The sequence below is a fragment of the Rhipicephalus microplus genome, unplaced genomic scaffold (assembly GCF_043290135.1).
Source record: "Rhipicephalus microplus isolate Deutch F79 unplaced genomic scaffold, USDA_Rmic scaffold_21, whole genome shotgun sequence".
In the NCBI taxonomy this organism is placed as follows: domain Eukaryota; kingdom Metazoa; phylum Arthropoda; class Arachnida; order Ixodida; family Ixodidae; genus Rhipicephalus; species Rhipicephalus microplus.
This window is the reverse complement of record NW_027464594.1, coordinates 7,390,153-7,534,331: the sequence shown is the minus strand read 5'-3', so window position 1 is coordinate 7,534,331 and position 144,179 is coordinate 7,390,153. Positions and strand designations below refer to the sequence as shown.

Below are 144,179 nucleotides of genomic sequence, written 5' to 3'. Positions count from 1 at the left end.
CACAAAAGAGACCACTCCTCTACTGGGCTCTCGAATCAAGGTCAACTGACGTACTCAGTGAGCGGTGCGCTCCCCGGAAGGTCAACCAGCTCACCTACAAGAAAGCGGTGGAAATTTCACAATACTTCTTTGATCCCCAGCCGAACGAAATGGCGGAGAGCTTCAGATTTTTCATTCTTGTTCGAATATGAACACTAATCTGCCCAGAAGCCTGAATAAACAGTGAATGAATGAATGAATGAAAAGTTAATCGTGAAGCTTTGTCGACTTGCCGATAAGTGCAACTTTGGCAGCATGTTGCACTGAATGCTGCAACACAAGATAGCATGCGGAAATTCGAAACACAGAGCTACAAGAAGAACTACTGGGTTGATTAAGTTTGACCTTGAAGGAAACCGTAAGCATAGTGCACGCATCAGAGGCGGCGGTCCAAGGCATCATGAAGAACGTCCACGGGAAGACGGAACCAGAATTGCATAGTTTGGCTGAAGGGCGGCCAATAAGTTACACAAGTAAGAAATTTAGCAACGAGTGTGGAAGGCGTGCAAACAAAAGCCACTCGTATCAAACTTGCCCGTACAAAATTGCTAAGGGCTTCAAGTGCGAAAAAATGGGTGAATATTCGTAGCATGCAGAGAAAGTGGCAGGGGGCAGAGTACTTTTGTGCTAACTGGAAGCCACGAAGAGAGTGAGGCGGGTTCTACTCAGCTGTGCAAAATCAGTGGAAGTCGAGCGTCAGTGCCAGACAATGAACTCGTCATTTCCCTTATGACGCAAGTTTCGCTGCGGAGGCCTTTACCTAGATATAGAAATTGACACCGGGTCATCGGTATGCGGAATACCCTGAGACGTGCACAACAGGAACCGCGAAAACGGGCCCTAAATCAAGAAGACAGACCTGATGTTTTTTTGCTACTTGGGACCTCTGCCTATTGCTGGTAAGATCACGCGGCCAATTTCCTACGATGGCAAGACCATGACTGCCTCCATCACCGTAGTTTGTCATGCAAGGTCTTGTTTATGTGGTCGCCGACCTCACTTGACCCCTTAACAACCTGGGCGCCCCTGTTCTCAGCCTGAGTATTGCCAGCACACGAGACGACAAAGAGTTCGAAGCGATTTCATGCGAGTATGAATACGTCTTTAAGGAAAAATTGGGCCTGTTCACCTCCACGAGAACGAAGGCACCGTTCCAAAATTTTTCAAGGTGATACCTCTGCTGTATACATGAAAAGACAAGGTTACGGAAGAGCTGGAAAGGCTACTGAAGTCTGATGCGCTTTTCCCTGTCGTTCACTTTGAATTGGCTACGCCAATTCTGTCGTTGTTCAAGAAAGACGGGTTTGCCAGGATCTGAGGTGACTACAAGGTAACAGTAAATGCAGCATGTGTCGCTAAACAGGATCTGTTTATATTTATTAGTAACATTTCTGCACCACTGCAGAAGGGAGATGTCTATAGAACCTCGGACCTACGCGATGCCTACAACCAGATTCCATTGGGTGACGAGTCAAGAAAGTTGACCACCATGAGTACCCACAAAGGATCGTTTTGCTACAACCACCTACATTTTGGGCGGTCGTCCGCACCGGCTATCTTCCAGTGCACTATAGAAAATGAGCTTGGTGGTCTCAGTGGCTACAAGCATATTTACACGACGTCCTCTTGGCTGAAGGGTAATCAGATAGTGGTAGCCGTCTCTAAGCTTTGCTCCAGCAGTTCCGTGAATGTGCCATAAAAAAGCGGAAGGATAAATGCTACTTCAGGAAGACGAAAGTGTCTTATCTGGGGCATAAAACCCCCTGTGATGTACTTCCGCCCCTCCAGAAGAAGCTGGAAGCTGTGATGAAAGCAACGTGAGCAAGCTGCGTTCTTACAGTGGTGTGCTAAATTGTTTGAGCAAGTTCCTCCCATATATGATGACTGCACTAGCTGCATTGCACCTTCTGTAGAAAGATTGCCGATAGAAATGGAATTCAATTCAGCAACAAGCATTTGAACAGTCTAAAGAAGTCCTCCAGCATGCCAAAATGCTAATGCACTTTTACCCAACAAAGCCGTTGCGACTAGAGTGTGATCGCTCTCCACATGGCATAAGGGCAGTTCTAATCCCATTGCGTTGACGGCGTCGATAAATCGGTAGGATTCTGTTTGCGAACACTGACTCAGGCTGAACGGAATAAGTCACAGGTCAAGCCAGACGCCATGGCATTGGTTTTCGGCATAACCGATTTCTGTGATGAGGCGGCCTTTTATTCTTGTCACCAAATATAAGCCGTTGATTGGCCTGTTCTGTGCATATGTCCCTACACCTGTCATGGCAGCTGCTCGTATCTAGCGCTGGTCTTTGTTTTTGGCTACCTACCACACTGGACGAAATACAAGCCTGGAATAGAAAACCAAACTAACGACGCCCTCCGCAGGCTTCCTCTCGCGACTCCCGACGACGTCGCAGAAAAAATACCAGAATACATCCACTCATTGCAACAACTTTATGACACGAGTGTGACGTTGCGCGAACTTCACAGGCTGACGGAAGTGGACCAGGTATGACGAACAGTCAAGTCATTTATACTGAACAAATTGCCACAAGAAAAACACGTGGTAGCATGCTTGAAAGCGTATGTACGTGGCACAGAAACTTGAGTTGACGGGTGAACACGAGCTCATCTTCTGGGGCAATATAATAGGCGTTGCCGAGGATGCACGCGAGAGAATACTTCAAATTCTGCACGAGATGCATCAGGCAACCTCGGCCATGAAGGCAGTCACAGGAACAAATGTGTGGTGACCAAGACTAGACCAAGAAATTGAACACTTGAGTAAGAATTGCGACATAAGCAAGCAAGCAAGGCCGTTGCCTCTTGCGGAGACACCAATGAGCCGGCCGCCAGCTCAAGAACACCAGTCCCGCGTGCCCCTCAATTTTGCCGGTCCAGTTGACAGTGCCCTAATATTAGCGGCATTGCATTCCCATTCCAAATGAATTAGCTTATTAACTACCCAAGAATGACGACAACACACGTGGATAATTTTAACGCGTGAGTGAACGTTAGGAAAACTCACATCGGCAGCGCTGACCCGATGAATGCAAAGAAAAAAAATGTCAGGGTACTCGCAGAAATCGAACCCAAGCATTCCACCACACAGCCACGCGAGGTCTCAGCAGACCCTAATGTTCGTGAAACGTCAGTTGTGGTTGAAATTGTGGCTATCTGACTTTATAAAACTTACATATACACTCCGTTGATAGATCTGTCGCATCGGGATAGCGTCGATTGTAGTAGGGCGCCATATGCTGAAGTTCATTCATGTAGCAGTGTCTAGGGCAACCATCCTCACGAGCACCAGCGTTTCGTATCAGCTTATCGCTTCTAGCGTTGCTAATACTCACGTTCCTGGTGACATTGTTTCGCGAGTGCTAACAACTGGAATATAAACATCTGCGACTCTTCAAATGAGTGCGTGAAAAATTTACATTTGTATTTAATGTCAAATCATGACATGTCGCTCAATAAAAAAATTTCAACATGGTCAGGCTCCCTCCACCAGTTTCGCAAAACCTTGCTTCCCAAGATGCGTAGGGGCTGCCGATTTTTCATCAGATTATTTTGCGCCCCATATACCAATTTCGGGTACACCACACTGAGGAGGCGATTCCTAGATTACCATGACGTGGACGGCTGGAGAGATACATAGATAGAAACAGTCAAAGTGCCTTGGGTTTGCTAAGAAATGTGTCGCATACAATAGTAATCTCGGACAAAAAAACAACGGCACCTTCCACTCTAGAAGCTATTAAAAACAGCGGACCTAGTGTTTGGGGCGGAAAAATTTTGCCAGAGATTAAAAGTTTTGCTGATATTGCCGGTAATATAGATGGAATTGGCTATTCTTCAGTGTAGGTCAGTTCCCCGCGGCATCCACCTGCCAGGTGGTCTTGTCGAGAACGTGTCACGTTACTCATTACGTGATTTCAATTGCGTGATGTTACGTAAACTTAGTCACATGGCTAGTGAAGTGGTCTTACAGGAATTTAGTGCCATTATTAGAAGTGACGTTGTTTTGTAACATAAACTGTTGCGTAATGTCACAGAATTTTAGCCACGCAATAAGTTCTTTCGTAGCTTATTACTGGATAAAGCCTCGTTACCAGTTGTTACGTCATACTACGTCATCATAGTTATGAGACTGTTTACGTGGTTTTGGCAGGGACTTGTCACGTGATTCTTTGTTATATGATGTTGTAATTTAAGCCCGGTGACTAGCTCATTATCATTCTAGGTAGGAGCATACTACCTAATGAGTTGCAGCTTGATGTCACGGCTTTTTTCTCACACATTTACATTCCAATACTTCTAATACCATCCTTGTAATTTCTTTGGCGTCATTGTCTATTATTTTACAATATTATTAAACAATTGGCATATAAAAAGTCTCAAAGTATTCACTGGTGCGAGCATGAACAGAAAGTGTTGAAGCCATTTTGATTGGTTAAGAGTACTATATTCATTGCAGCAGAATAATAAGCAGCTGTATATATTAGCTTCCTTTTAATATATAGGTTAGCACAGAACAGTACTTAGTTGGAGTAGGTTTATTTCTTCATTTATAGTTTATAAAAGACATTGGATGTTCTGAAATGTTTCTATTTGTTGTATATTTTTGATAGAACAACGCCGGGCACAGTTTTGGTAATCTATTAAATGTTAGTCAAAATGAAATAAACTGCATTTTAGTAGAGTAAGAAGGTTCATAAGCGAACCCAGTTTCGATAATAGAACTACTGATCGCAGCGCAAATATTTCATTACAAGCTCTTTCATTGGGTAGACAACTGAAAATACGTTCTTTCATTCATCACTTGTGTGACATGTTCGAATAATGCACGACTACGGCTTTTATTCTACAGGTTAGTAATAGACTTCAAAAAGCCTGCAGGAATTTGGGAGAGCTGTAGGCCCCGTGTCACGAAGTTTTATATTGCAAACTCCAGAAGCCAGTCTAGTGGACCAAAGTGGTAAAACATAGCCATTGGCAGACAAGATGCGAACTCAACCTGCTCATCTAGCTTTGCCATGATGAAACACGGCTGGCCTAGAGCGTGATATATGCACGTGTCACATTTTCTCTCTTTCCATAGTAGCATACCTGACACGACCTGCCGACGAGTGACTCTAGCCTTCGATAAGAGCTACATAGCGTGCCATCTGGTAAGTGAATGGTGTCGGTATGAGCGACAAACATTACCAGCATAGTGGTGTGATGTTTGCGCATGAAATATTTGGTGATTCACAAGAAAATTATTGTGCTTGAAGAAACCATTATTGCGCCACATAGATGGAGTTCCTGAGTATTGTATGTATGTTTGCCTGAGAAAAATAGTTCAAAAAATGACTTCATGCTGTGTGTTATCAATGCACACTAACAAAGCATTGAAACAGGATCTGAAAAATTTTGAGCCCCTGAAGTGCTTTGCAGTTCTTTGAATTTCGTTCAGATGGCAGGTACCAGATGAATGGAGCCTAATACTCGTATTGTACTAGCATTGCCATAATGGAAGAAAGGAATGCTACATGAATAATAATTTAAACTCGTCTGCTACATAATCTTGCCCTAATTTTCACTTGTTCAAGCATTCACAAGTCGTGGAGCTACAGCCCAGATCCTCTATATTTGTCAAGCAGCGGGCACTGCAGGCCATTCAGAACCCTGCCAAAACGCCCACTTTCATGACACGGGGTACAACTGCACGCTTGGAGTTATGATGCTCCGAAATACTGGTTTGAGTAAACAATCCCACAGTATAATGAAACGCTTTGAAAATATTCAATATACTTCCGACTCCTTCATGCCACATGACGAAAAGTTTTATAACTATGTTGCGCACTTGTCAAAAGGTAAAAATGTTTGCTTTGTTCTCGTGTGCACAAATACGCTCATAAACCCGTAACCGATAGCGTCGCGGTCACAGAGCGTTCATTCTGGCCAACGAGAATTGAACGATTTGATCAGGAAATACACGTGACTTGCACAAAGCACTCGATTGTTTTATTGCTTCACATACACGCGTGCCAACTACACATTCATTGAACACTTGAATATAAAACTTAGGAAACGATATTTTGCAAAGGGCACTTATTGCAAAGTCAACAGTCTCAAAGAGTATGCTTTTTTTTTCTCGCACAGCAGACGAATATCACGAAAACGCAAATATACACAACAAAACTTGCTGCACAACATCTCTCACCCTTTAATCTTCGGCGCAATGCACGCGAGGCCATCGTAACGTAACTTCACGTGTGTCCTATTGAAACTCGTGACTAGCCAGGATACTCTTATAAAGTAGGATGCTAATGGGAATCACATACGTTTATTGTCTTTAAAGAGCAAGTTAGCAAGGACATTTGCATGGACAAGATGATCATGTATCACTGTGAGAGCACTAACAACCAACATGAGCGGCTTCGACATATGCATCATTTTATAAGCTGACGAATAGCTTACTCGTGTTTTTTCAGAACACTCGTTGCCTCCAAATTTCCGTTCAACTCAGACAGGATTCTGAAAGCACAAATCGACGACCGTAGTGGTTTTCTAGAATAAAACATATGAAAACCCGTGAATTTTGTTTTATGTGAAGGTACACTAAATAACGCTCAGATGACCTGTGTGCATATGGTTGGTTGAAAATTGAACCAAAATAACGAAATGTTGCAAACCCTTTTATCCACCTTATCATTCTGGTCGAGTCGGATTGCATGTGTAGAAAACGACTGTAGCGTCCATGTGACAATAATTCATTGCAGCTTGTTTGTACCAGTGCGACGGTATACAGGTACGCTCGTGGGTCTAACTCGGTGAATACCGAGACGAACTCGTGCCAATGCTTCTGCAACAGAGTTTAATAAATCGCTTAGGCAGCACGTTGGGAGCGTTCGTGGATGATGTGAAGTTCAGTGAGCTTGACTCAACCCTCTCACGTGAAATCTCGCCGAATTTACGTGTACTACACTAATGATAGGCCAAGTTAGCTACTTTACGTTCGTACGAATCAGTGACGCGGATTGTCGTTAGTTGCAGAGTGATACCTACAGATACGACAATAGTGCAGCATGGCACGCGCAAGCTATCCTGACTGCGTGACGCTTACCCTTCTTCTCTAAGAGGTTACAGACAGGCATTTTACATATTGACAATAATGAGTTTATGTCTATCACGATGACAAATGATGAAAGGTGTAAGACTAAAAGCTAGTAACTATGTTTCTGAAAGGGGACGTTTAACATAACGATGCACAATACGCAAGCATAATAGCCTCTTTGATTTACTAATTTTAAACAGCCTTACAAAGCACACTATTTGTGGGTTCCCGAACTTTTTCTGTATTCTCAGTGCCTTCTGCAAGCGGACATTGAGCTCAAGGTGCTTTGCGTCCCAGAAGTAAGTATCAGAATCATGGCATAAATGTGCCATTCAGTAATTGCAAGTAGCTGCTCGGTTCGAAGTTGTTACGCCAAGCCGGATGCGAACAAATAATCAAATACTTTGCTTTCATCCCATCATTGTCTTTACTACGAGCAATATAGTGGAAAACGGTTTCATGCTTCCAGCTGTAGCGTCGCTACGGCAGGCTCGCATCAGGTACGATTTCCAATGGAGCTTGTCCTACTTATGCTTTCAGGGGTCACGTCAAATCAATGCTCTACATGGTTTCAATATTTTACTGCTCCATGAAAGCTTGTCTTAATTATTATTAGAGCTAGCTTCCAGTCAGAACACTATTCAGGGCCTCACTAGTGTGAACCACAGTCAGCAACTTTGGTTAAGATATGAATGTTCACAATGAGCATCATAACTGTTGTACGTACAGTATTCAGATAAATGACCTGTAATTTTTGTGTTGATGGAAACTTGTAAAAAAAGCACTCCAGTCGAATGCGTCCTACTCCAGTCCAAGGTTTTCAACAGCTCTCAAACTGGCATTGAGAATCATGGCTTTCAAACATTTGTGAAAAAAAAAACATTTCCATCGGAACTTCAATGCGAGCGGTCAGCACATGAAATCACAGTTTCATACGTGTAAGGTAAACAAAGTCACTTTTTGCCCCTCCAATCCCTCTGGGACCAGCCTCGAAAGAGAAAACGAAAGTGTTCGCTTAACGCCCCACAATCCTCCTCAAGACAGTCATTCATTGTACTCATTTGCGAAAAAAAAAGAAACGCAACAAAGCTACAGTTAAAAAAAATATCAGGACGTCTTGAGGGGCCAGTTGGTTGAATACTTCACAAGAAAAAAATGCTCAAATAAAGAAAAGACACCACAAAGAAGGAAAACTCGGCCAGTTTTTGTGTTCTTTCTTTGTGGTGTTTTTCCTTTATTTGCGCAACTTTTTTTCTTTGAAAATTATCAGTATCCGCCACACTTCCAGCTATATACAGGAAGGCCTGCTTCCAAGCTGGAAAGTTCTGTCAGGGTATGGCAGCTCCGTTAACTATTGCGTACAGCCTGATGATATTCCGTGACACTATTGGCATTCACTGGTTTCAGCGTCACTGGCTGTAGCGATGCGTTCCTGCGTGCAGGGGTTTTCACCTTCGTCTCCCACACATCATTTACGGCCGATAGCATAGTTGTTCACTTCGTGGCACATTTTTGGCTGCCAGAGCATTTCGGTGCCTTAATCTTCTTGCCGTGTTTCCGCTTCCTGAGCCCTGCGAAGAAAGGAGCCCCGGTGTGATCACACGCCCCTTTGTAGAACGCGCACAAAATTTCACGTAACACCAACAGTGGTCCGCCCAATCTATCTTAGCTTCAAATATTTACAAGCACGTGGAATTCAATGAAGCTTTTTTAAGGTTATGTGGAAGTTTCGTTTTATGCCTCCACTCAGACCGGATAAATCCGGCTGACTAAGTCCACCATCACTTGAAATGAAATGAGCATCAGGTCACATTGTGCAAGCAAGACAAACAGAATTGGGCGTAGGATGGGAACACTTACGGACAAAGTTGTTGTTGGCGGCCTTCTCTGGTGACTGCTGCTTTTCCTGGAGCTCCCTTGTAAGGCACTGGACAAAAGCGAGTGCGGCCACCCGGAAGAACAACTGCTGCACGTTCTCGCCTGCGGGACAAGGATGACCCAAATAACGGCCACAGAGAACAATTGTGAAGTCTTGTTTGTTTCACGGTTGTGCGTGTGGGGAATTCAAGATCTACAAAGTGAGCGCACAATGACAAGGCGTGATAGAGAAAGCACTAATTAAATACTGGATGGTTAGCCGGGCCACTCGCATTGTGCACGTGCTGTTCAACTTTCAAAGAATAAGCAAAATGAAAATAAAAACCACTGTATCTCAAAACTTCTTTAACAGTGCATAAAGGCCGTATTGAGAAAAGGCCACAGCTTTCGAAAACACGAAGATGTATTGAGCGCAGCGCCTAAATAAGGGAGGGCTTGCAGGCATCGCACCGTGTTGTAACACCGAGACATTTGCTTTCTATCTTGTTTGTTTTATTTAATTCATTTTACCCTCAACTGACAACGTGACGTGCAGAAGGGAGGGGCCATCGTATATGCTTATATATTATGCAAAAAATAATATTTAACTTGAGAAGGGTTACACGACATATAACCTAAAAAGCAGGTAATTACAATATTACGAGCAGTAAATATACGAAGTGATTCAGATTAGAACCAAAAAAAAGTTATTGTTTAAAAGACCACAAACGATGAGGTCTATTATTATAATTATTATTATTATTATTATTATTACTATTATTATTATTATTATTATTATTATTATTATTATTATTATTATTATTATTATTATTATTATTATTATTATTATTATTATTATTATTATTATTATTATTATTATTATTATTATTATTATTATTATTATTTGACGTGCACTGACGTCGCACATACACAGGCCTCTAACATTTCGCATCCATCGAAATGTGACCGCCATGGCTGTGATCGACCAGCGACCTTCAGATCAGCAACCGAGCGCCTTAACCAGTGCTACAATATGGCGGACGCCTACAGACGGCAAAGCTTAAAAGCATCGCGGTGCGCTGTAATGACACCCAAACATTGGCACTCCAGATCACGTGAGAGGAGTGGAATTTAGTCAGGGGGAAATGGACATGGGAAATTGAGAATGATCTCAGTTATGAACCATGTGCGCCATTCGGTAAAACTAGCCAAATGAAGAACTTTGTCTCGTATCCTTAGAAACCCGACATTTTGTGTACATGACGAAATGTTACCAACTTAACTAGGCACATTGAGTCAACGCCTGAAGCAAGAAAATTTCGGTAACACGCTTCTAGACATGCTGCTATGTCTCATTAATAATGCCCCAACCGAACTCACCTGTCTTTGCAGAGACGGACCAGTACTCGGCGTCCAATCTGCGCGCGATCTTCGTCGCGTCTCCTTCCATGCCATCCAAACATCCGTCGTTCTGGGATGGAAACAAAAATACCAAGCTGGTAATTCGAAGCAAAAGGTGGACACAGGACTACTGCCACACTCGTTTTCATCAAGTCACTGGAATTCATGAAGATTACAAAAGTAAAGTGAGGATGTTGCTTCGATGTGAAAAACAACAAACCACAGCACCTCAGATCAAGTGCCCTTCCTCGTTAATTTGTAGCTAGAGCGCCGTTCCAGCAGACTCGATGCCTTATGGTAGTACACGAGAGATTATTGGTCAGCTGCCAGCTCATAAATACATCCCGGGCTTGGCGACGCCAGAAAGCAGAAAAAAAAAGAGTTCTTCACTCGCCATTATGGATATACTAGCGGCACTGACTGACGCACTCGAGTTTTAAAAAATTCGCAGGCATACTCCATAAAGTGGCTAGGCGAATTATCCCCACTGCAGCGGAGTTCTGAGAGCATCGGACGTGTTATTCGAAGGTCGCATATTCGGTTTCTGCCACCTATCTCTCCGTCCACATACCTTTCTCAACGTTTAAATCACAATTATTACAAAACAAAAACATCCCCTATACAATCCTCGGCTTTCTTAACTGTGAGTTCAAATTCATGTGCTGTATAGCGAAGAAAAACGAGCCTTACAATTGCCCCTTTTGTAAGAAACAAGTAACTTTTATATTGGTCAAGAATGACCTATCTCGTTAACTCGACTGAGTGTTCACTTTTACTGCTGTATAAAACAATTCACTTTCGAGGTCGTAGCTGCTTTCTCACTGGGAAATTGAAAATTGAAGGATTGACGGGTGCGGCTGTAGTTGCAGTTAAACGCGCACGACGGAATGAATGCCTATCCATCACTTACGTCTCCTCGTTTGTAGGACAAAATAAGCAGTTGCGAGGAATTAATAGGCATGAGACGCTGATGTTTTAATTACCCTTGTCCTGGTTCTGCACTCATTAATACATATCAATATTTCAGAATTCTAGAATAAGGCATGAAAAACACACTAGTTTTCCAAAATGTGCAATTGCAAGAATATTATCATTTATAAAACATCTCTACTGCAAGAACCGCCAGGCAGTAGCCTTCCATAAAAACTTTGGAACTGCAATGTTACTAATTTTCAAGCTGCCGAACTACTTTGACAACCAACTTTCCTGCCAAGATGCACAATGATTCGCCTTACTTTTTACCTGACTGATACGTGTGCTGGTAAAAGTGTGGCCATGTAGTTGAACATTTGATACATTCTGTGTATTTCTTTTTCGGGCATGTCATTCAACATACGTTTGTGCTTTCCATCTTCCCTACCTTCATGCACACACAAAATTTGGTCTTGTTTTTTTTAGTTTTTTGACGTCCGACATGCAACGTGTCTACAATCAGTGGATCCAGCTGTTTGCAACGCACTGATGTTGGCCCCGACATTTAATCATACGTCCTTGCGTCATCAACGTTGCTTTAACCGTGCATTCTTTCAATTAACTGGTGGACAGCGCTGCGGGTGACCACAGAGACGTGTGCGGACATAAAGACCAGAGAACTTCTTTGTTCCTTTCGGGGGCCATGGTGGAGTGGCAATAATGCGATCTCTAATAAATACAAGCTTGCTTTTTCTGCAGCTCTGTAATCCTTCCTCTCTTTACTGTAAGTGGCTTAGCAACATCTGTCTGATGCTCCTACCATGCATAAGTGTATTATTTCAATAGTTATGCCAACCTGTGCTTGTCAACAGCTTGTAGTATGCTATGTTGCGTATACGTTCAACTAAATCATGACCCTACAAATTCTAAGAAATCAATACTAGGTGTCATCTCTGAAATGACAGAAAAAACTTGAGGGCATGCCTGAGATTCGCTGTGAAGTGTAAAACACGATATATGAACTGGACAGTGTGCGGATCGCCTTCCCAATAGCTAGCTTGGCTTCACTTCTCAGAGGACACATCAAGCGTGCCACGAAGAAAGCTCAAGTGCTTAGACCAACCGGCTGCGATGTGTATACAAGCAGCGTGACAAAACACGCCTTTACAACAGGGCGAGGCCATTTAAAAGCGCGCCGAACGGCTCTTTGCGCCATTTCGGGGATGAGAGTGCAGCCACTGAAGAACATCGAAGATATGTGAGCCACAAATCGTAAATTGTGTAGGGTAAAATTTGCTGGTAGTGTGCCAGAGGATGTTTGCGTCAAAGCCGAGTGGCTAAACCCATCGTGCCCCATCATACAGGTCTATATTGCTGATTCTACTCGCATTTAAGCTTTATTTAGATGCGAAGCGTCTTATGGTCGAGCTTCATCCGGTGTGTAGCGTGACCGCCCTTACTGTGCATGCACGTCCCCTCTCCACTCCTACGCACTCACACCCTCTCGCCTCACTACACCGAAGCAGGCAGCGTGTGCTGGCCTACTCTCTCGCTCCCCCTCTCTCTCATCTACGCATCCCTCCCCGTGACACTTACATCCTATTGCGCATGGGCCCCCTCCTCTTTTATACGCTCCACTCTCTCGCCTTGCAACACCGACGGGACGGAGGTAGCGTTTGATCTTGATTGCGAAAACCGACTGCTCGCGCTGCACAACCGTTCACTGGCCACCCTGCGCATAACGACACTGAATCTTGACCTCCAAGGTAGTGTCGGTTGGACAATTCTACTGTGCGTTGTTGAAGATGAAGTTACACTGTGCGCGTTAACTAAAAGGGAACTGCGGATGGCTGTGTCCAATCGTAGAGTAGCATTGCCCATTAGCAGTGATTGGCACGTTCCAGTAAGAAACACCGGTACATCCCTGCGTGCTCTGCGCCTCCCCAGGTTTCTCTCCTACGCAACGCTGCGATGAGCGCCAGCGTCAACGTCACAGCCAGTGTGAGCGTTTGCGCCCACAGGTTTGCATCTATAAATCTTTCTCTTCATTAGGAGATTGGGCAATTTTTATTATTTTTTTCTTATTTGCACCTTCCTATAATTTTCGCTGACGGGCAAGGTTGATTTTTTGCTCACAACCAACGACACCACTGCCGGTGCCAGCTCCGACACTGACACCTGAATTTCTGCGAAACGAGATTTTTACCGCTAGCTATTGCGTTTAATAAAGTCACGCGTATGCCTGCGGCAACACTTCCTACGTTATAATTATTACTACATCTGTGGAGGTGTGGACCACTCAACCTACATGTCGGTTCTCGCCAATTTCAAATGTCCACGCCAGTGGCCACGTCATGTTGAATACGCAGGTTCTAAGAATATTAATGAAGATTTTTAAACAGCTTGGTAGGCCGATTTTGATTTTTTAAGCAAATTCACACAGCGGCGAGAAAACCTGTACGAGTCATGAGACACCCTATGTTGTTTTGTCTTGTCTTGGTTCTTTTTTTTTTTTGCTTGTTTCATTGAGTTTGGAATGACAACGCAAATCGCATCACCTCCCTTATCTTAGTCGGTATACTTTGGCACTGGGTTTACCTCAGGTACGTTGGGTAATTGAGGTTATTCCCCGAAAGGTGGCCTCCAATTTTCAGAGCAAGCACCGCTTATCCCCCACCACCAGTACTCCAAGTTGTTAAACATACCACAAGGTCCTTCTTGGTGCCCACGAGAAATCTCAGTGGCTCGTGCCCCTGTCCGGTGTTTTCCAGGGTCTCTTCAAGCCACTGTGGTGTGTTGTACAAACTGGCTGCCAGAGACAAGTCAAATACCAGGATCACGACTGCAACAAGCATAACAGATTCACAAGCATTAATAAGAGATGTCGAAATCGTATTGTGCACACTGCATGTCCTAAGCCTGCGCAAACAGATCTCCTAAAAAAATGAGGAAAGAAAAACCAGTATCACAACGCCACAGTTTGGACATATAAACTGAGTGTGCTCTTTCACTAAGTCTCCCTTGTGATATTTCGCGCTGTTTGATACGGTCAAAAATCAGCGGGAACCTAATTTGGTGTCACCAAAGGAATGTAAAAATTTCAGACTACACATATATCAGTTAAACGCGTATAACAGTTAGGCCTGCATTAGAATGTTGAAATGTTAGTGCAATTGCAGCTTGTTTGAACAATAAATGTATTATTCAAAACAGTGAAATACTTGTAAACCACGTTGTATAAGTGGTAAGGAAGCGGAAGGTTGGTTCACTTTTTGTCCCGCAAAGAAGAGCTACTGTGCCCACAAGACCACAAATGTTGTTACTAAAATATACTCAACCAATCTGCGCCTCTAGTAATTGAAAACTCACCCTGAGCGCCTCGGTAATATGCTGAAGTGATGCTCCTGAACCTCTCCTGGCCAGCCGTGTCCCAGCTTCATGCGACAAAGAAAGCGATGAAAATCAGATACACATAGAATGTGAGAGCAGTGATGGATATAGGTTCTACTTTTTGGTTTGTACAATCCGGAGCTTAAATGTAGGCCAACTGGCAGCATGGCAGTGTGACCGATTCTACCGGCAATAAGCGAAAAATGGGGATTGAGGAAGTGTGGTGAGAGAAAGCCGCTAGTAGACACCTGGAAGCCCATATACGCAAGTCAGCTCATGCCCGTTTATGCAGGCAGGTTTATTATTAATGCCCTAGTGGGTACCAAGCAAGTGTGCTAGCAGTGGTTGCCCAATCAGTGTTTTGAAAAGGCTCTGAGAGACCGCTCTTCAAGCTTTCGCTGTGACTGTGCTGCACCTAACGCGCAAGCCTGGCGTTGCAGCCGCAGCACAGTCACAGCGATAGCAAGAAGAGCGGCCTTTCGGAGGTTTTTTAAACACTCAATGGGTAACTACTGCAAGTACACTTGCTTGATACCCACTAGGTCATTTTTAACAAAGTTATTTGCGTAGTAGGCCGGCATTCGCTGAGCTATTTTCGTCATTCTTTTGAGAAGCGTGGTTGACGCAAAAACACTTGCAAGAAATTCTGTGCCAATTGTTCATGCAGTGACTGACGATGATAAGGAATTATGGCTGAAGTGGGTATGTGTCACAGTTAGTAGGGGAACAAGAACAAGCTTTTGTGATTTGTTGGAACATTGAACGGCCCACTCGTTACGCTATTCGCATTGTGTGACGACTGGTTGTTCCTTCACTGCTTTAAAACGCTTCATAAGTCGTCATCACGTGACTGCTTTTCTGACAGCGGGCCTGCCTAAGGCAAATTTGACAAGTCACAAGCACTGGTGTACCTCAGTGGTAGAATATTGGGCTGGAACCCAGCACGCCCGGATTTAAGCCCCACTGTGTCATTGGTGCTAGTTTTTTTTTTTTTTTTTCAATTTCGCGCGATGCGGTTACGAACACAGACTGTGGCGGCGGCGGCGGACAACTGCGCATGACCCGATTTGTGATCGCATACCAGCTTTCGCTGTCAAAAACGGCGTGTGTCAGTTATAGCACTCCTAGCATTTTTCACCTGGCGTAAACATGTAGCGAGGACCACACCAACTTCTTGGTTCTAAAGCTAGTCCTATGAGCTGAATGATTCCCCGAAATCATCTCGCGATTTCTCCCCCGTGAAGCTGAAAATGTTTCCGGAACGTGCTTTCTTCGTTAATCAACCTCATTTTTGTTTGCGTCCTTACAAACAAATGAGTTTATTTAAGAATAATAGAATAACATTTTCAAAGCCTTTCTCATTAGAAACAGCGCAACGCTTGAACGAAGGCAATGGCGACTACTAGGTTTGCATTAAGCTATTTAGGAAAAACACTTACTTTATTCAAATTAAAGACGCTGAGTTGTCATATAATTGGCATTTTACATCTGAGCATAGCCCATTCTTTCAACAAGACCTTAAAGAACGTAAAAGGCTTTATGCGTTTCGCAACAGGTCATTCACGACAATCGTCTCTCAAATATTTATAGCCTTCTAAACATGTTCAATTCCGTTAAGACATGTAAATCAAAACGTGTTTCCTTAGAACGATGCACTTTTGGCTCTTTCGTACTCCGTTATGTTTCAAGATTTCGGCAGCAAGCATGAAAGGCAAGAATGACAGCAGGCAGGCATCAAGCGCTGCGTTCATCTAAACGTAATTGCGAGAAGTAAATATTTACTTGAGGCGACATAGGGCTGGTATTATATACATAGGCCCATGCCATGACGGAACGTAACAGAGAACTTAAAAATAGAGTATGCTGACCATAGGTGTCTTCAATCTACACAAATTTAGCCTCACAGAATATCTGGAGTCACATGATGGCCTCAGGTCTCATGATTCTTTCAGGAAAGTCCGTTTTTTTGCAGTAAGGCAAGGCCTACTCACTCAGTAACACCCGTCCTGCTTCATCTATGCGAGAGTGGCCAACTTTGGGCTTGAGGATTACCGTTAATTGCTGGTGTGCTGAAACCCAGCAATGCCAACACATCAATGGTCTCTCCATGTTGGGTGGCTGCGGAAATGTCGCCCACGGCACCGCTTCACTACCCACCAATCTGCCTCACCACCCTCCATTTTCGATAGGCCACCCACCACTATATGATTCAATCCTTTGACGTGCACGCGTCGAAAACCAATAAATACACGGCTGAGTGGAGCTGCGCGCGCACGCCAGGAATGAAATCGGTATGTCTCGACAACAGAAGCGCCTATTAAATTAAAATTAGGTTATGCTGTCAAGACATGAGCGACCCTACTTCGACAATTCATGGGAAAAGATTTCTGTGAACTGGGAAAGGTTTTGAAGTATTTCGCTGGCATTCATACTCATGGCATCACCGAACAATGTTCATAAAGTCGATAATGCCATCAAGCCAATAAATGTCATCAAGACGATAATGACTTTGACACTTAAAAAAGAAAGCTTGCCTTGATGCCACCATAAAAAAAAACTAGTGCAGTTTGTATAAAGTCAGACAAAGTTGGGTCACAGGCGAGCTTGTGGGTGCGTTTAACCTTCTCTTGTTAACCATCCATAGATAATGCTTGGATGGTCATTGAGTGCGTGCCAGCTTATCATAGTTATACTTTTTCAATCGTGTTATATGAGAAGTGCAGTGGGGCATACTCATTTATATACTGACGCTTCAACTAAAGTGGATGGGTCTGCAGGGTCGGTGATCTTTCCTGCAACAGCGACAACGGTGAAATTTCAGTTATTCCACCAGACTTAATCGACAGCAGCGGAACTTCCTGCTCTACGTAGCGCCATTAAAGTCATTAAACACCAAAAAGCCAAGAAATGGAGCGTGTTCACGGACTCTAAGGCCGCACTACAGTGTTTGATATTCGCCTTACGCCGGAGACCACATGAACAACTAGTGCTGGAAATTAGAGAGCTGCTTCACCACCTCTTCGACGAAGGTCACAGAATCACGTTTCAGTGGCTTCCAAGTCACTGCGGCATATTGGGCAACGAACACGCCGATGCAGATGCTCGATCAGCACACGAAGATGGTGAAGAGGAATCTGTACCATTTTCAAGGACTGATTCTGCAATGACAATCTTAAAAATCACTAATGCAGAAATAAAATCCCTGTGGAACACCGAGTGCTTACGGCACACGCGACTGCATACACTGGACACGTATCGTCGACTCCGGCCTCCGTCTGGACTCTCTCGACTCGAGACAACGGTGCTTTGCCGACTATGGCTTGGTGTCGCCTTCACCAAAGCTTTCGCCTTCCGAATCGGCATGGAAGACAGTGCTGCTTGCGGTCATTGCGGCAGCGATGAAACTATAGAGCACGTTCTCTGTCACTGCCCTCGTTACAGCGTGCAAAGATGACAACTAGCTGCTGCGTTAGCTCGCCTTGACGACAAACCTTTGTCTGAACCATCGGTGCTTGAAAGGCGACATGATTTGTGTGCTCACAGAAAATCAGTGAAGGCCTTACTGAACTTTTTGCGGGGCAGTGGCCAATTGTACAGACTGTAGCACCACAGCCCCCCCCCCTTTTTTTTGCGCCCGTCTGTTTCCCTCTTCGCTTTCTTTCCCATCTTTCTTCCCCATTCCCTCTTCCCCTAGTGCAGTGTAGCAAACCGGATGCTCCATTTTCTGGTTAACCTACCTGCCTTTCCCTCATTTTATTCTCTCTCTTTCTCTCTTTTCAATCTACGACACTCGACAAACCTCGACGATAACAGCTGTGCAGTAAAACCCAAGGCCCGCGTGTAACACGCAGAACAGTCCCAGCAAAAGCTAGAGGTGCAACATTTCTGCCGCCTATGGTAATTTTCTTGGGGTGACTACTGCAAGTAAAGTTCTAACGTGCCAGCTCCATCATAAATCATTAAAATTTTGCGAAGTAGGTTAGTATGCACTAAGTCATTATTTGAACATTCTGCGGAGATGGCAGGTGCCAACTATGCGTCTGTAAAGTATTGTATGCACTTTGTTCATGGTGACGCTGACGACAATGATCTATAGCTGATAGCTTTGTAGTGGGTCGAAATATTGCAATCACCCACTCATTATTCGATTCACAACGCATGATGCTTGGATGTCAAGGTACTGCTTAACTACGCTATATAACATCTGTTAAGTTGATGCCTGTATTGGTTTCTCTGGGAAGGAGTTTGGAGCACCGGCGGGGCTTTGTGAGAGAATACTCGACTGCCACGCAGAGGGCACGTTCTCAAATCCATTCCGATGTTAGAAACTTTCCTCACTGTCCATGATAGTGACTGCGCACACCTAAGCCACCAAAATCAGCTGATCTTATATTATTATAACAGCTATCACCGTAAAACTACATCCATAGCTTAAGACCACTAAAGAGTGATCAAATTCTTCGAGTAATTTGGTGCGCGATGTCTCATTATAGTATAGACATGCAGATAGTATAGTATACACATGCAAATAATAGGTCAGCCACTGTAAATTTGTCAACGACAGCTTTCCTTATAAAGCAACTACTTTAAAGTCTTACACGTTAACTTCATTATCCGGTCACAACTTTGTACAATAGTCATTATAGTGAAAGTGAGGGCACGCAAAGGCCACCATTCGTAAGCGGTGCATGAAGGGTGTGACGCGATATCATCTCAGTTGAATGCGTTGACGTCTATGTCTCAAAGGTTAACGTCCGTCTGAACGACATCCAATTCATTCACATTCAAACTTCCATTACACACTAACTGATTAGCATAATTACATGAGGCCTTCTTGCGTGCGTGATTCCACAGCTTGGCTACACGACAATAACGCTGCCGCATGAGCGCGCCACAGTAGGTGACCCCATTAACCAGAGACAGCGTCTAAAGAAATGACTCATACTTGCTCAGCTGAGATGTCATCGCTCCCTCCCGCGCTTTTCTTTAGCAGCTTCTTTTTTTTTTCCTTTTGCGCGCGAGATATATCAAGACAGAGAGAGCAGAATCCAAACTGCCCTTCAAACTTATTCGTTTTTATAATCAGACGAGTGCAGCTTCCCTCCCGCATTCGATTCGCAGTTGGCGTGCGTCATGCATGCAGAAAGTGAAGAGCAGCAGCGCGAGACGAGAGGCGACGCGGATAGGAATGTCCGGCTTCCGGCAAACGCGGAGTTCTGAGTCTGGCTGTTTGCGTACCACATGCAGTGCGGGCACCAGACACGACACCAAACGGTGGCGTCTGCCCCGCCGTGGTGGTCTAGTGGCTAAGGTACTCGGCTGCTGACCCGCAGGTCGCGGGATCGAATCCCGGCTGCGGCGGCTGCATTTCCGATAGAGGCGGAAATGTATAGGCCCGTGTGCTCCGATTAGGGTGCACGTTTTCCGGAGCCCTCCACTACGGCCCAATTTCCAGAGCCCTCCACTACGGCATCTCTCATAATGAAATAATAGTTTTGGGACAATAACCCCACATATCAATCAATCAAATCAAACGGTGGCGTCTCATCACGTGCTCGCATCGCCTCCAGAATTACCCCACTTGCGCTCCGGCACGTAGAATATACAGTGGCTACTCCGCCTCCTCATTGCCTTTCACATGCAAGGCGTTGTACTCGCCGCTGATGCTTACGCAGGGGGTGGGGGGGGGGGGGGGGCGCTGATATACACCAGAGCGTTAAGTTCGTTTATTTATATTGCGATAGCAATTATATAAAACCTGTCTACTGGATTTTGCCGTCGGTGGCGCCGTCACTCACCGTGTATATATATATATATATATATATATATATATATATATATATATATGTGTGTGTGTGTGTGTGTGTGTGTGTGTGTGTGTGTGTGTGTGTGTGTGTGTGTGTGTGTGTGTTCGAGAAGAAGACTTCGGCACACGGAATGAAACTTGGGTTCTCTTCTTCGTGAGTGCGAGGCGTTAGCCACTCAGCCACCGAGGAGCTTTTTTTCTTCGTTATTGATAAGCCAGGGAAGAGCACGTCCTTCAGCTTTCAAACGGCAAGCTACTTATATCTACCACTTACCGCTGCTCACGGACATGTCGGGGGGGGGGGGGGGCATTATTGTGTTTTGAGCATTATACAAGCAAGATGCCGCAATGAGCGCGCGTCACCACATTGTGTGGCGGCGCCCACTCTAATCTCCGACGCGTACTTTGCCACGCTTAGAGGAGAGGAGTGACGCTCCCTCGCGCTCCATTATCTCACGATGGGAAGGAGGGGAGAGTTGTACGTCTTAGTTGGCCTCGGGCTTTACCTGGAACGATTCTGTTGCAGTTACCGGCCGCACAAAGATCACTGCAATCATTGCAGTCTCCGTTTGCGAAAAACGCGTGCTTTTCAGACACAGCGAAGTAACAATTGAGACGCTTATTCGCGGGCACCTGTACTTGCGAGTCCGTTTCGTACGTCATTTCTGTTGAGAAACGCGGGGCACGTTTTAATCGGCTTTCCATTCTGCGCGTGACCTTCCATTTTGTTGCTATCGCGTTTATTGCTTCGTCTTTGCGGCAAAGCTGTGGCTTTTTCAAAGGTAGCGCCAACCTCCATCAATTCCGTTTTCTATACGCACGTCACAATCGACCGCCATTGTTGTGCGAGACACGCGAGGCGCGCCCGGCACACATGCGGTGCGTCTAAGCACTCCCTTGAAGCGCGGTGCATTAGGGAGTTTTAGTGCTGGGTACCCAAGCGGCTTGCGTACGTAGAACGTTGGGGCGGCGGTATTGCGCATGCGCGAAACCCCAAACAGATGCGTCGCAAGATCGCTGGGGCGATGGGGACGTGCGTCCGCGCGGTCCACCTTCGCAAGAACTCCGGTATCCGCACTGCGGATACTCTAGCCGTCGAGTTAAAATAAGCCAAAGTGCGAGCACTTTATAGCGATTACACGGTTTCAGCCAGATTTTCAAAGCTAGAATGGCCTGGAACATAGAAACTAAAAGGCATATGCCAGCCCCCGACCAGCTGATTAGGTGGTGACATCTAGCGCGGCCATAGTGAAACAGACAACGACCACTTTGTTATTGCAGAAACATTGTGCATTGAACATCTGGTGCAAAAACTGCGCAGCGACAATATTACAAATGAGTAACCTTTTTATTCATTTTCACCTCAAAAACAGTGCGCGTAAGCTAACATGTTCATGACTGCGGTTGCACGAAGTGTCACAAGATGTCGACACTGTCGTTACAGTAACCTTGTATTTTTCACTTTTTTGCGTATATACCAGATTACTGTACACAATAAAAAAGTGTACTGATCACTATGTATGTTTAATTTAACATTTTTTATCATAAAAAGACCTAAATAATACTTACGCGACAAGACGCTATGGCTCTGCGAGCGCGTGTGAACTTCGTGCGGCTTGCATTTGCGTGCGTGCCACCGTGGCGCGAACTAAAAAGCATTCCGGTTGGGTATGGGTTGGGCACGCAACGCCGCGCGCTCCCAAGCCCGCAACGCCCCATGAGAATGCGTACCCACCACTAAAACTCCCTATTAACAAAGCTGTTTGTGCGCGAGACGTGTTGTAAAACTAGCTTGGTCGGTACCTTATTCACGTTTTGTGGTCAATAAATCGCACGCGGGTGATTTGTTGCGCGCCTCCTGCAACACTGTTGCAGTCCCTTATGCGCGAATGCATTCTGGAAACGGGGCGTGTTTCACGAAGTGGAAAACAGGGCATTCGAAGATTGCAATAGCGTTCATAAATGTGGTATGCGTCCCAAAAACTAGGAAAACAAGAAGTGGAACAAGTTTAACGCACTGTTAGGCTTTAAGAAAGTCTTTACTGCTCGCTTGTCTCGCGGAAATCAATGTGTTTCTGTTTATACCAGATGTATTCAGGAATGTCAGAGGCTACTTCGAATCATTCGGCGAAACCAAAATGGTGTCCTCACAGTGAGTAGCTTTCTGTTTAGAAGTCAAATGCTCACTTTTAAAGCTTGATTAAAACTACGACAAAATGATAAAGTGCGTCACAAAAAGAACGCAGCAACTAGCTTTTAACTATTTCAATTTAACGCAGACAATTAGGACAAAAGCACTTCGAAATGAAAGTGAATAACTTCAGGATAAGACGATGCGAAAATGAATGGGTTAAATTACTGCTATTCCAGGCTAAAAGCCGACTAAAATGTGAGAAGCTTGGTGCCTCAGCCGTAGGCATAAACATCATCACTCATTCGTACACAATGTCAACATTTGCAATAAAAATAAACACCGCCGACCTTCGAAATGACAAGGTAAGCGAACAGCTCTCCCGTACGTGGTAAAGGTGTCTGCTTGAAAAAACATAATGCTCGCGGTGCCACCACCGCATGCGTCACTACATGGTCACGGCGAAAAGTGGAGACGACAAGCCAGCCACTATATCCCAGGGTTCGTAGTTAATACAGTGGTATAAATGAACGAACATGGGGATCTCACTGTTTGTTTTTATTAGAACAAGCACCGAGTGACAGTCCTGCTTCTCTTTTAAGGATATTCGGACGAGAATATACTGTCTGTTTCCCGAGTATGGCCAGAAAGTCTTGCACGAAGTGAAAGTGGTACGAAAGTGATTATTCTGGTTCATGTTATGAGTTATACTCAGTGCATATGATATCGCCATGTGATTTTACTCAGAATACCGGCTGACTGTAAGGGTGATTAATGAAAATAAAATTTAACTAATTCAGTAAAACAGCAGACAATTTGTCAGAAACTGCGATTATTGTAGTGGCCCTGGCAGATCACTTGTCAAATATCGCGCTTCGATCTACGTGGCCTCTACGTTAACGCAAGTAATACGCCAAGGCCGGCAAAAGCCGGCGTGTTCTTGCCATTGCTGGACGCTAGGTCAATATCAAAGGTGACTTTCAACTAAGGTTGCACGGCGGGCTTGTTGGTTATTCATGTTGTTCGAGGTGTAGCGCATCCAGGACGGGACAGAGAAGACACAGAACACATACACAGCGCTAACTTTCAACAATGCGGTTTAATCCAAGAAACAGCAATACTTATACCCAAACATGGCGCGTCACGACCACGTGCTAGAACCAGGAAATTGTGATCTACTGCAACTCATGTGACATCCAAATAATGCAATTCTTTCAGTGATAATGATACCAATGGCTTGCTTTACATGCGTCCCCAAACCTAGGAATGAATTTCGCTTCTATGATGAGCCTTGTCATTTGGTTAGTGCTTTTTACGATTATGCTGCTGGTGCGATTAAAGAGGGGTTGGCACCCGCGTTCTTTGCAGTGAATTGCAAGAAAACCTTCAGGCGGTGCTTTGGCCACGTTATTTTTGTGTTGGTTCAGCCTATCATTGATGCATCTACCGGTTTGGCCTATATAGCATGCATCACACGTTAATGAGATCTGGTAGATGACTCCTGTGATGCACGCGACAAGCCTAATACGTGGATTCTTTTCACACAGACCTTTCTCTGGGCGCTCCGATTTCGCAGGAGTGCATAACAGGAGTCATCTACCGGATCCCATTAACGTGTGATGCATGCTATACAGGCCAAACCAGTAGATAGATGCATCAATGACAGGATGAACGAACACAAGAATAACGTGGCCAAAGCACAGCCTGAAGGTTTTCTTGCAATTCACTGTAAAGAATGCGGGTGCCAACCCCTCTTTAATCGCACCAGCATAATCGGAAAAAGCACTAACAAAATGACAAGGCTCATCATAGAAGCGAAATTGATTGCTAAGTTTGGGGACGCATGTATAAGCAAGGCATCGGTATCATAATTATTGACAGAATTTCATTATTTAGATGTCGCATGAGTTGCAGTAGATCACAATTTTCTGCTTCTAGCACGTGGTTGTGACGCGCCATGTTTGGGTATAAGTATTGCTGTTTCTCGGATTAAACCTTATTGTTGAAAGTTATCGCCGTGTATGTGTTTTGTGTCTTCTTCTCTGTCCCATCCTGGATTCGCTATTGCTCGAACAACGTGACTTTCAAGTTTCTTTTTAACAGTGAAGCTGCTTAGGCTAGGCGTAATTTGCGCGGCCTATCAGAGAAATATCAGCACCATAAATCGACGTGTGCTTCAGAGGTTGGGTGATTCTCACTGGTAAACACTGGCCCTCCAAAAATGAACACAGCCGCAGTTAGTTCGACAAATGGCTGTAAAGCGACCGCGGTGAGCCGAAGACCCCGAGTGCGCACAACGTGGGAACTGTGGAGAACGGGAAGGCAACGGCGGCTGCGCGAAGACACAGAAGCGATGGAAGGTTTACGCCAACTGCCACGTGCTCGTAAATATGTGAGAGGTGGGAACTAGGGGTGTGGGACAGGAACAGTGAATTTTAAAACTTAGCTGAGTCTGAACTGAATGCTATGCAAATAGTTTTCGAATAGTCAGACAACTATGTGGAAGCAGTCGTTTAACTCCTTAACAATTCGTTTTAAAAAAGTAAGTACTTACAAAAATCTATTACGGTTACTTTCAAACAACCCAAATTACGTTGATTATGGTAACTAAGACACGTTCGTATATGACAGTGACCGACAGTATTCAACAAGCTTGAGACTAAAAAGTAAGCGATTTTAAACCGAACACCACCTATGCAGCGAAAGCTACAACGAAGCCGAGGAACCTGTTGTCACTACATCAACCTCGACCCTGAAAGCATGTAAATACCAGTGTTTAAACTCTATCTGCAAAGGGCACCTTACGAAAAAGCAACATTTTCTTCTCATGTTATTCATGAAGCTGAAAGCAGCCGTGTTCCCACACTTGTGTTATTACAATACAAAGACAGAATCTGGTTAATGCGATGTAGCTGCAGCAGTAGCGTAGCCAAGGGGTGGCACACCGAAACCGTCACCGCCACCCCCCCCCCCCCCAATTTTTGTTTCCCCATAGTATACTGAACACAGCCCGACACTTGACCAAATCTGCTTGCCCGGCTTCCACTTCAGATCAAGGGGCTGCATCCGCGGAAAATATCTCTGCCTACGCCCCTAACTGGCAGCATGTTGAACTCTGAATAAGGGTGGAGGTTCAGAAGAAAAAAAATCCGCCTTCATTCATTCAACTACGTCAGCCTCGTAAAGGATTGGTCTGTGCGAACATAGGTTTTTAGGGGTGAAAAGCAGAAAAATGACATTTATTTCTTCAAAGCTTTATAGTTTTGGGATTTTCGCGTCAGGGTTCACTCTTCGAAAACCATTCGGAATATATCCGGCATTTAGAATATTTGCTGCGCCATTCAAATAACGAATGAAATAGAATGCTTTTTCATTTTTTATTAGCAATTTTCTAATATTCGCACACTCCAAGGGCGAATGATTGGTTTCAGTGCGGGTTACTGTCTCTTGAGCTGCGTTGCTTATATTGTCTGGGGTTTACATCCAACCTCCCTGCAATGAGCATCACCGTAAAACAAAACAAAAAACAAAATAACTGGCATGCCCTAGATAAAACCAAGCAACATTCTAGAAGCGAGCTTAAGTGTGCACTACCCAGCTAAGGCCTATAGGGATAACCTAAGAAAAAGCAGATATTAGTTTTCAGAATAATCCAATTTCAAGTGTTGCAAGCCTTATGCGGATTAGTACGAGCTTCGCCAATCCGTTTCCCCAGTTCTGCTTTGCTATCTCGTAGCGAGACATGCGTACAACATTTATGGCCTCACGTGGTTAGTGTGAACATCTGCTCTGCTCCTAGTTAATCATTCAAAGGTGGTGGACTCGAGTGGCAGTCACATTATGATGGCAACGAAGTTTCTAAAGGGCCGTACAGTGGGCGACCTCCAACCAGCTTAAAAGACACCGAATTGTTGAAACTTCTCAAGCCCTCTATTAGACCCGCCGCGGTGGTTTAGTGGCTAAGGTACTCGGCTGCCGACTCGCAGGTCATGGGATCGAATCCCGGCTGCGGCGGCTGCATTTTCGATGGAGGCGGAAATGCTGTAGGCCCGTGTGCTCAGATTAAGTGTTTGCACGTTAAAGAACCCCAGTTGGTCAAAACTTCCGGAGCCCTATACCATGGTGTCTCTCATAATCATGTCGTGGTTTTAGGACGTTAAAACCCACAAATCAATTAATCAAGCCCTCTATTACGGCACGCCTCATAATCATATCGTGGTTTAAGCGTTCAAAACCTCAGTAACATTTTTGCTATGCTAGCGTGCAGGTGATATATTGAAGGGACAGCGCGGGTTAAGAAAAATAGAACTCACCGAGCTGCGTCATACAATAAACACGTAGCAGGCTTGAGTAAATAGGTTGGTTTCTTCAGAAAATGTATAATTGAAGCTGCTAGATAGGCCTTTTACCTATTTCTGAAAGCGCTGAGGCAGAAATTTGTTGTAGGAGAACCTCGATACTTGCCTAACTACTCGCCGAACAATGTTATCTGAAGTTCAAGAGAGAGAAAGAGAAAGTTTATGTTGTTGATAAGAGTTATCAGCCACGGGGATCTTCTAGAATTGAGCTCCGACTTTCTTAATAGACGCGTAGTTCCGTTCAACATAAATGACTTAATAGCGCAATGGCTATTCCGCGCTCCCACATGCACGGGGCTCCGTCGCGGAGCACGCGTCTGTCACTAATAATGTTACAGAATGCGTGGACAGCATGGCTAGCCACACCGAATACCGAGTGATGTCTGCATGTCTGAATTCTACAAAAGCAGTTTTCAGAACTGCCAAAAGGGGACCCAATTCCATGAGACTGGTGACTGGTATACAATAGCACTGGCACGTTGGCGTTCGTGCGCGCTCGTGAATGCCTTGGATTGGACTTTGTAATTCGCGCGCTTACGAAACCAATCTCAAGTAGGATAAAGCACGTGCTTGGTATAAACTTTTCTAGATGCAGCAACGGCCTCAGCTTCTCTGAGCTGCTCACACACACACAAAAAAAAAACATGGGTTCTTTTGAGTAACTCCTTGGATTGTTTACAGTATTATTTCTGGAGTCTAACATCTAACGTTAAACTATAGGCTCCAACATTGCACACCTCCCCTATAACCCATAACTTGAACCAATACCACTATTCTTGTTTGTTTTTCGATACACACTTTCGGAATATTCGGAAAACCTGAAGCGAACGCTTTGATGAAGTACTTGAAGACAATCAAGAGTTTCATTCGACGTTCGCGCCACTAAAAAGTGCCCTTCAAAAACTTAGGAAAGTGCGTGCTTGAGCATTAAACAATTACAACTCTCATCTGGACCGCTGGCCGTGCTGCTTATTCTCACGCTTATTTAGCTCGGCCTGTCGTTATATCCACGCAACACTACGCAAACGGTTTTCGCATTTGGTAGGTCAACAGAAAACGCTCTCCAATATCGACCATTCCACTCACATTTGCAGGCTGAATGGCACCTGGAGGATGCTGAACTTCTCCACTTCGAAGTCCACGCCGATGGTCGCCTTGTAGTTAGCGTCATAGACCTCGTGGCAGAATCTGCGGATGTAAGTGCATGCGTCGTGAGAAAAGAAGCACAACGTTTTCGACCTCAGCCTCCAAGAGTAGAAGGCGATAGCATGTGAGTGCCTCATTCTTGTGTCAAAGTTGTCGCATGCTACCGAGAAAAGAAGCAAATACACCTCACAAAACAGGCCCAAACAAAGCGAAAATAGAATACGTTTTCCCATTCCTGAAAATAGCTTCACTTATATTTTAAAAATTTAGCTCAAGCATTCAGTAGAGTTAAAGAAAGTAAAAGAAAGTAACACTTCATTGTTACGTACAGTCAAAATATGTGCGAGGAACGAGAGCACATAGCTAATTTTGAATTTTTTTCAGGGCAATCTTCATCTGGTTGGAGGCATGTTTGCCAGCGCAGGATTAGTGTTGCTGGTTGATTATCCAAACGTATGTTTGACTTTGACACTCATACACAGGTGTGGGCACGAGGCGGGGTGTGTTGGGGTGTGGCAAAATTGGCCCCATACATTGTCTTAATAGGACAGTTGAATAGGGGGGTTGGTGTTGTTGCGATAAACCTTCGCCCTCCTTGATACTTTGATGAAAAACCCTGTACACTCGATACACCCAACTACTCAAAGTAATCGACAAACATATCATTAGTGAACCACAAATTTGCATTGCTGAACGTGATGACAAAAAAATAACTATATCAACTGTGAACATCCAAATAAATCTGAAAAAATCCGACACGCGATTAGAAAATTCTAGAAACGACTCGGCGAAAGAGAAGCCCAAATCCGCTTATTATAAGCGGAACTGGCCACTCTGCCTCGTGGTCTTCTTATTGGCCTTCTCATTCACCGGCCCGTACGGCATCTGCGATTTTCCTCCGTGTAGCGTCTCATGACCGCGAGAATGTTATAATATGAAAAGCACAAAAAATGTGACCACAACAACTTCAACCAGATAATATTTGAATTACGCACCAAAAATGCCCAGAATGTACCAGCTTCCGGGACAGCAGAGGGTTTTTCCGGTGGCACTGCCAGTACTCGCAGTGTTCACGAAATGACGATTACGCTGCGACGCTCACTCCACATCGATGCATGGGATACAGACAGAGAGACAGACGAATGGACGACCATCTTTGATCATGTACTGGGCAAGATTCGCTGAAGATAAACTGTTTTACCGATGAACCTCCGGAGCTTCGCCAACTCATCATCATTCACTCCGTGGATATGCAGGAAAATTTTTTAAAGGCGATATCCTTTCTTGGAGTACTTAAACGCAATTTTTTCGTCTGTCTGGCTGTCTGTTCATTTATCTGTTTTTCCGCCGTAACATATCCCAAACGGCCCTAAACTATACCCCAAACGGACAACCCCATCCGCAGTACCCACCTATTACTCAAGGTTCAGCATTCATTCTTGTGCGATTATGAATTGAAAAGCAATTATTGCACATATTTGAGGCACCATAACAACACGTCGATGTTCCGTATGAGTGTCTATTACAATAAAAGGCATTAATAAGTAATTATAAGGATCATAGCGTTTATCACCTAGTGCGGACTATGCAACGCGATACTCAAAAAATTGGCAGATCCCACGTACACTGGGAATCGATGGTATGCGAAGCACGAATGAGATATGTTGATATGTCGCTTTAAAATCAGCAGAATAACGTTACGAAGTGGAGGTAAATTATGCCGTACATAACTTCTATGTCATGATTACCATTTTTAGATGTGTCGTTTACCTTCGTCATCTATTCCCGTCATGTGATACCAAATTTAGTATCTGTGGAGCTGGCGATACGGCCGTGAGCACGCTATGAGCGTGGTATGTTGTCATGTTCTTACATGACACGCGTGTCAGGATTATCATGTTTGCACCAGTCATATATTTCGTCGTTCATTGGCGTCACGTAACACCAGATTAGGCATATGTGAAGCTAGCAAAACGGCCGCGAGCGCATCATGAAGGGCTCAATATATTCCGATGGAGCGTTGATGCGCTCGCACGCTGGGCACAGCGACGCTAATTTAGCAAAACGCGAGCACTCTATAGTCTGACGCCAGGCGCGACCAGCGTCCGTCGGCGCGGCCCGACGACCACCGGGGCGAAATGCGACGTGCTGCATTTCCTGCCGATGCGTTACCCAGACAACACTGCGTCTCCCTCTTTTCGTGACGGGGGACTCTGGACACGCTGAAACGCGCATGCATCACAGCAACGCAGCACGGCGCGAGCCTGCATGTATATGGCAGGACCGGCACCTGGCGTGGCAACGCCGGCGTGATGCGACAAAATGCACGCCGGTGAGCACGCGCACTGCGTCACGTCGAAGTGTATTGGCGCATTGACTGTGGCATGTACTCATGTTCTCACATGACACACATCTCATGATTATCATGTCTGCACCAGCCACATACCTTCGTCATCCATTGGCGTCACGTAAAGCCACATTTACATATGTGATGCTAGCGAAACGGATGCGAGTGCATCATCAGTGTGGCATGTAGTCATGTTGTTACATGACACACATGTCGTGATTATCATGCTTGGATTGTCATTTACCTATGTCACCCGTTCGTGTCACGTAATATCCAGTTTGGTACATGTGATGCTAGTGAAACGGCTGTGAGGGCATCAGGAGCGTAGCATGTAGTCATGTTGTTTCATGACACGCATCTCATAATTATCATGTTTGCACATAACTTCATCATCCATTCACGTACTGTAATACCAAATTTGGTATATGTGACGCTAACGAAACGGCCGTGAGGGCATCATGAGCGTAGCATGTAGTCATGTTGTTTCATGACACTCATGTCATGACTTTCATGTTAGGGTCTACCGCTTGTGTTCGACATGTAATCATGCCATACCATACCAGTTTTGCAGCATGCCATGCGAACGAAATCACCGCAAGAGCTGCAGGACCATGAAAGGGAAATCATGACATTCATGACATAGATGTCATGATTTTCATGTTATGACTAGTCAAATATGTTCTTGATTCAGTCATGTTATGCCATACCAAGTTTGGTATTGATACCACTATCGAAACGGCCAGGAGAGCTAAAAGTCGTAGGCTGATGATAGATAGATAGATAGATAGATAGATAGATAGATAGATAGATAGATAGATAGATACGCCTAAAGTCACCGAAGTACGCTAAGAAATGCTTCGTATTTAAAAGGCAAATGTTTCCAACGCTTTGCTATGAAGACACGGTGGAGGCACCTGCCCATCGTTTTGCGTTCTACTCCTTATCGCCTCCAATACAGGCACGCACGCCTTCCTTCATCTTCAAAGATAACTGCCAGATGGCGCTCGTGTCTAACGTGCCTCGATGCGCTCGTTCGCCTTCGCTGCACAGATAAAGACTCCCTAACGCAGCTCCCTAACGCAGCAAAATACAAATCACTACTCCCTAACGCAGCAAAACGACTCCCTAACGACTCCCTAACGCAGCAAAATACAAATCAGCTATTTTCTCGCGCAGAACATCAAATAAACGCTTTGTTCACTCTCTACAGACGCAAGACTATCGTCTTTCAACGACATTTGCAGTGAAGCATGCAGATACAGGGCCAATTTTTTATGAACAATGCTTTTCAGACGACTTTTCAAACGCCACAACGCTTCGCGATATTTTGGAGAACGGTATTTTTGGGCGATTTTCTCACCTCCTCATTTATTAACGCATTTCGCAAGCGGCTCACTTCCGCTTTTTTTATACGTATCTGTGAAACTTTATATGTGCATGACGTTATGCTTGACGTTATGCTTGACGTTATGCTTGACGTTATGCTTGACATCTAGAGATATGCACACAGCATATCTCTAAAGCTGAGTGCACGCTCAGCTTTAGAAATATCCAAGAGCCCCTGTTAAGCATCTGGTCTCGTGAGTACGTAGAGAATCATATACATAGGGTGGCGTTGATGTCAAATGTTCGCATTTTTACACATTGCGAGACCACAACTGGTGATCGTGCAGTTGACACACGATCACCAGTTGCAGTCTATCAATCACCATACCGTAAAACGACTTCGTGTAAAAAATTTGATACACTCTGCTACTGCTAAGATTAATCACACGGCGGCGGCTTCCATTTAAGCTTTGGAGGAAGCGCAACCTAAGCGACTCCTCTTAGCGAAAGAACAGAAGAAAGAACAGTGAAAGGTCTTAGCGAAAGAACAGAAGAATATGTCCCAAAATCACTGCCACCTCCAATTTTATACAGGCTCTCTTAATTAAGCAAGCACGTGCATACAGTTTATTGACCCCGGGGCGGCTCCCTGTGGTATAGAAAAATGACAATGACACAAGCTTAAAAACATGATCAGCAAGTTCGATATATGGGCCATGAGTGTTATAAGAGCCAAAGAAGACGATTAAGTGCTGCAACTGCGGAATGAGGGGCAAAAAATTGAAACAGTTTCGTATAGGTGGGAATACAGGAACGTTAAATTGACGAAGCCGACAGGATAGAAACCGATTCAATTCGGTATATTCTGACGACATGCCGAAGTTCAAAAGCAGATTTCGTTCGGAACGTTAGCACACGTGTTGTTCATGGTGCGTTGTGGAGATGACTACGTGGTTGTTAGGTGGATTCTGTTTTTGTTTGTTTTGTATTTCTCTTTTTTGTCAGATGCTGCCCGAGTATATATTGTGCGGTTCTAGCAAATAAATTCTTGTTGTAAGTCAGTGCCGCTGTCTGTCTCCTTCTTTCTCTTGTCCCTCGTTATTGGCGCTGTTTTTTAAGTAAATCATGTCGTACCAACTCGCCCAAGCAACCACGTTAGCTTCAAAAGCAAGCCGTATTTGTCGATGGGCAAAGCAGATATAGAGAAGATGCATTTCACTGAAAGTATCCTGACTACGGGACCACAGTAATTCGTTGCTCGAAAAAGCCAGAAGATGGCTTGAGAAACTCGACTACCAGACACCATTGAAGCTGAGCCTGAAGCACGTGAAATTCCAAGAATTACTATTGCAGACGCCCTCAGGCTTTTTACTTCGCAAAGAGAACTCTGACTTGTGCCTTCCAGGATACCCCTGCCACCGACAGCAGTACGCAGAACGGCAGCAGCAGCTCATTGGTAATCTTTTTGCTTTCATGCAAGCACAGCAAAGGCCAAACAAGGAGCTACTAAAGCCCTCTACTAGGGATTTTTCTGCCCTCTGCCAGAATCATTTAAACTTGGTGATATCTTGGCCCCCCACGTTCAAATTAAAACATAACCTGAATAAATAATGTTATACCAGATAACACACATTTTGCTAGGCAAACCAAGGCGTTGTCTATAGGAAAAGTTCGCTCATATGAATGAATATCCGGGGATCTGACGAAAGCTTTCATAATGATCGCAGAAGTCTGCCGCACATCTCCAGTTCTAATGTACATAAAGATATTACGTGGCAGACAGTGTCAAATTCCTCGTTCTTGCTAAAGGACAATGCGTGGACGTAGATGTAGATGCAGTACTTCACCGTTTCTAGACGGACACATCACCCCACCGGCAATGCTGTGAGAGGGAGGTGCGTGAAAGCGCTTGTAAGGCATTGTGTATGTGCGTCGGGCACATACACGAGAATTCTGGGGGACCTGTCGAGGCAGACTAAGAGGTCGTGGGTTTGATTCCCAGATCATGAAATACCCGAAACACTGTACGATTCTAGAATTTGTTTTTTGTTTGTTCGAGTACATTTTACAGACATCACTTCCGTGACGTAAATATTGTCAGTAAAGTCTTGGTGGACCATACGCCAAAACAGTTTCGTGTAAAAACAATTCCATACACTCCGCTACTGCTAAGATTAAAGCCCACGGCGGCGGTTTCCATTTCAGCTCTGGAGCAAGCGCAACAATGCGACTCCTCTTATGGTTTTAGCGAAAGAACAGAAGAATCTGTTCCAAAATCACTTCAACTTCAATTCTATGCAGGCTTTTTTAATCAGGCAAACAAGTGCACACAGTTTATTGGCATCGGGGAGGCTCTCTGTGATATAGTAAATTGTCAATGACACTCAAGCTTAACGGGGTGTTGATAATGCGAAGATGACTGTGGTTTTCGAACTCATTCGCAACATGATCTCAAGAAAAACACTCTCCGTACAATTACAACAGCACTTCCAAACACGTAAGTCCTATATGAAATCATTCGACTAAAAAAGTAGTTTTATCTGTTCCCACTATGTTTTAAGGGCTGAAAGAAACGTTTCTATGAACCAAGGTCATTCGTTGTAAATGCACTAGAGTATTCGAGAAAAAGGGGTGTGGAAATATTTCGCAGCTTGGTCGTACGATGGTGTATGTACATGCAGCCTTCAGCCGTTCGTATACACGTTAAACAAAACGAGGCGTTGTGCGTGGCGACAGGATAAAGATGAAACATAGTGCTTTATATCTTACCCTATGGTGTGCACAAGACGGCAAGACTACGCAATGGCGCAATAAGACAATCTGGACAACAAAGCGTTGTGTTCCGTCGCAATGCGACTCACGTGCCTTCGCTAAGCCACGGCTTCAGAAGTGGAAGGCGATCAGCCCCGCGCTGACATGCCGGAAATTGCTGAGCAACATACGTCGCCATTTCGTGGGCCACGACCGCTAATCAAACTTTCAAGCAATGCTGCTGATTTCGTACGTTTATATTTTGTTCTCATGCGGTGCCTAATTCGCTAAAATAAAATATACTTAGAAGTGCTAACTTATTCGGCTTCTGTAGAATGGATAGGCTTCGACAATGTCGAAGTTGCACCAAAGACGGCAAAGATCTTGCATGCGTCAAATATGAACCTGTTTCTCTGACTGATAAGGGCGCAGTTTAGCTCGCAGATAAAAATATCACGGAACATTTAGACCAGGCCTCTTTGTCTCTTCACTTTAAATGATTATCTGCTGACGACATAAAGTGCGATTGTGCCTTTTTTATTCGAGCGGGACGACATCGAACTTGTAATAAAAGGGTCTGCCCCGGTAGATTAGTGGCTATGCGATGCTTTGCCCCTCACCAGAAGGGCGCGAATTCCATCCCAGCCGCGGCAGTCGCCTTTCTTCCGCGGCGAAATGGTTGACGTGCGTGTGGTAGTCTCAGTGCATGTTCAAGAACACCAAGTGGTCGGAATTTCCGAAGCTCCACACAACGGTGTCTCTCATAATCATATCGCGGGTTTGGGACGTAAAACCTCGGGTAATATATTTGACTTTATAAACTTTGTAATGGCTAGCCAACGCCAACATGGGGCATGAACATTTGCTAAAGTTATGCAACATATGGGTGACGCCGTAAAGGCATCATAATCGTAATGACAAAAAAACATCAAATAAAGAAAATACCTCAGTACAAAGCACTTACGTGAACATGTACTATGGGGGACTGCAAGCATCGGCGCTAACACTTTCAGTCTGGCGTGGAGTTCTCCAGACCAAAATAAATCTAATTGATCATCGTCATCATCATCATCAGTACAGACGAGTGTGCCGCCCATGCGAGGCCGACGCAATGACCCACTGCAGAGCTTACGCTTTCATCAATCACGCCTTTCCGTTAGCGTTAACATCTAAACGTTAACATTGGTGTGAGGATGTCAACACATGGTCGATCAATACATTGAATAAAAAAAAAGAAAATGGTTTTCGCGCCTTCTAGTTCTGTCGAGTCAATGAGAAAGGAACCCATTGTTGCGGTCTTTCCTTTCTGGCACAGGACAAATTACATATCACAGGACTAATTACATCTCAAATAGAGCAGAAGGCGGATGCCAGGAATATATGGAAGCTTCTGATAAAAAAATCCTAAGCAGTGTGTGCGTGTGTGTGTGTGTGTGTGTGTGTGTGTGTGTGTGTGTGTGTGTGTGTGTGTGTGTTTGTACACGTCCCCTGGTCGTAGCTTAAACTCGAGCACTCCTCCTGTATACAAGTTTTTCATCACATGGCGCACAAAGAGCATTTAAAAATAGCATGAATTACCCCCGGTACCTTTTTGTGCATCTTTTTCACGCTACGATTAGGAGGTATACGCAATTAAACATTGACAAAATATGCACCGACTGATCTATATTGAACGGTAAAAATTCAGCCACCATCCTCATTGGTTTTCCTAATGTAGAATGAACAAATATGACCCACGCAGGCAACTGCCATATACGGGCATCTAGCATCGACATGCATGAAGGAATGTGTATTGAATGGTGCGCGGGAACGCGTTCTGGGAAGTTTAATAAGTGTGCAGGCAAAAAAAAGCGTTGGTAAGCGGCAAAAGATTTGATCTATAAAAAACAACAGAAGAAGTGACATTGTAGGTGTTTCAAGAGGTGCAGAAATGAATAAACAAACAAGAAAATTGTAAGAAAAAAAAAGGTCAGAGTAAACGTCTCTGACAGAAAAAACATATTCAAGTGCACAGAACGTTTTCAGGGAAAAAAGACGTCTATAAAACAGAGCTCGTAGTCCGCTTTTTTTTTCAGACCTTCAGCGCACGGAGAAACGTTTTCCCCTCTTTCTGGCAAACTTATATTGCCAACCAACTGAAGCAGCCATATGGTGGATTGCAAATAGTCAACTAGTGCCACCATTCCAGCACTTAATCTGTGAGAGGTTTCATAGCTGCAAATTTTTCATCAATGCGTGATCCAAACATTTATCTTGTAAAGAAATGGCTATCAAGACCACTCCGCAATGATCTCAAATCATATTTTTGCAGTTAATCAAGAAACGTTTTACAAGAACGCACAACTTTCTTCCACATACAGAGAAGGAAACGCTTCAAATGTGATAAACAGAGCGGTCAGCCAGAAGGGTACTTGTGTCTGCTCTATAATGCTGCGTAAGGCAGAGATGCTAATGACAGGACAAGAGGCACCGTGTGCATGACGACGATAGGATAGAGTGTACTACGTAGTAGATGCCTTATTTCCAGACACTGTGTGCGCTTACATCTCACCTACACGTCAGAATACGCAGGCTATCCTTTTAGAGCTTAGAGTTGGGGCCACTCTCTGGTAAAAATATAAATGTCACTCGTGTTGCTATAAGACTATTGTTCTGCCGTGGCTCGTCGCGTTTCTAAGAAGCAAGCCTGCGACAAGCTGTCAAACCTTGGCGGGGCCTTGCCGGACGTGCCAGCAACTGAAACCAGGAGCTTCCTCGAGTGATTGTCTACAGCAGCTGCGCTCTTTCGTGCCCGCCCCCCTTCCCCTGCTAACTTTGACGATCATGACTCATAAGTCCGCACCAAAACATGTTGATTCCGTGTCAAGCAACTCTTACTAAGATGACTGCTGCAATCTCGGCCACCTCGCCTGCGTGGAAATAATTCCCAACGCTCGAATTTGCCTTGACGTCATCTAAGTGGTTTCTAACGGCTTCATGGCTTGGGACGCTGACCTCTTAGACAAATATATCGCTCTGCATGTACCCTTAATGACTATGCGCATGACCGTAAATCTGTTTCCTGTCATGATGGCTTAGCGGCAACGCTGATGATGATGATATGTGGGGTTTAACGTCCCAAAACCACCATATGATTTTGAGAGACGCCGTAGTGAAGGACTCCGGAAATTTCGATCACCTGGGGTTCTTCAACGTGCACCCAAATCTGAGCACATGGGCCTACAACATTTCCGCCTCCATCGAAAATGCAGCCGCCGCAGCCGGGATACAAACCCGCGACCTGCGGGTCAGCAGCCGAGTACCTTTGCCACTAGACCACCGCGGCGGGGTGAAAGCGGCAATGCTGCACGACTGGTGATCCTATAGTATATAATAATTCATTGGGTCTAACGCCTTGGAACCATGATACGATTATGAGAACTGCCGTAGCGGAGGGGTCCGGAAATTTCGATCATCAGGGGTTCTTTAGGGTGCACCTAAATCTAAATACGTGGGCTTCAAGCTTTTTCGCCTTCATCAAAAATGCTGCCGCCGCGTCTGGCATTCCATTACGTGAAGCCGCGGGTCAGCAGTTGAGTGCCATGTCCTCTAGACCACCGTGGCTGGTTGCATGCTGACCCAAAGGTCGTGTGATCAAATCCCGGTGGTGACGTACACGTTTTGAAGGAGGCTGTATGTTACAGAACAGGTTCAGCGCGCATGTCAAGGAAGTCTGTATTGTCTAAACTTACGAAGCCCTTCGCGTCCTTAATTACCAAGGCGTCGCTTTCGGGCGTAAACAGCCAAAAAACCATCAAGGAAGATACGTTGCTTCGTGCACAGCAATCACTGTGAAATTTTTATTAGGCTGACGGTGAAAATTCTTGCGGATGTCGGGAAACCAATGCTGGGTGTGAAATTTGCACTAACGTCAACGCCGGCCACGGTTTCAGCACGGCATCCGGGTGCACGTACAGCAACGTGAAATTGGCTTTCCTGAAATTGAAATTCTCCATGAAAATAAGATTCACCTCTCTGGGGAGTCCAGCAATAACTGACGTGAAAATTTAGGAACAAAGTAACTAAGAGAAATAATCTACTTAAAATATGCAAAGATAGTGTAAACACGCTTGTTTGTGGGCGCGGGAGAACTCTAAATATGAACGGGAGCCCCGTTTCCTAGCTAAAGTCGGCAGCGTAGAAGCGGTATTTTCCTTTCTTGTGAAACAATCAGGTTACTCACCGCTTCAAACCACGTCGTAAAGCAGTCACCTCTTTGTCTACCACATAAGTGAACCACATTGCTACTCGGGACAATTTCTTGCTTCATTTCCTCTTAAGAGGCTGCAATGAGTACTCAGTTCTTTTGCGTCGAAGTGTTAGCAAAGGCGCGATGAAGACAAGCTCTTCTTCTTGCGAACTCCATAATTTGCTAAAGCAATTCGAATTACAGCCCGGAGGAAAAAAAAGCTTTTTTCCCCACCAAAAAGGTATTTTGTATTATAGTTCTGTTCCATCGCTTAAAATATACATAATTATTCTATCATTATTGTGCGCTTTGTTTGCTTACTTCTATTGCATGCTCGTCATGTTGTTTATTTCGGTCAAAATATGTACATCGCTTATCACAACCAGCTAAATATGGGAAGGAAACTGTACTGAGAAGACAACGTCTTTAAACAATCAGTAATACTTGATATAAGCGTCTTTAGTGATTCTGAGTATTCCCGCAACCCAGGATAACTAAATAAAGTGATAAAAATACGCATTTATTTCCATCACTCACAAAAAGAAAACGCGCTAAATATTCACGATTCCGCGAATGGCGACTTCAAGATAATTTTAGTGTGGCGTCCGCAGCAGCTAGGCGCATGCAAGCAGCCATGGAAGATAGAGAGTTTTAGTTGAACGTCTGCAAATGCTAGAAGCCTGCGTCCGCAGAACTGTTACAGACTGTTACGAGCATTATTACAGGAGAGGACAGAAACCTTATCTAAAACACGGAGAGCGAAGGAGGGTTGGACGTTTTATTTCTGCCGACTTCGATGCCTGTGTCTTACGTCACAATCTTATCCACTTTACCCCTACCTCTCCCGAGTGTGTAACAACACGCCCATGCACTTCAAAAGCTGCGTATTCATTCGTAGGAAAACAGCAGCGTAAGCCGATTTCAGAAAGGTCGCTTACTGCAATAGTCGGTTTGTTCGTGGTACTCACTAATGCTAGCGTGAAGGCATGTAAAAAAGAAAGGTAGACAGTGTGACGCCAGCGTAGTCGAAATGCATACTGAACAAACCAGCGCTGCTGCAATTGCTCGTCTCTCTGTATTTTTTACCAATGGCAACCTTGGCCAATCTGATCATTGCTTTCGAGTTTACTTCGAAGAATTCGTGGCAACGACCGCGGCATGACTCGTCTCGGTGCCGGTCAATGTAAAACAATGTCGTGTAGTCACGACGTGAGCGGGACGAAAGCAGCGTACTCACTTTGTGATGAGGCACGTCTTGCCAACGGAGACATCTCCGACCACCACCACTTTGGCTGCACGGACCCTGTGGCAGGACATAAAGTGAAAACCAAATAGATATTTAAAAAAATATATGAAAAGAGGAGAGGTGGACAAACGAACTCATTCACCCGAAACATTACGCATGCTAGCTGCATTCTTGATGGAAGCGATAACGTTTTAGTACCGTGTACTTGAATTTAGCTGCACGTTGAAGAACCCCACGTAGGTCAAACTTTTTGGGACCCTCCATTACAGCGTCTCTCATGATGATATCGTTATTTTTCGACGTAAAACACCAGACTATATAATTATAATTATTATTATTATTATTATTATTAATATTATTATTACTGCTCTACTGCCATCTAGAATTTTGTGCACAACGGTAGTAGTGCCTGCAAGTATTATTGATTTTATTCTATTGTGGAATCACCAATTAACTAAAGAATGAAAGAAAGGAAACAAGAAAGAAAGACAGAAAGCAAAGAAAAAAGAAAGAAAGAAAAAGAGAAAGAAAGAAAGAAAGAAAGAAAGAATAATGATGATTCTGACGTTCCGTCGCCCAGAGCCACACTGCAAGAATGTGCCCGGAGCACAGCACGAACTGAGAATGCCACGCCTGCGGCATTATATTCTTCTTTGACTATTACAACAAGGTCTTTTGCTGCGCTTTTTTTTTTTTTGCTCACGGCGCCTCGCACGCAGTGTGGGCGCTTTGTGATTGTGTACGTCGCCCAGAACGTGCACGTGGGATCCTCCGGCCGACTCTGACGTGTCCCTCTCTTCCTCCATCATTCTATATGTACGTAAAGACCTGTTACTCCTTTTCCGCTTTGCTGTTTTTCCCCGTGGAACGCTTTGCTCGCAAAGCGCAAGGTAATGGGGGTCTTCAGAGCCGGTCATTAACGTCAGGACGTATGGGAGGGTAAAGAGAATTCACCGCGTGACATTGACCCGGAGCGAGCGGCTTTTCCACACTTTCACAGTGACGCATCGCGCTGCATACGTTCTATTTCTCACGACTTTGTTGCCGTTTTCAAATGCAAGACTCTCATGTATATATATATATATATATATATATATATATATATATATATATATATAAATATGAAAGTAGATGCGCTTTCACATAACAACTGTTTATTGTGCCGACGTTTCGACAGGAACCCTGTCTTTTTCAAGGCATAATACTATTTACACATGTTCCGTGCTTTTTTATATCCTGTCGAGACAGGAGGGGAGGGGTCAAATGAGAAAGAGAGACAAAAAAAAGAAAAAAAAAGAAGGAAGAAACAGCGAAACGGGAGGACAAACAATAAATAAAATATAGAAATTCTAGGAGAAGAAGCAAGACCGACATGGCGTATTTAGAAAGAGGCAGCATTTCAACAGAGTAGGGCAGAGGTAGATGAGGAGTGTCATCATTGTCAACAATACCTCCCCCGCACCCACACTTCCCCAAGTGGGCAGGGAGCCGCCGTTTTTGTATTTCCCCTTTCCGTGTAGTCCGCTGGCGGCTCGTTCCTCTTTGAAGTGTATGACAAGTTAATGGGGAGGGCTTAAGTGCTTTAAGTGCATGCTGGTGGCATCGGGAGTAGCGAAAAAGCCGGTGAATGAGGCACTGCCATCGATATTCATTATATGCATTGGTTCCTTGTCAGTGAAGGAAAAGAATGTGCGTTAAAGGATTAACGAAGGAGAAAAAAAAAGAACAGGGGGGGGGGGGAGAGAGACTGTACCACTCCGGGACAGTCACCACACAGTTGAGGCCCACTGGGAAGATATGCGCGCATGTAGGAAAAAGTTAACGAAACCACCTAGCTGTCAGCTCCTTGTCAGTGAAGGAACAGAATGTGCGCTGAAGCTTGACGAAGAAAAAAAAAGGAAAAAAAAAAAGGGGGGGGGGGGGACCGTACGACGAATCTGCTCCCGCACCGAGGACTTCCACAAAACAGCACACATATGCGCGAAGTACTCCTTAATCAAGAATACCCACCAGCTATCATCGATGACGCCATCAAAAAAGCTGAAAATCTGGACCGCCAGATTCTTCTCAACCACCAGAGAAACGCCGACCAACACCGCAACAAAAACTTGCTATTAACTTTCACGAGCAACCCACCGAACATAAACAAGGTCCTAAGAAAACACTTTAACATATTGGAACAGAGCGTGCGACTATCCAAAATTTTCACTTCTCCTCCTTGTGTTGTATACAGAAGGCCGAAAAATATAAAGGATCATTTAATAAATTCAAAGATAGGTGTGAAACCTCAAATTGGGTGTCACCCTTGCGGAAAAAGCAGATGCAGGGTATGCAAACACATGCAGACAACGACAGTGGCGAAAAGCACCCACTCGGATTTTAAGCACAGGATAAGAGGTGCACTAGACTGTGACTCAGACAATGTCATATACCTCTTGGAATGTGGGGTATGTAACATGCAATACGTGGGCCAGACAGACACTCCGTTTAGAATTAGATTCAACAACCATCGGGCACATGTACGATCTCTTCCAGGCCTTCCACTTTCAAAACACTGCACATTAAAAGACCACAGCTTTGATGACATCAGGGTTACACTACTAGAAAACAACTTTCGAACAATCAGAGAACGGGAACAACGGGAATCTTATTTTATCTACAAATTTAACACGATAAAATACGGAATAAATGAACACCCAGGCACTCTGTCTGCGTTACGACCGCTAAAAGACGCAAACGCTTCTCTCTAATCAGTCCGGTTTCATTACGACAATAATATTACCCGCTAACGAAGCTTTTGGCCTATGCATCTGACAACATAGAAACGATTTGCCTAATCAAGCACAGCCGGAACGCACAGATAAGTGGTCCCGGAGGTCGTACGGTCCCCCCCCCCCCTTTTTTTTTTTCCTTTTTTTTTCCTTTTTTTTTCTTCGTCAAGCTTCAGCGCACATTCTGTTCCTTCACTGACAAGGAGCTGACAGCTAGGTGGTTTCGTTAACTTTTTCCTACATGCGCGCATATCTTCCCAGTGGGCCTCAACTGTGTGGTGACTGTCCCGGAGTGGTACAGTCTCTCTCCCCCCCCCCCCTGTTCTTTTTTTTTCTCCTTCGTTAATCCTTTAACGCACATTCTTTTCCTTCACTGACAAGGAACCAATGCATATAATGAATATCGATGGCAGTGCCTCATTCACCGGCTTTTTCGCTACTCCCGATGCCACCAGCATGCACTTAAAGCACTTAAGCCCTCCCCATTAACTTGTCATACACTTCAAAGAGGAACGAGCCGCCAGCGGACTACACGGAAAGGGGAAATACAAAAACGGCGGCTCCCTGCCCACTTGGGGAAGTGTGGGTGCGGGGGAGGTATTGTTGACAATGATGACACTCCTCATCTACCTCTGCCCTACTCTGTTGAAATGCTGCCTCTTTCTAAATACGCCATGTCGGTCTTGCTTCTTCTCCTAGAATTTCTATATTTTATTTATTGTTTGTCCTCCCGTTTCGCTGTTTCTTCCTTCTTTTTTTTTTCTTTTTTTTTGTCTCTCTTTCTCATTTGACCCCTCCCCTCCTGTCTCGACAGGATATAAAAAAGCACGGAACATGTGTAAATAGTATTATGCCTTGAAAAAGACAGGGTTCCTGTCGAAACGTCGGCACAATAAACAGTTGTTATGTGAAAGCGCATCTACTTTCATATTTATAACCTTGCAGCAACCGAAGTTATATATATATATATATATATATATATATATATATATATATATATTGGCGGGGGCGGCAAGGGGGGCGGTGACAAGTGGTGTACTCGCTCGTGTGTGACTGAAGAACGTCTTGCGAATATTAAGTTTTACTTCTTTATTATCTTGTTATTGGTTAATAGCCCTAGGGTTCTTTTTTTTCTTATAAAATTATGGTATATTTATTGTTGTAACAGGTTTGTCACGCACGTGTTTGGAAGACGTTCCAACCTAAAGTTCATTGACCAAAGAAAATTTGAGTTTGAGCTCCTACGCAGGCAATTCTGTAGGTCAATAATTCAACACTCTATCTAGCCAACATGGTCGTACACCGCCCTGAAACAAGGTACAGAAAAGGCGCCAATGCGCGCCCTGGTTCACGTTGGGCTTCTATTCCCGAGTAAAAAAAAGAAAATATATATCGAAGCAAAATATTTTTAAATAGTTCTAGTTGAGAATATCTAGCACCTGATGAGGCGCTTTACCACGTGAAACGAGCATGCAGTCAGAGGGCCCTGCGAAACCAAGCAACACAGCCAAAATGGCAGATGCATCGGGTGGCGCGAATGGAGTCACAATTTTGCTTGTCAAAAACTTAAAAACAAAAAATATAAGCATTGCAATGTACAAAGAATATGTTCAAATTGTTGAATAAAAACGGAAAGTGTCCTTAAGCTGAGTGTAGTATTGTTCAGTTTCTGAGATAAAAAAATTGGCAGCATGACCCAATTTTTCGTTTATTAGTACCTCAAGGGTCCAGAGAGGCATTACATGAGGGGTACGCAACAAAAAACATAACATATGAATAAAAAAAGGAAGCAAAATGGCACAAACAATACCAAAATATTGAAAAACAGCAGTAAACCATAATTAAAAAGATAAAATATGCCTTTTATGGCTTTTTTAAATTGATTGCGGCATTTTAAATTTATGTGAGGAACGCCTCAACTATGCACACGAAAGCATTTCAGAATCGCCTTGAAGCATCAAGCTCAAGAGAGGTGTAGTGTTTACACGATCTTCGAGAGAAAGCGCTGCGGAAGCAAGATTATAACTAACATATATCTGGCCTGTTACAGCCTAATCGATTGCATGATTTGAGACGTACTCAGAAAGTTATAGCTAATCTACACGCCTACTTTTTACTCTCACAACCACGTTTCCAGGCACAAAAATTATCCCGTACGCGTGCATACATACATACATACATACATACATACATACATACACACACATTCATACATACACACACATACATACATACATACGTACGCACGTACGTACGTACATACATACATACATACACATACATACATACATACATACATACATACATACATACATACATACATACATACATACATACATACATACATACATACATACATACATACATACACACACACATACATACATACATACATACATACATACATACATACATACATACATACATACATACATACATACATACATACATACATACATACATACATACATACATACATACATACATACATACATACATACATACATACATACATACATACATACGTACATACATACATACATGCGTAGTGATTTGAGAATCTTTCGGTCACAGCCAAGAGCCTTTCAGGGGCACGCTTTCATGACGGTCTTCCTATTTCGCGGACTCTAAGAAGCGCCAATAGTAAATATTCGTGCTTTGTCTGAACTCGTGGGCGCTTTCAAACCACTATAGTTCTAAAGGTGTGACCGTTCGTGGAGAAATACATGTGCCATACACTGCGCATTTTGAACACAAAGCGGCAAATCGAGGCCTACTTACTCGGCACCAACGGAGCTCCGCTTGAGACACGCATCGCGTATGTCCGGGGGGAAGTCGGTCTCCGGGTACGGTGTGTCCAGGTATGAGTAGGCCTGCACCACGAACAAAGTATATATCAGCTCACATTTCCCGGTTGCGTTCACAGCAACTAACGGCAGAGCGCAGCGAAAAAAGAAAAAAAAACAGGCCGTAATAAATTTTATCTGACTATGACGGTCCAGTAACTAAGATATCATAAATAATCTAAACGCATGAATAAATGACTAAATTGATTGTTCCGCGAATGTCAGGCACCATACGATCAACCTCAGCTGTATTGTTTGCTAGTTATGACTGGAAACGTATACCATCTGCAGTCCTCAACGTCCGAAACGCAGACAAACCGGTGAATGGATCAGTAAGCCTCGATGGTACAACGCTTACGATGCTGACTCAAAGGTTGCCGGTTTGATCCCAGTTGTTGCTGTCGCATTTCGATGAAGGCAAATTATTAATGGTGCAAGGTGCGGTGGCAGTGCACTAAATCCACACCATGGCAGACGCTCCAAACTTCTGGTGCCCGCCACTATGACTTTTTTCATGATTATATTGTCGTCTGGGCACGTTAAACGCCAGATAATATCATTATTACTGTTCAAACTGTTTCCATGAGTGATAACTCCAAGATATATTTTGGACCGCTAACTGCGCGGTTCCGAGAGGTGCCTTAGGAGTCATATGTAATATGGGAGCCATATTAATGACATGGCGCTTCCAGATGGTAACCGGAATAAAAGAACGCGTGTCAGGTACATATCAATCATCCAAGGCTGTTTTGTTGATTTTAAGATATATGCATCAGCAGCATATCAATTGTCTTACGCACGTGTTTGAGAATAATACAATAATTAAATATTACACACGGAAAGGGATTAATGTTCATAATACAAGCAATAGCTACACACACACACACACACACACACACACACACACACACACACACACACACACACACACATATATATATATATATATATATATATATATATATATATATATATATATATATATATATATATCATTTTTATCTCAACACAGAGTGCTCGCGGAAGTTACTCTACCAACCAACAACTCCGGTAAGATTTTCCACAAGTTTTGCCGCTCACCGTACTCATGCTTGGTAAATAGACGAGCCAAAAAGTGAAATAAAACACATGTGTCTCCAAGCATAATCTATAAAACGTGTCACAGCATGATCTATGCAAGGTTCTAGTCAGATATGAAAGTTACAGTGGTGCGCCCAGAATATGTCATTACTTAAGTTGTATAGAAATTATACATGCAATTATGTATTACTGCCGTTATCTTAGCCAAGCTGGTGTCCCACAAAAGGAGGTTAAAACATTTCTGAGATATATACTTTGCTGGATTCCGCTTCCGGGACCAGCCGATTTAAAAGCGGTCAAATATCCCGATAACAGCAACATGAGCTGACATTGTCTCAAATGGTTCGCAATAAAAAAAGTTACAACTTCACACTTTTCTACAAAGACAGCAAATAAAGATAGACACCTTGGGTGTACAAATATGTATGTGTATGTATATGTATCTTTTTAAATAAAACCATAGTTTGCGTATATGTAGCTTAGTATACACTATCTCATATTGAGAAGGGTAGGTTGTCAATCGCTGAAAGAGGGCAGTGAAATGGAAGGCAGCGGGAAGAGAAAAGTCGAGTGTGGTCACAGTGTTTTCATGGGAAGCCTTCGTAGAACTGCTGCAAAACTTCCAGTTAAAGAGCAGGTGGAGAGCTTAATCTTGCTACCTGAACATAGCACGTTCGTTCCTCGTTTAAACAGTTACAGCACGAACCAAGAACGGATAACGGCTGTGAACAGTGCATGCACTTAGCCCACCTTGAAGAGCTTCCGCGCTCACTTCTTGGGTTAAGCCATGCCGTCGCCGACGCTGGCACAGCGACGGTGTCTGCAATTGCGGAAACCAGGTGGGACAAAATCACTACGCTCGGAGAACGGGAAAATGGGCGTGGCTGTGACGTTTGGCGCCTGCGCTATCGTCCCTTAATTGAGTTGTGTCGAGCCAGGGGTATCATTCGGGTTTACCTTAGCACGACTCAGCTTTGAATCCCCGGGTGACCCTCACTACCGCAGTCTGCCACTTAAAGATCGTCATCTTTCTCTACACGCCGAGCACCCTCCCATTGCGTAGTCGCCTTGGCCTAGCGTCCTGCTCACCGCTGGAAGCCGTATACATGCCTCGCTCGCTGGGTAGTTGCTTCGGCGGGCTATGAATAGCGCATCTGGACAACATGAAAATGAGAAGCACGTTGGGCGTGGAAAATAGTCAATTAACGTACGGTAACCACACTTTGATGCGGCGAATAAAGTGTAATTATTGTTTATTCAATAAAAAAGACCCTCTCTCACATTTCTTGAACCGTTGAACATGCTCCCATCACTTACAACATATATGTGTCGTGAAAACCCCTCCGGTAAAACCCAATAGGCACTCTTTCCACCGCAACCTGCATACTAACCTCACTTAATTGTAACACTCAGATTGAAGATATTTTTTTTGGCTATACAAATGGTTTCAGCAAAGTTCCTCGGCATCGCTTTTATTAAATCTTTCCCAACTAAATTTACATCCCAGTATTCTGCAACGGACCGAACGGGCACACGTTGATCGTTCTCAGTCAGGCACTCTCAACAAACACATCCGACAATCCGCAAGGATCTGTCCATGGTCCACTTCTATTGTTAACAGTATTCGTTATCGATTTACCCGAGCATGTCTCCTGCAGCATTCACGTGTAAGGCTGCGCGTTTACGTCACAATCTTTAACCTTCATGATAAACTTGGTCTTTGGGCAAGCCTTAACAGCTCACTTAATTCGTGTTTCTGCTGCTAAATAGTGTTCCTCAGTCATACTAAATGTAAATTAGCATCCCGTCTCGTCACAATAGCACGTATCAAATTCAATACTATATTGTTGACACACTGATTGAGTTTGTAGCATCCCATAAATACTTAGGAATAAGTCGATCCAACTAATAATCATAGAATACCCACATTGATAACATAGGTTGAGCATCGAATGCAAGACTATATTTTCTGCCGTCCCTCTACGTAAATATTCTCACGTGTAAATGTTTTATTAGAACTGAACTAGAGTTTGCATGTGCCGTTGAGCCCGAATAAAGTGTATTTATTCTATACATTAGGCGTTGTCTCAAATTCTCCCGCTAGATTCAAATTCTCCCGCTAGTATTCATGCGAAGTCATCGCATATACATTGGAAACAAAATTAAAAAAAAAACACCACCCTTTCTTTTAGCCATCCCATTGTAAGCCTTCATGTTTATTATAAATTATTTCATTTTTCCCTGAATCAGCTACCTTACGTAGCAGCCGCGACACGCGTGTCTCACCGCATCAGCCGCTCTGCTAAAGTTCACCACCCATCATCGCACACTATTAATTTTTCGGCATGGTACTTCTGTAGCTACAGACTAGAATAGCGTGCCCTGAGACACTGTAACTATCACTTTATATATAGTCTGTATTTCAAAACCGAGTTCTTGATCACGTTCAATACTAAAGCAAAATTCGCTGCCTTATTCATTGGTTTGAATAAAACCCCTTTTTTGAGGCTTACAAAAAAAAAACGAGGGACCTTACCATCGTGAACTGTATACTGGGCAATCAATCAATCACTTTATATTTCGTTCACGTTTCAATTGATGCAAAATGCTAGAAGCACGTGCACAGTGTTGAGTCCGGAATGTTAGAGAACACCGAATTGCCTGAATTTCCCAAGCCGTATACACTACGCTGAGCCTCATAATCACATCGGGGTTTGGGCATGCCAACTCCAAGATATCATTATTCATTATTCCTTTATTTTCCTCGAACGTGCTCAGTGTAATTTAATTAGGTTTAAGCCATAATTTACACGTAATCAGTTACAGTTTCGACGGGATTTTAAGGCGGAAAATGCACCGTTAACTTTTTTGTTGTTTACACGGAAATGTTCACGGGCATTTAATAGCGAGTGTTCCAAAGTCCTGGTAGCCTTTTTTTTTCGTTTTGTTGCTCGACGTAGCTCACCACTTTTTTTCATTACATGAACAAGTGCCGCTGTAGATGAATTGCGATGACGCCTTTAACAATCTAATTTTCCTACCAGGGGCACTTCTTTGAAGCATTTTGAGCCAACACGAAAGTTGATTGATTTGTGGGGTTTAACGTCCCAAAACCACCATATGATTATGAGAGACGCCGTAGTGGAGGGCTCCGGAAATTTCGACCACCTGGGGTTCTTTGACGTGCGCCCAAATCTGAGCACACGGGCCTACAACATTTCCGCCTCCATCGGAAATGCAGCCGCCGCAGCCAGGAATTGAACCCGCGACCTGCGGGTCAGCAGCCGAGTACCTTAGCCACTAGACCACCGCGGCGGGGCACGAAAGTGCTACTCATGTTCGTACTTATGCAAACTTTTGTGCGCAACGTGCTCGCAAAAATCGCGAAACGCATCTTTCTGCTAGCCAATACAAACCAATAAATAGTTTAAGTTGACTCGCGTCTATGTTCAGAAGGGCTGCTATTAGGACCAAATAAAGTTGTTTCACTCAGTGTATATGCTCATGTTTTAATACAGAACTGAAGAAGGCTTACCATGAAAATTGTTAAAGAGCAACTGTTAGTGACAATAAACAAGACGTAAAACGCTGCAGAAGACACAATGAAACAGTCAGGCCTGCAAAGTTCTACGTACTATATTTGCATGACTTTATGAAGTATCAGAGTTGCGTAAAAGTAATAAATTGCTTTTGAATCAATCCTTCGTTATTTTTTTCTATTACTGGTAATATTATTATTAAAATCACCGATAATAATAATAATAATAATAATAATAATAATAATAATAATAATAATAATAATAATAATAATAATAATAATAATAATAATAATAATAATAATAATAATTCTGGTTTGACATCCCAAAATCACGGTATGAATCTGAGCGATGCCATGGCAGAGAGCTTCAGAAACTCTTCAGACCATTTGGTGCACTGACGTTACAAAGTGCCGAATTTCTGTACGTTCCCCTTGTTTGCGCGTTTATTCGCGTGCTACCGCTGAAATTTGTGAGCCACAACAGCTTCGCTTGGTGAAAAAAAAAACAGACACAAAAATTACGTAGGCAAAGCCTGCCTCCACGCTTATCCCCGCGTAGTTACTATTACCAAAAGTCGAGCGCGTGGGCCGTGTGGCTGCGCCTGCGCCATAAATAGGTGAATGCCGACGATAAGTAGAAGCAGGCCGCCGGCAGTCTGGCTGCATCCACCCGCCCGCATGCGTCGTGAGGCCCGCGAACATGACGCATCCCTTATAATAAGCAGTGTCGTTGCTCTCGGAGACACCTCTCGTGGATTGCACTGATGAGTACAACAAAGGCTTGAAATTCTATGCGCCAGAGTTTGCATTTGTGTAACGATGTCCCGAGCAATGCGGCGGTAACATGACTCCACCCCCCCCCACCCCCTCTTTGTCGTTTTGCACGCTTCCGTCGAGGACACCTCTTTTAAAAGCACGTGGAAGCTCTGCATTACCAAAGCATTCATCGCCTCGCAGAGGCCACACTCCACAAAAACAGACATTCTGTTTGTTTGTGTTGTCTTCCGCTGATGGTACATGCACACCACGGGCAATCGGCCCGGAATCGGACGGTGTTGCAGAATAACTTATCAATGCAAATAAAATAAATAGTAAGTGGTGGGGTTCACGTCTGAAGACCACCATATGATTATAAGAGACGCCATATTGAAAGGCTCCTGAAATTTCGATCACCTAGGGTTAAAGTACCCCTAAATCTAAGCACACGGGCCTCAAGCGCTTCCACCTCCATCGAAAATACCGACAACCTGGCCTGCATTCGAGCCCGCTACTTTAGGAACAGCAGATGAGCAACACAACGATTTGACTCTGCACCGTGGCAGGTGCTATGCACGGATAAATCTCGATGCATAAATCATTTCTTCAATTATAATCAAGCGTTTCTTTGCTGAGTGTCCGAATGACGATAAAGTCGATAGCGGGACAAGCCAGAAGAAATTATCACCTTCATTTTTATGATACTACTAAACCGTTACCACTCGAAATGTTTTTCTTTCATTTTTACAATTAAATCACTATTTATGGCTACCGCCGAGGCCCCAAATCGAACGCGCGTCCTAGAGCTCCGCGAAATCGCCCCATGACCGCTACATGGACACTACGTCGACGCTTGCCCGACTCTTCAGTTGCCTAAATGACCATTCTATGTACTCGTGTCCCGAATAAGCACGTGACTTCAGCTTTCTTTACCAAGTGATTCGCTGTAGATGGTACTACAATATACATCACTGAACTTCACCACATTTTACTATTGTGTGATTGTTCTCATCGAACAATTTAGAGAAGCCGTAGCCGCGTGTCGAACGTATGAAAGCAGAGAATCGAATGCGACAAATTGGTGCAAGTAGAAAGTGTACAAAGCGCTTAAAACAGTCAGAAAGGCAAAGCGGTATGTGTGGCATCGCGTAACTGCCAAACTCGCTGTTTCTCTAACGCAAGCCTGATTCTGGTCAATCACGTGACGGCAGGCGAAGCAGTTCACTTTTCCAACCGTCCGACGGTTACGCTTCTAAGCAATAGGCATTCGGGCCTGTATGTGAGCGGCAAGCTTTCTGATAAAACCATAGCATGCACCACAAACTGTTTCGTTTCTCCCATTAGGTTGTGTGAGAGGGCAGTATACTGTCAGTGTGGATTTTATATGAACGTCGGATGCGGTCTTTCTCGAAAAAATTGGACTGAATGACAGATCGCTACTAGAATGATCATTTGACAATCTTGTGCATTATTTTGGTGTTGCCCTAGTCCTTATTTCTGTTTGGTGTCGTAAAACACTTTTGTCTTTTTTTCATTCACTAATGCCCTCTTTCTTGCTACTCAGAACAGGGAAGCCGACCGCAAGTATCCTCTGTATACTATAGTTAACCTTCCTATCTTTCCCCTACTTTTATCACTTCCTCCCACTCTCTTAACAAGTCCTTTACTGCCACCGCATTCATTTTTCTGTGCGCCGATTTCACAAGCTTCCGTGTACAAAGCGCTGCCGCTATGCTAGAAGCACAGCAACAATATGTCCCCGGTGTTTCACATTCCACTCCCTCGCCTGCACTTTAGCGCGCGATAAAACAAAGGTTAAACAAAACGCGGGGACGGCCGGTGACATCGGGGCGGATGGTGTATCATGGTTGATGTCTCCCCGCTTCCACTCGTGCGCGGGACAATGCGCGGAAGCGCATTTCGGTAATTCCGGACGCCCTCTCAAGCACATCTCGCCGACTCCGGTGTGGCGTAACGCGAGAGCGAAACTTCTGGCATTGCGCTGCGCCTCCGGATATGGCCGCACGCCGCGTGATGGCGCTGCCGGGGCGCCACCGTGACTGCGTGTATGTGTATGTACGCGCGTGTCTGTGTTGGAAAGCGAGTGAGCTCGTGTGCGCTTATGTGCAAGAATGCGCGTGTTAGTTCATGTGTGGCCTTAGCGTCTATGTTTCCATACATTGCTTGGAGTTGTCCAGTAAATTATTTCTCAATTCACATGCTCAACCGGACTGGCATCTGTAAAATGTTTACTTTCTATGTCTGTTTCAGCACGTTTTCGTATCTGCTGAGATACCCGACTTGTATAGTTGAGTGGCTGGGGAGCTGCGGCACTAAGGTCGAGGACGTGGCTTCGATTCGCGGCCATGATGCCCTCATTCAATAGGGACGTAGTTACATGGCGGCCTTGTTGACTGTTTCAGGTGCATGGTAATGATTCCCAGTAAGTTGCGAAAGCTTACCGCAACATCCCCGCTATAGTGTGTGCCACAGTCACCATGGCACGCAACACTTCATTCCAGATCCTAAGGTCTGTTGACAATGTGTACTTGCGTGTTCGTTTGCTAGTGTTCTTCACTATACCGTTTAGGAAAAAAAGCCGACAGGCATTCACTCAAAACTACTCGAAGGTTGAAGCCACCTTCTTCTTTTTCTTTTATTAGTCTATGTGTTCATCATCTCGTGCTCTTTTTTGAAAGTTTTGTTTTCTTAACCTAGTTTTATTACATAAACTGCCTCCAAGATTGGAGAGGTTGCACGCTTTTTGCCCCTCACCTCATTTTGCACGACCTGAATAATCAGCCCACCTTTCGCCAAGTGTGACTTGATGACGTCGACACGGCACCAGAAGCCACAGTGACGTCGCATGGTGTCGTCATCACGTTATATTTCCATCACTCGTATTGACGCCGACACCGCGGGACGCCGATGGTAATTTTCAAGTTTGATTAAGCATATGAGGCTTTCGCCTTAAAAGGCTCTCTGTGAGCTCGCACCTGTTGCACAATTGTCCGTGCGTGAATGTATCCGTGGCATGCACCTGCGTCGGTGCTGTGCATGTACATCTTCTTGTGGAATGTATGCAGAAACCTACAGTACCACCGCAGCCTATTGTACGCCTGAGCTGGCGACAGTGCGTGACTCAACAGGCACAGTTGTTCCGTGTCGCGACGCATTGCCTTGGCGCTGGCCAACGTTGACGCATTGCGCAGAGAGTTACACCGCGAGAACTTCCTGCGTTTCATCAAATAGCTCACGTAGATATAGCGCAGAACTCTACTGAGAACACCTGTTTGGAAACAATATGTTAGACTACGGCGACAACTGCTGGCGCTGTCTTCTCGCAACATTTGCAAAGATTCATCTTGTCAGTACATGCGGAGCGTGCAGAAATTTAGCTGCAATGTTCGCCAACTTCAAGCATGTTCTCTGGCGCGTATAAAGTAGTCGCATCACTGCGTCTGTGGCCTGAACGGTAGGTCTGGAAAAATTGGAATTGTTTAACAACCACTGCACTGTATTGGCGAGTCGATACTGTCGATGCAGCCTTTCTGCAAGTCGTGCACGGAAAGAAAGACGAAATTTGGGGTTCTTTGTTCACACTGAATCGGGCTTCGTGCTGGCCGAGTGACTTTTTGCAAGCTTTCATGAGTACACTTGTTTACTACAGAATACGAAATAAGCTAATATAAGTTCACGTTCACCCCCCGTCGCGTACAGTAGGCGAGTACTTGTTGCTCAGTGACACGCTTTAGTTCGAGGAAATAACAAATCTCGCTCAAAACTGAATAAATAAGTAAGTAAATACATAAACCGAGACAACAGTCGAACTGGTCATCTCTACTTTCGGCCACGCGAAAATGACCAACTAACTATTTTCGAAGAAAAAGTTTTCCAGCATTTGACAACAACTTCATGTGCAATTGGCGTAGCCCTAAGTAGGACCTATAGACATTGAAAATCACTGAAACTCGTGACCTAAGCCTGACTAGGAACACACTTCGTGGCTCAGGAAGTCCGGCCTATAACACGCCCCCATTAGGTATCAAAGTAAAAGATTTTTTTTGTCGTTTTGGCAGCTGTTCATTCGAATGCGGTCACTTTGCGTAGATCGCCATCGTTGTGATTAACAGCCAGTAAGTGGCAATATTTTGAAAGATAAAACTAAAATATGATCAAGAGCACGCACAAACATCATCTTTCGAGAGTTTTCTTCAAATAACATGCAGCGGTGAAACTCCGAAAGCGAGCCAACAGTGCGATTTATACCAAACGTTCATGCCCTTAGAACTCTTTGCTTAAGCGTAGTGCAGGCTACACAGGCTGCACTGCGTGCCAACAGCATTTAACGGCGAACGAAGAATTGAAGAAAAAACGAAGATAAGTAAAGGTAGCGCTGAGCGGAAAGGGTTAAAAGACGCTAGCGTCCCACGCGGCTATATATATAGACCGCCTGCCGCAATGCCGTTTCTTGCACGTGCACACAACGCGAGGCGGTGAACCGTTCCACTCCTGCCGTGTGGAGTGAGGTATGGAGATTTTCAGTGGCAAGTTACCACTACCACAACCGCGCAGCCACAAACAGAAGCCCTTCTGTTTTTTTACAATATGGTGCCTTTCATTAGACAATAAAGTCTGCATTTTTTTCAATAGCCTGTGACAGCATTATTTGGAGTCCATAAGCTCTATCACTCCGAGTGAGTGATATTATTCGCACACAAAGCCTCAATGCATAAAAAATTATCTGAACATAATTATTTATTATGGCCTAAAGTTAATTACTTTAGAATGAGTATTGCTTTCTGCGAACTGCTGTCGTTTAGATTTCAAGGCATGCACTCCAAATAATTTCAGATGGTGGAATGGATATCAAGACATGCGCCACGAGTTTGTACTTAAATGCAGTTTTGTTTCAGTTACTGTTATTGTTTTTTAAGATCACCGTTTTGTGCACTCAAGTACAAGGGTAACTGGACCACGCATGTATTTCGTCGAACACGTTGAGAATACACGTTTCAAAAGCAGTGTCACCTAAAAAAGTACCAATCACAAGTGGCCACGCCTCGTGGATAGAGAGGTGAAAGTTCGTAAAATTGAGTACGAGTTCTCAGCATTACTACAGAAAAAAGGCCGTCATTCTGAATTAGCTGTCCATGTGTCTTCATTTCAGCCACCAAGTATTTCCGACGCTTGCAGCAACCCGACCTCGAGTACAACGATGAATTATGTTGCTGGCGATTATTGAAAACTGGGGTGTTGCCTATAGACGGGAACACAGGGGGGTGGTTTTCAGACAGCGGAACCAGAGAAGGAAAAGTCATCACATATTTACATAGAAGGAGTGAATTTTTAGGAAACATTTTTTAGCAAACCGTATCCAGAGAGCAGTTATTTAATAGACCCCACAACCCATTTAAAGGTAGATATATGTAAGACGTAGGGGTGTGAAGGTGGTGGAGAGGGTAACTCTCGATCAGCTTAGTTTGCAAGCATGCGAGTACAGAGAGAGAGAAAGAGAGAAAAAAGGCAGGGAGGTTAACCAAGCTCGGCTCCGTCGGTTACCCTACCAGACACACAGAAATTTTGTTAAATGTCAACGAGATTATTTGGCTCTGTAAAGAACATACGAGTGTTTAATGGGACATGAAATAGATAAACGGTTTGCTGTTAATGGTAAATTACTCTTTCAGAATTCCAAAATCACCACTCTCAGTGTCACAAGACGCTTAGTAAGCCAAGAAACGCGCAAAAAGAATAAGCGTGGGACAACGCCACCTTGATATTCCTACACCAAATGGCATAAATTTGGCGTTGTTTGCTAAGGAAAGCTCCTAACAGTTAAATATGAAACTCGTTGCCTGCTGATGGGGCCCCAGACTCGAAATACCCTGCAATATAGTGGCTATACTTGGGCTCGTTGGTATTGCATTTTTTTTAAAGAAACGCACTTACTTAGTGCGCCGGGAACGTTGCCGAAAGAAGACAGATAAGACAGAGCACACTTTGTCCTAGCTGTCTTTCCGAAACGTTCCCGGCGCAGTAAAAAGTGTAATTTTTTCAAACACTCAAAATACCAACTGACAAGAAGTTTCGCCACGCCAATGCTGGTAAAATGCCACAAATACACGGTGAAATCTTTGAGGTCACACGCTAAAATGTAGGCACGAAATTTAAAAGGGTACTGTAACCGCTTTTTTTCGTCTAATAATGAACTTATGATGGTAAGATTAACGACAATCAAGTTCTCATAGATCATATTATCAATCTAAACTCATTCACTGTCGCATTTAGGTGAACCTTTAGAGCAGCCGCGTTGGTTAAAATCTCACCTGCGCCAATTTGGTCATTTTTGGCCCTCTCTGTTCTGTATGTCGCGGGATCAAATCCCGGCTTTGGCGGCTGCACTTTTGTTGGAGGAGGAAATGCTGTAGGCCCGAGTACTCAGATTTCGGTGCACGTTAAGGAGCCCCAGGTGGTCGAAATTTTCGGAGCCCTCCGCTACGGCATCTCTCATATTCACATGGTGGTTTTGGGACAATATACCCCACATATCAATCAATCTATCTATCTATTTTCTATGAGCTTCTTACATTGAGTCAAGCAAATATTCTTCCTTACGCTTTGATGGGCATCTTTTTGCGTTTTCTTTGCTCTTTGGAAAAACGGCACCCATATTAACAAAACGTTGCTGCTCTAGAAATGCCGGACACACTGAAGTCATTATCAAAAGCTACCCATCAATGTGGAGCTCTCTTGAACGAAAAGCTTTGAAAATGTGACCCGGAGTGTTGCCAGTAATGTTGAAGACGCGGTCGCTTTATGTGTTAAACCACTTCCGTTACCTATTCAAGCAAGGCGCCTTTTATGAAGGTTGACAGATGAAATAAAACCAATTAGACAGCGTGTTAAGAACAATCAAAAATGAGCAAAAAGTGAAGGTACGAAAATAAGCAGATAATTAACTTTTTCGAGTAACTGTGTGTAGTAAATCACAATAAACGGAGCAGTTGACAACAAATGTCGTCTTGAAAAAACAACAATAAAGAATGTTTTTGAAAGAAAACACCATACGCTTTCAGTGCATGGATAGCCATAGCCAAAACTAGATGTTTGAAAGCACAAGTAGATTATTGCGCTTAAACGTAGTTCCCCTGCGCAAGGTAGCCAGCCGGTCTGAGGACTCGCTAACCTCCCTGTCCTCTTTTATTTCTTTTCCTCCCCCTAGTTGTCAAAGGTGTGTGTATTTTCGCTTGATTTTTTTTTTCAAATTCATTTCACATTTCATTCTTCCCGTGAACAGTATATTATACACTAAATCATCTACATTCGTCCTTTCTTCTATGATGCGTCATGCCCAGCGCAGTTCAAGTTCCTAAAATAATGTTCCATCAACAGGCTCCTCAACTTCCTCCTTGAGTTGGCTGAACCACATTCTTTCCTAACGCCTTCGCGCTTAGAACTAGAGCTGCAAATAATATTCAGCAATTTACGAGAATTATACGCTTACAATCCAAGCAGGCACCATCATACAAAGGATTGTTCAGAACGCAGAGCGTGTTTTACATCACCGGAATGATACATGTGGACGTCATCACAAGTGTCACGCTTGGCAGCTACAGAAGCAGGGACACAAATAGCAAGCATTCTTACTAAAACAAAATTTTAAAGAATAACAGAAACAATATGTTCAAGTAGCTGTGAATCCTCTGCAACACCGAACTATATCCCTACTCTTGTCACATCGTGCTTCCTTAGATGAAAAATAAAGTGTTAGCAGCAAGGTTTATGTCATTTTCAATCATCATGATGTCAGAAGCAAAAAAAAAAACTTTCAAGTCATTGGTTGTTCTCAAGCTGTTGCTCTTTTAGAGAGGTTACTCAAGGTTCTGACAAACTAATGAAGAGATTTAGTCAAAAAAAATTGCCCGCAGCTTCCCTCGGGGGAACACTGAGGATGATGCGGACCATATAATTGGTTAACGGGGTGTTAAAGTGCGACTTACTTGGGTCGATGGCTAAATTGGTTAACGTGGTTGTGAAATGGGGTGTTAAATTGCGACTTACTTGGGTCGATGGCTAAATTGGTTAACGTGGTTGTAGGAGGGGGTGTTAAATGAGTGAACACGTACACACGTATGCGAAAGGGCGGCGCTGGTCGAAGGGACGTCGATCATTGTGTTTGTGGATTCGTTGGAATTCATTTCACCGCGACCTTGGACGTCGACGCGCCGTACAAACCAACCGACGAGCGGCAACTGAGCGAGCGAGCGCCGACCTTGAGTATATATACAGCACGACGGCGCATGCACTGTCAGCTGTTGAATGTTCTCGAAGCGCGACGCCACATGCGCGTCCACTGGAGAATCAGGAGAATTGTAGATGTCGAACGCGGTGTGTAGAGGAGGAAGGGTGCACAGATGGTGGAGGAGTGAAGCGCGCGCGGTGTGTAGAGGAGGAAGGGATGCACAGATGGTGGAAGAGTGGGCGACGGCGCGACGGCGCATGCGCGCGCGTCAGCTGTCGAATGTTCGAGAAGCGGTGCGGACGGCGCACTACAAGGCGCGAGTATAAGATGCTCCGCATCTAAAAGTCGACATTAGGCACAGGAATTGCAGCTGCGTGGGTCAGGTTATCCGCAACACTGACAACCGGTGTTCAGATGGAAGCGCGAAAAGAATACCTAGAGCTCAGAAGCACAGCTGAGGACGTTAGAGTGTTAAGTGGAACGATGAAATTTTAGAAGTTTGTAGGCAGAAAATGATTTCCGCCTGCAGCGGATCGGAATTGTAGATCACATGGAAAGACCTTCGTTTTAGAAATGACTTAGAATGATAACCAAACAAAATGGTGAAGTACCACTGAGGGAAAGCGAAATGCCATCTCAACGCATAAGCTCGCGGTTTTATGTGTGCGTGAGTGTGTTTGTTTGATTACAAAAAGAGTTGCAAATTGCAGAGTGTGGGTACAAGGAGTTTCTATTTCCCTCGAAATACCTTCCGGCATGGTGCTTTTTTTTTCATACAATGACCGACAGAGAGTACCTAGACGGCTCAATTGATAGCTGTTATTGTGGGTTCCTTATGACGCAAGAAAGAGGGGTCCAAATGGACACACACAAGCCGAGTCTACCAAGCTGCCCTCACCGTTGCTATTCTTAGACCTCCTGCGACCACTTACTCAGCAGTGCACATGCAGTATTTCCCAATGAACCCTTTTCTTGGCAGTTCACATTCTTGTACTGTCTATGGTCTTTAGAACTACTCACCATTTCTACTGTAATTTTGCTCCTGTCTTATACTTACAAAATTGATTAATCGAAAAATGTTTTTTGTGCTTGTTAGGAAGTCGTTTGCATGAAAACTTTGCAAACATACTTGGCGTAAACTACATAAAGGAGGTTCCGTAGAAATCATAGGGAAGTGATTGAACCAAACAGCGACGCCTGAAACAGTGTTCAGTAAAACGAAATGACAACGGCATAAAAACAAAAAACACGTGCACGTGATGCTAATAAATGCGATAAATTGAGAATGTCACGAAAGAAATTGACACGAAAGAAACAAAAAAGGACACGGAATCACGGAACGTACAAATTAACGTTTCTCTCGCGCCATGAACTTCTCAAGTACCTATACACATCACTAACAATGGGAAGCATCATTACTGTGAGTAAAAAATTGCGACGACAAGTATCTGCTAAACCATTGCGAATGTGCTGGACGGCGTATATGAGAGCCACATTTTCATATCTCACCTGTGGGAAGTGTTCGATCCCGCTGCCCTCGCTGTCAATCCTCATCGGAGCAACTTGGTTTTTCCACTAGGCCACACGCGACACACGCAAGGCCACTCGACGAGACGGTGAAGTTTGGCTTTTAACTTTTTTTTCTTTCTCGACGCATCCACGGTGAATCAATCCACGACACCTCGAACGCACGGAAGCAAAACACGCACTGGAGGCGCGCTCATTTGTCTGGCGCTCTTTTAAAAGGAAAGGGGGTTTTCCGCACCTGACCACGGGGGCACGCCGGACGACAGGGAGAGTTAATGGGAAAGGGCGAAAGAAAGAGAGAGGGGGAGATGTACGTAACAGTTGCGCCTCCTTCCTTCCTTGCTCAGCTGTTGTGTGCTCCTGGTTAAGTGATGACCTCCGAAGTGGTTCGCAGAAGGTGGTCGGAGTCGAGGGGTGGCAGCCTGGATGACTTCGTCCCGAGTGCGCAGGTTCGGATGCGCGGGGAAAAACGCAAATCGCGTGGCGCGCGCGCGGTTCGGCTGGTGCACGAATTGTTCCACCTACCTTCCCGCCTGCTGGGAAGTCATTTAAACCGATTCCGGACCAGTGGCAGCGGCGTTGTGACGCATAGGGCCTGCCTACGGCGTCGGGCGTTCCCTCTCTCTCGCGTCACGGTTCAAGCACCGCCGAATAACGACGCCTGCGTGGCTGGGGTGCCCGACGAACAACACCGCCAGTGATGCGGTTCGCCTCTCCCTGCTCGTGGTGGTGCTGACGCCCTTCTAACGCAGGAGTGAGCGGCACGCGAAGCTAAACAGCGCAACAAAAGGTTTAATTTTGGCCAGGAGGGTCCCGCCAAGAACATCCGGTCCGGACCGTGCGGAGTGCAGCGCTCTGGGCTTGGCACGGCGTTACGCCTTGGGCGACTTCAGAAAGAGAGCAGACCTTGCTTTCGTCGCGCTCCCGGCGGCGTCGGCTCGTTTAATCTCTTTCTTCGCCCCTTTAAAAAAAGCTTTACCCCTGTTTTGTTCGTCCGTTATTATTCTTCGTTGTCGCAAGGATCTGGGACGCATCAGCGGAGACGTATTGAAAGGGGGTTGGTCCGAGCGAGGAGCCCTTGAATGTCGGCTCGTTGGCGCGTGGCGCGCCTAACACAACGGGAGCGCTTATTTTCGGGACCCTCGAGCGTGCGTTGGACGAGTGGGAGTTGCGGGCCCGATGCGAAACCGCGGCCGGCGCGCTCCGCGCGTAGAGAGCCGCAGCAGACGACCGACTGACTGCCGAACTAAGCTTCAAACTTAGGCTGACACGAGCAACCACTTATAAAAATGTTTAGCCCCTTGCGGACGTATTAGAGGAATTTTGGTCATAATGTAACTAAAGCAAGCCGGCAAAATTACCAAAATCATTCTCGCAAATCTGACACAATAACACAAAGTCCTTAGAGCTCAGGGGCATCCCCGCGCGTTATTGAGGTAACAGGAAATTACCTCGCCTAACAACTGAACAAGCGCAACTTACAGTTCAAGACGATTTACGCTTGTTTACATATGCATCACAAATCTGTTGTATTTCTATTCCTTCGCGTTGCCAGAGAAACGTCGTTGTTCTTATGGTGTCTGATTGATACTCGGCTTTTCTGCCGGAGGAGTTCCTCGACAACACTCCTTGACCATCTGTACCATCTTCTGCGCACGTGGTAGGCCGCCTGGTACGTGACGTCGCCCCCTTCGCCGCATCTACGCTTCCCGTCAGTATTTTTGGTACGTCGCGTGAAGGGCTGCCCCGTAAAAGCTGCTGAGCTTCGGGACGGCGTGTTTCGACCGCGAGTTTCGACGTCATGGCGCTCGCACGAAGGGACTGCGGGAGATGGTGTACACGTTGTGTTCCTGCGACTGCGTCGTTCAATCGATTCAGGCGTCCCTGGAAACCAAGGTCGATGCAGTGGCTCACAGTTTGCCGGCTCTAGCGTGTACACGCACGCACAAGAAACCACAGCAGTAACGCTATGTCGGCGTTGTGCGGGTCGCTAAGGGCCACCGGTTGTAGCGCGTTGCGCCACGCGGTGGCGCGCTCGAACGCTTCGGTGGGCCCGCGCCCACGTGCCGCAAATAACGTACTCAAGGTTCCTTTCCTTTTCAGACCCATGTAGCTGGGTCAGCGTACATAAGACCCTGTTGTCCAGTTTTCAGCAAAACAGCTGGCTTCATTTTTTCTTCGCAGGAAAACAAAGGGACAGCGTAAAGGAAGAACTAAAATTACGAAGAGGAGATAAAGAGTCCTTCGCGTGGCCTCGTGACGTTATGAAGGCCATGGTCTTTTTAACACAGACAATTACTCTGCGCTGAGTGCCTAGTTCACACGCGTGCTCGAGGTGCTGTCTTAGCAAAGTGTAATATGAATGTACGGGAACACATTGTGGCCGTCTAGTCGTTGTTCAGGCCGTGTCGATTTTAACGCGACAGCGTTGGAAAGCTCGTGTCGCAGAAATGCCGCCATCGGCGTTGGCGCCATTGGTTGTGAGCGAATAATATCCCGCGAGCGAAAAAATTGAGAAATAAGCAAATAAAATAAAGAATAAAATTTTCTGTCCCATTGAGTATTGAACCCAGGTCGTTCGCGTGACATACAAGAAATATGGGATAAGTTTAGGCAAATATTCCAAGAGCTTACTGAGACCTACATTCTTAGTATCGAAAGCGGTAGACTTAGAAAACGAAACAGATCATGGATGACTGCGCGTATCTTAAGAATGGTAAGGATAAGAAGGCGCACATATTTAAAATGTAAAACGACTAAATGCCATCGTCACTTTTAAACCTTGAATGACGTGACTCGAGAGTTCAAGCTCAATATAAAAGAAGCTAAGCGGCACTGTTTCGGAATACTCGGAGTCAAAATAAAAAAACTAATTTAAGGTCGTTCTGGCAATACAATAAAGGCTATGAAGCAGATACCTTGGGAATTAGCGAAATTGTCTTCAATATTGAGGAGCTATCAAACGACACTGAGAAAGCTACATGTTTAAACAGCTATTTCATTTCCATTTACCTGCCTAAATATAGCTCCAGTGCTTCGCAATGCACAAGTTTCGTGCCGAAAATGCAATCAGCAGAGTCAAGTGCCAATAGAATCAGGGCATTACTCAACAAGCTTACAGATAATAAAGCAATTTCACCGGACGGAATATCAACTCGAGTGTTAAAGCACAGTGCTGAGTCACTTTCTTTTCACCTGCACGTAATCTACCCAAAGTCTTTGTCCTCAGGTGCCCTTCCAGATGACTGGAATAATGCACATACAGTTCCTATTCAAGAAAATGGGTCCAAGCAAGACGTAAGCAACTATATAGACCTATTTACTTATGTCTGTACCCTGAGCATATCCTGTATAAAGAAATATTTGTACATTTATCGGCAAACAACTTACTGGCGTCTCAACAGAATGGGTTTTGTAAGGGCTTATCTTTTAGAACGCAATTGAATTTCCCCATGACCTAATGTTTGAAATATACAATGACGAAAAATCAATTCCCTTTTCCTGGAGTTCCAACAAGCTTTCGATACTGTATCGTAATATTTTCTTTTGAGTAAGCTTGAAGCGCTACACATTGACCGTGAAGTTAAGGTGTAAATAGAAAGTTACCTTTCAGACCACGAAGAGTGTGTTGTATAAAATGGCGAAAAAATCGGGCTTTGTAAGCATCACTTCAGGAGGGCCACAGGGCTCAATCCTAGGCCACTTTTATTTTAAATAAATATAAGTAACAATTCTTCACGAATTGATTCTAATATACGATTGTTCGCAGATGACTGTGTCTTGTACAGGGAAATTAGAAACGAGAGTGACGTCTTCCTGCTTCAAAGTAACTTATCGCACATTCAAGAATGGTGTTCAAGGTGGAAAATAACATTAAATGCCAGTAAATGTATTCATGCTACTTTCACGCCTAAGAAGAACAAAAAAAACTATTTAGCCTCAGAGTATGTAATCTTCAAGTATAGTAACAAAAAAACCCACTATAACTATTTAGGTGCCGCCTGGCTGTGGTGGTCTAGTGGCTAAGGTAATCTGCTGCTGACCCGCAGGTCGCGGGATTGAATCCCGGCTGCGTCGGCTGCATTTCCGATGAAGGCGGAAATGCTGTATGCCCGTGTGCTCAGATTTGGGTGCACGTTAAAGAACCCCAGGTGGCCGAAATTTCCGGAGCCCTCCACTACGGCGTCTAATATGGTGTATTTAGGACGTTAAACCCCACATATCAATCAAATATTTGGGTGTAACTTTTTCAGCCGACTGTACATGGAATGTACACGTTGACTAAAATGTTGTGATGGCCACCGGGTCTATAAATTTTATACAGTGCGGCCTCAGACATGCACCGACATGTTTAAAATCGACGGCGTATTCAACATACATTTGACCTATGCTTGAATACGCTTGTGCCGTGTGAGACCCCTGGAAAGATACTTTAATTTACAAACTTGAAACAATATAAAAAATAGAGCTGCAAAGTTTGCCCTAAGTCGGTACTCAAGAAATGGCAGTTGTAAAAATATGAAAAATGAGTTAGGATGGGAATTACTCTCATAGCATCGAAAAAAACTATAGCTAAAGCTCTTGTACCAAACCGGCATTCGAAAAGAAAATTACCTTCAAAGTCCTCACTATATCTTTTTGCGAAATGAACATTGTTTCGAAAAAAAGAGTACCGCACCAGATCTTATTTCCTTGTTAATTTGTATTTGTTCGTTCTTTCAAAGCAGGATTCACTTATCGAATGAGCAATTGTGCTGTAGAAATGACGGTGTGTTTTTCTCAACGTTGTAACCCGCCTGCAGTGTCTTCGGGCTAAGCGAAGTAATCATTTAATAAGAAATAAAAAAATAAAGCAGATGTCCTACCACAAAGCCACGATGTTACTTGCAGCTGCTTTGAGAAGAAAATCACAGCATATTCACAGAGTAAACTATGATGAGTGAGGCGAAGCGTCCGTCAGCCCACCGTGCTTCCATCCGTGCGTTCGTTCTTGCTTCCGTCTGTCCGCACGACCATCCGTGCGTCAATCCATGCGCCCGTCTGTCTCTCGATGCGTCCGTCCGTCAGTCCGTCCATCCGTCTATCCGTGTGTCCATCTAGTTAACACTCCAAGTACCACCATCTCGCATCTTTTCATCATATATTCCCCATATAGAAGCACCGCCACCCAGCGGACATTCCAAGGACTAAACGCGAGGTGGTACACGCACACTTTCTTACGGCTTGCGCTTCGTGTCTACTTCCCACCTTTAACCACCTCGAGTTCATGGTATATACTAGTTCACTGTATTCATGGCACTGCGGCCCAACGCTCGCTAAACCTTTCTAAAACCAAAAAGGTTACTCCCAGCGAGTATAACGTAGCAACCCATTCTTGTCAGATAGTGCTCATTGTACATGCCAATGGCTGCTAATGGGAAATGAGAGACAGGGGAATTCAGCTTTTAGGTAATGCGCACGCTGCGAATTTTTTATTGTTCAACAACGCACAAGAGAAATCTTCCACCGGCACCACCTTGCAGTTCAAAGCGTAAGACATGTTACGCACTACTACGAGGGACGAAAGGGTGCGCCTTTAAGGAGCTTCGCCCCTAGAACATGTCTCGAATACAGCAGAGTGCAGTTCTAGCAAAAGGAAATGCCCACACTGCACAGTCACTGCTTTATACTATACGTACGTTGCGCTTGCGCATGGGCGCGTTTGTGTGTTTGTGTGTGTGTGTATGTGTGTGACAAAACATATTAATAAGTATGCACTTAGCGGTGTAAGGCCGCACTAAGACCCGGATTTCGCTATCGCATTTAACACCTAAAGCCGAAGTTAAGGGTCCGCCAATTTCTCTCGAAATTGATTCCATTTATTATGCAAGTTTCTTACTCCTTTGACGGTGCCGCTACGCCAACTAAAGTTCGTCGACACGGTTTAACAGTGCGAAAGCTCTTAAGCCTGAAGCTGTGGTAATATGCGTCAAAATTAGGCCCCGCTTTACTTTTCCCACCTTTCATGCTTTCTTTAAGTGAGGGTGCGTGGAAATCCGAACACACCAACGCTTTCGCCAGCTTAGATCATTATTGCATTGAAATGGAATACGCGGCCGTAATTTGCAAGGCAGCTTCCAGAACAGTGTTCTCAAAGACGTGTCTCGTGGGGTCGCATGCGGCACAGGGCTTCGCGTGCAACAAAGTTTTGCCACTATGCTAAATAGCACTTGCCTTTTTTCCCCACCTGTTTCTATTGATAACTCGTTGATGGGTAAGCTACACAATATAGACAGGACTGGTCCGCAGCATGTCAATCGTGAGGCACCCAACGCTGTAACTTCAAGTTGCAACATAACCGCGGGACAAGATCTCTCTATTACATGATTGCCTCTCAGATTTTAGTTATTCTTTAGGTAGGTGTCAATACGGCTCTGTCATCCTTAGGCAAAATCACCTCCAGAAATTATCCACATAAGTTATACACGGGAAATTAATTCTTTCATATGGCAATGTTATGTGACACTTTGTTCACCCCTCCCCACCCACATGCACCTCTCACTATCGTGGCCATTGCGGAAATACATATTTCAGTGTGAGGCCTTTGCTCTAAACCGTGAATCCATATTTGCTGAGCTAGTTCTGAAGTAACTGCAGCACTGCTCGTTTTCTCTAGGCGACTGTAAATATAAGCGAACGCTCTAAGTCGGGCTAGACTTCATCGTCTACAGGATTTACAGAACGTCCAGTGCTCATCAAGGTACGTTATTTTGCGCCCGCTAGCTTGCGCTTTTGCTCAGCGAGCTACCCGCTTGTTGTGAAATCAAAACATTTGGCAACACTCGCTGTTTCTTGCCAGATTAACTTTATACTTCGTTTAAAGAAATCCAAAAAACGCGAACTCCCCATGTTTACGGTTCGGTGCACGAAAACATACACACAAACGATCAACAAAGAAAAAGCATCGTTGAGCATTATTTGCTTGTTCCCGCCCCTGCCTAAGGTCACTGCACCTTTGACGAGCATCGCCAACTGCAGCCTAAACGTACACAATGATGCAAGCATTGTTTACAAAAAGGGCTCTCTGTTCTTAGAGCTTTTTCTTCTTTTATTTTTTTATCAAACTCCGAAGGTGTTTTTCGGAGTTTACTTTTATGGGAGCAAATTTGGCGTTTATCGGATGTCAATTTTCGCAAATTGCTCGTTCTCAGAAATTTGGTGCTTGAGTTTGCACTATAGGTTGTTGCAATTTTCTCCAATTGATGATTATTTGTAATCAAACTGTGTTGCATTGTTGCTGAATATCTTGCTTTTTCATTCTTTCAATCTTTTCCTCACTCGCTGTTTATTCACCTTCTTAAAAAAATGACAGCATATCCATGGCGTGTATGATGATGAGTGGGACGAAGCGTCCGTTCATCCGTTCGTCCATGCACCCATCTATCCATGCGTCCGTCCATGCATCTATCTCTATATCCGTCCGTCTATTTGTCCGTCCATCTAGTAAACACTCCAAGTACTGCCATCTCGCATCTTTTCATCATATATTCAGCATATAGACGTACGGCCATCCAGCGGACATTCCAAGAACTAAACGAGAGGTAGCACTCACGCACTTTCTTACATCCAGCGCTTCGTGTTTACTTCCCACCTTCCACCGCCTCTAGTTGATGGCTATATACTAGTTCACTATATTCATGGCCCTGCCGCCCCGCCACGGTGGTCTAGTAGTTAAGGTACTCGGATGCTGACCCGAAGGTCACGGGATAGAATCTCAGCTGCGGTGGCTGCATTTTCGATGGAGGCGAAAATGCTGTAGGCCCGTGTGCTCATATTTGGGTGAACTTCAAGGAACCCCAGGTGGTCGAAATTTCCAGAGCCCTCCACTACGCTGTCTGTCATAATCATATGGTGGTTTTGGGACGTTAAACTCCACATGTCAATCCATCAATGATGGCACTGCAGCCCAACCCTCCCAAAACTTTTCTGAAACGAAGAAGGTTACGCCCAGCTAGTTTAACCTGGCAACCGTTCCTGGTTAGATAGTGCCCAAAGTGCACCCTTTTGATAATATTCTTTTGTGAGCATCAAGCTCAAGGCAAATTTTATTGGAAATTCAGTCACTAATACTCGTCTCTGTTAGTTATTTCATCAAGAACAACTATGTTTCTATTTATGACTAACGTGCGCGGGCTTCCTTCTCAATTGAAAAGGGTACGCGCGGGCCGCTCCTCTAGTCCGGTCGTGAAGGTGGCTGGCTACTACTACGACGAATACTACATGCATCGCGGACGCCCGACTCGCGGCATAGGGAGCTACCCTCCCAAAAGGCTGTGCATGTGTACTACAGTGTAATCGTGAAAGTGTACTTTTGTGGGAAAAAATCTTGTAAAACTGCTTGTCAGTTCACTCCCTACCATCCCCATTTTTAAAATTATGAAGGATGAAATATATTATTATTATTATTATTATTATTATTATTATTATTATTATTATTATTATTATTATTATTATTATTAATATCAATACTTCGAAGTCTTGTAAATGAAAGCATATCTGACTGCACAATCATGCATATATAACCCACAAGCACAAATTTTTCAGACACACGTATGCGTATGTCCGTATTAAAACCTTATAGCTTGTTGTAATAGACGCAACCATACTTCACGAGGTTACTGCACTGATGGAGCTACGCTCGTTTCGATTTACAATTCTTGGCTTCGGAAATGCCCTCTGAACGATTGATATTGGACTATTATAACATTGTTTATTGAATGAGTTTGAATTGCCAAAATCTTCACCGGTGAGTGTTTGTCGGGTTATTTCGGATTTGTTCGAAAACATGGAGCTCTAGTATTTTTAGAGAAAAAAAAACAGCGCAGGGACAACACGCAGACGAGAAAGTATGTTTCAACCAGCCCAATTCAAGGTAATAATAAAGCTCTAGTAACAACCTAGAAAAAAATGCGTTCCGCCCACAAAACCGCGGAGCGCATTCCATTTACTTGTGAAAAACAGTCGTTCGAGGGAGTTTTAACTGGTACCGTGAGAACTTTTTTTGTTAGTGTAAGTACTACACATATTAATAGTTCCCGCATTGCCTATCAGCCACGGATGTTCTGGGGACGCCTTGTGGTGACATGGAATTGATGAAGACCCCTTGCATTGAAAAAAAAAAAGGAGCTCTCGCGTATTTTGAAAGAGTGTAGGAGAGGGAAGGAGCAGTGCTTCACCACTACTTCCCTCGCCATTCGCTCTCTCTCTTCCCTGCGTCCGCTCGCTCGTACATATATATAAATGTACTGAAGCACGCGGCTCACTCCCGACCGTCCACGCGCTGATGAATGTGTAAATATATGCTCACGCTACAAATCCTCGTCTCCTCATTATTTTACGGCACTCATATTACTACGCCGTGTATTCTTGGCGCAAGATATGCATTCACCTTTCCTCACGATTCCCGTCGGGGAGGTGAGAGCAAGTTTTAAATAGGCGCGCGTTAAAGATCGTTGCTCTGCTCGTTGCGATGCAGGGGCGCTTATCTCATGATGGGAGGGATTTGCACGTCTTACGATCTCACCACAACTTGTAGTAAAACGAAGGTCACATAGATCACTGCAGCTGCTGCTTTTCGGAAAGAAGAGCGCCGTTCACGCGTAAAGAATTTAGAACTCTGACAGTTTTTAATTCGCGCTCATTCTGTGCATGATATTTTCGTGCGTCTTTTCCGTTTTAGCAGAGAATTTCATGTTTGCAGCTGCTTGCCGTTCTTGATGTGACATTACACTTTATTGCTATAGCACTCACTCAATCGCCCTTGCGGTGAACCAATGCACAACAAACGCTCAGCTACTTCTGCGAAGGCACGTTGCACTTTTGTGCTATGCTGATTTCAATGACAGAGGGACCAACTATGTTTCTTTACGCTTAGTTTAGGTGTTGCAGAAAGCATAATCCCAACCTCGCGACTCTTTTTCCTGCTTTATTTCCCGCAGGTATAGAGACAGACAAACATGAAAACAATTAATGAAGTCCTTACGAACCAGCCAATGAGTACCCGCTGTTGCTGCCTCTCTGCTCTTTGCAGCATATTTTTTTCTCTTTGTCTCTGCGTAACAAGAAAATCCACAGCCGCTCCCTCGCATCTCTTAGGAGCCTTTTCTTCTGATGTTATCATCATCATCATTCGGTAAAACGCTCATTGAAAGTGTTGCAACCAAAGTGCTCGAAAAGAAGATACCGTCAGAATGAATTTATCTGTGCATGCAATTATTTACTTTCGGAGCCCCTATTTCCGCGTTCTCCGATGAACAAATAAGCGTGACTGCCAGCGTCTACATAAATAAGGTCAGTCGGCTGAGTCCAGCTAATCAATAAGTATTTTTATGCTAACGAGTCTGCCCCCATATATATAAAACAAATGAGGACAGTATTTCTTCATTTGGTTACCTCAATATTACAAACAATAGATATTAAGTTCTGTTTTTGCTATATATGCATCAAATCGAACACAATATTGTCCCTATGTATTCTGTAACCTTCCCATACCATAAGCAATCTAATTCCATATTTTAAGAATGTTTCACGAAGCCATTCAATTATGAACCCACCCCCTCCCCCAGTGGGCGCGTGCCACAGAAACGGGCGAAAAAAAAAGCATGATGCCAGGAGAGATGGAAGCGGACAACGTCTCGTTCGTGGACGCCGCTGCCTATCGCAACAACCAAGCCTTCGCCGCGGTCGCGGTATCATCCGCGCAGCAGACTGTTAACTCAGCCACAATCCTCACCCGAAACCCCGAAGTAGCGGAGCAAGTAGCTATTGCTATAGCTATGCTTGACAGGAAACGGAAATTCATCTACAGCGACTCCAGGCCGGCCATCAAAGCCTTCGAACGTGGAGTCATCTCCGACCAAGCGTTACGCATCCTGCGCGATGCGGACCCAAGTGCCCTGACGCACCACACTGTCATCTGGTTCCCCGCCCATCTCGGCCAGGTGCCGGGTGCCCTATCCAACCTCAACGAGATCGCCCATGATGCAGCGCGCGCACTTACCGACCGCGCTGCCACAGGGCAACCTCATCTTGCTGGGTTGGATACCAATCGGGATGCACCAATCACGTACAATGAAATTACAAAGCACTTTTACTTGGAACGCCGCATTTTTCCACCTCCACATCCGAAACTTAACCGAGCGCAGGCATTAACCCTACGCCTATTACAGACACACACGTACCCAAACCTTGCCACGCTTCACATTTATTATCCCGATGCATACCCCAGCGACACATGCCCATCATGTGGACACACAGCGACACTCGAACACATGCTCTGGGAGTGCAGAACAACTCCTCCCGACTCTACCTCAAGCAAGTGGAAGAGGTCTCTCAGGAGGTCACTTCTCGCCGACCAGCAATGGGCTGTCCAGCAGGCCCACGAAGCGGCCGCCAGGTACTCCCTGTCGGTCCCTACGTGGGAGACGCCCGCTACGCGCTAAGCGCGTCCTGCAGGACCGAAATAAAGTTTTTTTCATTCCATTCCTTGCCAGGAGAGGGTCCCTATAAAATAAATAATCCTTGCCTGATCCCCCTTAGTGGGTATGAGCCATGTTTGTGGTATCATCATCATCAGCAGCAGCGTATGTATTACGCCTTTTCGGTGGTTGTGCGTGTTTGAACAGCCTGCTCGCATGCGAGGTATACCGGACCGAGCCCTCTAAAGTGTAACACCCAAGAGGAGCTTGTGGCCGACGACACGGCGCAGTTGCAATTTCTGTGTCTTCCCAAAACATGGCTCATGGTGAGGTCAGGCCCCTGGACACGCTCGATGAACTGCTCGCGTTCACAGAGCCACAACCATGCATCGTGGAAGTGATGCGGGAAGTAAAGCGAGGTGATGGGCACGGCCCTAGGATCATGTTTTGCCACGACATGATGGGTGGCTACCTCGAAGACCGGTGAGTGTGATGACCATCCTACTTGCTGCCATTCCAATGACTAAAATGTTGTGAAGGTCAGCGTGTGAATTTTCGCAAAGAAAAGAACAAAATACTTCACTTGCATTGGGAGATTTCGTGCAACAATGCGTGTGTTGTCAGTATACGTTCGTCGTAGTTTAGCGTCTCATATTGACTATGGTCTATGAGAGGTGCCATAGAGATTGGCCCCCGATAACTGCGACTGTGTGAATTTGTTTGATGTTCATCTACATCGCTTAGTGCACGGAGGTTTAGCTCGATTTCTCCCGGTGGATGCAAGCGCGCCACCGCCACTGACAACCATTTCTGCTGCCTTGCTACATCAAGCTCTTCCTGGTGTTCTCACTTATGATTATGCGCTTCTGATTTGGCTTAGTGCATTTAAAACACACGCTTGCTTGTCCTTATATCCTTAATCCGTAAACATGGCCACATATATGTTTCTCAATTACGCTACAACACTGACTTGTAAACGCTTTTCTATTTTTACCCTTTTTTGTGTGTGTGTGTGTGTGTGTTTATCGCGATGTTTCACCAATGGTCCTGCGGTGCCAACCAGCCGGAACAACTACCCGGTGTCAAAACCAGGTCTAGCTGATGAGCACCCATGCAGCGTAACCAGTAAACTACCACGTCAGTGTTGACAGGATGCGTAACCACGCTGTTGAAACTCGATTGAACGACAATGTGACAAAACTCGAGTTATTTTGTTTAATCGGGAAGTTCCTAAAGTCGGGCAAAATATTCTGCGGTCCTTCGAAATAAACAAAAATCTATCGAAGCTATAGTGTGCACCAATGGCGTGCACTCTATTCGGCGCTAACCAATGTTTGAGCTTTCAAAAATACAATAAAGTCTGCCCGCCAGGAAACCTCTATGTTCCGAGTAATTCATATCGAAACAGTCCCGTGAAATTATGACAGGCTGATTATATGCAAAGTCAGGGAGAACGAATGTATTTAGTGTGCGAGCAGACCGAGAAAGGATGTTTATTAATAGTTAAGCACATACGCGTGGTGTGTGGTTTCGTCAAAATAAGCTTAGGCAGTTACTTCGGCGGCTGCATTTTTCAACCCAATAGCGTCAGAGTGTACGTACTAAGAAAATTATTATGTGTCAGAAAGTAACAACGGGGCTTTCATGTCGTAAAACACAAATATTATTTGGAGAGACACCACAAAATTGGTTGTAGGGCGCTGAAAATTCGACCATCTGGTAATTTATAACGTATCATATTAGGAACGAAATATTTGTTTCTCTACTAAATGGTTTCAAAAAAAAAACATGGTTAAGTCTGAATTGGTGACAAATTAGTTCAGTTAAATCTGTTTAACGACGACTTGAAACCTTCGGACACCTGCCGTGAAATGTAGAGCTTTTGTTTGATCGTTCACACGTTTATTCATTGCATTCAGATTGGAACGAGGAGTCACAATCCGGAGAGAATAGTTTAGGCTGAAACACTGCACCGTATTTATACGAGCGTACGCTTAAGGTTTCGATGCTATGATTAGTTGCAAGAAGCACAGGCATACGTATAACAGAGAAATCATTCGTTTTTCGTGTCGCCTTGATGTAAAAGCTTCCCGCTGTGAAGTGCGTCAAGGCCCTTCAAAACTGTAGCACTCTCCCCTATTTGTTCCTCTATCTGGTGACTTGTGTTTTATAGCAATACGGCGAGTGTTATTATGTGTGCCGTTTTCCTTTAGGTTCATCCACGGATGCGACAAGCCACATGCCTACCGTTTCCACCACTGGCAGCTGATCGATAGCTTCGTTTATTACGCCCACCACCTTGTTACGATTCCCCCTCCTGGATGGATCTCCGCTGGCCACAGACATGGCGTCAAGGTCTTGGGTGAGGTGCACTAGATGTCGATGCGATATCGTCAGCGTGTCGCTGTATGCCGAATGTTCTTGTGAGAACAAAGTCTGTCTCTATTTTTTTCTTTTTTTCCGGGGCGTGCTTGTTGCCTTCTTGTCGAATAGCTCCATGGCGGCAAATAGATCGAGGAGTCAAAAAAAAAAGCATAAGAAGGCGAGCTTGCTCTTTTTGCCACCTGTAAGCCTTGTTGCGTTCAGAGGAGCATTGCATTGTTCACCATGTGGGGACCTATAGATATAAGTAAAACCAAACAGAGCAAGAAAAAAGAATGTATGTGTTGATCATTGATTTATATATGGGGTTTAACGTTCAAAACTACCGAATCATTATGAGAGACGCCGTAGTGGAGGGCTCCGAGAATTTCGACCACCTGGTGTTCTTTAACGTGCGTCCAAATCTGAGCACACGGGCCTACAACATTTCCGCCTCCATCAGAAATGCAGTCGCCCCAGCCGGGATTTGAACCCGCGACCTGTGGGTCAGCAGCCGAGTACCCTAGGCACTAGACCAACGCGGCGGGACGAATGTGTGCGCGCTTGTATGTATGTATGTATGTATGTATGTATGTATGTATGTATGTATGTATGTATGTATGTATGTATGTATGTATGTATGTATGTATGTATGTATGTATGTATGTATGTATGTATGTATGTATGTATGTATGTATGTATGTATGTATGTATGTATGTATGTATGTATGTAGATTGCAGTTGGACACTGCGTCAACTCTGGGTGCGTCCGCCAAATTTCGTTGGGCGCCATCGCGTGATCGTCTGCTGTCGTCTCCGCCGAACTTTTGTTTTCCAGTGGCGTATCGTAAAAAGCTTCGGTATTAGACTCGTTTCATTTTATTGTGAAAGCAAATATAAGGGCACTCTACACTGGATTTAGCTACAGGCGTCGCCATCACTCTCCGTAAGTGTATAAGTATGTATATAAATGAAGATGCAAGAAAAAAAATAATCCGGAAAAAGACTTCAGTGTGCAAAATCGAACATCGGACCTCTGAATTGTGAGTGCGAGGCACTCGCCACTTCGCCACGAAGGAGTATCTCCTTTTACGTTAAAACGGCAAGCTGTTTATATCTACCACTTACCGCTCATGATGGGCATCTCGAAAGAAACTATCGTGTTTCCAGCATTACCAGGAATATGGAGCGGTGAGCGCGCGTCACAACATCGTCACTACGCGGTGTCGCGTGCTCTCATCTCCCACGCGTACTTTGCCCCGCGGAAAGGGGGCAGGGCGGACGCTCACGCGTGCGCTTGGGTACCTCGCGATGGGGACATTCGTGCACCTTGTCTGGCCTTAGGTTTTCATCGTAACGATTCTGTTGCAGTTACCGGGCGCACGAAGGTCACTGCATTCGTTTCAGAGTCTCCGTGGAAGAAAAGGGCGCGCTTTTTAGACACATAAAAATAACAACTGAGACGTTTATTCGCAATCATTTGTACCTGTGAGTGAGTTTTGTGCGTCATTTGTGTGTGAGAAACGCGGGGCACGTTTCAATCTGCTTGCCATTTTGCGTGTGACCTTCCAATTTGTTGGTATTACGTCCATTGCTTCGCCTTTTTCGCAAAGCTGCGACTTATTCAGTGCCCAAAAAAACATATTGGATTGAGCTTACAGGATTGCCACTGTACATGACAAATGACGCTGTATATATTGAACATCTCCTATTGCTTCAAGGTGCGAAATGTGTAAGGTTTCATCTGGTCACTAACACTCCTTCGGTGTTTGGTCGCATGCTGCACCGTTCTTGGCGATTTCCCTTCGCTGTCACTTTTAAATTTCCTGCACTGACCCACTACAACCTTTTACCACCGGATTTGTAGCGACCGCAACAAGTGACCAGAACGTGGGTAGTCATGGAAGTGTGGCCTAAACCTTTCGGAGTGAGGAGTGAACGTCCTTTTTACATTCAGTAGTGACACAGTAACCACAGTGTACTATATACAATGATCACGGGAGTGCAACTGTAGGTAGGGTAGCGAAGAAGCTTGTGTAACCGTCGCTAAGCTCCGAGTAGTTGACAGATTGCCCTTAAACAATCCTCAATGAATTGCTCCTGAAACGGAATCACACGCCGACAGCACTCCAAGCTAGATTTATTCAAGCCGAACCAAAAGAATTGTTCGCAGTTTGCGTTGCATGTAGAAAACACGAGTTCACAGTAGTCACGAATCTACTGTGTGGCAATGAAGTTTCAATATTATAAGTACGAGTTTACATGGCTACTCACTCAGCAGGGTGTGATCCGCCGCAAATTGTGTAGAACTGTTTTTTTACATTGCCTGGTCTCCCACCCTGATGGACTACAAGGAGCTTGGGCTGGTTGGTCGAAGCTTATGATGTAGAATTTCACAGTGCAAGAACACTGAAAAAAAAAACAGACACCTTTTTTTACGTTTTCGCGGTGTGAAATTTGCCATAGTGAACCTTGATGGACTGTCGAGAATCGGTAATGGAGAGAATTCTCTCTTACGAATGGTGCCAGAGTGCCAATGTTCGGTATATAACACCCCTGGGGTGGCGTGGCTTAAAACTTTATTTATTTGCTATTTCGAGCTTGCTGTTTGGCTTATGCGATTCAATGAAATATTATGCCAATGGCGCTTCTACATACTATGGTGTAACAGAACTGCATTAAATCACAGAACAAGGTGTACTGAGTTCTTGTAAAGTTTATTATCACAGAGGGGGACAAATCGTTTTTCTCTTTAGCACTCTTCTAGCCATTGGCATTCGCTCTTAGTTATTGCTTTATTATAGGCTATAACGCTTTTGCCCACGGCTATTAGGGTACTAGGATACCCTTAGATAGTATGAGCAGTTACATACATCGAACAGAAAGGAACAATTTTATGACGCAGAATAAAAGAGAGAGAGAGAGAAACAACTTTATTTACAGCACCCGACTTTCTTTTCTACAACACGAAGACATGTAGATACCCCCCGTATGCACATTGTCATTTGATATCGCCATCTTGCTTTGTACCCCGTATGTTTTTCGCAGGCACTTTAAATTTGAGATCACTGGCGGGGATCCAGTTCATCAATAAGATCAGGGGCTCCAGACTTGAGAAAGAGGTTGCCTCTCAACTGGCTCGCATCGCCACTGCCTACAATTTCGACGGATGGCTCGTCAGCATTGCCTGCAGACTGGTCAGTGCAATATGAATTCATTACGACATACAACTTTTATGGTTTTGCATGTTTGGGAATATCACACTCCTGAGCGAGTATATTATGTAGGGTTTAGCGTCCCAATCACACGATAAGATTATGAGAGACGCCGTTGTGGAGGCCTCCAAAAACTTGCACCATCTGGTGTTCCTGAACGTACACTGACATCGCTCAGTACGTGTATCCTCTACTATTTCCCCTTCATCCAAATGCGACCGCTGGCATCGAATCCGTCACTTTCGTGTCAGCAACCGAGCACCCCAGCCTACTCACTGATCCACTGATGTGGACCTCCTCAGGTTAATAGTTGAGCGAATTGTTACATAATTCAAAAAGAAGAAAAGAGCGCCCTACATTTTCGACAAACACACAAGACGGAGAAAGCCCCTGTCGTCTGTCTGCTTGAATATTTCTCAAAATATTTTAGCGCTTTGTTTTCCTTCATGGGACCTCTGCTAAGTCAATGCCCAAATTTTTTTAAAACTTTTAGCAACTCTGGCGTAATTACATTGACCATAGTTTTAAATATGGTTGCCATAACACACACACTCATACATTTAATATATCTTTAAATATCAAACTTTCACAAAAAAGAAGTATATTTTTTGTAGTCAATAGTAATAAACAATGTATTAAATTTCTCTAAACAGCTCGCTAACAGATTCCTAGAAAGCACGGAAAAAGATTACGAAGTGCATATCGCATTATTTTGTTTTCAGAGACAATATTGGTGTTTCAAGTCAGAGCTTTGTGAGGATACGTTTCAGTTAGTACATGTAAGAGATATTCGAAGATACCATTTTGGCTATCGCTTTACACCTCCAACTTTGGCGCAATTCTGCGAGCAAAAGCACCAATAACTCTTTCCATCACGTCACGATCTTTTTGAACCAGCTGCTTTAGCAACTCTTTCGGTTACTGGAAGTATTGACTCTTAATTACTGAAAAAAAAACTTTACAGGGGAGCTACATGGCTTGACAAAACATTGCTGTTGTCCCACATTGATTGGTTGAGCGATGAGGATTCACAATGAGAGAGGGGAGCCCAGCCAATCTAAGCCAAGGCACACAATGCCTAAAAATGAGCATAGTATGGTGTTCGTAGCAAGCAGGTGCGAAAGGTGAGCTAGAGCGAGGAGGGTGGTTCTGAAGGTGAGGAGGAGGGAAAGGAAGAAAGCATAGCGCAGCATAGTCTTGTATAGCGTAGTGTAGCAAAACATGAGAAAGCGCAGTAACTATGACAGAAAGGCCACCACTACTGCTGTGTCCCCACACTTCGTACCACAAGCACGTAGTAAATCAAATGTGGTTTCTTTTTCACTCTCTATAATGGAGCTTATTTCCCGCTTCTCTTCCTTCGAACGTGTATTTTCCAGCATACCCACAATTATAAGGCCTGGTACCATGCTATGCATCATGCATACAGCGTTACACTTGTTAACGCGACTCCTTGCCTGACATTACTGCCTAGGATCGTTTTTCACTTCACTACATTTCACTTAAATACCTTAAAAACCCCTTTATAGGAGTACTACATAAAAAGTGGGAATACATTACAGCATAGTTTGCATATTACTAAATTGAACACAAAAAATAAAAGTGAAATACGTGCGATGAAGCACCGAGTATTGCAGAAGATAAGGCTTCAAGCAAAAAAAATAAAGTAACGATACCTCAGCGGAACTTTGCAGTGGCATTTTCGAAGCTTTTTCAAACCCTGGCGTGGTGAAATAGACTGTCAAGTCAAGCGTTGTATTTACATTTCTTCTTACAATAATGCTTATACAAATATCTGGACCGACAGCAAGGGAAGGCTAACATCTGGTTCAGCGTTGATAATAAAACATGCAGGTAAGAGAAGTATTTTACAGCTAAGTATACGGTTACATATCTCAACGAACGAACAAATGTTCTCACATTGTGCACCAAAACAGTTATTGCAGATATGGTAAAGGTCCTGGTTCACAAGAAAAAAATAATTCACTACACTGCTTATTGTTACGTGCAGATTTGACATCTTAAAGTATAATATTTTAGATTTTTCTTCCACTGAATTTGATCATTCTTTGGCTGTATAGACTATAGACTTTTGGTAAATTCAGATTGCATTTTAGAGCATGTCTCGTACTGTGCGTTGGTAAACAAAACACGTTACGAGGAATAGGAAAGCTAGTAAACGTAATACTGAACATCCGCACGTGGTCGTCCTGCACACGCTCTGAATGTATGCGCTTCCCAATGTATATGTTGTTCAAGATTCACGCCCAGATGTGTAAATGTGACTACTTCTTGTATATGGCTATTGTTTAGACTAATACGTATGCTACTGGAGTCGATCTTATTTCTCCTCGAGTGAAAAATTACGTATATTGTTTTATTGCCATTTAAAGCAAGCTTGTTTTGAACAAACCAAGAAGAAATTCTTGATAAATCATCTATTTCATTAGAGCGTTAGAGCAGTGAAGAACATCAGGGTGGTTATTAACGTATATCGAAAATAAAGCTGGATGGTCTGGACTTAGCACGGATTCTTCTGGTACTCCACTATTGAATGTGCCGAATGTTGAGTAATAGTCACTAATTACTATCATTTTTTTTAGTGAGGGTAAAGAGCTGAAAAAGAATTCAAGGAATAAGTTGGTAATACCATAACTTTCTAGTATACGCAGTATTATAGAGTGACAAATGTATCAAACGCTCTCTTAATATCTGAAATATTCCCATAACAAACTATTTTCATGGAGTGATGAATGTATCATTTCGGACAGCGTTAATACCACAGATCATGTGGATCTGTTTGGTACAAAGTCACGCTGCTGAGGACAAAAATATTGTGTTTGTTTATGAATTGTTTCATTCTCTTCAAAATCAGTTTTTATTAACAGTGTTTATGACACCCAAAACGGATATTGGTCTACACTTCTCTGGCTGATTCGAATCCCCAGATTTGTGCACAGGAATGACTCTGACTGTTTTCAGTATATCTGCATACGAACTGACAGCAAACTTTAGGTTTGGTACTTGGCAACTTGGACGGCAGAGAATCTCAACATTGTCTTTTAAAATTTTTGTGTACACCATCATGACCAGCAGCCTTCCTTAATGGCATTTCATTTATCGTTGATTTTCGTTCGTCATGGCTTATTTCTTCAATATGAAATTGATTGTCCTAGGCAGGGCAGAGGCAAGCTTACAGGATGTGAACTGATTAGCTAAGTTACTTCCTATGCCAGCCTAACAGCGATTAAATTCAATAGCTACTCACGTCGATGGTTCATCCAGGTGAATTCTCTGTATTTGGAATTGCCCTACAACATCTTGTATAATTTGCCATATTTTCAGTGTGTGCTCCCATGATCATTCTTAATGAGGTTGGTGGAGTATTGCTTTTTTGATTTTCTGATCATACTGACCAAAGTATTTCTGAAGTATCTAATTGTCTCCTTATAGTTTTAATTTGATGTATTTTTTATACTTTAGTAAGAATAGTCATTTTGTTTTAATTGAATGATGATTGATATGTGAAACGTAACGTCATAAAGCCACCATATGTTTATGAGAAACACCGTAGTGGAGGGCTCCGGAAGTTTCTACCCTCTGGTGTTCTGCAACGGCACCCAAATTTTAGCACAAGGGCCTACAGCATTTTCACCTGCATCGGAACTTCAGCTGCCGAAGGCGGGCTTTGATCCCGTGACCTGCGGGTCAGCAGCCCAGTACTTTAGTTACTAGACCAGCGCGGTGGGGCTTTGTGTTATAATGTTTCTAGAACAATGTTCGTTAGCCAAGGATCAATGGGATGTCCGTAATTGTTGCGTTTATACACTATTATATATTTCCTAATGCACTGCTAACGCACTGGACAAGTGCTTCACATTGATCATACACATTGAGCATGACAAAGAAGTTACCCTAATTCGATTGCACCCCGAACCCAAATTTTCAGTATTTGCACCAATTGGGTTTTTCTTTAGCATGCAACCAACGTTGCCGACACCACCACAGAGCGCGACAGCACGTGAACACCAAAACCGAAACCCCAATGTTGGAAACATGGAATCATTTATGTCACGTCGGTAGCCGAACCAGCACGTAGTTTACGCTTTACCTGTGTATCAGGAAACGTTTCTCAGTGCCTAAGTAGTCGTAAATTTGCAACAACAAAGTTATATATCTTACGTTGACGCCTGTACTGACAGCAGAGACAATAAAATGTACCTGAACAGAACTGATCTATCGCTGCACCAGAGATGTGTTAGCGCTGAGTTTTCAGGCAAAATTAGTTTCTGCTCATTTTTTAATGTTTAACAGGGAAAGATCCATATACCTGAGCAGAAAAGCTGATTTTCCATTTCCGTGCGTGAAGCAGATTGTCAATGAACTTTATTGATAGGGATCTCGAACGTAGTTTCAGCATCGTCGCAAAAGGCTGCCGATAAGTAGTCGAGACTCCTGAGAATATGCGAGCTAATTAATACAACGCAGCACATGGGAGGAGGGGCAATAAACTTTAATATGAGAAACCAGCAGGTTTAGGTGGCCGGGCCAAAGCCTCCTATGAGGGGACGTCAAGGGCTTGCTTCGACGCTGCCTCACGAGCGTGCTGGATCGCCCAGGTTCGGTCGTAAAGAGCGGGCCTCCGCAGAGCCTCATGGAGCTTCGACGAAAGGGTCATGGCGTTAGTGTGTCTGTACTGTGCCGGGAAATCCCACAGCATGTGCGGAAGCGTAGCCAGGTGAGTGCCACAGCACCGGCAGTGGGAAGTTGTGTACACGTCCGGGAATATGAGGTGAAAGCGGGCAGGTGAGGAATACGTGTTTGTTTGAAGTAGACGCAAAGTGGTGGCTTGTGCCCAGTTGAGCTTGGGGCTCGGCGTATGAGGTAAAGGTTCCTAACCAGATCATTGTAGGTAGTGAGGTTTTCCCTGGTGTCCATCTCGTCTCTAGTAGCTCCAGTGCGGTTGACAAGGCCTCGCACAAGAGAGTGGGTGACCACGTTGAGGTTGGGGAGGCAGGGGTAGACTGGGCCTGCGTGAGCGGGGATCCATGTCAGGGTGACCATGTTTTCTTTGGAGTGTGGTTTCTGGCAGAGGATTCAAAGCGCTTGAGGAGAAATGCAGCCTTTGCAGAAGTTAGTGACGGCTGAGTGAGAGTCGCATACGATGGTGTCACAGGTGGGATCTAGAGTGGCCAAGGCGAAGGCCACCTCTTCAGCCGTCTCGGCAGAGGATGTAGTGACGCTGGTTGCATGTCGTAGGACTCCATTGCGTGTGGCAACAGCTACGAAACGTGTGCCTTGAGGGTACTGAGCTGCGTCAACAAATGTGGTGCCAGGATCGTGGGCAAGGGCTTTTGTGATGGCTCTAGCGCAAGCTTGGCGTCGGGTTCCGCTGGTACTCAGGATGCATATTTCTAGGGTTGGGATCCGCATGGATCGAGCTGCGGATGTTATGCGGAATTGATTGTTTGGGGCCCTGTTTCTGATGATACGTGAAGCCAAGCTTGGAGAGAATAGAACGTCCCGTTTCAGTGAGTGTGAGCCGTTCTAGCTGACTGCGTTGTTGGGCTTCGATGAGTTTTGAGGGGGTGTTGTGAACTCCCAGTTGATTGAAAAGTTCAGTGCGGGTGTAGTGCGGGAGGCCAAGTGCTTGCTTGTAGACCTTTCGTATGAGGGTATCGAGCTTGTTTTGTTCTGCACTATACTAGTTCCGATAAGCAGCAACGTAGGTGATGTGACCCAGGACAAAAGACTGCACGAGGCGGAGAAGGCTCTCTTCTTTCAGACCACTTCTTCGGTTGGGTATACGTTTGAGAAGACGAGAGGTGTTGTGAGATTGAGCGGAGATCTTGCTGAGAGCCAAGCCGTTAGAGCCATTGGCTGATATAGCGAGACCGAGGACCCGGATACTAGAACGCGCGGGATAAGACTGCCATCTTGAAGGTGAAGGGTTATGGTGTCACAGGGTCTTTGCTCATGTGCGTGTTTGGGGGGACGTCCCCGCTGAATGGGCTTGTAAAGAAGCAGCTCCGATTTATTCGGTGAACAGCGCAGTCTGGTTCTTTGGAGATAGGCCTCAACTGTGTCAGTCACCGTCTGCAGGGCTGTCTCCACTTGACCATCACTACCTTGGCATGCCCAGACGGTGATGTCATCGGCGTAGATAGTATATTGGATAATGTCCACCTGTTGTGATTGCTGTGCAAGGCCAAGCATGACTAAGTTAAGAGCACGGGAGAGATGACTGACCTTTGCGGGGTGCCTACACTGCTTAGGGGAATCAGCGCTGACCGTAAATATCTCACCGAAAGGGTGGCCGTGCAGTTAGAGAGGAAGTCACGAATGTAATTGTAGGTTCGCTCTCCCCGGTAGAGGAGATGAATTCGTTCGAGAATAGCAGCATGGGAAATATTGTCAAAAGCTTGACTAAGGTCAAGTCCGAGAATAGCTTTGGTGTTACAGGAACGATCGTTTAGAACTGGTGCTTACGTTGCAGCATAGCGTTTTGTGCTGACATGTGAGGTCGAAATTCAATTATGGCTTTGGGATAGATAAAGTTGCCTTCGAGGTAAGTACTGACACGTGCCAGGAAGGCACGTTCCATAACCTTGCCCACGCATGAAGTGAGGGAACTGGGTCTGAAGTTGTTGAGGCTAGATGGTTTGCCGGGCTTCGAAATTCAGATGACTTTCGCAGTTTTCCAGACAGGCGGAAGGGAGCCATTGTGCCAGCAATTGTTGATGTAGTCAGTCAGATGGGACATGGATTTGTCATCTGGATTGCAAAGGATTTCGTTTGTGACCCCGTACGGGTCTGGAGGAGAGCGACCATTTAGCTTACAGAGGGCAGCATGTATTACGGATGTGCCAAATTCTGCGTCTAATGTACGGTTGCGGTTGCCGACGTAATTGCTGTGTGGACTGGCTTGTCCTCTGGAGATGTACCTGGTGCAGAGATAGTCAAGCACATTTTGCTAGCCTTGCTTAAGGGTCTCTGTATAAAGGAGTTTCTGCAGCCGATCCTGTTAGATAGTGCGGGTGTTGGTAGCGTCGATTAGGTGTTTCAAGAGTTTCCACGAGGATGGGCGGTGAAGTTGCCCGTCCATCGTGTTGGACAGCTCGGTCCATTGTTGCCGGCTGAGCGTTTGACAGTGCTCCTCTATGGTTGTCTTGAGTTTAGAGATCTTGCATCTGAGGCGACGGTTTAGGTGCTGCCCCTTATACAGAGCTACAATAGAGGCGTTAGCCTCCAAAAGGTGGGCAAGGCGGCTATCCATGCGCTCAACCGGGACATCAGTGGTTATCATCCGAGTGGTTGTCTGGAGGTCAGTGCGTAGCGCTTGCGTCCAAGTGTCAATATTGGTGAAGCGCTCCGCTGACGTGACGCCACTGTGTAGCCTACGAAATGCATCCCAGTCGGTAATAGTGAACTATTTGATGGGGGCAGGCGCAGCAACGAGAAGAGGTAGAGAGATAGCGATGAGGTAATGGTCACTCCCTAGGTCCTGTTGGGTGTTAGTCCAGTGTGCATTGCTGATTTGGTAGGTAAATGTGAGGTATGGGGTAGAGTCCCGGGTAGTTGAGGTACCAAGGCGAGTGGGAAAAGATGAATCCGTGATAAGCGTGAGGCCTAAGTTATGGTAACCTTGCCAGAGATTGCGAGCTGCAGCTTCCGTGCGAACATAGCCCCAACCAGTATGGGCAAGGTTAAAGTCGCCGCCGATCAGGAGAGGGTGCGTTCCAGCAACATGGAGGGCCTTCTTAAAGAGAGTGAAGAATTGACACTTTGCTTTGTTCTTGGGGCTATTGTAAACGTTTAAAGGAATATGCATTCTTTCCGTTTACGGTCGGGAACAAATTCGAGGAACAGGTGTTTTATGTGAGGGCTATAGAGGTCATGTTCAATAACGGGGATGCAACGCCACACTAGGGTGGAAACCCAGCGACGTGGGTGAGCTGTTCGAAATGTTTGATAACCGGGGAGTGTGGTAGTGGCATTGTTCGTTTCTTGGAGTAGAATAGCATCAGGGCGGCGACTATGTTGACGTAGGTATTGATTAAGGACCGATAGTTTCTGGTGAAATTCTCGACAGTTCCACTGCCAAATGAGGGTGCCTTGGTTAGTGTGGGCCATGGGAGGAAACGGGGGGTGTTGCCATCGGCGTCCCAGAAGGGTCGCAGACAGGCGCAGCTTGGCCAGAAGGCGTAAGGATATGATTTTCTTAGTTCGTCACTCGTTGAACAATGCCCGTGAAAGCGTGCTAGATTGTGTCGAACACCTGTTGGAAAGTACTCATAGTCGTTTGGAGTGCGATGAGCATGTCCTTCACCTCAGAGCGGACTTGGCCCGTGGCTCCATCTTGCAGAACTCTCCTTTTGGTGGCAGGAGTCAAAGAGGCCTTCTGACTATGGGTAGGGATGTCCTGAGCGGTAGATGTGGGAGTTGGCGTCTGAGTTTGTTTGAGGGTTTTAACCTCCTGCATCAGTTTGTTTAAGAGATCGCATAGGTTCGCGTTCTCGCGCTTGAGTTGAGACATTTCTGGGTTGCCTGGCTAATGAGGAGGGGCGGTAGCTTGTGTGTTGTTGGCGTTACTACATTTTCGCGCAGTGCCCTTGAGGGTCTCTGCGAAGCTCACCTTGGTATTGTTGGTAGATTTCCTGTCTGATCCTGATGCGGATTGGGATCTTGAGCATTCTTGCCTGGAGCGAGCTGGAGTTCTAGAGCGGGATCGCCTTTTTTTGTCCTGGTTGCGGGAATAAGATCTGGCTTTGGTGTCGACGGTGGAGGGACCGGCGTCTTCGTCGATAGCTTGGTTGTTGGCCTGTCGTTCTTCAATGCGCTTACGAATAACGTATAGAGTTTTATAACGAGCAGGACAGCTTTTCTTGGCAGTAAGATGAGGGCCGCCACAGAGAGAGCACTTACGATCACAGTTGTAATCGACGGAAGAGTTGCGGGCACCACATGCATGGCAAATCTTGTCCTTGGGGTAAGGAGAATCATCCATGCGGTGTCCTAGACGGCCGTACTAGTAGCAAATGTCGATTCACTTCCAATAGAGCGAACATGGGAGTAACGTGGGTTCATAGCGGACCTGATAAGGCACGTCCTGGCCGTCAAACGCGATAATTTGTAGTTGAGGCTATACGCTTGGCTGCCAGGGCCGTCGGGTTTCGAGCAGTGACGATATTGTTGTGGATCTTCTGGGAGGTCTTCGTGAGTGGGATCCCAAGGATGATCCCCTTGCTCGTGTGTTCATATGCGGTTTCGTAGGCATTCACGTTGTGGGTGACGCCGTTCACTTAGATGGAGCGAATGCGGACGTACCGGTCTGCATGGTCCGGGTCAGGTGTGCTGACAACAACAATAGTTAGTTGTATATTCGGGCAGACGGTATCTTTTATGGTTTCGTTATCGGAGAGTTTGGCTGCTTGGAGAATGGCTGCAGTCACCACGGAACTGCCTACCTTGGGGCAAATAACAATCTTGATGTCCTCCGTTGGAAGTGGTGGCATGCGGCCCGCCTTTAAAACTTGAGCTTTCACACGCTGTTTCGCTTGAGACCGGGGCTTGTTACTTAGGGCTTGAGATAATTCATTGGTCTGGGTGAAGTTGTCAGTGCCGCGTAGTGAGCGGCGCGATCGAGCAGTGAGCCAGCCAGACTCGGTGGTGACGTTTCTCGGTGAAACATCCTGGCCGGCGACCTGTATCTCCATAGCGAAGACGAAGGGGCAGGCTCACGCTGGAGAGAGATGCAGATGACACGCGCCGAGGCGAGGCCGGCGCAGTCGTAGGCGAGATGACCTGCGAGCACACCTAGTTAACACGGCAGGGCCGTGGTGCGTGCAGTACGGAGTGGTTTTCTGGTAAATGAAAAGTCCCACCTGGGAGCGTAGGCCGTGAGGAGAGCAGGTTTCCAAGGTTTTCAAGGATGTTTCGGCTTGAAGCTGCAGTTCTCCGGGGCAACTCACGCAGCACATGGCATTTGTAAATATTTCGGAAAGTCAGCTGGAAATTACACACTCTTTCCTTACAAAATGAGCCCGCATACTCAAAGCGACTACGTCATAAAGTAAAAGTCCATGGTTTTTTGGCTGCTTTGAGCATCGTGAACTATATAATTACCACGACCACTGAGACCATTGCCCTGCCGCGGTGGTCTAGTGGCTAAGGTACTTCGCTGCTGACCCGCAGGTCGCGGGATCAAGTCTCGGCTGCGGCGGCTGCATTTCCGATGGAGGCGTAAATGTTGTAGACCCGTGTACTCCGATTTGGGTGCACGTTAAAGAACCCCGGGCGGTCAAAATTTCCGGAGCCCTACACGACGGCGTCTCTCATGATCAAATAATGGTTTTAAGGACGTTAAACCACACATATCAATCACTCAATCACTGAGACCATTCCCGAGTGTGCTCATGATCCCAGTTGAAGCATGCTGCGGGTTAGAAAAAAAGAGAAACTGTTCAAGGCCACGAGTTGATCCTTTGTATGTCACCCCCTCCTCTACCTCAGGACAGCTTTCTCCTCATTTGCTCGCACGTACGAAGCATAGCGCTAAAAGCATGCGACAAATTCATATAATCAAGCTCATGCTTTACGAGTTCTAAAGAACATTACAGCGAAAGCTGTTATGACATCAAAATAAGGGTCGCTTGTGGCGCAGTAGTTGTCCGCAGCCGTCACAGCCGGTGCCGATAACTACTATTGCACGAAATGAAAAAAAAATTACAGCACATCCACGGAGTTAATGATGACGAGGGGTGAAGCTTCGAAGGGTTTTATCGGTAAACCACGAATTATCCACTGGCCGCGTCCATCTGTCTGCCCGTCTAGTGAACACACCAAGTACCGCCATCTCGCATTTTTTCATCATATATTCATCATATAGAAGTAGCGCCATTCATAAGACATTCCGAGGACTAACACTAGAGGTGGTTACCACATACAGGAGACTCATTACCCACGCCTTAAGGAGCTTCGCCCCTAAAAGTCTTATTTACTAGTAAATAAAAGCACCAAGGACACAGCGAAATACGAGCCTGGTGCCCCTGTGTGCCAGCCCAGTATTCTACCACAGAGCCACGCCGGTGCCTGAAACTGTTGCAAACTTGCTTTAGGCAGGTTTTAATGTCGGGAAAAGAATCGCTCTAGTATGGGTATTGAAGCGTTTTAAATCATCAAAGGAACAACCATACGTCATAAAATGCAAATTGCCTTTCGAGTGGGTCCTCCAATGCTGAAAACCATAACAAAAGCTTGTACTTGATCACCTATAGGCTGTGTACCCACTTGAGGGATTCTTCATTGTCGTCAGCCACCGCATAAAATGTTCGCACAAAATTATTTGCAAGTGTGCAGCGGATACCAAGCTTCTCCGAAGAATGACGAAGTATAGGATAGGTAATGCTGGCCCACTACACAAAATATATGATTACTCAAGGTGTAAAGGTTACCCAGCAGATCTATCTATCTATCTATCTATCTATCTATCTATCTATCTATCTATCTATCTATCTATCTATCTATCTATCTATCTATCTATCTATCTATCTATCCATCTATCTATCTATCTATCTATCTATCTATCTATCTATCTATCTATCTATCTATCTATCTATCTATCTATCTATCTATCTATCTATAGCAGGACTCGACTTCTTGCTGCCACGACCGCAGTGGCGGTCGTGGCAGCAGGAAGTTGAGTCCACTGAGCAACGTTCTTCCTTTGCGCAGGTGCTGACTGGTGCATATCGTGACAGTTGTCTGGTTCGGCTCTTCGGGCTATCGGGATATTTCTCTGGATTTCTCGACCCGTCTACTTGGAATATCTGGTCAAGCAACGTCACTACCCTGTCGCTACAGCCACAAAGAACGAACTTTCTGCGCAAGCACGGACTGCGAGGACACCTACCGGAGACACTACTTAGGCTCAACACTGCGCTCGTGTAGCCACATTTTGGCAGTGGCGGTCGTGGCAGCAGGAAGTCGAGTCCACTGAGCAACGTTCTTCCTTTGCGCAGGTGCTGACTGGTGCATATCGTGACAGTTGTCTGGTTCGGCTCTTCGGGCTATCGGGATATTTCTCTGGATTTCTCGACCCGTCTACTTGGAATATCTGGTCAAGCAACGTCACTACCCTGTCGCTACAGCCACAAAGAACGAACTTTCTGCGCAAGCACGGACTGCGAGGACACCTACCGGAGACACTACTTAGGCTCAACACTGTGCTCGTGTAGCCACATTTTGGCAGTGGCGGTCGTGGCAGCAGGAAGTCGAGTCCACTGAGCAACGTTCTTCCTTTGCGCAGGTTGGTTGTGCATTAATTGCACCGCTGATTTTTGCTTCTACTCTTGTTGTCGCGACTGCTGCTGCCAGTGGTTATTGTGCTGTAGTCACTGTTACGTTTATATGATGCCGTCAAATGCTTCGCTGTCACGCGAAGTGCAACAGCTTCGAGCCGAAATTGAACAGCTTCGTGAAAGTGTCTCTGCCATCAGCACTCTTTATGAAGAAATGAAAAAGAAGCATGAGCTTACCTCAGCCGAAAACAAGTCTCTTCAAAAATCAAATGATGAACTGGCTGCTAAACTGGCTGACATAGAACAGCGTTCGCGACTTAACAACGTTTAGATAAAGGGTGTGCCATTAAAAAAGGGGGAGGATTGCGCCACCATTCTTCAGAAAATGGGTGATGTAATTGACTGGCCCATAAAAAAGGATGATATCGACGCTGTGCATCGCGTGCCAGCAAAAAAGGACACGAACATAATCGCGAGGTTTTGTTCTCGGGTCAAGAAGGATGAATTTTTGCGTAAAGCACGCAGGGCACGTCTAACAACCGAGTCACTCGGTTTTGCTCAGTCACAAGGTGCCAATGTGTACGTTAATGACCACCTCACACCCAACAACAAAAGATTGTTTGCACAAGCGCTCTCACTAAAGAGAGAAAAGCAATGGAAGTTTCTGTGGGTGGACAATGGTCGCATCAAGGTGCGAAAAACTGAGGACAGCCGAGTTCACGTCATCGCCAGCGTGCAGGACCTCTCAGTAATGAGAGAATAGCCACTGTTAATGACCAAAGCGACTGTTACCTAAAGAGAAAGATGGCAGACAAAAATTACGTGACACTCGAAAAATTAGGCGCATTACTTTCCACGAAAAATAATGGCTTGTCCTTCCTTCATCTCAACGCACAATCTGCGCGAAATAAAGAAGACCAAATAACCGCCCTTATTTCAACTATACGCTCTGAACCTCATGTTCTTATGATGACGAAAACATGGTACAGGGATGAATCTGAGGTTCTAAGATCACCCGGCTATGAAACCTTCTTTTTGAATCGCCCAACAAAAATAGGAGGTGGTGTTTTGATGATGGCTAAAAACTCAGCAAAATGTAGGCTGGTTCACGAGTTTTCGCATGTCACTAATGATTATGAAATATTGACTGTACAAAGTGACGGTTTTGGTTATGGTGTTTTATACCGCCCTCCTAGTGGTAACAAGTCGAACTTCTTAGTATTCTTAGATACATACTTGCGTTGGGTTGGAGACACTGGTAGTACACTAGTTCTTGCAGGTGATCTCAATATCGATGTTGCAAAGCCATCAGAAAGTCAGTTAGAACTTTGTCAAGTTATTGAATCCAATGGGTTTTCTAATGTTATCACCATCCCAACCCGCATTGACAAAAACACTGCGACATTAATAGATATGTTCATTACTAACATAGAAGCTTCGAAATGTTTGTCCGGCGTACTAAGCGCACCCATCAGTGACCACCTTCCTATATTTATGCTGATAAACAAAACCGTAAACTGTGCGCCAGCCCAACTCAGAGAACCGATAGTTATTCAAGATATTAATGAATATACACTGGCTGCATTTCGCAAGGAGATATCGTTAACCGATTGGTCAGGCGTGTATTGCGAGCAAGAACCTGAAGCCGCCTATGATATTTTCTATGACAAACTGATAAGGGTGTACAAGAAATGCTTTCCGTACAAACAGCTCAAGCATACGCGCAAAGCCAAAAAACCGTGGCTGACTAAAAGCTGTCTTAATGAAATAAAACGTAAAAATAAATTGTTCGAAAACTTCCTGAAAAACAAGAACGAAGAAACGCTTAAACGTTTCAAAGCCCAGCGAAATAAAGTAAACAGCCTGTTGCGTTACAAAAAGAGAACGTACTTAAACAGCATCTTCAACAAAGATGTAATGAATAAACAAGACTTGGCTTGGTCTAGACTAAACGAATTTCTTGGCCGTAACGGTGATGACTTCAGGCCTACTGAGCTTGTGATAGGCGGTGACGTTATTTGTAAGGATGATTTAGCAAACTTATTCAATGAATATTTTGTATCGCTAGCGAAGGAACAGTACAATTCAGCTTGTACCACATATTTGTCTGACAGTATATCTGAGAGCGCGTTTTTGGCGCCAACAACAGCTGGTGAACTTTCACATGCTTTTTCGTCTGTGAAAAACAGCACGTGTTGTGACGCATACGACATACAGATTAAGCCCATCAAACACGTATTAGATATCATTGCTGAATTATTAGAGCACATCTTTAATCTTGCTTTTTCCACCAGAATTTTCCCACAAAAGTTACAAGTTGCAAAAGTGGTTGTGCTGTACAAAGGAGGAGATAAAATGCACTAAACAATTACCGACCGATATCTATACTTCCAGTAATTTCAAAAGGTCTGGAAAAACTAATTCAAAAGCGTATGGTTTCTTTCCTAGATAAGCACCACATCATCACTCCTTCGCAGTTTGGTTTTATCAAAGGCCGTACGACTGAACATGCTCTTTTAGAACAGAAAGAATTTATACTAAATGCTTTTGAACGCGAACTACACACTTTAGGCATCTTCGTAGACTATTCAAAGGCGTTCGACACAATAAATCACATTACGCTGCTAAAAAAATGTGCACACTATGGATTTCGAGGTGTTTTCTTACAACTCATTGAATCATACCTAATGTACCGGCAGCAAGAAGCAGTCGTCGGCAATTGTACCTCCAATTTACTAAAAGTTTCAGCGGGTGTACCACAAGGTAGCATATTAGGGCCTCTGCTTTTTTGTATATAATAATAATAATAATAATAATTTTTATTTCCATCAGCGATGGAGGAGACTGCGGGTAAAAGTTGCTTGAAAGCACAAGCAACTTGACAGAGGCCCGCAGCCACCCCTACAGTGCAGGCAGCGATGGCAAACATTCACATAAAGAGAGAAAAAAAAAATCACAAGAAACACATATTCGGAATACAGATATGTCTAAAAAAAAAACACATCAGTAAGGAAGAATGAAAAAAAGCAATATTTTACACTATTTACTATGTTAGCATGAATTGATGAAATGCTCGCGCAGTGTTCGTGCAGAAGTTATTTTCAATTCAATGTGTAATTTATGAAATGAATTTAAAAGGGTTGGCAGCGTGTATGATAGCTTCTGCATAGAATAGCTTGTCCGCGCAGTGACCACCTTCCACTGTTCTATGTAACGAGTGCCGTATGAATGGGTGTTTTTGGCAAGATGAGATAACTCGTGGAAAAACTTTAGGTTTTCTTTTATCTCTCGTTTGAACGCTATACTTAACTTGTAATTGTATAGGGTAAACACGCGGATGACATTTCCCTTCAAGAATAAATCTGAAGTATGGGAATTGTAGGGTACATTGAAAAGCGCCCGTAGAAATTTTTTCTGCAGTACATGAAGTCTTTCAAGATTTGTATATGTCGTCGTACCCCATACCAAAAAACAATAATACAAGGAAGAAAAAAAGAGCGCATTGTAAACAAGAAGCTTTATTTTAAAAGGTAATATCAATCTGTGACGCGCCATCATACCAACCACACGAGATAGCTTGCCTAAAACTGATTCGATGTGTAAATCCCAAAGCATATTTTGTGTGAAGGTAACTCCCAGTATTTTCACACTACTCACTATTTCTATTGCTTCATTTGTGTAAAGAAGGGTGATGTGATCGCAGGTTATCTGCTTAGATTTTGGTCTGAAAATCACGGCTTTTGTCTTTTTAGTATTAATTTGCAAAACGTTTGCTGCTGACCATTCTTGGAGCGCCCTTAGAGCAGTGTTGGTGTTATTCTGAAGGCTACCAAGTTCAGGTGACGAAAAAAATAGGCTAGCGTCGTCAGCGTACATAACGTATTTCGCATCACTGTAGATATTTACTAGGTCATTGATGTAAACTATAAAAAGAAATGGGCCGAGAATACTACCTTGAGGAACGCCTCTGCTGATGTGTTTTAAGTCTGAACGGTAATGCTCAATCTGGACGTACTGATGGCGATGATCTAGATACGACTTCACGAGGTTTAAGCAGTGCCCGCGAATACCATAGGTTTCAAGTTTTTTAAGTAGTATGGAATGATGGATACAATCAAATGCTTTACTGAAATCAATGTAAAGGCCGAGCACAAGATTCTTGCTTTCAAATTGTGTTAAAATGAATTCTTTTTGTTGTAGCAAGGCTAACTCAGTAGAAAGGTGTTTTCTAAATCCAAATTGGGCTGTAGATATAAGATTGTGCTTATATCTACATAAATACATAAATGATATTGTAAAAATTGACACGTCTGTAAAATGTATTATATTCGCTGATGATACAACCTTGCTTCTTACTGCTGAAAATTATACAAACTTAATTAATGACGCAAATGAGGTACTGGCGAAGTTGGCCACGTGGACATGCGTTAACTGTTTAAAACTTAACACATCAAAAACAAAAGCTGTATATTTCAGGCCGAAAAATAAACAAACCCCTTGTCGTGTCCTATTAAAACTTGGCAGTTCAGAACTTGAGATAGTACAGCGTATTAAGTGTCTGGGAATAATTTTCGATCAACACATGTCTTGGAACGCACACACTGAAAAACTATGTGGCACTATATCAAGGATTTCGGGCATATTATCCCGGGTGCGTTTCTCGCTACCTAAGGCAGTTAAACTTCTCATCTATAAATCCCTGTTTTTATCTCACGTCAACTACTGTCATCTGGTTTGGGGTACGACAACTCTAACAAATATCCGCAAACTGCACGTCATACAGAAAAGGGCTGTTCGTGCCGTTGCAAATGCTCCATATCGCAGTCACACCACTCCCATATTTCACGACATGAAGCTGCAACCTCTACCTGAATACTACCGCGCAGTGCTTGTGAAACGCTACCATGCAGGATTAAAAGGCGACAACCTTTTAGGAACCATTGCCAACCTAAACCACCGCAAAGTTCTTTATAACACGCGTTTCAATCACACATGGCTTATTCCGCGCACGCGCACTAACTACGGCAAAGAAATGCTGCACTTCCTCCTGCCGTTTCACTTGAATGCCATATCGTCTTCCATTTGAGTGACTGTTCTGATTGTAAGTGTAGTAAGCGTATGGGCACATGCCCCATATTTTTTATTTTTTTTTCTTTCTTTCTTAATTTTTTTTACTTTGGTGCTAATCTTGCGATCTTCTTCTCTTGCATCGTTACACTCTCTTATTGATATCGTTTGTGTAAGGAAATAATTACGGTCATTTTTTGAGTTTATTACTTTTGAATCTTCATGCTTTATTATGCTTATGCTTTATTATGCTTATGCTTACTATACTTTATGCTTTATGCTTGCTCAAATTTTTGTACATTGTCACTGCAATAAAAGTGTTGCCTATGCTGCCCATTTGTAAGGGGTCGTGGTCCCAGTCAAGCCCATTAGAGGCTTTTTGACCACGGCCCTCAGCATCCCGAATGTTGAAATAAATAAAGTTCAAAGTTCTATCTATCTATCTATCTATCTATCTATCTATCTATCTATCTATCTATCTATCTATCTATCTATCTATCTATCTATCTATCTATCTATCTATCTATCTATCTATTTATCTATCTATCTATCTATCTATCCATCTATCTATTTATCTATCTATCTATTTATCTATCAATCTACGAGTGTGTGCTCTCGTCATCGCATCCCCACCTCGACTGTATACCCGGCATGCCAATAAGCTAAACTTGAAACATGATAATAAGCATCGAAAGTTTCGTAAGACCATCCGAATGACCTACACTGGAGAAGAACCTACTTTTATTCTAGATGGCGATATTATGTAGCTAACGTCCCTTAGGTAGCAGCGACGTTGTACATATCTTAACAACGGCGTCTATAGAGGCTAGTTAGTACTTCATTGCAATATTTGGGTGTAGCGCCGCGTACAAAATTGTAAGAAGTAGTTTAGAAAAAGAGGCGCACTCGCAACTGAGCGTTTATTTTTGCGTTCATTGCACATTTAAAGCCAAGAAACCAGGTGATACGATAGCACTGCCACGTTGTCAAACAAGATAAAAAATTTGGCAGATCATACGTACCTGGAAATTGACGTTATGCGAAGCGTGCGGAGGGAACGTGACCGTGTTGTAATTTTCTTTATTTAGTGACGCGTCACGCAATGACGTAAATGTATGTACAAATGTTGCACGCACAGATATATGTTGAAGAGTTGCAAATGTTTGTCTAAGCATTTGTTTGCACTTGCGCAACCGTGTCAATTGTAACATGCGTATTAGTACCACCAGAAGCGGATATGAAGCACTGATGCTCGAGAGGATGCTGTTCCTGGACACTACTACATAAATCAACTTCAGCGCACGGCAACTAACCACAATTGACGTTGACCCGACATGACGGCTGTATCAAAGGTGTACATATGTAATGTTTATAAAAAGGGGTAGGCAGCACTGCAACCTCTATTGACGTTTCACGAAGATTAGCGTCTGTTTCAAAAGTAGTTTCGAGACCTGGCGTAGCTCTGTGGTATAATGCCTGACTGCCACGCAGAACGCTTGGATTTGATTCCTGCTGGGACCATGAAGTTTATTATTTACATTTGTCGGAGGGTCAATGCTATGTCACCTCTTCTTCAACACTGACATTTATTCTATGCCTTCGTTGGTTCGACGCTACCAATGTCGGACATTGCTTAGCGCTCATTAGTTAAAATTATCCAAGTGTGTTCTCGTCGTTCCTGAGTAGATACTAAGTGGCACATACCCGCACACGAGCGGCACATACCAGCCGATGGTTATGTGCCACTGTCTGGCGGTAAGTGTTTGACGACGTGTGCGACGGGATTGTGGCACTATTCATGTCTTGTGCAGCGTGTCATATTTGTCAAGCCATTTTACCCGACCATGCGAATTTTCGGCTCGCGCCAAATTGAGGGGGTGACCACGAGAGCATCCAAACGTAAGCGAATAGATAGATAGATAGATAGATAGATAGATAGATAGATAGATAGATAGATAGATACGCTCAAAGTCGCAGAAGTTCGCTAAGAAATGTAAAACCAAATAAACCGCCTACCACTCTAATTGTCGAGATAGTCTGCTTCACAAGAAAACAAGTCAACAGATGGTATACTGATGCAACTGCCGCAAAAAAACTTTTTATTACAAACGCCTCAAATATTCCCCGCTCCTGTTTCCTTTTATATCTTCTTAGTGCTCATGTATGTGTAATCGACTTGCTGATGGCGCATTTCATTGGGTGATTGCAAGAAAAGTTAGGTGATGTTGCTGTTGTACGTGTATTTCGATACGTGACTACCTTGTACTTTTCCAGGCAGAAGGCAACTCTAGTCAAACTCCCTCAAGGTAGCTTCTTTATCTATCTGAGAAAACACTCGATGGCCTGACCCTGAATATGGAGCTGCCAAGTGAGCAACGTTTGAGATTCCTGGATTTAAAACTCACTTTTGCTGGGGACCGCGTTTGTTGGGCATACTCTCCCCGATCCAGGAAGGCACTTCTTCCGTTTTGCGTCTTGCCACTCCAAGCTCGTCAAGCTTGGCATCGCGGTATCAGCGTTTAGGAGCGTATTGCAGCGATCTTGCCACCACTGGGGGAAGGAAAGCTCTGTGAACAAAATGAAGAGATTAAGTGATGCCGGCTTTCTCTCCTATATGCTGTGTGAATTGGCGACAATGCTCCTGTGCATGAAATGCACAGAAACTTCAGAGAAAGACAACGGACAGGTGTCAAGGTCAAACAGTGTGGTCATCCCTTATCTTCGCGGCGTCTCACATTGCATCAAAAAGAATGCGGGACGACCAGGTGTTCCTGTCGTATTCAGTGCCCCACAGGAGCTGGGAGCCATGTGCCACCTAGTGAACTTTCGTGAACACAGGACTCCGACGTTCACCAAGAAACACATCATGTTCTTCGTTGGGTGCCGAAGGAACATCGTGTACGTGATCCCTCTGACGTGCGGACTGATGTACGTTGGCCAAGGGGGGCGGTACCTCAACGAACGTCTAAGGGAACACAAGAATATGTTAAAGAGTGGCGCGTAAAGCAACTTGGCTCTCCATTGCAGCTAGCAGTCCGCGTCAGACCACTGCGCACTTGAGCTTGAGAAGACGCCAGTACTAAGAAGTTATAAAAGAAAACAAGAGCGCGAAATGTTTGAGGCGTATGTCATCAAAACGTTGGGCAGCAGATGCACCAGTAAACCACCTTTTGACTTGTTTTTTTGTGAAGTAGGCTATCTCGATGATTAGAGTGGTAGGCGGTTTAATTTGGTTTTTATATTGTTTTACAACGCGGCAGTGCTATCATATCACGTGGTTTCTCTGCATTACATGTGCAATGAACGCAGAAATAAAGCTTAGTTGTGAGTGCACCTCTTTCCTGTCAACTACTACTTAGAATTTAGTACGCGGCGCTACACCCAATTATTAATACATATTCTAAATAAATGCATTACATGATCACTGGTGGTGACGTTTTCATTACGGTGGGTATTGTGCTCGGAACGTCCGTTTTGCTTGCAGCTTTGGCTATCCATCGTTATACCAGTACAATAAATATTACCTATATACTCCCATGTCTCAGCTAGTGACAGTCGCGCGGTGCTCGTTCACGGAGGAACAAGCCAACTAACACTGCTTATAATGTGAACATCAGCGCACCATAGCATTCATTTCGTTTCGATAACACTGACGCCTGAGGTGTAATGTCAGTGTTGAGATTCCGTCATAGCGTAAGTTACTCTTTCAATGCTAGTTTACTTGATGTGCGTGGTAAGCCCACTATACACGAGGGCGTCAACTCACATCTCACAAAATTTGGCTGAAACCGAAAACATTCCTGCATATAGGCAGCTGCCATTGCTCCATATCTTCGATTTAAGCCAAGTTTTGCCAGCATATGCAGCATATGGCGCGTGCGCGCGTATGGCTTCGATGAAACCGATTCCCACAATGCGTTTGGTTTGCCCAAACCATCTGACACGTAAAATACTTCAGCTTGAGCGGCTGGGCGCTATTCTCAAAATGGAAAAAAACTTGAATTTATGCTTCCAGGATGTACAGGCAGATACCAGTCGACACTTTTTATTTGTTCTTCATCACAACTGGTGTGTGTGTTGTGGGGGGGCTACCGGCTTCTTGTGTGCTGTGTTGAGTGGGCACAGCATTTGAACCTCGCTTTATGAGTTATACGCACATATTACAGCTAAAGCTAAGGAGTCGGTCGCATGAACTATAAATGAGCGAAAGATTACGCATTCTTTTTTATGCTTGCCATTTCTACCACGTCAATATTTTGAGAAGGGTTATGAGTGGTTATTTAAGGTGTTGTTGTCGTTTATGGGAGCATGGAGTGTTGCAGAAATTTTTGCTTCAGCAATGCGATGTTTGGTGTGACTTGTATGGCTTTATATACGCTAAATGTATACCTTGTGTACTTGAGTAACACCTTGCTGTCCTGGTTGAGCATTCTCGATTCAAGCCTAATTGCACGTTTCTTCTTTTTTTAAATCTGAAACTGTTAGTGCTACGGGAATGTTTTGCTATTGATAAGCACTAAGGTACCGCCTGTTTATCACAGATTACAGGATTACATCAAGCTTATTATAACCGCACTCGCATTTCTCCTCTTATGAACTGATTCCAACTTTTATACAAGCAAACGTTCCAATTTGTTATGAACAACTCGTAATGACCGAAAGCGGCAATGTTGACGGTAAAAAAAGGGTGGGACACCAATAATGGTGGTCCGTTTCATCACATCACTACAGGAGGCGTAGCGATAAGTAAATATTAGAGTTTTGATAAGGGCTGTTTATAAGACTTTATTACTCACAATATCTCAACAACAACGACCTGAATGTACTTTGTTGGTAACGCAGGCGCATACGGCAAAAGCAGCATCATCTCGCGGAATGCATTCACAGAACAAGCATTGGGCATTCAATCACTGCCAGAGTGATTAATACACGCCTCGTAGAAGTTTAGGCCAGAGTTCTATGCGACATACGAATTGCGGGAAGAGGTAAAAAGTTGTGAGCGCAAAACTTAGAAGAGCTTAAGTTGTTCAGCAAAACACTACTTTCTACATCATGTGGTCTTCGCTATGAGCAGATATATAAAGATGCTCTCGTGTGTGACATGCGATAAATGAAGCACACGATAGTAGCGTGACCAGTTCCAGTCGCACACGAGTACGTGCCACACAGAATCCACAAAACAACTCATCAGCACACACACAAGTGAAAAAGCAAGAATGGCCGGCTCTCCCGTATTCCACACAATATCTGAGCACTGAGCCTGAATAAAACAGTCATGCAGTGTGGCGCCATCTCTCGCAAAAAGCGGTACCACGAAACTCGCAGACCGCCAGTGTTGAACAATGGCTGTATTGCTTTACTATAGCCATGGAGGTATTTCTTTAACTGCAGAGGAAGTACAGCACTTATTTCACAGTTCGAGGTGGTACACACAACCTTTTAGGTAGCCCTGAGGTCAACAGGTTAATATTATTTCCCGCGTGATCATTAATTTCATGATAATGACGGCGGAATCAGGGCACACTCACTTCCGTAAAACTGAAGCTTCCTTTATCCGATGAAGCGTTAAGCTTCGACAGTCCTGTGAAAGCTTGACCTGCATGCATCTTGGGAATTCGCTAGTTATAACAGCAAAATTTCTCATTCGCTCTTTCAGTGCCTTCATCATTTGGTGTTTTCTTGTCAATACGGGTTTCCAGTCGATACTTGTACGAATAAAAAAATGAACAACCAAATTCATGGTAATTCGAAGAGAACCATCAACGTCAATTTGTCCTTGCACATGTACATGCTAGCTCAACCACGTCATCAGACATATAATAATCAGACATGGCTTGCCATTCGGACACTTGCAAATAGAACAAAATTTGTGCAGTCCCCCTTGACACCTATCTTGCTAAATGGTCATACGGCATCTTCTTCGTTGAAGTTCCCCATTACCGTCAATGCGTAATTTCAAACATTTCTTCCTTAAAACAAAAATTGCAATAAGACCATCTGCTTTACGGGAAGATATATTTCTTTCCTTCAACTGATGCATAAAGCTGTTAGGTATTTGGAGCACCATGTCGAGTAAATTTTGTCTCAACGCGAACAAAAATGGATATTTTCTCAGATTTTTAGGTTTTTGTAAACTATAAAAACACCAGGGATCTGTAAATTTTTTAAACACAAACTATGCCTCCTGTTGCGTGATTATTATTTTGTTGAAATCATCGTACATAGAGAAGTATTTCCGAAAAAATCAAACATGGTACATTTTGAGGAATTGTCGGAAGGCGTGCATGGCAGCGAAATTGCAGTAATGTTGTGTGAATGCCAACGTGGTAGAAGAGGACAAGGTGGGCCAAATTCTCAAAGAAATTGTAGAAGCTGTCTACAACTTCCTTATTGGCAAGGAGAATCCTGATACTGTGGCCGATGTGATCGGCTACTGCTGATTGTTTGAGGCCTTCAAGACTCACCGCATCACTTCGATGTTCGGACGCCTGGCCAATGTCACGACGCTCGCCAATGTCAGTGTGGGCCAAGACTCCTAGCCTTCTGAACTTTCTTCAACGATTCGCCTCATTGTAAGCAAGAAACTTCGTCGCCACTCTTCTGTATTTGTAAGTGCCCGAGAACCACCGTGCGAGACACCATCTACAAGCATTAATGATGCGAGTTTTGACGAGCGCAGCTATCCCAACCGCGGGCCTTAGCTAAGGGCTCCACCACTGACGCCATCTTATGTGGAGCTGCCTTATTGCCCCCACGATCATAAGGGGCAGAACAACCATTGGTCTCCCGTTGTGTCTCAGTGGGAACAGAGCGCCACGTACACTCAACATCCAGCGATGTTCCCTATGCATCGTAACATACCAGTGCAATGTTCGTAGACATGTCGCCTGATTTTCTCCAATGCGACGTCTTCCACGTTCAACATTTCTTCAGCGATCCGCGACGTTTGCACGTCGAAGCGGACGGCTTCAAAACAGCTTATCTATCTTGGAACAGCTAAGGCAAACGCCGCCGCTAATATATGAGCGAAGCTTTGTATCCGAACAAAAAATGACAAACAACGCTCAGACAACACTCCACAAAATCGGAAGCCTTCCATTGGTCTAAAAAAATGTTGTCCGGTATATTCTAGCAGTTTAGTGCTTTCAATTCATGAAATCAGTATGTGTTTTTTTTTTAGTACACTTGAGGTAGTCACCGAAATCACTGTAACGTTTCACGTGAAATCACCCTCAAAGGAGCAGTTCATGGCGGCCTCATTAGGGGAAACATAGTCCAGGACCTAAATATGTGTGACCGAAAGCACAGCACCGCAAGTGCTCACGCTAGTGCTCTTTACAACAACTCTGTGCCGTGGAGATAACGGTGTAGTCCTAAAAGACGTGTGACAGTGCCATTGCAGGTTTCCTTGGCAAAGGATAATATTTTTCAAGAATAATCGAAACTTTCGCCTTGGTACTGAAGAGAACGTAGCAACGCCGTATATAACCAGGGCGGGGTAAAATGAGACACGGGGCCCAACATGACATTTTGCCTTTGCCGGGCTCTGTAACTAATACAAAAGCTACTTTTCTGTGTTTCTCTTGTCCAGCCATAAGTGCTGGTCCTTGTCCATCTTTTTATGTGTAAAAGTTGACTGTTCGCAGCGTTCGCCCGTGATAATTTACGCAACTGGTGTCAATGTTTTCGGGACCCGTCAGGGGTGAAATTTCAATCAGCCGTATTATCGGATTCGTGCATGAAGCTACTCCTGCATCAGTAAAGCAACGTGTTTATTTTGTTGCTCTAAGCGACGAGCTACATAACACCAGAAGTTTACTTCATATCGTGCCCGGTGAAAAAGCAGATTTTTTTTAGTCTTGGTATGTGAGAGGGGGAAAGCTCAACAAAACGGCATCCAATTGTTTTACAGAGTGTCTTACTAATTGACCCATTAACTTCGACTCAATATGTATTATATTTCTGTGTTTAGTAGGGTTCGTACATAAACTAAAATATTATATAGACTTTTCGGGAGGCAAACGACATGAAAAAGTACTGATTGCCGTTCAGTATGACTCCCTCCAATCGCGCTGCAACAAGGTTTTTTCGTGTTCTCAAAGATGCCCTCAAGAGACGTATTAAAATGGCGAAATCTCCTAGCCAACTCGCTCGCAAACACACTTTGCGACTGAGTTTTAACGACGTTTCTCTAATACCCTCATTGACAACAAAAAAATACAAGCGCTCAAAAGTCTGGACCTAGCACAGTTTCAAATTCATTGCCTCACAGAGCACAGTGAATGAAGTTAAAAGACATGAAACGCCCGAGCATTTTTGCATCAAAACGGCAAAAATATGTGAAAATAGTCAAAACATGTGTAGCCTCCAAATCGTTGAATAGTTCAATGCGGTGCTAGAGTTTGACAAAAAAAACAAAAAAACATCAGGACAAGGAAAAAATGATAGTGTTTGATCTGCAAGGAGCTTTGGAGCAACACAACAGTGCTATTGTCTACATTCAATGCGTGGAGTCGAAGTACTAGGCTGCTTAAGACTGCGTAAGGGCCCACGGAAGGAATTTCAAGCCTTCCTACTGCAAAAGCTGAAGGAATGGACTTTTTTTCGCACTGTCTTGTTCAGTCCCACGCAACGTGTAGTTTCGCCCCACAGGGTGCGGCGAATAGAGACATCTGGAGCATTTTAATCAATTTTAAAGTGCTTTGAATGGCGGCAACAGTACAATAATTTTGTTGCACAGACCTTGTAACCAAGGCAAAGTTTCTGTATTGATGTTTAGTTGTAATACGTGAAATAAAAATAAAAGTCACTATTTTAAAAATTTCCTCTCATTCCACCTTACTCTACCCTACATCAGATTTTTCGCAAGAAAACAGAGCTGTTCGAACTGCATCGGCCAGATGCAGCTCTTCTCTTCAAACTGGTTGTGCGGAGTTTTCACACTAGGGCTTGGAAAAACGACAACGCATCGCCAAAGCGAACTGTACCGTGGCTATGCAGACCAGTGGTCAACAAGTGGACAGCTGTGTGAGGGTAGGGGATGTCTCGCCATTATTCTGAGACGTAGATGACGTTGGTTACAGCGGGACTTACGCATAATTTATGAAAATCTGTGAGTGAGATGGCACGTGAAGAAAGGGGAAGCCTTATGTTGCGGGCTCGTAGGTTTGCAAGTAAAACACACCGGGGTGTGGTGGCCATTTCTCAATTGTCAGCTTCTGTTTGACCACCTCCGCTGAACAAACTAAGCTTAACTAAGCGTAGCAGTAACGCTGACAACTGTTATTATACTACAGAAAATTGGGATGTTTCAGGGAAATCTTCCCTTCACGCATTTCAAAGTCTGTAGCCGAGTGACATTTAGTCGTAGCCGTATCCCTATCAGCAACTCGAACACTAGGACAATACTTGAAAGACCCAATAGAGCACAAACGGCGAGAAAAAAAGAGGCGAACTCGCTAAATTTGAGGGGGCGTGTTTCCGAAATACTATTATCATCATACGCACGCAGATGTTCCATTTTAGCGAAGTCTTCGCGTAGACGCAGTAGTGATGTTTCAAGTACTCTTCTGATAAACTTGTGCAAAGCATTTTTGCGAGAATAACTTTTGCGAACCAGTACGGACATGGGTAGTCTGCTCAACGTTTCTGAACATTCCACGAGCCCACGCTTATAGTACATCAGATACCAATGTGGCAGGGTATACGAAAAGCAGATTCGGTTTGTGAGATGAGCACAGAGAAGGCAATCGGGAAAGTCACGAACCGTTAAACCCATAGCGTCGTTGTTCCGCACAAACGCGAGGTGCAGTTTTCGGTGAACGCTGTCCGCGCCGACGCTGTCTAACAGGCGTTCGTGCAAGTACGTCTTTCCCACGACACATGGCGACACTCTGCCTTCGTCAAGCGCTCGTTCAAGTTTTTCGATGTTGTCAAGCTGCTCCGGAATCGTACGCAGTGTTACCCTGGATGTCAGCTGCCCTCGAAAGTAGTTCGAAAACGGCTGAATTCCCATGAGCCACAGGCCACACACGAAACCACACATAGAGGCGAAACGGCCTATTCTGGGAACGGTCGAGGACGTCGCGTAGAATGCGGCTAGAAGAAAAGAAAACGATACAGCGAGGGAATCCAACGACCACTCTCTAATACGATCCATGTCCGCTGCGACCAGTACGAAGAGTGTGAGCAACAGAGTCACCGCTACAAGTAGCAAGGCCACCTTTGATTCCTTTAGAACAACATAGAAAGACAACGGTAAGGGAGGCAAGCGTTTTGCGTAAAAGCTTTCGTACCATGCTGTTATAATCGGCGGGATTGCAAAATTACGGTAACTTGCCGAGTTCACTGCGATAATGCTTCCGAACACGTCGACATTGCCTTCGAACATTTGTTGGGTGATATCGATTCGACGTCGGTAGTACGTTTTCCTTACGGTCACGTTGAGCATTGCGAGATCTTCGAAAATGCTGTCGGCCTGCCAGGAATGACAGTCTGGCTTCGAGTCAACGTTTAGCGCCACATGATTGACGCACGCTACGTGAATCGCCGTGTTTCTCAGTGCTGTCGATTCTCGAATGTGGTGCGCACTTCCGAATTTCTGCACTTCATATGTCTTGATGTGAGCGATTGGCAGACTGTATGTCTTCCGATATCCTTGACCTGTGCACTGAATGGTTTTACGAAGAACTAGACCATCCAACGTCCGCTGAATTTCACCTTCGGCCTTGTGATTTAGAGCCATCCAGTTTATTAAGTAGTAATATTTCCCAAAACGAAGTAGTGGACAAATACATTTTGATGCATCTTGACCAAGCTTTGGTATTATGATGTTAGTTTTGATGTTGTCGTCGGTGTGTCTTCTGAGGAATGATGCTAAATCTGTGCTTGTGAAAGTCCACGTTGCCAAGGCTCGCGAGAAGTTCTTTAACCATGCATAGTCCGTGGGCTGCCAGTATTCCCTACACGTTGCAAGCAAAACTTCTTCGTATATTTTTTCATGTGAAACGAGAATATTTGCATTTCTATTTCCTTTTTTAACGACTGCTTGTTCCGCAGCGCAGTTTTCAAGCATTCCGAGCAGTAAAATGGTTAGTAGATTCCTGCAATAGGTCATGCTTCTTTTCTTCAGTGCCTCTATCACATGTGGGAGTTATAACAAAATTCACTCACAAATACGGTTTTGATTTTGTTTCTTGGGGTGTTCTTGCCAGACCGCACTATTGTAAAAGCATTTATAGCTCAGGAGCGCTAGAACGAAGAGTCGGGGCACAGCAAGGAGTCAGAACGCTGATGGCTTTCTTCCAGCAAATTGCAAGAGAGGCTGGCCTACTAGGCACCGCTGGCGAGGAATCCTCTCCCGTTGCGCTCCTTTTCTTCGCTGCAGTACTCAGCCCTCGCATAGTTGATCGAGAGCCCGCACGCGGCGATTCTCAGTGCAATTAAAACGCTACTAACTTCACAGGGAACGCAGAATTGCGTTATGAATGGCCATAATTAGTTCAAATGAATCCGCCGGAGTCAGCTGCAGTAGGTATGGGGCTTAGCTTTTTGGTGTTTTGCGTAGATTCGATGCACTATAAGGTGACATCAGGTAATCAAGTAACATTACATTCAAAAATCAAAGAAAAATGAAGTTTACAGCCCTTTCAATTTCGCACATATTATAAATTTACATACACACTAAGTTAATGAACTGTACAGGCCACGTTTCGTACAAATTATGATTAGAGATAATGCACTTTGCAATATCAGCACACTCTTAACGAGGAGGGTACGAAAAACCCTTGTGTGGAATACAGAGCACTGATTTCACCACAATGCAACAAGAAGGCTGTGGAAGTTCTTCAAAATTGTGTAAAGCTTTCACTCATTGGCTATGGTGTCACTCTAGGCAGTTCAAAGTGAAGATGCGTGCTTGAAGGAAAACTTTGAGAAAACGTTGAACAACGTCCACGCTACACACTTCCCCAAAAAGCAAGCTGATTTGTCGCCGCTGCACTTACGATGCGTTAGACAATATCTCCCCAACTTCGAATATGAAATGGTTCGATGCGAGTATCACGACCTCCATTTAATCCGACGGTGCTTCAACTGATATTGAAGTCCCAGTGCCCACTGACGCAGAATTTCCAGAAGGTTGTTACAAGCCAAGGAAATTACAACATACCAAAAAAGCGTCTACATTCTAAAGCTCGAAATTTCATCGACTTATTAACTCAATAAACTCAATTAGAATCACCGTGCATAATAGTGCCCGCGTAAGGAACAATATGCATCTCGAAAAACGTAAGTACTAATTGTCGCCGCAGCTTCGAAAAAGGAACAATAGCAGTGCTTTCATTTTTTCGGTACTCAAAAGGGCATTTTCCAATGTGAAGCAGATGAATATTCCGTCCCGCTTTGTCAAACTTCCATGAAATTCTGTTAATAAAGAACTCTTAGCAGAGGCGCCGTACCGTTCGCCTATTTAACAGATTCATCTCCTGGCACCGCGACCAACGGGCTTCAGCAAAATTGATTATTTTGCGAAGTAGCAATTATGCGACACTTTGCATCAGCCTCAATTGTCTAATTGTGTTCTACGAAAAAACAGTATGACGTAAAACTGCGTGACATGTTCTCTGCTCAGTTAGTCCGGATGGTAGCTGTTGGGCACTTTATACAAAACGTCTGACTGTCTTAAGAACGAAAAGCCAAAATGACAACTCCCCCACCCCCTCATTATACTATCTAGCGCTCATTGAACACTGTTTTCTATGATGCACCGTAGTGTGTGATGTTTTGTGCCTGGCACCCGGCAAGATCCCTACATCGTCGATGACCTGAATAATCGCTTTATTGGCAACCGGGCAGTGTGCTTAGGACGCTGATATCATTTTCTGGGGTTTACAAGGAATCATTACCATATGATTATAGAACAGGCCAATGTGAAGGGTTTCCGATATTTAGACTGCCTGGAGATCTTTGGCGAGTACCGTTATCTAAGTATAAGGGCATCTTGCATTTGCGGTTTTGTCGAAATTGCGACCGCCGCAACCGGGATCGATCCCGCCGTCTTTAGGTATAAGCAGCCAACCACCGTCACAACCGTGCCACTGTAGCATTTTTGAAGTGGCGTAAAAAAGCGTGCAGTAAGTTAATAAATATTTGGTTCCACTACGAATATTTTCAGGTTATAAAATAAAATCACTTAGTGAAAAGCTGTGCAAGATATATATGAAATTAATTGAAATCTTTTTTGCCATTTCCGACTCGCTTGTTTTATCAGTTTCTATAGCCTGAATTATCGCTCCTTTCTGATGCGCCTAGGAAGCAGACAACCAAGTTCATAATAAGTAAACGTCTATGCAAGAAAAAGAGTGCATCTGTGTTCCAATCAACAAGCCTGGCGCTCCCATGGCTCGGTTTGTGCGAGCCGAGAATTTTAGGAATGTTGCCAACATGAATCAACTAGGTATGTGAACGGAGCAGTCACGAATACTGCCACAGTTCGAGATTAGAAGAATACGCGTGCAACAGTTTGCGTTCGTAAATAGCCGCCACACAAGTGGCAACACAGCCGCGCCATGGAACGCCAATCTGCACGCGCCGCGTTGGTATATAAACGCCACGGGACCGGCACGAGACTCGAGGGGTGAAGAAGGCACCGACGAGGTTAATTAAGCCATCGATTCTTGGCCGATCCCCCTGAGTGGGTATGAGCCATGGCTGTGAAATCATCATCATCATCATAAGTTCGAGACAGCGAGCAAGGAACATTTTGGCCGACCATTTAGTTTTGAGCTTACGGGCATAGGTTCGCCCCAAATAAATACTTTTTATAGTAGCAGGCGCTATATTTATTGGTAAAAATCGATTTGAATATTATTCGAATGTCTTTCACCTATTCGAGCAACAAATTTCAAGTCAGGCCTGGAATGCTTTTTGTTGTAGTGAATATAGCTTCGACGTTCTCTTAGAAGCTATAGGCTACATGCGCATAGATAATTTGGTGACTAAAAGAATGAAAATGGCCATCAGTTGTTACGAAGTGTTCTTGTTCTGTGGTGCTCCCATCGGTGCTGATTATTTGAAAGCTATTCGAAAAATATTAGGCATTTCTAATATGCACTACTCGATTCAGCAAATCTAATATAGTGATGTTCGATTCGTCATTTTCTAATATCCGCATTGCCCTAGGCTGTGGCCATACAAATCGACCATTGCAAACATTTTTGAGGATCTGTCATGTCCGAACGGAATTAGATTCATCATGCGCCCCGATTTCTTTTTCTTTTCTCTGCTCCAGACTATTGCACTGGAGGCTAAGCAGAGAGGAATTGGCAGCGAAATTGAGCAGAGTTGCCACCTGGCGGCAACTGGCCGAAACGGGGAAGTGTGGATTGCTCTTTGCGTCGTCCGCTAGCCACGTCGCGTTTCTATGTGCGCGTACGTCATGCACGCTCTTAAATTATGGTTTGTTGGTTATGTCAGTGCGAGCTTAATTTTTTCTGCGCATACCTGAAATGACGTACGAAAGCATTTGGTTTTGCTCGGCTACTGATGCACTGCAATAAGATCGACAACTGCCGCTTTCCAGAGTGCTGCTTATTGTCTTGTATCCTTCATTCACCAGAATAATTTCAGAGTGGGTGCCGCTTTCTAATTCAACCACATCACATAATGCTCTTGGCATGTGCCCAAACATGAGGACTAATAAATGCTGTGTGAATGCAGCATTTTATAGCGACTCAGTTCTAAAGAAAAAATGCAGACTCTAAGTTGTGCACTTGCGCGCTGTTGGTAAATGTACAACTACGGCACTGTAGTTTATTGATTATGCGAGTAGCCTTAGTTGTGTTTATCTAGCCATAGCACCACTACATAGAAATATTACTGTCACATAAACTTAGAGACTTCGGTACTTGCACTGTACTTATAATGAAGTTACCGTGCGGCGCAATCGTGTGCTTAGATTTAAGAACGCTTTGATGAGCCCCGACGTTGAAAAATAATTCAGGCGGCATGCCTTATATATAAGGTCGTATAATTTCACTGAAAACTTAACCTTTTTTACATTCTTTGCAGCCGCCGCAGCCAGAATTCGATCCCGCGACCCACAGGTCACGGGATTAAATCGCGGCTGCATTTCCCCTGGAGGTGGAAAGGTTGTAGGCCCGTGTGCTCAGACTTAGGTGCACGTTAAAGAACCCCAGGTGGTTGAAATTTCAGGAGCCCTCCACTACGGCGTCTCTCATAATCATATGGTGGTTTTGGGACGTTAAGCCCCACATATCAATCAATCAATCAATCAATTCTTTGCAGCGTTTTTGTAGAATTGTTAGCAACCTACGGAAGGCAGTCATAATTTCTTTTTGGTCTGAAAAAAAAAACAGGCTTGCCCCATTAATCAGGCCCTTGTAGTAGCACCGTTATGCACGTAATTCATCAATAAAAACCTTCTGCTGAACTCCTATATAAAATTTTCACTGGTGCAAGAACATGTGCGTACACGTTGTAAACGTAGTAGCCCAAAGTGCCGTCAGCCATCAAGCTTTCCTGACTAGGCTTATCGACTGTCCCATATTTCATAGTGAATAGAGTGAGAGGAAAAAACTCGCATGCGTCTTAGGTGCCAACAGGGGTACTTAACGAAGCGTACAGATATGCGGGCTTTCTACGATCTTTCTTTCTTTAATTTTTTGTGGTATGCAGATGACAAAAATGTGAATCAGTAGTTTAGTCACGCTACAGCAGTGCGTAGCAGGTGGAACACAAGCTAACGCCGTACAAAGAAGACAGCAAAGGCGCGGTTTAGTGCGAAAGCGTGAAGAGAGTCACCAAGGGCGAGCATCCCTATGAATCGCAGGATGCTCTTAACTAGCGGGTAATGTTAACGTTCAAAGGCGTCGTGTACCGATTCAGTAGAGAGGATGGATATGTAGGGTTTAATGACCCAAAACCACAATATGAATATGAGAGACGCCGTAGTGTTGGGCTCCTAAAATTTCGACCACCTGGGGTTCTTCAGTAGAGAAGAGCAAGGATATTAACAGTAAACTGTAGTCAACGCATTTTATCCGCCGACAATCAGCTCAGACCACACGCAACGAAGCACCACTGCGTGAATTTGTATACGCGTCGCCGACCACCTGTCCACACTGGCGAGGGACAGTGCCGCCACCTATAGCCCAATCTCGCCGTGAATAGCATCCAGGGGAAAAAAATTGGCCCTGTAGCTGCATAAAATTTGTAAAGGCCGTCGAAATACGATAGTCTTGCGTGTGGAGAGAGTGAACAAAATATTTATATGATGTTCTGTGCAAGAAAATAGGTGAAAGGTTTTGTGAATTAAGGCGCTGCGTTAGAGTGTCTCGAGCGTGCAGCGGAAATGAACGAGCGCATCAAGTCATGTCACACGTGAGACATGAGCGCCATCTGGCAGTTTTCTCGGAAAACGACGTGCGTGGCTCTGAGACGAGTGTGCGCGCCGGTCTCAGGGGCGATAAGGTGTAGAACGCAAGGCGATGAGTAGGTGCCACCACCGTCTTATCTTATCAAAGCGTTGGAAACACTCGCTTTTTCGTGGAAGCGTTGCATGGTCAGCGCACCCTGATAAGCGGTATGGTCGTTAAAATTACTTATGTATGTCTTTTCTAGTAAAAGATGCACATGCAGAATATATACGTGTTGTTATGGTGCCCAAGACATGCGCAATAATTGCTGGTTAATTGACAATTACACAAGTATGAACGCTAAACCTTGAGCAACATAGGTGGATGCTGCGAATGGGGTCGGCGGTTTCAAGTACCCGGTGCCAATAAGAGTTGACAAACATACAAATGTACAGACATACAGACAAACAGACAAACATACAGACCAAAATTTTTGCGCTTAAGGTCCCTAAAAAGGCTATAATCTATAAAAATTGCGCCACGCACACGTCATGACCTTGAGAGCTTTGCTGTTGTTTTTTTCAACGCGGGGTAACCTCAAGTGAGATGGCAAGCGTGAACAGTGCACGTGGCGACCTCCCGCAGAAAACGCAGCAACGAGACGACCCACGATGCTTAAATCGGCCAGTGGCCATGTATTCGGGTACATGGCGTGGTCATTCATTTATATGGCATCATTTGCAGATAAAAGCGGGAGTTATTTAAAGCTTAATTTCAAAGTTACTTAAGACTTTCTGCTCGAATGTTGCTGCTGTAGTATTTGGCTCGCATGTTAACGAGAGACTTCACTGCCGATTGGGAGTGTTTCCTGGCAATGCCTAAAGAGTTGTCCCTGAAGATACTGCTTATATGGAGGCTTCAATACTCGGTATTTGTGTTGTATTACGTGTTGTCAGCGGTAAATATATTTACTTTTGATAAATGCTGTATAAACTGTCTTCTTTATTTGGCATAAACATATATGAGCCACAAGGATGTCACTCGGAAATGTCACGCTTCCCCGACGGTTTTTGGCGATGTAGTCCTAAATATTAGTCCTTACTTAGAAATAAAAGGTATCTATTTAAGCGAACCTGAAATGCATGCAGGACAGTTCCTGCATACCCTTCGTGAAAGACTTACTCCGCCTGTTGAAAGAAGAGATGCACAGCGCCGTTCCGGAGTCCATGGTGATCTGGTACGACGCCGTCACGCGAACGGGCAAGTGCGCCAGGCAGAGCGAGCTCAACCGCAAGAACATACCGTTCTTCGATTTGTGCGATGGTATCTTCCTCCACTTCAAGTGGACCGAAGAAATGCTGGAGGACTCGGCGAGGTTCGCGGGGGACCGCAAAAAAGACGTCTACGTCGGCATCGATGTGTTCGCCCGAAAAACGCAGTACGCTGGAGGCTTTGAGACGGGCAAGGTATGGTGCTCTAGGGCGAGCACCCTAGAGACATTCAACGCATGCACGCCTCCTGGCCATAATACGCGTACAAGCTGGGAAGTTTCTCATCGAGAGATGAGAAATGTGCTTACGCATGCGCACGTTAGTTGTGGAGGGCTCTTTCGTTATTTTGTAAAGTTACACCATGCGAATAGTCCCGTTTCCTTTTTCAAACAGATGTCGGTATAATTTAGAAACAGAGTTGCCCATAAAGCTCCTACATGCACGAGTAAGAAGTACCGGTCACTATGTCATTGGTACTTTCTGTCAACCCCCAGATGCACCCCATGTATTAAAATGAAGTTTGATTTCCATTGCTCTGGTGGTGTCTATTTTCTGCTAGTGCAACGCCTAGTATTAATATCACACAATTAAAAATATTAGTAACATAGAATAAACTTGTATATAATAAAAACGTACAGGTGCGATCAAAAGTTTGCAGATAATGGGATCGCGTGGCAGAATGCAGCGACGCGCCAACTAGCGACGAGACACGTCGAAGCACCTGCTGCAGGGCGCATGTGCGTGCCGTCTTATCGCTTGGCTTCTCACGCCGCTCTGTGGGACGTGGTTACTGCGCTCATAGCCAAAACGACAACTGGGTGTCGCCTTCTTTGCTTCATCGAATCTGTACTGTTCTTTCACGTAGCGGCTGCGATGGGGGTGATTATAGCGCCGGCTCACGTTGCTATTGACACCGGTTGACTAGGATAGGCAAGCAGAGCAGAGTGGATTAGGGAACAAACGGAGGTTAAGGATATCTTAGTTAAAATTAAGAAGAGGAAATGGACATGGGCCGGGCATGTAGCTCGTAGACAGGATAACCGCTGGTCATTAAGGGTTACTATCTGGATTTTCAGAGAAGGCAAGTTGACTAGGGGCAGACAGAAGGTTAGGTGGGCAGGTGAGATTAAGAAGTTTGCGGGTTTAAATTGGCAGCAGCAATCACAGGACCGGGTTAACTGGCGGAACATGGGAGAGGCCTTTGTCCTGCAGTGGTTGTAGTTAGGATGATGATGATTATGATGATGATGATGATGATGAAGCATAGTGAGCATCACACAAACTGGCAAAGCCAAATGCACAAAATTCAATTTTCACAGGTTAGCTGGCCTCTGACTGCCTAATCCAAGTTGCACCTGATTGAGCTTAGTTAAGGTAAAGTTGGTGCAGCCGAAATTAATCAAATGTAGTTCAGCACTTCATGACCTAAATAAGTCAGGCGTAAGTAGAACTAGTTAAGCCCAGTCTAGCTTGGTGTTTTCACTATGTTAGGCTTTGATGAGCCCAGATCGGTCGAAATAAGTATAGCCAAATCTAATTAGACAAAGTTGATCATGCTCATTCTGAACCTGGCCGTGAAAAATTAGCTTATATAAGGCAAACCTTATCTCGGCCAAATAATATATGTTGACTTCCCCGTGAGCGCACAAAGGTCAAGGCCAGAAATATGTTGCAGGTCATGAGTGCAGGTCATAAAGTGCTCGACTACATTTGATTAATTTCGGCTACATTACCTTTCAACAGCAGTAAACATCAATAATTCGAACTCAGCTAATTCTAGCTTACAGTTAATTCAACTAGCACCCTGGTCCCGGCACAGCCATGTTTATTTTCATGGTGGAACACTCCAGATTATTTATTCACACTAGTTAATTCAAACTGTCAGCCTCGTAGCTTTTTAAATATTATGGCATATAATAAATTAGATTATAACAAAGCAAACTTTTTGGAAACTAACAATCAGCTGGAATCTTTGAAGACTCCCAGCGGTCAGACTCTATCCGTACAGTTGAGGAAAACTGGATGCTTTAGAAGGGCAATTTTTCGGCTCTTATCGATACCTATGTTTCTCTCGTGCGCATTCGTGGTGATGCTGGGAGGCCCTGGTATACCAATAACCTCAGAATCCTATCTAGGAAAAAAAAACGCATTTTCTGGAAACTCAAGCGAAGTAACGATCCGCTAAAATGGGTCAGATACTTTACGGTGCTGTGTGAATACACCGGTTTACTGAGGCACTATAAGCGTAAATATTATCACGTTAACTTTCTGCGCACTCTGCGAGACAACTCTCGCAAATTCTGGAATTCATTGTCACCAAAATGCACCTCACGTCATAGCATAGCGCTTATTAACTATGACGGGTCATCTGTTTCAGGGTATGAGTGACCTGATGTCATGAACTCCTATTTTTGCTCAGTTTTCACTCATGAACCACATGACAATATTCATTCGTTGTCATATTGTAATTTTTCGTCAATTGGGCGGTCATTATAACTATTCAAGGAATCGCAAACTTAATTGACAACCTCAAACTTTTCATTGCACCAGGCACGGATGGCATAACTGCTAAAGCCTTAAAGGGCACCAAATTCCAACCTATAGCCCCTTCTTGCGATTGTTTTTCGCTCAGTTCGTTGCGTCTTCTACTATTCTAAATGATTGGCAAATCAGTTATGTTGTGACCATACAGAAATCAGGCAGCCGCTCCAATCCATGTAATCACCGCCTAATTTCTCTAACCTGCATTTCTTGTGAACTCCTAAAACATGTTCTGTATTCCAACATCGCGTCGCATCTAGACAAGCACTCTTTTTTCTTTACCAAGCAGCATATATTTCAACAGGGCTACACACGTGAACCAGAACTCCGAGTTTACCACAGACCTTCAGGCTTAACCTTGATTCCTGTTCGCAGACTGTTGCTATCAGCTTGACTTCACTAATCACCCAACATCGTCTAATTTCAAAACTTGCTTGCCTCAGTCTTGATACTCATGTACTATCCTGGATTGAGTGTTTTCTCACGAACTGCTCACAACACACTGTCATTGATAACGTTCTGTCGTCAAGTAGCTCTGTCTTGTCAGGTGTACCACAAGGCTCAGTGCTTGGACCTCTCCTGTTCTTTATCTTATACCAACATTTCTTCATCCATTCGACTACTCGCTGATGACTGCGTCTTCTATCGGCAGATATCCTCCACCAATGCGAGCTTATCCTCCAGGAAGGCCTAAATAAAACTGTAAATTGGTGTTCCGTCTCGCTTATGTCCCTAACGTTTCCAAATGTAAGTTCATGTGTATTGCCCACAAGCACACAATCCTGAATCACTGGGATTTTCTCAAATCTTCGGCCCTCACCCAAGTCGTCTGTTACCATTACCTTAGTATTATAATCACCGATCAACTCACATGGACTGCGCAGATAACTAATTTAATAAAAGACTGCTCCAAATCACTTGGCCCGCTCAATCGATCACTCTTTCTATCTCCATTCCCTGTCCGCAAACTCGCTTTGTAAACGTTCATACGGACAAAACTTGAGTATGCCTCAGCGATTTGAAACTTTCACCAGACTTATCTTATTGATTTACTTGAAGCAGTACAAAATCGAGCGGTACGTTTTTTTTTCCTTCAAAGTATGACTGGCACACCAGTATCACATTCATCAAATCTTTCCTTAGCATACCTAGTCTATCTCTTCGCCGTTAGATTTCACAATTTTTCCTTTTCTACAAACTGTATTATAATTTTGGCAACCTCAGAGACACTTCTTCTCTTCCGGCCAACCACAACTCTCAACGTATGTTTAATAACCTCAGTGTTTAACGCTTACATGTTACCACTCGAGCATTTAACAAATTCTTCCTACCAACAGTTGTTGAGCTACGGAACGCATTGCCAGAAGAAATAGCACATGAGCAAGACTCTAATAAATTCAGACACATACTTTTATATTTTCTCGAACCTTAATCTGCCACCATCACAGTGTTATTTCATGCACTATTAATTTTGTAACGGCATAAATGCCCTTTCTTCTGCTCTTGCACTGTGTTTGCCTCGTTTTTGAAAGTGAAATATGTATTCTGTATTTTCGCAAACATGTTATTTCTTCATTTTTTCTGGCATTGCATAATAATATATATGATGCTATTGATGTTTTTGTCTTCTTTTATTGTTTTATTATTATTTTTTATATGATAATTATCATGCTGTTTTTGTTGCTTCCCTCCTCCACCTCTCGTGTATTACCCAGAAAAGGGCCTTTAAGCGTAAAATAAAGGATGATTAAGAAGATGCTGGCGCACAAAAAAGGCGCCGGCGATTCCTTAGCGCTTTAATAAATTTTTAGCGTACATCCTAATGAAGGAAAAACAAGAAGTAACTACATTGAAAATAAAACACACCGGGCTTTCATCGCTCCTCCCAGAAGTCGGCCCAGATGATCAGAATGGGTTTGAAAACCAAACCCAATCGACTAATGATGCAAAACAACGAAACAGCATCATTTCTCCGCATATAAGAATTCTGACTCTGTGCAGGAGCTTTTGGGCAGGTTGGAAATGAAGCGGACGATGTCGCGAGAAGAAGCGCAAGCAAATGCAAACTACTGATTACTTTTAGTCTTGATTGGGTTAACTTTTTCATGTGAATGAATGTAGTTTAGAGCGTAAATTGCAACGTGCATTTCGAAATTAAAGCTCACTGCTCTCATGAATGAATGTCTATGCTCATTTCTGGCGTATCACTTGCTGATCAATTAGTTCTTTTCGCTGTGACAGCTCCATAAACTTAACTTACGATGTCACTTGCCGCGAACATGCATATCGCCTAATTGGCGATGGTGAGTCCATCTGTGGCTTGTTTGGATTACCGACGCTAATTGCGGCGCAATGCTCGTTCATTCTAGCACGCATCCGTTACATTGAAGTCTCCTTATATGCAACAATGTTACAGTCTCATTCGAAATATTAGCGACCTTTTACCTCATTTATTAACGAAAACAAATCAGGAGGTCATCTTCACTCCTGCTGCGGACTCCAGTTGTCATAGCAAAAACCCTCAATCTGTCTAATCGGGTGTGTTTCAAAGCTAACGTATACGAAAGCAGATTCGAGTGCCTGTGCAGGCAGCGATGCTGTATGTACGACAGTTACGAAAGCTAGCAGGAACTACGATATCACCACAGGGCGATAACTTGTTTGTCTGTCTGTTAAACACACAAGATTACGTTCGAGGCCTGCGAAATAAGGTAGTGTGCTATTCAGCCCAGTTTGTGCGTCCAGGCATCTCGGATGTCATTATTCATACTCTCCATGGACAGGCCGCGACACATGAGCTAGTTTTTTCGCACGCGTAAACGGATGCACATGGCCAGGTAGCATAGAGCCACTTGTAGTATTGTGCGTCATCATGCGGCAGATATGCTCGCAGCAGTCTCGCTTGTACATTACGGCACGGTAAATCACGTCTTTTCAGGCTGTCGCTGAAGCTCAGAAGTATGGCCTGTCGGCTAGCATCTTCGCGGCAGGCTGGGTATATCAAACACAAAGCCGGGACAAGTTCATGGAAAACCAGTGCCGGTAAGCTAAAGCTGCGCTCTGCATAATGCTGCAGACTAATGACCTAAATGTGCAATCTAGGTCGTAGATCTCCCATAATCATAAGGTGGTTTTGGGACGTTAAACCCCACATATCAATCAATTTAGGTCGTAGAGATCACAATGGCACGCTTGCTACTCTATCCGAGGTCGTTGTATTATCTGAAATTAGAAAGAAGGGGGAGGACACTTGCTCATCTAAGCGCTTCTGTTAAGCGTCCCTATGATTCTTCTTTAATTGTCCTCTCGAGGACTCTGTCAGAAGTTGGGAATCTTATCGCATTCCGGCGCAACGAATTGGAGAAAAACAAAACAGCCAGACAACCATGTTCACTCTAAAGAGCAGGATATCATGTTGGTCTATGAATACTTCATAACGGATAACAAATTCAGGTCGCCTTATCATTTGGTCGAAATAAATGTCCATCTTGGGGCTCATGGTCGGCGTCACAAATGGCACGCTCATAGAATTCATCGAGTCTTTTAAAGACGATAGTCTTTCTTGGAGACCTTTGTCGCGAACATTTTGGTCTGTCTGTCTGCATGTTTGTCTGTTTGTCCACCCTCAACGGTACCGGGAACTCTCAACGGCACCAGCCGATACCCCAAACAGCCGAGCCCATCTGCAGCGCCCACCAATGTTGCTCAAAATTCAGCGTTCATACTTGTGCGATTGTCGATTAAAAAGCAATTATTGCGCATATCTGAGGCACCATAACAACACGTATATGATCTGCACGTGCGTCGTTTACTACAAAAGGCATACATAAGTAATTTTAAGGACCGTAGCGTTTATTACGCGGCGCCTACCATGCAAAGCTTGCACGAAAAGTCGAGTGTTTCTAACGCTTTGCTAAGATGACACCGTGGTGGCACCTATCCGTCGCCTTGTGTTCTACACCTTATCACCTCTGAGACGGGTGCGCATGCCCATCTCGAACGCGCAACGTTTCCAAGAAAACTGCCAGATGGCACTCATGTCTCACGTGTGACGTGACTTGATGCGCTCGTTCGCCTCCGCTGCACGCTTGAGACCCTCTAACACAGCGCCTCCAGAATACCATTCACCAATTTTTTGGCGCAGAACATCAAATAAATGTTTTGTTCACTCTCTCCACATGCAAGACTATCGTCTTTAGACGACATTTGCCATGCATATAAGGGGCAAATTTTTATGGCTCGGTTTCAGGAAATACCCCAAAAAAAGTTTTATACAAACTGCACGTTTTTGTTTTGGAACACAGAGCTATTGAAATCGTCCAGGTTGAGTCTTGTGTAAGAGCATGTACACGGCACTACGGCACAAATTACGTTCTCCTGGCAGTTGTATCGTCATGTGGAATACAAAAACATTTACGTACTCTTCGTTTGTGCACTGCTTGGCATGCCAGCACTCACATACTCGCCGATTCGACTATCATGGCGAAGAAACAAAAATGTAAGCACGGAAAGTAAACATAACCATAAAAATGCAGAAGCACTTGGGGCAACACTCACAATAGGTCTAATTACTGTTGCTATTGTGTAAACATGTCGTGGGCGCACAAAATCACCATGTATCTTGTTGCGCACGCTACCATAGAAGACAAAAAATGTTGATGAACTATATATATATGTATATATATATATATATATATATATATATATATATATATATATATATATATATATATATATATATATATATATATATATATATATATATATATATATATATATATATATATTGCCACCTCTTTCTAGTAGTGGGTCGTATGCCAAGGTGAAGGCCCACACCACAGAGAAGAAAGAAGTGCTCGTGGGCCCTCGCTCTGGAAAACAAGCCCAACCGACGCGCTTGGTTAGAGCCCTGTTGCTCAGACGTCAGTAAATCTTGTCGACACCCCCTGGAGTGACGTGACAACTGGTGGAGGTGCTGGGTAGGCCCCTCACGGATGTTGCAGACCCCTCCTGGAAGCGGCACCACAAGCCCAGTTCGAGTCAACACTCCTGTTCATCGGACAAGCCGCAGGATCAGGGGATTGCCTCCCGAAGCTGACCCTATAGTTCACACCAGTATGATGAGCACGTCCGTTCAAACTACTCTAACAGGTACGGAAAACCCCCCGGTTACTCGGTACACCCTCGAAAGTCCGCAGGTTCCGACACCGTTTCATGGCACCGAGCTCGAAGGCGTCGAGGACTGGTTGGTCGACTTCGAGCGCGTGGCTGCTTTGAACGACTGGAACGACGCGGCCAAACTACGACGTGTGTACTTCTATTTAGAGGATGGAGCACGTACCTGGTACATGAATCACGAGGAACAGATGACATCATGGCCCGAATTCCGCCGCCGGCTGTTGGATACTTACAGAAGTGCTGATCGCCACGAACGAGTGGAACGAGCGATCCAGGCCCGCATCCAGATGCCCAATGAAACTGTCATGACCTATGTGGAAGATATGACGCGCCTGTTCCGACGAGCCGATCAGAGTATGACAGAAGAAAAGAAGGTGCGTCACCTCATGCGGGGAGTTAAAGAGCAGCTTTTCGCTGGTCTTGTACGGAGCCCTCCGAACACGGTCGCCGAGTTTTTGTCTGAAGCTGTCACGATGGAAAAGATGCTTCAGCATCGATCCACCCTGTATGAGCGGCAAGTGAACACGTCCACTGCTCAAGTTCTAACGAATATTGGGAGCAACACCGAGTGTCTGCGCGACCTTATCCGCTCCATAGTACGCGAGGAGCTGCAAAAGGCTGCCACACCACCACTACCTACGGTGAGTTCCATTGCAAGCATCGTCAAGGACGAGCTGCATCATGCCCTTCGTGACCCTGTGAGTCTGAATAACGCCACATCCGCCCCGGCTGACTACCACCGTCCGACCTATGCAGAAGCCTTGAAGCGCCCAGCTTCCTCTTCCCCGCTGTTTGTTCAGGCACCTCCTACGGTTTCACTTCAGTCGGCGCAGCCTCTACGGTACTACGAGAACACACGCACACCGCCACCCCTCGTTTACGCCAGCCCTGTGCATCTTGCGGAACAACCAGCACACTATCTTGACGACAGACGTGCTTCGCCTCGGAAATCTGATGTTTGGCGCACTCCTGATCGCCGACCTTTGTGCTTCCACTGCGGTGAAGCGGACCATTTGTACCGCCAGTGTCCATACCGGCGCCTCGGGCTGCGCGGATTTTCAGTATATTCAGCGCTTCCTCGGTATGGCCAGCGACCCCGGGACATTGAGGACTACCTGGCTCAACAGCGCATGCCACCGCCTTCTGGACGGCAGTCGCGCTCACCGTCGCCGAGGCGCTTTTCATCTTCGCCACAGCGCCATGCTGGCGCACGGTTCTCCAGTCCCCGCCGGGAAAACTAACGCAAGCGACCCTTGGAGGCGAGGTCGCTGGCAGTCGACGTGCTGAAGACCTCTGATCGACGCTAACAGTAAAGGGTGTAGATTCGACTGAGCGATATGTTCGGCTTTCTCTGGATATACCGGTGCTGATAGATGGCTATGCAGTAGGTGCTTTAGTTGATACCGGGGCTGACTATTCGATACTAAGCGGGAAAATGACCAGACAACTAAAGAAGGTAATCACGCCTTGGCATGGCTCCGTGATTCGAACGGCTGGTGGCCACACCGTCTCTCCGCTTGGAACCTGCACGAGTAGAGTTCGGGTCTGCGGTTATACTTTTGTAGGAAGTTTCCTTGTGCTCCGTGAATGTTCACGCGACGTTATTCTTGGTGTTGACTTCCTGCACGAATATGGAGGTGTCATTGATCTTCAAGAGAATCGCATCACCTTCTCAGCCGACCGAGCAATCGACAAGCAGGACGACCAACAACGTACCGACGTTCTTCGTGTTTCTGCTGAAAGTATAACGCTTCCTCCAAGAGCCAGTGTTATTGTCGACGTCACATGCTGTGGATTGCGAAATGGTGAAGCGATTGCAGAAAGTAATTTTGAACACCTGCTGACTCAAGGTGTTTGTGTGGCTAGGAGTATCATACAGCTACGTGATGGCCGATCTCAACTGCTCGTTACAAATTTCAGCAACGAACACCGACACCTTTTCCGTGGCACTTCATTAGCGTTTGCAGATGAATTAGGAACCATTCCCATCTGCTTCTCGTCGGAAGCAGTGGAGGCCGCCGATGCGTCTCTAAACAATATCGATATTAATTCTAACCTCACACCAGAAAACCAGACAGCACTGCGAAAACTCTTGCTTGAATTCAAGTCATGCTTCGCTGCTTCCTCTAAGGTGCGCCAGACTTCGATCACTAGGCACAGAATCATCACTTACGACGACGCCCGCCCAGTACACCAACAGCCTTACCGTGTGTCAGTGAAGGAACGAGAAGCCATTCGTACGCAAGTTCGAGAAATGCTTGACGACGGCATCATCGAGCCTTCCAACAGTGCGTGGTCCTCTCCGGTCGTCCTAGTCAAGAAGAAAGACGGAACGCTACGTTTTTGCGTCGATTACCGGAAGCTGAACAGCGTGACTAAAAAGGACGTGTACCCGCTGCCACGCATCGACGACTCGTTAGACAGATTACGCCACGCCCACTATTTTTCCTCTTTGGATTTAAAAAGCGGGTACTGGCAGATTGAGGTTGACGAGCGAGACCGCGAGAAAACGGCATTGGTGACCCCTGATGGCCTGTATGAATTTCGAGTCCTTCCTTTTGGTTTGTGCTCAGCGCCCGGAACCTTCCAGCGAATGATGGACACTGTGCTTACTGGTCTGAAGTGGCAAACTTGTCTCGTATACCTTGATGATGTTGTAGTTTTTTCTGAAACCTTCCAGCAACACCTTCACCGCCTCAGGAGTGTGCTACAGGCTATTCAATTAGCAGATCTTACACTCAAACCGCAGAAGTGTCACTTTGGTTATGAAGAGCTCAAATTCCTTGGCCATGTAGTCAATGCGAATGGAGTACGACCCGACCCCGACAAACTTGCCGCTGTAGCCGCGTTTCCGCATCCTACAGACAAAAAGACTGTTCGGCGCTTTCTGGGTTTGTGCGCCTACTATCGACGATTTATTAGAGGGTTTTCGAAGATAGCGGAACCCTTGACTCGCCTTACACGCCACGACACACCGTTTGTATGGGCTACCGAACAACAGGCTGCTTTTGCCGAGCTACGACAGCGAATGCAATCAGCCCCTGTTCTTGCGCATTTTGACGAAGATGCTGACACAGAGGTGCACACTGACGCCAGTAACATCGGCCTCGGCGCAGTGCTCGTCCAGCATCAACACGGCAAAGAAAGAGTCATAGCCTATGCCAGCCGCTCACTGTCCCGTACCGAGGTGAATTACACGACCACAGAGAAAGAGTGTCTCGCAGTAGTGTGGGCGATCACCAAGTTTCGCCCGTACCTCTATGGTCGTCCATTTAAAGTGGTGACGGACCACCATGCCCTGTGCTGGTTGGTAAACATTCGTGATCCCTCTGGACGACTGGCCCGATGGAGCTTGCGTCTACAGGAATTTGATGTTACCATCGTATATAAGTCTGGACGGAAGCATGAAGACGCTGATACGCTGTCACGTGCACCCATATCTTTAGTCAATCAAGAAGAAGAGGACGATGACGGTTTCCTGGGCGCCCTTAGCTCATCTGACTTGAGCAGACGCCAGCGAGAGGATGAAGAGATTCGACCGCTCATCGACTATCTGGAGGGTCATAACGCCGTTATACCTCGCCATCTATCTCGCGTCGTGACATCTTTCTGCCTCCGAGATAATGTCCTGTACAAAAAAAAAACACCCGTCCTACGAGCCGCGCTTACCTCCTCGTCGTTCCGAAGGACATGCGGGATGAAGTCCTCTCTGCGTGTCATGACGAGCCCACATCTGGTCATCTAGGTTACTCGCGAACGCTCGCCAGAGTAAGTGAGGCGTACTACTGGCCCGGACTTTCTGCAAGCGTGAAGCAGTACGTTAAAAGCTGTCGCGAATGCCAGCGTCGAAAGTCGCCACCAAGCAAGCCGGCTGGATTACTTCAGCCAATTGATCCACCCCACAAGCCATTTGACCAAGTTGGCATGGACATTCTCGGCCCATTTCCTTTATCGTCTGACGGCAACAAATGGGTCATTGTTGCAACTGACTATTTGACCCGGTATGCTGAGACACAGGCGATACCACGAGCCACGGCTTCTGAGGTAGCACAGTTCTTCATGTGCCACATTGTTCTGCGCCACGGTGCTCCATCTACAGTGATAACCGACAGAGGAACAGCGTTCACTGCACAACTTATTGATGAAGTTTTTCGACTAAGTAACACTAGGCATCGAACGACGACTGCTTACCATCCGCAGAGCAATGGCTTAACCGAGCGACTAAATAAGACAGTCACAAACATGATCTCCATGTACATCGACGTCCAACACAAAACATGGGATCGCATTTTGCCTTATGTGACGTTCGCTTATAACACCGCCGTTCAAGAAACAACCCGATTTACACCGTTTCGCCTTCTCTACGGCCGCGAAATTCAGACGATGCTGGATGCGATGCTTCCTTGTGAAGGCGCCGATCAATTAACAACTGACGCAGAAGAATTTGCAGAGCGTGCCGAGGAAACTCGCCAGCTCGCCCGGCTACACATTGGTCAGCAGCAACAGGTTGATGCACGACGTTACAATATGCGTCACAATGACGTATCTTACAGACCGGGAGACCAAGTTTGGATTTGGACCCCTGTTCGACGCCGTGGCCTCTCCGAAAAGTTGCTCAGCGGATATTTCGGTCCGTATAAAGTATTGCGCCGCGTGAGCGACGTAAACTACGAAGTGGTTCCGGACGCTACGTCGTCACGATGGATACAACGAAAACAACCGACCTCTGACATAGTTCACGTGGTGCGCATGAAGCCCTATTTTGCGCGTTCCTAAAAGACCACTTTTCCTGTGTTTGGTGAACTATCGTGAACTTATCGCGTCTAACATTTCATTATTGGTGCCCTTTTTCATTGTTTAAACTACTTTGTTTTGGTTTTTTTTTCAATAACTTTGCAGCATCAGGACGATGCTCTTTTTTGTTGTTGAGGGGGAATATTGCCACCTCTTTCTAGTAGTGGGTCGTATGCCAAGGTGAAGGCCCACACCACAGAGAAGAAAGAAGTGCTCGTGGGCCCTCGCTCTGGAAAACAAGCCCAACCGACGCGCTTGGCTAGAGCCCTGTTGCTCAGACGTCAGTAAATCTTGTCGACACCCCCTGGAGTGACGTGACAACAATATATATATATATATATATATATATATATATATATATATATATATATATATATATATATATATATATATATATACATATATATATATATATATATATATAAATACATATATATATATAAATATATATATATATATATATATATATATATATATATATATATATATATATATTTGGCTATAACAGTGCAAGCTGGTTCCTGGAAATATTAAGCAGGTGCTCACACTTCAAGCGGATATTACGAATGAAATATCAACATATTTGAGATATAGCAAAGAAGCGTAGCAAGTCTGAAGGCGTCTTTCTTTTTTCTTTCTTTGCTCGTAACTGATCAAACATTGCAGAGTACATGAAAATACAGGGTGTATACACATGACTGCAGAGATAAAAAAAGGCGTTAATGCCTACAAATCAATTTAAAGAATTGGCCCCGTGTTTACGTTCGTCGCTGCCAATGTCGTCGAAAGACGATAAATAGTCTTCGGCCAGCCAAACGGCCACGAATGTTGCGCCTTGCCTCATACAGCGCCTTTTCTGTGTTCAATCAGTCACGTCTGGCTGGCATCGATAAAATAAAGGCAGTGCTGCGTGCGATATGAGCGCCATCTGGCAGGGCCTTCGGGAAACAAAGTGCTTTTTTGTGTATAGTGTCATATATTTGGCGCACTGAACGAAACACTAAGGACTTTTGAATAACGTTTTTGTTTTCTTCCATATATTTACGTATTTATGTTTTCACTAGTTATTTAAATATCTTGCTGCTGTGCTTGAATGTACTCGTTGCACTCTTCTTATTTTGCTGTTGTTATCGCCGCAATGCTTCATATGTGTTTACTGTAACCTTTTTTTGTACTCACTTGTACCCACTCCTGCCTAAGGTCTGAAGATCAGACCGGCAGTACTGTAATAAATAAATAAATAAATAAATAAATAAATAAATAAATAAATAAATAAATAAATAAATATTTATCTATGTATTTTCTAGTAAAGAAGCACAACACCTTATGCATACGTATTGATGTCGTGCCTGATATATATACATAATATTTGCTTTTTCATCTGCAGTGATCAAAAGTAGGAACGCAATCATCAGATCAAGATAGCTTGGCACACAGGAAGTGCCTAAACGTTGAGGGAGGGCTGATTCGTGCAACAGACAGACAGACAGACAGACAGACAGACAGACAGACAGACAGACAGACAGACAGACAGACAGACAGACAGACAGACAGACAGACCAAGTTTTCTGCGTTTCATCAAGTATCCCAAGAAAGACTATATTGTTTATTAAACCATTGTCGGGCCACATGCGGGATTCCGGATGGGCCGTGTTTTTTTTTTTTTTTTGCAGCAAGGCAAAAGCGATAAGCAAAGAAAGCTGCCCGGGTATGTTTTGTTATTTAAAGGGGCACTGCAACACTTTTTGAGCATAGTCAGAAAATGCTGCCAATCGGTAGTAGAGGCTCCCGACAACAAGCGAGCCAAATATATGGCACAGCACGCGACCTAGAGTTCATAATAAATTATCAAAGTCCGCTAACAATATCGTTTTTCTTCTCTTGACAAATCACGGACTATGCCCAAAAGTTACACGTAGAGGGCCCATCTACCAGCCATTGGCTGATTGGAACAATGCGCACGGGCTTGTTACCGAGATCACCACGGGAGGCCGCTACTTGTCCACACGTGCGTGTGTGATCACAATGGGAAAGCCGCGCCTTCGAAGAAAAAAAAAGGAAAAAGTGCTCAAGGTCACGAGGCGGCCGTGACATTTTTCTGTGGCCCTGTCGTTCCTCCCGGCTTAGCTTCCAGCGCTTTCGCCAGGACGAGAGGAGAGAGAATGCAATTGCAGCGTGTGAAAAACATTCATAACTCCACTCGCACTGAACGGATTCTTAAATTTATTGCGGCGTTGAATTCGTGGGAAATAAGCTCTTCCAGTGAATTCATTTCATGTTTATTCTAAAAAGTGTTTCAGGGCCCCTTGACGCGGCATACTTTTTACACCTGGTCCGGCGGACTTACACGTCTGCACTCATGCCTCGATGTTTTTCCTGTGCAGATTCTGGAAATTTCCAGACAAACTGTGCAACGACTGGTGTATAGTCACCCTGCCGCTCAAGACTAGTTTCTGTCAGGGATTCGGTGAAAGACTGTACAAGGATGGCAAGGTCAGTAGAATGAGACTGATGCGCATTTTCTGTGAAATATGCTCATTAGTATATGAAGCAATATATTTATAATATCAGTAATATCTTTGATTTAACGTCCCAGAAGCACGAGATGATTACGGCGAATGCCTAGTGGAGGGCTCCGAAAATTCTGTCTGTCTGATGTTCTTTAACGGCAACCGACATCGCACTAGCTTTTACCATTTTGCCACTATCCACAATGCGACCGCCGTGGCTGGAATCTAACTCGCGCCGTTCAGCCCCGCAGATGAGCACCCTAACAACTACACCACCAGGGCAGAAATATGAAGCATTCTTGGGGAGGTGTTATTAAAATGTTCATCCACACTATTCATTTGTGCGGGGTATGTTGCGTCACGACCACGCCATTGTAAAGCAACACTGTAATAACGCAGCAGCATCTATTTTCCTCAGCCCATCCGCTTCGGTGTTGATGTACATGTATATGTGGAGCGTGAAAGCCATGAAGGCGTAAAAATCTGGAGCGATATCCATGTGCGATACTCTGCATGTTTGCGACCAGTCGGATCATGTTGTGTGTAAGGTTAGTACTGATTGAGTTCATATCCTTGCTGTGTTGCCGGCAGTCGTCGTCGGGAGATTCACACAACACTGTAATCTGCCATGTGAACCAGTCGGGCACAAAAGCGGTCCTTGTAAGAGCGCCAAGTACCCCAGCTAGTGGCCATTATTACTTCATGCACTATCTCTGCTATCAGCCTTCAATTTTGAGACCAAGATGTTTATGTCCGTAAGTGGGTGGTCTCCTTTAAGCTCCTACGTTCTTGTCTATACTGCATAACGTAGTTGCTCAGTTCCATATTCTCCTCACGAGTTATTCTTGCCCCGTAATGCAATAAAGACACCTCATGTATGATAGAAATTTCTATTAACACCTATTGCACACAAAATTAACAGTATCTGTGTGTCTTACTCCTTTCGCGTGCTATTGATGTTAATGTGGCCAGACTGACGTCTTTTGAAACGAAATCCAGTAGATACTCAGGGCTTTTATGGCTTTTTTATATTTCCCCAATTCCGTCGTAGTCACACTGCTCGAAATCCTCCACGACGACTGGTTGTGCAGGTAGTGTCACAGAGACCGTGGTACAATCTTGCCAAGCAGCAGCTGCAGCCTCGCGACCAAGGCACGGCACTGTGCGGAGGATGCGGCTCAGCAACTGTGGACTCAACCATTGCGTACAACGGAGGTGGATGCTTGCGTCTGCAATTCAATCCCAAGAAGGTCGGCGTCGAGCCTTACTTCAGGTCAGAAAGATAGGACTTCTCTTGATATGGTAATTCCCACACGTGTGAGCCATACCAGCAAAAATTTAGAATTTGGTTAGAACCAGGGAGACCACCTGCTCAAGAAGGGTTGGAAGTTCATCAAATGAAAGCACGGGTTTTGTTATGCATTACTGGCACTTCAATGTGCTTTTCGTAGACAGAGAGCACGTTCTTGCACCACAGGTTGTGATTAAGATGTTATCCGATTGTTGTGGGCCTGTCCTTTTGATCATGGCTACACCTGTGTATTCATTGCAGTAAATGTTATCTGTTCGGTGTGTATCGTGCTTCCCGCACATGTCTTTGCATATAAATAGTGCTGTAGTACTTTCGGAATAAGCTGTCAAAGTTTGGTGCTCCCCGTTATTTCTTTGCTAAATAGCCACAACTATGGCTACTAGTTGAGCTCTCTTCCACAGCTTGTGAATAACAGGAACAAAAAGCTGGCTCTACATTATTCATTATGTATTTTCCAAGCTGTTTAATAGCGTGTGCCTTAACAACAAATTCAGGTGGCCACGCATTAGATAGAAACAATAATCGGCACGGCGTTATGCGCAAGAAAGCGAAATGTTCTTATGAAGTACATCGCCGTGGTGAGCATCACATTATTTTCTCACCCTAGAATTCCTTGACCTGCACCGGCACCATATATGCAGTAAGTGAAAGTCGAAAATTTCATCCGCATAAAAATGCAACCACCGCGGCAAGGGTGAAAGATTCGACTTTCTGATCAGCAGCCGAGCACCGTAACCTATGGGCCATCGGGCCGGTCGGGAACACGCGGAAACATATGCGGTGTCATAAGCAGAAACTGGAAAATAAAAAGTAGAACCCAGCAGGTGGACAGCAGCTCAAAGAATGTTCGTCATCTTAGCTGGGCAACTCAAGGGGGTTGAGCTTCTACCCCTGAGTTTTTCAAAGTTTGTGCGTTTATGTATATACATGCACGAACATGCATCAAAAGTTCTTCAACCCCCTCTTTTTTAGAACATTTCGCATAATGCTCCCGGATAGCTAACCTATACATAGTCAGAAATGGTTTGAAATTACTATTAGAAAACAGAGCAATATCTCAGCTTTGAAAGATCATGAAAGAAAAAGATGTCAGGCCCAAAAGAACAATTTGTTTTCTAAATGCCCAGGTCTTCCCATTTGGAAGACCAGAGTGTTTGCAAAAAAAAAAAACAGATCTTTTTTCATGGAAGCGAGCTATGGATTCTGTGAAAATATGAAAGAACACATTCTTTTGAGCTATGGTGTTGGCGTTGTTGTCTTAGAGTGCCATGAACCATGAGATAGCTTGGTCATGCAAGATATCATTCATTAATGGTGTTTTGCACAAAATGTAATAAACTTGTACACCTTTATTTTGATCTTGCCATGCAAACCATGTGTTGAATGGATCTGAATATAGTATTAGTGGAAGCCCAAGGTAGGCAAAATGACGCAACCAATACCAAATGTCAGTTTTTTTTTTTCATTCTGAAGGGTGCAGGGAGAGATTTAGAAAAGCTGAAGGTACTTGTGGTCAATGGCTGTCATATAGTCGTGATTTTACCAGAATTAAGCAACGACTTGGCAGCAAGGTTGCCATGTCGAAAACAAAAAAATGCCAGAAATATGAAAAATTTACAGCATATTCACGAAGTGAATGATGATGTATGGGGCAATGTTTGCTGGGCTCTCCACTCGGAATTGCTCGCCTTTGTGCACGTTTCGCAGCCGTTGCGAGAGCGCTTGACGGCGAGATCGCACTGCAGCGGCATTCTAAACCCTCCACTCCACCGCCTTGCGTTCGTAGCTCATTGTGAGGCGCAGAAGACCAGTGATTGTCGGCGGAAGAGGAAGCGCGCCAAGCACGCGTCTCCAATGCATCGGAGTTAAGCGAGCGCCCCCAATGCCATCTAATGAGCAATTCGAGTGCAAGCTGAGCGAGTGCCGCAGTGTCATCTAGGGAGCCCTCGGCGTACTAGGGGTGACTACAATGGCGAAGGTCTCGATATGCCCTATGAAGCTTCGGTCCTAAAAAAATCTTGCGAAAAACCAACTTGAGCCATTGGGTGTAAAAGTATCCGAAAGCAGCCAAGTATATGACGGCATTAATGCTTGAGTATCAGAGTTGCTCAGATCTAAACATTGTTCATTCAACGATCATTTCTTGCAGGATGGCGAAGTTCTTGCGTTGTTGCAAAATGTGGCAGTCTCTTCACGTGTCTTGCGAAGGACTACAAGTAACGACAATAAAAATGAGCATACCGTACGGTTGCCACGCCTAGCAATTTATGCACTTTGAGTTTCTAGGGTTGAAGCATAAATTCTAGTCACATTGGCAATTAATTTTCGCTTGTTTACAAAGGCCAATCAGTGAGTATTCTAGAGTCGAGTTCACACCTTATAAAAATCACGTAAACAGTTCTTGGGATTCTGCACGTCTGATGGAGACGAGTCCAGTGCATTTGGGATGCGGAGCCCTTACGGGTAATTTTCACTTCCCTTTGGAGCTTAAAGCCGCATTGAGCAATAAGTGGTGGTACGACCGTCATCAGTATTGAAATTCCTTCCGTGGCTGTGAACCCGACAAAAAGTTTTGAACACATTCCAAGCAAGGATGTGCCATAGAGACAGGCTGATTTCCTCTCTAGCAAGCGTGAACAAGGGGGTCCCAAAACCGTTTGGGCACTAAGAAAGCGCACGAGCAAGAAAAGGTCATTGTTATCTAGACTCCATACAAGGTTTTCCAGGCGAATAAGAAGACTACTCGCCATTTCAGATACCACCATAGATTTTCAGATAACACCAAAGTTTTTGAAACCGATCATCTAAGATAATCAAACGTGCGCAAAATGGTGGTGTCAGGTGCAAAACATGGCTGTTGTGCGTTCGTGACCATGCTTGGCAATTGTTCAGACTGTGCCATCTCCGTGCACGTGCATCCTTAGGTGTATTTCCCCGCCTTCGTGGTTAGACCACCTAGACCATCCAGCGCTGTGTTGGCTGAAGCTGCGGACGATGCGCCCAGTGTTGGCAAGGCAGCGCTATATAATTAAGTGGGAGACCTTTTGTTTCAGCTCTATACAGTTTAGCAGTTCACTGTTTTCCAGTGAACGTTTCGTCACTTGATCACCGTCTCTCGATTTCTCAGTTACTAACCATGTAAGTAAATCTTTGTTGTTCTTACGAGTGCTTCATCTGACTTAATGGACGATGGGCCCTACGACAGGGGCCCACTACCAGAACCAACGGGACCCACGTGGTTTTCATAATGAGGCCCCATATAACAATTTTTCTTGTGTACCCGCCACGTACCCAAAGACCATTCCTTTTTCCGTGTAGAGCTAACTTCACTGGAAGATTGTGAACACGCAGCTGTTGTAGTAGTTATGACGTGATTCCTACCACTGACTGGTCCTTCCAATTAGGCCATACACTCATCATTTTGAGCTAAAATCAATTTTCTGGATAATCAAAAAAGCCAAATTAATTTATAAGAACTATAGAAATGCGATTTGGTTACTACTTTTTACCCCATATAGTCAACAGCCAGCAGCTGCGATGTCAGCAAATATTGTTGATTTCGCTCAAACGAATAATACAACAATGTCACCATAATTAGCCAAGTAGCCAACCCGTTTTTTTACCTGCATCGGCCTTAAAAAAGCAGCCTAACTGGCACAAGGTTGATAAACCTAGCAACGCTGCTTGACAGTAATTAACACCATACGCACTCTCGCTCTCCTTCCACAGGCTTTTTGGATGCGACCTGCTTCTGGGTGCCCTTCGTGTTACGTATGCGATGCAGCAGCGCGGTGCTGATCACGTTGGGTGTGACGTCGCGATTGTGTTGACGGTGCGCCCTGCAGACGATGAAACCGAGAAAATCCGGCTCGGTCTCAACGTCACCGTGCCCGACGAGCAACGGTACGCAGTGGCGCGAGACTACGCGTACAGTCTGGCGCAGGACACGTCCGAGTCGGGGTGGGTCATCAGGTACGCATGAGCATCGTTATTTACTCAAACTTATAGCTCCAGTGAGTGCTCCACGGAAATGTCTGTTTACTGCATAGACAAGCATTATTCAAAAAACGAGAAACGGTAAATTTATGTTTTCATTTTTAGGCTTTGCGGCCAGATCAGTGAAGGCATCGCTGGCTATTCCGAGTTCATATTACCTGGCGAGGTGCGTCTGTATGTCTCCGGTACATGAGCATCATAGCCTTTACTGCTACTTGTATGTTTTATCGAGGGGCACGTGCACAGTTGCACGTGTAATTGAGGGTAGAGACCTGGCACGTGTAGAAAAACGTTAAAAGTTCAGAAAAAGTGAAAGTAAGGATTATGCAGCGTGCAACGGAACTTATAATTACAGGCGTAATGCTAAAACATAAAAACATGGCATGCAAAGTGGATTAGAGAATCATAAAGCTTAGGCGATACTGCACCTGACATTTATTTAAAAGAAATTGACCCCAATGAGTGAGGTAACGCACAGGGCAGACATGCTGGAGTGAAAGCATCACTTTCTATAAAACGGGATGGGTGACGCAGAGTGGGAGAGTAGCGTGCTAGACAGGGTGACGTAAACAAGAACGTCGCAGGGTTAGAGTGCGAATAGCTTGCACCAGTGTGGTTGAGTTTTAGTCAAATGGAAGAGGCTTTTGGCCTACACTGGGCACGCAGTAGGCTGAGAATAATCATCACAAAGACAGGAGTGCACCATTGTATTATTACGTCTGCAAGTAGCACGTGGAAAGGAGGTTTGTGGACATTGAAGGCGAACGATGTGAAGCTTCACAAGAATCGTAGATTTAGCACCAACAAACCGTGCTCAGATGTTCTATCTAAGGAAGCGTCAATCTGCGGCACACCAATCTTTCTTCCTCCCTACATTGTCATGTGTCCACATACAAGATATTATAACGAACGAAGGCGTCCATGAGAGCTTGTTCATTCAGGTCGTCATGGAAGGCATGTTATTATTACGTACCTCTTTAGCACAACTTGTTGAGAAACGTATGTGGTAGCTGAAGTACATGATCCGCTGCTTTCTGTAATAAACTGAAAAAAAAATAAAAGTGGCGTGCCTTACAGGAGGTACACCATACGAGACCTATGTGGTGAAGCGAAGCTGCAAGAGATCGGCGCCGCACTGGAGTCCAGCGCTGCCATCTGTTGCCTACTGGGTCAAATCGAGGTGGAGAGGCCGTCCGACATCAAAGAAAACGTTGAAAAAGACATTGACGATGGCCCCGGTATTGCGAGCGATGACGATGATTGGGAACCGAGCGCGAAGACGATGTGCTTGTGAACACCAGCTTGCGTGGACCGTTAAGCTGTGCGAGCTACCGACAAAAAAAGCTCGCCTCGTCCTGATGTGTCGGACTCACCGCTGAAATTGACAATGTGCAGTCACTTCAAGACAAGCGGCATATACGCGTGAGCCATTGTATTGAGCGAAATTTAATTAAACAAGGAAGTGCGACGATTGCTTCGGCTGCCATCTTCCTTGAATTCATTCATGTATGACCCGTGACGTGAACTAGACCAAAATTTCAGCCACCTATTAGAGAAAACACTTTGTTGTTTGTCTATACTTTCCATTGTAGGGATCGCCACTGCCTAGTGGTTACAGGTGAAACTTGTGGGCTAATAAGTATCAAAATAAAAAAATTCACACAAAAACGAAGATTGAAAATTATTAAGTGATGCTGGCGTATTTCACCTAACAGCGTGTTAATATGGCTGAATTTCAAGTATTTTGTACAAGCTATAGGAGTCGTATGTGGAGTCGCGGATGACGTTGAAGATGGTTTAATCACCGATTGTGGCGGTAAAGTATGCACAAAAGGCAGCGACATGGACGGTTATTAGCGAATAGCAACATGTCGTTAACGAATGAATTTGTTAAACAAACAATTACTAGAGGAGTGCTCGTAAACAGCCTTCAATTATGACCACGTTTTCATATAAAATGTATTCCAAACTGATTATTGCTTGAACAAATATTTTGTGACACTTTACTGTAACGCTCAAGTTTAGCTTTTATTCCTGGTTTAATCAAATAAACCGATCTTGCGGCTAGTCTCTAGCAGTATTCTTGCTGTCGGTTCCGTTTCATTGTTGTACAGCGTAGGCATATTGAAATGATATCTACTAGCTGTGCGGTATGGATGCCAATGTGTGCAGGTATCGCATTCCCTTTAACAGCGTCGACTGCATTTGTGTACGCATTATGTTTATTCTTTTCCTGGAAAATGCGCAAAAAACGCGTACAAAGAGACAACATAAGTTTATTCTTCCATGTTTATGCTTGTTCTGCCGACTTGTGAGCAAACGATAGCAAGATACATTGCTTATTGAATGATTTGAACTCTCTGCATAGTCAGCATGACTTCACTTCAGCTCAGTGTGCTGCAGATGACTGTAAACAAGCAATTTGTTGAAAGCACCTTGATGTTGGATGGGGCATTCGACTTGCCGCGATCCATCACCAACATCAAAAGATGATATTTTTGTTTTCTTCAAATTGAACGCTCCTGGTGTCTGCATGACTTCCACTCTCCAATCGTTTATTTGATAACACGGAATTTGTTTGTTAGATTTTTATCCCACTTTAGTTGCCATTCTTTGTTGAGTGATCGCCTAAATGCTTCTACCCAGTCCGTAGAAGGTATTTCTAGGTTTTTTATGGGCAGTTTTGTTGTCACGTTTGCACTGTTATCTGCCCTTTCATTTTCTTTTATACCGACATGACTTGGAATCCAGCAGAATTTTATAGCTTTCCCGGTTTTGTTTGCTTCTGCGGCGAGTCTCAATATATCTCCTACAATGGGAAGCCATTTTTTTTATGAGAGTGAGAGAGATTGAAGTGCACTCAGAAAATCACAATACATAACTGTGTTGTGGCTGTTGTCTTCTATTGCTTTTTTTACCGCTGTGTATATCGCAAAAAGTTCAGCCGTAAAAATCGAAGCGTGATTCGGTAAGTGTATGCTCTCTTCCCACTCCACTGCGATAACTCCACAGCCGACATGTTCCTTTGATTTAATCCATCGGTGTGAAATGTTGTGAAGCCTTGTTAAGTTTCCTGCATAGAGTAGAACTGCTGTATGAAGTGTTTCCTCGGCGTTTCACTCTTTTTGAGCTTTGTAAGCATGAAGTCATAGATGGCGTGAAGACTTTTTCACGGCGGCATAGCTTATGCTTTTTTCCAAACATACAGATAGTTTCCTGGAATTTTTATTTTTGACAAACCTTTTCTAATCTGAGGCAGAGTGGTTATACAGTGGAATGCTTATTAGTATACAGGAGTCTGTCCCTGCATTGCGTAACAATGTTAAAACATAGATGTGAAGGTAATGAGTGAATATTTAGTGCATATGTTGCTAAAAGTAAACACCACCTGGCGTCTAGGCATGGTTCGTTAGCTTTTACATGTAGGCTTTCTACTGGGGACGTTCTGTATGCTCCCGTGGCTAGTCGTAGAGCGTGGTTATGAGTGGGGTCTAGTTTTTGGAGGTATGACGGTCTTGCTGATTCGTATACAGTACAGCCATAATCAAGGATGCAGCGTACCGATAATTGATGCAGATGAATACATGCTCTATGAGAGCCCTAGCTCTAACTAGATAGCATCTTTACAATGTTCACAGATTTATTTGATTTTGTCTTAAAGCACTTATATGAAGTATAAAACAGTGATTTATCAAATACAACACAAAGAAACTTGCGTTATTTTCTTACGGGTAGAATATGTTTGTTAAGCCGTAAATTAGGGTCAGGTTGGAGTCCTCTTTTGCGTAAAAACCGCACGGTCACCGTTTTGTCGTTTGAAAACCTGCATCTTTATCTACCTATTCAGATAGTTTATTTATAATGTGTTATATCTGTCATTTGCAGGTGTGTATGTTGGAAGAGTGACGTGCAATTTGTAGGTCATCCACATATACGGAATGCTCTACTGCACGGGGTATTTCTTTTGCAACGGAATTCATTTTCACGATAAAAAGGGTTGTGCTTGAAATGCAACCCTGCGGTACCCCATTCTCCTGAGTGAAAGTACGCGAGAGGGTAGTGCCAATGCGAACCTGAAAAGTGCGATTTGCGAGAAAGTCCAATAAACAGTAGAGTATTCTGCCTCATATTTCCTTATTGGCCAAGTCGCACATTATTCCGAACCCCCAGGTAGTATCATAGACTTTTTTCTAAGTCGAAGAAAACTACTGGGCACTGTTGCTTATGTATAAATGCTTCTCGCATTGTGTGTTCTAAGCGGACAAGCTGGTCTAATGTTGATCTCGTGTCTATAACCACTCTAGTTAGTGTCTAGAATGTTACGTTGTTCGAGGATGAACATAAGCCTGACATTATTATACTTTCGAATGGTTTTGCTAAGCAACCTGTTAAGGCTATAGGGCAATAGCTATTGGGTAGATTAATTGATATGTGGGGTTCCACGTTCCAAAACCACCATATGATTATGAGAGACGCCGTAGTGGAGGGCTCCGGAAATTTCTACCACCTGGGGTTCTTTAACGTGCACCCAAATCCGAGCACACGGGCCTACAACATTTCCGCTTCCATCAGAAATGCAGCCGCCACAGCCGGGATTCGATCCTGCGACCTGCGGGTCAGCAGCCGAGTACCTTAGCCACTAGACCACCGTGGCGGGGCCGCTATTGGGTAGAGTATGTGGTTTCCCATACTTAAGTAAAGGTATGACAACAGCCTTTTTCCATGCTAGAAGTATTTTGCCCATAACCCACACCTTGTTGAAGAACTGAGTAACGGATACGTTGCGCTTTCAGATAGGTGTTGCATCATTGCATAATGGACGTTATCAAGGCCTGGGGCAGTTTGCTTTCATGTTTTGAGTGCATTTTTCAATTCGTCGATTGTGATTAGGCTGTTATATTCTTCATTTGTATCACCATTGGTATGAAGTTTCTGCTTTTCTATATTTGTTTTGTATGAGACGAAATACGGATTGTAGTTGGCCGTACTTGATATATTTGCAAAATGTTCTAAAATATTTGCCTTATCTTCGATTGTGGTTTGAACACCAGGAGGGGTGAGCAGAGGGATAATATAGGCTGTGTAATCTCCGTTCATTTTTCGGAAACCCTTCCATACTTTATTGCTTGGTGATGAGCTATTTGTGGAAGATACATATTTTCGCCAATACACTTTTTCTGCTACTTTGCGAATGTAACGTGCCTGCGATCGCGCTCGTTTGAAGTTTACTAAATTTGCGTACGTAGGGTATCTTCTGAAAGCACCCCAGGCTTTGTTTTGTTTTTCTTCACAGCACACCACTCTTCGGTCCGTAGTGGTTTCTTATGTTTTCGCGCTTGTGCCGATGTATGTGGTATTGATATGAATGCCGCTGCTAGGAGACAAACAGTAAATTTTTCATTTATTTCGTCTACGCTCAGATGCTCATCGCATTCTTCTTCTAGAGAAGTTAACTAGTGTAGAGGGTGCAGGTTGCAAAGTGTAGCTTCCACCTTTGCAGTTCGGTGGGTAGTGGGATTGGCTGGGTAAGATGTATGAGGCACAGCAGGTGGTCACTCCCGTAAGGATTATTATGAACTTCCCAACATAGGTAGACGTAGAGATCCGATGAGCAGAGACCTAAGACAAGACAACTAATCTTTCCTGTGCTTGGTGTGCAGTATATGTTCGAGCATTTGTGTTAAGGATGCAAATGTCGTTAGTCAAAATAAAGTCTTCTATGATTTGCCCCCTGGTGTCTGTTATCATGCTGCCCCACATAGAGCTGTGTGCATTAAAGTCGCCGACCAAGATGAAAGGTTTTGGAAGTTGTTCAATGACTTCTTCCAGGTATCTAACAGTTACCTGCGTATGAGGAGGAAGGTATATAGAACAATTGATTACTGTTTTGAATGATACGACACTAACCGCAACTGCTTCCAAAACGGTATGTAACCGGATGTCTTGTGATGTAGTATTGCATTTCATGATTGCAACGCGGCCGGATAGGCGACCTATGGTGTCAGGGTCTCGGTGAACTAGTTTGTACTGTCTAAGAAAGTTCGTGTTTTTAAGACCCAGTTTGTTTCATGAACGCATATAGCTAAATGAGAGAAGCAATTTTAAATGTCTTTTACACACTTAGGTTACGCAGGAGCCCAAGGCAGAGACAGCGAACAATGAGTGTCATTTTTGATAGGCATTAGCATCGTCACCGTTTTGTTGGGCAGTGAGATATGCAATAGGTGATATAAATTTTAATTTTTGCTCTTTTGTGGGTTTCGAAATGGAGGTGAAACACATTTCTAGTCACTTCCTTTTTACAGGGGCAGCCACTGGTTGACGACCTGATTTACCTCGGCCAAGAGGCAAACCAGGTTGTTTTAGGGCAGGTGTCCCCGATGTAGTAGTCGTTGTGTCCATTGCTTTATCGGAAAGCTTAGGCACTGAAGGTGTTCGTTCAAGCTGCTTGCCTGTATGCGCAGCATTTTTTGGTGGTGCTTTATGCGTAGGTAAGGGTACCATAGGAATAGCGCACGTCACAATGGATTCCACAACAGAATCCACTTGCGGTGTGTTCGTTGTTAATGTGGGCCTTGCTTCAAGAGCCGAGGCCCTTTGAGCACCTGATGACGCTTCACGAGGGAGCGAAAGCCGTGCCAGATCAGCGAAGCTGTACTGGCAGCCTGTAGATACCAGACACCGCTCTGCTCCCCGGCGAGCTGCATCCGCATGGCGCGAGCCTGAAAACATCACGTGCTTTCTGCGTGCCTCGGGTTATGTGAAATTTTCGTTTACTTTCAGTTGCATGATTTATTTCTCTTTCTTGAAAATCTCGCAGGATATTGAGTACCCGGGGTGTGGTCCGTCACAGTTGGAGCATTTTGTGACTGTTGAGTCACAACCCTCTGATGGGTTGTTCTTGTCTCCACATTTTGCACAAGTGGTCGTTCCTCGGCAGGCCTGCGAACCATGCCCGTACAGTTGACGCTTAAAGCATCTCCTTGGATTGGGGACATATGCTCGGACAGGACAACTTAAGTATGCTACATTTACCCTTCCTTGTGGATTGTGGTGGTCAAACGTGATAACTATGCGTTTGGTTTTTATATTCTCTCTGGCTCTTCTGATAAAAATCCTTCGGACAGCACTGTCTCCTTGACTTTGCAGACTTTCCAGAATATCTGTGTGTTTCATTTATCAGCTGTTTTTCAGAAATTACCCCTTGCACACTATTCAAGCTGCGGTACGGTGTGGCAGTGACTGTTCGGCAATTTCTTTGTGCTTCTGGAGAGCTTCCCATTGTTCTTTTGGCTGTACTTCAAATCAAGAGGTGACCTTATGAAAGGTTTTTACCTTGTAGTCTGTACCGACTGCTTTTTCTAGGGACTTTGCAATCTTGTAGACCGATTTCAATGTCAAGGTTTTGTCTTCAGTTCAGTGAACAACTAAGAACTGTGGGAATGCTTCAGGGAACTTATCTTTTCGTAAGACTTCGGTGCGGCTTCTTTTCTGAGGCTGATCAATTTTCTTAGAGTGAATAGATACCATGCATTATAAACAAAGGGTTGTGAATATGTCAGCTGAGGTTCACCTTCATACTCTCAGGAAGGTCCCGGAGCCTCCGACCTGATAAACTGGTGGAAGCCCGTCGGCCACGGCTTGACCAAGACCCCGACCGCCACCGTTCGCGGTTTCTGCTCTCCACCTTGCAAGCTGTAGCCACGATGCGAGTAACAGCGTCAGTTTGGGGGCTATGCGTTCCGTGGGGGCGCCAAGCACTATTACCTTGACAGCTTAAGATATCCTTGCGGGTAGTTCAGGTCCGTGGTGTCGCTACGCACCAAACGCCTGCCGAAGAAGACGCCCCTGCGGGGCGTTGTTAGATGCGTGCCCTTGAGCTGATGAGAGCTTCATCGGTATCTCGTAAATGCTAGTGTAGCCTGCACTTGCGGGCAACTTAAACTTAGTCGCTTTGTCGAGCTAAATACGTTATATAATGTTACTGGCTACACGCAACAATTTTTTCCCATAATTTTTTCCCGTAAAGACTGTGATCCTTCGTTCATTTTCGTTTTAGGCTCCTTCATTTTGCCTTTGCCAAAACTTTCAACATGCTTCATGTCTAGCGGGCTTCTATAAAAAGCGCTAATACTATCGCGAGTAATATTTGGATGAACGCTAGATGTATACTTATTTACATAGCTGATCATCAGCGAAGCATTATAGCTGTAGAGCTCCACGCGCAAGTGCTTCATGTTTACTCGTCGTCTGCATCTTCGGCGAGCACCGAACTGGCTCATGTCGACGTCGCGCCGTAATGATATATTCACAATATGTGTTTTATATGTTCTTTATTTAAACTACTAAAACACTTCAGGAGCGAATCAAGCTCAAATATTGCCAGAATTTTGCGCAAATTTGAGGAAAATAGCATCTGGACTCAAATTGCAGATTCTTTTTCGCAGTGTTGTGGTCTAAGTAGAAACATAGCTTATATATGGTTGCATAGTATGCTTTGTTAGTAAGACATGCAGACAAAAGTGTAGTTTTTGTTTTCTTTTCAAGGAAAAAAATTTTTTACCTGAACAACTACAAGGTAATAGTCAGCTTGCCTTTGCCTCACTTTCACTGCGTAGCACGTCAGCACAAAATTTCAGCGCGGCTTTTTGGTAGTGAATAATGCATGTCATTCAAGTGCTTGCCACTCGTTTAGGTAATACAGCATATATAGAACGTTGAAAAGGTTATAGTGCTAAAATTATAGAAGGATATTGTCCCCCATACAACATCAAAAAGCAGGTTCTAAACAACCACTTTGTAATACCAAGGGGCAGGATTATAATGTAGTCGACGGCCCGCAAGATAGTATTAGGGTGTTCTGCTTGGCTTCTGATAAATAATGCACATGACCTTAACAGGTAACGACATATTTAAGACATAGTTTGCCTATAGAATGACGATAGTTATAGCGCGACTATCATCATGCCATAAATAATGCACATGACCTTAACAGGTAACGACGTATTTAAGACATAGTTTGCCTATAGAATGACGATAGTTATAGCGCGACTATCGTCATGCCATACCAACTAGCCCAAGCTGCCACAATTCTTAGTTGCCTAAGGAGTTTGTTTTTTTTTTCTTTTTACCTTTCACACATAGACTGATGCGTAACCACTTGCCACTGCTTTACATGATGCGATTTCTTATTCTATATGAACGCAATTTAAACATAGGGCCAATAAATGACACCTGATTTGTCAATTATGGCTGCGATTTAAAAGCTTCGGTTGCGATGTAAAATATGAATGTATAATGAACGACCAGTCATGCTGGAATGGCTCGTCGTTAAGTAGGGAACCGATAAGAAGCAACACATAATTGCAAGCAATATGCACAGATAAGATTATTGTTCTCGTGCAAGCTTACATTCATGCACTATACTGATACACAATGAAGTGCGTCCCTGCAGTCGTTTACAACTTTCGTCAAGTAGACAATGACGAATACTTTTGCTTGCACATATGACACTTATGAAGACATCTGTGCCTCCTAAGCACCTTCTACCACTCCGGCACCTACGCAAAGTAAAGAGTTGGCCAACATCGAGCACACAGCAATGCGTCCGCAAACAATTAAGTCTGCAGTGCGAAACTGTGTGACCGTCAGCGAAAGCGTAATGTGCTATTTTACCACGAGAACTCCTTCACGGGAAGCCGCCGTGCATTGTAGACACATCAGAGTTGACATTATGCTTGCAAATTATGGAGTAATTCATTCCTTTATTAGGCACTGTTCTGTGTCAGACTTCCCGGTGAACATGCTTGGTCTTTCCTCCACGACATTGCTGAGACGGCACACGAACGCGAAGGCTGCAGAAACCTTTTTTTATTATATTATTATATTTCATGAAAAAATGGCGCTTGTGTTCTTAGTAGATAAAATATGCTTTCATGCGTGCCAGCCGCTTGTTGTCTTGGCATGGCTGAGCAGTACGAGCATGTGCTATGTCACGGCTTTGACGAAACGAAACATTTTGCGAAGTGTTTTATACTCTGCTTGCTTCGGGTGCAGTCTGACATGCGTTTGAAGCGTCTATTGCCAGCTTCAAGTTTTCTGAGCGTTGAATAAAAAAATATAGTTATTTGTAGGGGTATGTTACGTTATTTGTGCAGGTGGTGAACAAATCACCACCATTTATGAAAGTCTAGTGTGACGTGCGATACAGAGTGGGCAACGATCAAGCATAGAAACAGAAAATAGGCTGCTACATTGAGTTCAAGGATAAGGATAAGAACAAGAATCTCTAATAGATTTTGTTGAAACAAATCGACCAGAAATAGTGAACACCGGTTTTTTCACATGTTTTCACGGTTACGAGAAGAGGACCTGAAAAAAAGATGTAGTGGCAAAAAGCACATTGGATTGGATAAACTTTTATTTTTTTATTGGATAAACTTTTATTTTTTTTTATTGGATAAACTTTTATTGCAAAAAGCTCATGAATTCTCGCATTATCCGTAAAGTTAGAGCATGAGATCACGGTAACGCACTCGGCCCATAAATTGGCGCAGCCTCCACTTTTGTCATCTTCTAGCACGACGTAACACGAGTACACGTTCAAGTATGTCGCCGATAAGACGCACTGCCATCGCAAGGTCACCCGAGGTGTAGTCGCTGGTCGTAGCTGAAAAAACAGTGCCCGGCTTAGGTGAATATGATAAAAAAATATGGAGGGTCAAGTTATCATTGAAGCATGTCAATTTAAACTATTCACTCTGAGTAGCTCCCAAGATATGTTTGCTCATTGTGTTTTCCTGATGTATTGACTTGCAAAAGCAAGACAGCATAGCTGTTAGTCAGCGCTGTGTTTCTGTTTTCTCGTCTACGTCCTGTTCCAGCACTGTTTCTTCATTAAAGTCAATATGTACCAACCAGCCCAAAAGACGCTAATGTGGTTTTCATGGCTACTTTTTCGATGTGCTCCATCGTCAAGTTTGCCGCTGTGGCTCAAGT

At 44.5% G+C, this 144,179-nt stretch overlaps 2 protein-coding genes across 2 annotated transcripts; one reads left to right on the top strand and one right to left on the bottom strand.

The window, feature by feature from the left end:
• Positions 1–8,421: 8,421 nt before the first annotated feature.
• Positions 8,422–60,981, bottom strand: LOC119159912 (ras-related protein Rab-34-like). Its single transcript, XM_075883755.1, has 9 exons — positions 60,788–60,981; positions 45,595–45,686; positions 40,034–40,099; positions 28,085–28,186; positions 14,683–14,747; positions 14,019–14,155; positions 10,381–10,471; positions 9,004–9,123; positions 8,422–8,714 (listed from the first exon to the last, which is right to left on the bottom strand). The coding sequence occupies exons 1-9, from the start codon at positions 60,830–60,832 to the stop codon at positions 8,638–8,640; spliced, it is 795 nt and encodes a 264-aa protein (XP_075739870.1). The 5' UTR covers positions 60,833–60,981; the 3' UTR covers positions 8,422–8,637.
• Positions 60,982–72,438: 11,457 nt separating this feature from the next.
• On the top strand, positions 72,439–135,255 carry LOC119178677 (cytosolic endo-beta-N-acetylglucosaminidase). The gene is made up of 8 exons (XM_075883814.1): positions 72,439–72,744; positions 74,475–74,623; positions 77,671–77,819; positions 118,330–118,433; positions 127,748–127,856; positions 128,965–129,146; positions 132,915–133,157; positions 134,259–135,255. Exons 1-8 carry the CDS (start codon positions 72,578–72,580, stop codon positions 134,473–134,475), a joined length of 1,320 nt encoding a protein of 439 aa, XP_075739929.1. The 5' UTR covers positions 72,439–72,577; the 3' UTR covers positions 134,476–135,255.
• Positions 135,256–144,179: the final 8,924 nt, after the last annotated feature.

Bases quoted from the DNA above. Each gene is read 5' to 3' on its own strand.
- LOC119159912 (XM_075883755.1), bottom strand. From the start codon at position 60,832: ATGAGGATTGACAGCGAGGGCAGCGGGATCGAACACTTCCCACAG. The intron at 40,100-45,594 runs GTAAGTAGGCCT...GTCCTGCCACAG, and splicing joins CGGAGCTCCGTTGGTGCCGA to GGTCCGTGCAGCCAAAGTGG. The intron at 14,156-14,682 runs GTGAGTTTTCAA...TGCTTGTTGCAG, and splicing joins ATATTACCGAGGCGCTCAGG to TCGTGATCCTGGTATTTGAC.
- LOC119178677 (XM_075883814.1), top strand. From the start codon at position 72,578: ATGGCTCATGGTGAGGTCAGGCCCCTGGACACGCTCGATGAACTGCTC. The intron at 74,624-77,670 runs GTGAGGTGCACT...TGTTTTTCGCAG, and splicing joins ACATGGCGTCAAGGTCTTGG to GCACTTTAAATTTGAGATCA. The intron at 129,147-132,914 runs GTCAGAAAGATA...CTCCTTCCACAG, and splicing joins GGCGTCGAGCCTTACTTCAG to GCTTTTTGGATGCGACCTGC.